General features: G+C 39.7%; 1 protein-coding gene across 1 annotated transcript; it reads left to right on the top strand.

The window, feature by feature from the left end:
• Nucleotides 1–6759: 6759 nt before the first annotated feature.
• Nucleotides 6760–64345, top strand: OTC (ornithine transcarbamylase). The gene is made up of 10 exons (XM_079765490.1): nucleotides 6760–6891; nucleotides 19382–19520; nucleotides 21021–21102; nucleotides 27216–27303; nucleotides 42133–42286; nucleotides 44383–44505; nucleotides 49623–49676; nucleotides 49755–49904; nucleotides 56650–56787; nucleotides 63628–64345. Exons 1-10 carry the CDS (start codon nucleotides 6815–6817, stop codon nucleotides 63685–63687), a joined length of 1065 nt encoding a protein of 354 aa, XP_079621616.1. The 5' UTR covers nucleotides 6760–6814; the 3' UTR covers nucleotides 63688–64345.
• Nucleotides 64346–104001: the final 39656 nt, after the last annotated feature.

The raw sequence follows: 104001 nt of genomic DNA, 5'->3' as shown, positions 1-104001 counted from the left end.
GCTCAACTACAACAAGACTGTGCACACAGCCTACACAGAGCTACACTTAGAGTGCCCAGCTCAAGTGACAGGGGAGACTGAGCCACTGGGCCTTACAGGACACCTATTACACAAGGCCACTCTACCAATTACAGGAGACATAGCAGCTCTACCCAATACATTGAAATAAACACAGGGAAGCAGACAAAATGTGGAGACAAAGAAACATGTCACAAATGAAAGATATGGAAGCAAGCAAACTACTGGATACAGAGTTCAAAACAATGGTTATAAGGTTACTCAAGGATCTTAATGAGAGCTTCAAGGGACTTAATGAGAGCTTCAAGAGAATTAATGAGAGCATCAAGGGACTTAGTGAGACTTTGAAGGATCTTAGTGAGAATGTCAAAGACATGAAAAAGGACCAGTCAGAAATTAAGCATACACTAACTGAAATAAAGAATAATTTACAGGGATTCAACAGTAGAGTAGAGGATTCCAAGAATCAAATAAGTGATTTGGAATGTGAGGAAGAAAAAAACACCCAACCAGAGAGCAAAAAGAAAAAAGAACCCAAAAATATGAAGATAGTGTAAGGAGCCTCTGGGACAACTTCAAGCATACTAACATTTGCATTATGGGGGTGGAGCACAGAAGAAGAGAGAGAGCAAGATATTGAAAACCTATTTGAAGAAATAATGACAGAAAACTTCCCCTACCAGGTGAAAGAAATACACTTACAAGTCCAGGAATCACAGACAGTCCCAATTAAGAGGAACCCAAAGAGGACCACATCAAGACACATCATAATTAAAATGCCAAGGGCTAAGGACAAAGAGAGATTATTAAAAGCAGCAAGAGAAAAACAGTTAGTTACGTACAAGGGAGCACAGCTGATTTTTCAAGAGAAACTTTGCAGGTCAGAAAGGAGTGGCAAGAAATATTCAAAGTGATGAATAGCAAGGACCTATAATCAAGATTACTTTACCCAGAAAAGCTCTCATTTAGAACTGAAGCTAAGATAAAGAGCTTCACAGACAGAAAAAGCTAAAGGAGTTCATCACCACCAAACCAGTATTACATGAAATGTTGAAGGGTATTCTTTAAGAAGTGGAAGAAGAAGAAATAGAAAAAAATTATGAACAATAAAGTGGCAATAAATACCTATCTATCAAAAATTGAATCAAAAAATAAAAATAAATAAACAAGAAATCTAATGAAAAAATAAACCAATGAATAAAATAGAACCAGAGGCATGAAAACATGGAACAGACTGACAAATCTCAGAGGGAAGAGGAAGTTGAGGGATGGAAAGAAATTACCAAAGAACATATATGCATATATGCATTGCGCATGGACACAAACAATAGGGTGGCAAAGTCTCGGGGTGGGGCAGGAACTGGGTAGAGGGGGGCAGTGAGGGAAAAAAGAGGGACATCTGTAATACTCTCAACAATAAAGATTTAAAATAAAAAAGAATTTGATTAGGCCTAAACAATAAAAAAAATTAATTTGGCCAATGATTTAACAGACACTTCACCAAAGAAGATATATGAATGGCATATAAACACAAAGAAAGATGCTTAAAATTGTTAGCCTTTAAGAAAATACAAACTAAAACCACAACTAAAAACTACTACATACCTATATGAATGGCAACTATGAAAAACATTAATAGTTCCAAGTGCTGACAAGGATTCAGAGCAACTAGAGCCCTCATGCATTCCTGGGAGAACTATAAAATAATATAGCCACTTGGGAAAATATTTTGGCTGTTTCTTCTAAAGGTATACATATACTTACCATATAATCCAGCCTAAAAATTAAAAACAACAAAACATATTAAATATATTAATTTAACCAAAATATATTTTAAAAGGAGATAATGAGAATATTGTTTCCATTTACAGATAAGACTTGCCAAGGTCATTCAATGAATAAATGATAGGGTTTGAACTAGAACCACATCTTTGAAGGACATTATTCTCTATCTGTTGTTACATGAGAAATAAACCTCCCCAAACCTAAGCTAAATTATGTATCAGCATGCATTTGGTTGCAAGTAACAAAAACCACAATTCAGAGTGACTTAAAGGAAAAGGACATTTATTATTTTACATAACAAGGTGTCCAGTTGTTAGAAGAGTCATGAGGTTGGTTGATTTTGCAACTAAATGATGTAATAAATGACCAAGGTTTCCTCCTTCTTCCACTCTGTCAAACCATAGCTTCATTCTAAGGTTGTTTCTCTTCATGATTACAGTATGGCTACTGGTCTCAGACAGGAATTTGTGCTTCCATGTTCATATCCAGTGAAAGACAGATCACCAGCAACAATCTCACAGAGCTTGTAACTAAAGAGTAAATGCTTTGGTTTTGCAGGGTCTTAAAGACTTCAGACAGGCAGCTATAAAAAAATACTTAGGTAATTAGAAACATTCTGAGCTAAACAGAGCTTCCCACGTCAATAACAGCCATACTAGTATGTCTTATTTGTACAGAGCTCAGATTGGCGATAGATCTTTGGCAATAGCCATGTTGAGGCTCTTAGACACTGTACTTCATATTTGGTGAGCATGTTAAAGTTTCCCAAGCAGTGTAATATCTCATTTATAAAATCTTCAGTTGAAGAGATGAGGACTCTGAGGGTCTTAGAGGAGTCAAGTGACTTAGACAAATTGACCATCAGTTAGTGACCTAGCCAGAGGTCACATTTGATCTTAAAAACATCCTTCTCATAATTCTTTCCTTTACATCACATTGATTCCCTCTTCAGTGCTTAGATTTCACTAGGGAGACACAGTAGCAATTTCAAAGAAACATTGCAAGTCCATAATGATGATCACAAGCTTTATATGTCAGGACACTTACATTGTTTTTATCACCCAATTTGGCTATTTGGAATTTTAGACTCAAATGTGATAGCACAAACTTAAAATCCTGGAGTCTCATTAACTTTTCCATCTCCCTTCTTTCAACATCCAATCAACTGTTCTGATAGGTGAATTCTAATCCCTAAATCTCTCTTGCATCCATCCCCTGCTTTCTATTTCCACAGTACCAATATATGCTCAGGCCCTTATAACATAGTATCTTCTGTCTCTTTGTCTCCATTTTCTCCACACTGTACTTCTTATACAATGGTGCTCTATTAGTGTTTTGAAAACACAATGCAGATAATGACATATCCTTGTCTGCCCCTAAAACTTTATTAATATTTCTTTGACTATAGATTAAATTTGTAACTCCATAATATGGCTTTCTAAGGCCCTCAACAATCTGACTCCAATATTTTTTTTTCGAATATTGAGAAAATCCTCCTTTCTGGATGGAGGCTGTAGTCAGTGATGTACTAGAGCCAGCTCACAATGGCTTGCAAGAGCCAGTCTTACACCTCTCTTCTCAACTCTGTGTTCAGTGATGTCACTATGGTAGCTTAAAGCTGACCATGGCATGGTAGGAACTTTTACACAAGACAAATCAGTCTATGTTGCAAATCAAAGCCTTTTTCCTTTTTGAAGAGCTGGTTATTAAACATTTATCAGCACACCACCAGTTGCACAGTAACCAGGACTAAATCTGACAGTGAGGGTTCCTTATGATAAGGGGACAAAGATGTTGACACTGAAATCCCAGGTACCAAATCAGAGATAAGAGGGCCTAAGAGAAGAGAACAAGAAGAGAAGCAAGGGAGCATAGAAAAAATGTTGAGAAGGTAGACCTGGGCAGAGATTGAGTTCCCACAGAAGCAGACATTGATTTGAGTTCAAGTGGTTTATTAGGAAGATAATCCAAAGAAGCACTGGTAGGGGAGTGAGGTAGTGACACTATGAAGGGAAGACAGCTAATACAGGGCACATTTTAAAAAATATATTTTTATTGATTTCAAAGAGTAAGGGAGAGAGATAGAAACATCAATGATGAGAGAGGATCATTGATTGGCTGCCTTCTGCACGCCCCACACTGGGGATCAAGCCCGTAACCCAGGCATGTGCCCTTGACCAGGAATTTAACCTGGGACCTTTCAGTCCACAGGCCGATGCTCTACCCACTGAGCCAAGCCTGTTAGGGCAATACAGGGCACATTGATGAGCAGGTTTCTACTATGGGCAATTGAAACCCAGTTCCACTGGAGATCTTTGGGAGAGTGAATAAAACATGCCTATGGTTGCCCACATAAGGGTGAGGAGTATGGGGAGTTTATTCTAAGGTAGACAGCTGTGGTTGTTTGCATAAGAAGTGGAAATTATGTAGGGGAAGACAATGCAAAGGGGATATGAATAAGACATAGACACTCATGGTTTTCTGGTGTGTTTTTTTAATAATTTGCTTGGTGGTGGCATGGCTTCATTTAAATGGTCAATGATGGGATTGATCTATACTTCCAACTGTGAATCATTTGTTGCTACTCCACACACCCTATTTGTTCCTTCCTCTGGATCTACTCTCAAGTTCCTTCCTTTGCTGTAATATCCCTTTGTTGGTCCCTCTAGTTTGACAATTTCCTAATTCTTCCCAGTACATCAAGGATTAGTGTCACCTTCTCCAAGAACTCCATCTAACACCTATTCCTACTCCTGATGCTGGAAGCTGGATGAGGAGCAAGCCAAGCTGGAGGTCCCATGGGGCCTGAAGCAAGGGAGCAGGGAACAAGCCCCTACACCTTGATTAGAATGTATGGGGTCAGAGGAGACATATAGAAGTTGTGCTGTGGAGTCACTTCAAATGGTGAACTCCACGTGGGAAGGGACTCGTTACTCCTATTTATCACTATATCCCTTAGAGCCCACCCATCATAGAGACCTAGCCTATTGTGGTTACATAATTGTTTGCAGCAGAGAAATGTGAGCAAATGGAGGGTTGGATGGACAAAAGGAACTAGGTAGGGAGCCAAACCTGGCAGGTGAAGAGGAATTAGAGGAGTCGTGGAATAGAGGATGAATGATAAATCTTGTAAAGTGTTTTTTCCACATGTGACAAAGATTTCAGTTGAGATGTATTTTGAGATTCAGTGAAATTGCCTTTAACCTCATCCCACTTGTGGAGTAGCTCTTCTCTTCCAATATCTCTGAGGGTTATGGGTGGTTTAGGTTTTATTTTTAATCCTTCTGGTGGACTGAGTGCCTACCTTCATAGAATTATGAAGGTTTGTGAATTGCTTTAACATATCAGAAGTGCTGCCCACATTCTCTACCACAGCACTGCAGACACTTTTTGATTTCCCCCCAAACATCATTGCTCATATGAGTTGTCTGTGTAAGTAGCACAGTTGACTGAAGATATGGACTTTACATTAGTATGCAGTTTGACTTCTCCTCCTTCAGTCTCCCTGCAAACATTCAGTTTCCTTCCCTGTATTACATAGACTAATTTTGTTCTCTGAATCCTATCCAACAACTGGCCAATTTTGCCTCTTAAACAATGCTTAATGGCCTTTTCAAACAAAGTATCCATCTGTGCTCTCACTTGGAGCATTCACTGTATAACTTCTTACCTCCATGCCTTTGCAAACACTTGCCACTGCCTGAAATATTCTTTCCAGAGCAGAAGACTTGGCAAAGGTTTGGAAATTTTGGTCTTTCTCGCTCTTTATCCCACATCAGCCTCTGTAAGTAGAAGGGAATCTTGTCCGGATTTATTTACCTGATGATATTAATTATGACATCACAACCATCCCTGCTCTTGAAGTGGCCATAGTTGGTTTTTAAATAACATTTTTCTTGTATTACATAAACTTCTAGCAAATGCTTACCTGTGTTTGCTAAAGTTGAATAAATTGACCAGAAGAGGCAGCCCCTACCCCTTTCCCTCTTCCCCTACCTCCTTCCCTTTCCAGCTTAAAGCATTTCCCCTTTCCTATGATGTGGTAGCACTTCCTCTGGACCTCTTCCACGGGCTCCTGTTATGGATATTTAGTTACAAATCTTATCACCCTAATTGAACTGTAAATTCTGCAAAGATGAGATCATCTTCATCCTCTGAAATTCTAGCCTAAACAAGTATCTAACACAGAATAGATTTTGAAAACATCCAATTTGTAAGTGTAGGTGGATGAATTAATGTGAAGCTTTGAATGGCCCCTTAGTGATCTGGAGAGGATGCCAGGGGAGAAGCATATGGAACTACCCTCCCCACTTGTATTGATTCTGAGTTCCTGCTATAATTAATAGGCATCTACTGATTTATTGAAGTCGTACTATGTGCAAGACATAATGGGACCTCCAGCTTCTTGCCATGAAAAAATAAAATAAAATAATAAAATAAAGTTAAAACTAAAAGCTTCCAGGGCACTTCTTTCTGTACTTCTTTCCATTTGTTTTTGTGTAAAGGCTTGGAATTAGAGATAGGAAGATGATATCACTGGAAATATTGAGGGCTGTCATGTCTACCTCTGGGTTTTGGCACTGCCAATTCACAGTTTTCTGAATGAGTTATTTATATGTGTCTTCACACCAGCTAACACTGCAGTGCCTTGCATATATTACATGCTCAGTGAGTTCTTGTCAATTAATTCTGTATAAGTATGTGACAGCATAAATATATTATAAAAATGAGAAGTTTGGGCACTAAAAGAGTCAGGATTTTTTCTAAAAAAAACCAAAACCCCAAACAACCCCACAGTGGTGGTGAAGCTTGGCTTAAAGTTCAAATACCCCTGAACTCTGCCCTGCAATATCTCTAAACAGAGGGATTTGATAAGGTAGTTGAAGGATAATATTACCTTTGCTCTCTCACTGCAATCGAAAGCATTCTTAGCTTTTCAGTGGACCCCACTGACTACTTTGGGGAAGCATTTTCAGGCGCATAGAATCGTCCTTTCCACTAGCAAAAGAAGATGCTATTTAATTTCAGGATCCTGTTGAACAATGCAGCTCTTAGAAACGGTCAGAGGTTTGTGGTTCGAAATTTTCGGTAAGTGACAACGGCCAGAGTTTTGAGTCTGATTTAGGAACCATGTTGATAAATGGACTTCATTTATTCTGCAGAGGAGTGCAGCTCAAAAGGTCTCTTTTTGCAGTGTGTATTGCCAGGTTTGACCCTTAGAGACAGCTGTCTCTAATTCCAGTTGAGCTTTCATTGCTAAGTCCTCTGTAATCAGATTTCATCTTCTGTTGGGGGTGGGGGGACTAACTGTTTCAGATATAACAGACTAAATGTTCTTGACATCTTCTGTTTGTGTACATTCTAAATGAACAACTGGTTGAAGAAAATTAGAGGGACTAATTTACATAGGGCCTTCAGTTTGTATTTGGGTTTGCTTAAAAACAATAAATCAGTCTAGTACATGGGGATTAATCATTTCTTTAAAAGAACAGACTCCAAATTGCAACTAGATTAATATTTACAAAGCTGCTGTAAAGGAGCCTTATGTGTGATGAGGATAATAATTCTTTAAAAAATAAAATCCAAGTTTGATATCTATTCCTGAAATTCTTGGTAGCATGTGCAAAAGGAGGCTGTCTCCACTGGATTCATTATAAAAGCTACATCCAGCTTACAGCCATGGAGCACAAGGTGGAAAATGGTGGGAAAGGGTACAAGGGTGTTGAGCTAGCTGTGTAAGTAAGGTCATCAAATGTGGACTTTGTTGCCAGAAAGTTTCTAGAGTATCTATAACACGTTAACAATCAGACAGAATTTCCCCAGGGCCTCTTTACAACCTAAACCAACCTTAAAACAAATTTAATGACTTCTTAAAGGAGTAAGCGTCTAGTCTGAAGTTTCTTCCCACTGTTAGGAAGTGAGCCTGTGATAGTGGCCCTTGGCTTCCCTTCCCTGGGTCACCTAACAGTTCTGAACGCTCTGGACTTCATCACTTCTTTGGTGAATATAAAACTCTCAGAAGATAGAATGTGATTGTAAATTATATTGTAAATTAAGGTCATAGTATTAGAACTAAGTGGGACCTCAGAGCCACAGAATAATGCCTTCTCTTAATATATAGATAAAGTAAATGAAGTCCAGAGAGATTATGGGGTTTACCAGTTAGTATCAGAATTATACCATATATACAAGAATCTGAAGGAAAGCTCAGGTTTTTGGGTCTCAAGAACTAGGTTCAAGGCCTGGCACCACCATTTGTTGGTTATATAAACTTGAGCAAGTGACTAAATGTTTCTGTGATGTCAATTCACTTATAAAATGGGAAAAAGAATAATATCTGTTTTGCTTCCACCACAGAGTAGTTCATTCATTTACTAAATATGTATTGAGCACTTACTTTGTGCAACAGGCAAGGTGTTAGAGATACAGTGGTAAATAAGGTAAATAAGATATTTCATTCCAGACACATGAAGTCACAATATACTGATAACCAGTGAGAAAACTGTAAAATGATAAATGTCCATTATTTTATTATTCCATCTCACTGAGTTACATCACATAAAAATGTGATGAAATTTTATTCCACTGTTTTGAACAAAGAATCATCACTGAGCTGAAGGCAATTAACTGAATTAATAACCAAAGTTTGGAACTTAAACTTATATTATCCTTTGAAAAGTGCAGTAAGATTTTTAATGCCCTGGCCAGTTTTTGCTCAGTGGATAGAGCATCAGCCCTCATACTGAAGGGTCCCAGGTTCGATTCCAGTCAAGGATAGGTACCTGGGTCGCAGGGCCCTCATACTGAAGGGTCCCAGGTTCGATTCCAGTCAAGGACAGGTACCTGGGTCGCAGGCTCGATCCCTGGCTCTGGTTGGGGTGTGTGCAGGAAGCAACCAATCAATGTGTCTCTCTCACATTGATGTTGCTCTCTCTCTGTCTCTCCCCTTCCCTTCCACTCTTTCTAAAAACCAATGGAAAAATAGCCTCAGGTGAGAATTTTTAAAAAAAAGGATGAAATATATTCATTAAAAATAATTATCACAGGTTACATTTTTGCAAAACGTCTTCAAAATATTTGGGCTTTTTGATATTTACTAATATTCTGAAATATTCCAACCCCCCTCCCCCTTTACAATTTTCCCCCCTTGGGAAAAGTGTAAAGTCCTTGTTACAAAACCTACCATGTGAGTTTACCACTAGAAAGTAATAAGAAATATGTAGTTAGGGTTTGGCAATGCCACAAAATAGAGACTGCACAGTTTTGAAGTGAGCTGCCATGTCGCTATAGACATGATAAAATAATAGCTTAAGTGAGCTATTATTTATCCACACTGGCTCCTGGATCAATCATTTTTAGTCAATTATTATTATTTTTTTACAAAATCAATAGGATCAGACACCACGACTGCTGAAAACACCCAATCCATAGGCTTTTCATCTCAAAAAACAAGGCTCTAGAGCCTGGCTATGTTTGGATAATAGACAGTGTCCTATGATTTGTTGCCTACTAAGGAAACCACTTACATCATTTAAAGAAACCATGAAAAAATCTTTTTATCAGAGAAGACAAATTTGTAAGTGCAGTTCAATTTCATCTCACAAATAGAAGTATCTTCAGAGAATATTGAGCTAAGCCACCCAATTCTGTAGAGGTTATGGATTGGAGCTGGAGGTGACTGGTTTTCAGGTATTTCATTCCAGACCTCTCTACAGGCTTACATAAATCATTATGTTCCTTTCATCCAACACTAATGCCCAGCTATACACACATGGACACAGATGAAGCAATTACAGTCCATTCATGTTTTTATGTAGAGGAGATAAAATAGTCCCCTTTAATTATTCACATTTTCTGTCATAACTAAAAATGAATGGCTTTTTAAAAACATATTTCCTGACTTCAGAAAACTATAGGAATAAAGCATGAAACCAGGAATGGAATGAGATCATGTTTCCCTTAGTCAACAGTAGAATTTGGGTTTTATTTCTAGTTTTTTTATTTTTAATAATATAGTAATTTAACTAAGATAAAAGTAGAGGCAACCATAGATTTTTCACCGTTTTGTATTTCCAGTCCTTTAATAGCAGGTCTGCAAAAAGCTAACCATCATCTCGCTCTTCAATTTTCAGATGAGGAAAATATTACAACATTTTAGAATGCTGACAATCTAAGGTATTTTAGAAACCACCTAGTCACCAATTATCAATAATAATTTATACCACAAGTGAGTATATGGCATATGGTAACAGTAAGAAAGGTTTCAAGTAATTTTTTGTTAAATTATTATTGTTGGTAATAATAAAGAAATTTAGAAATAATCTGTGCTTTTTTCAAATTAGTAGGATCAGATTCAAGAGTTTTGTGAAAATAATGTCACTCTTCTTTGCATGTATTGTAATATGCCTTCTTGAGATAGAAATAAAGGGATAGAATTAAATTTAGGCCACTGAAAATTCAATGACTCCAATATAGCCCATGGAAAATCTTGTCTTTATGAACTAACTTCATTAATATTGTGGAAGACAAAGACACAAAGGATTACTGACTTTTAGTACATTTTCTTAATTTTTCAGATGAAAAATTGAGGTCAAAGTTGGGAAATTATCTTCCTAAGGTCATAGTTGAACTAGAACTAGAATTTAAATATTTAAAATCTCTGCTCTATTCATTCCACTGTTATGATTACTTTGATCCTTCTAAATTGATCAAGTTGGCCAATGTACTCTTGCACAACATCCTTTTTTTAGGTATAGCCAAAAATATCTCAGTAACAGCAACAATAACAACAACAAAAACTCAAGAAAATATGCCTTAATTTTTGTATCAATCTGTAATGTTAAAGTAATACCAAAATTTCAGCCATAGGGGCCATTGGTCCTCTCTTATGCTCCCAAAAGCTAGTCTTTATCTTAAAGTCTCCACAGTGATCAAAATATCACACTGAATTTTTTCCTACCCTGGCAAAATCTGTTTCTGACTGACCACATTTTACTCGAATCAAGCCCCTTTTCTTCCAACAAAATAAAATTATACAGGGGAACACATCCAGGTCTTCCTACATGATTCAAACAATTTAATAGAATTGGAAAAATGTAGACTAACAATAAAAGGTTCATTCTTCCAATAAGAAAACACTCCTCCATTTTCTAGCTGGGAAGGTATTTGGGTAAAGCTAACACAAGGATCTATTACCTTGGCTTAACTTCTTAAGCATTTAGTGATTTAGGGTTGAAAAATCTCTATAATTATCTTTTCAAAGGATAAAATTAATGTAAGACACTGTCTTGCCTTTTTCAAAATTCTGGCTTTAACCAGGCTGCGATGACAATGGCAGTTTTGATGGAAATCTGTACATGGTTCCCATTGTTTTCTCCAATATTGCATCCTCCCTATTATGTATTGGCTTAAACATGCATGTGGTTTAGGTCTGGTTTACTAAGGAGACACATTTAAGTACAAGGACACCATATATTTTATGGGAACAATAAAATAGTGATTCCGGCCCTGGTCTGGGTGCTCCTGAACCAGACTAGGCTGCCTCCAACTTCAGCATAGAGTCTCTATGCCATTTAAGCCAGTGGTTTTAACTGGCTAATTCAAGTGTGGGTTTATCACCAGAAAGCAAGAACTGCTTGATGTGGAGTAGAAAAAAAGTGGCCTGTGGCAGAGGCATTTTAGCATGGTACAACCGTGGAGCTCTTCTACTTTTCTCTAATTTTTTAAGTAGCTTAGGAAAGAGGTGTGGCAGTCTCATTTTGGAGCCAAGGCAAGGGTGCTATGAGGAGATAGTAAACAGGATAGAAATTTAAACTGGAACCATTGTGTTTGCTTTCCTTCCAGTGATAAATTTTCCTGGTTAGCTCTTGATATCTATGAAAAACAGCTCTTTTCCCCAAGCAAACATTTCCTGCCCCACCTCTTAGATAGAATTGAGAAAGGTGGTAACTACTCTAATGATTGTTCACATGTGTAAATAGTATGACCCCCTTTATCAGTTGAGGTGCAATGTAAAAAAAAAAATTCTAGTTAACCACTGAAGCACTCACATGCCAGTATGATGCATCTACTTCTCCACCCCCTTTGTCTTCAAGAATCCTGGGGACTTATTCTGTCCAAGAGGGGTTAGAGGAGAGAGGAAACCAAATATCCATATAGTTCACTATCACAGTACTTTGGATTTGGCCCTCATGCTGCCATAGATAAAAACTTGTTCCATCATGTCCTCTCATCAGTTTTCTAAGTTTTTGCACTTGACTCAGACTGTTCTGCTTGGGATACAAGGTTATAACTTTGTTTCACATTCTTATGTCTAACCATTATCCCCAGGACTGCAAAAACTGTACTGGAGTTTTTGAGCCCTAGGGGATTTCAGCTTTAGCAAATAAATTCTCTTCTAAGACTCTTAGGCCTGGGCCAGAGCCCATATTTGGTCTTACTTCAACATTAATTCTGTTTGGGGGTATTGGTGTTCTTTTTTTGTCATCAGATCTTGGGTCAGGACATTGAAAATCCGTCATGACAAATCTCTAAATTCATCCCAGTTATTTCAATAAGCAGTGCATAAATATTTTTTTAAATATATTTTATTGATTTTTCACAGAGAGGAAGAGAGAGGGATAGAGAGCTAGAAACATCAAAGAGAGAGAGAGAGACATCGACCAGCTGCCTCCTGCACACCTCCTACTGGGGATGTGCCCGCAGCCAATGTACATGCCCTTGACCGGAATCGAACCTGGGACCCTCCAGTCCGCAGACCGACGCTCTATCCACTGAGCCAAACCGGTTTCGGCACAGTGCATAAATATTAATGAATAAAACAGGCAGGATCCCTGATATCATGGATCATGTAATCGAATGGAAAGATAAAAAGTAAGCAATAAACAGAAGCATAAATGTATATTAAAATTGTGAGCAGTGTTATGAACAAAATGAAGGCAAAGTGGAAACTACTTAGTACAGTGAGGGAAGGAATTGTATAGGAGATGGTATTTAAGACTCCAGTCTAAGGAAAAAAAAGCCAGTCTTGAGAACTCAGAGGACAGTGTTCTGAACAGAAGGAATGGTATATAATAATCTTACAATGGGAAAGCATTAGGAGTACAGGCAGTCCTTCCTTTGCATGGTAACTGTGGGATTATTGACCCTGCTACTGGTTGAGAATCTTTAGATATGTGTCAGAGGAACTCAGAGAAGACAAACTTATTGACATAAATGAGGAAAGCATTTGTGGCCAAAAGTATGAAGATCTTCCAGAGGAAGTGTCACCAACACAACACCTCACATTAAAGGAATTCTCAGAGATATTTCACAATATTGAAAATACAAAGGATAAAATGTTGGAAGTTGATTCAAACTTAGAAGGAATGTGATAATTCACCAAAGCATAAGAAGGATGCTTGCTCAGTATCTTATGCTATCTAATAAGAATATGGCATACACTATTCAAACTACCCTTGACAGTTTTTATAAATAAATAAAACACTATAATTCTCAATGTACCTGTTTTAAATCACAGTGTACTAAATATATATCAGTTTTATTATCTTTTTAACTTTTCCATATATTTATACTGACAATAAGAAACTTTTTAATGTTTTGACAAAAATTTTAAAGTCACAAAATAATTGCGATTTTTCTCCATTGATTATTCAGATTTAATGGTTATTTACAGTCCCACACTAAAGTTTAAAGCCAGAACTGTCTGCATTTTTAAAAAAGCTTATCTGCTAACATTTATTGGAGGTACAATCCAGGGAAACAAAGTGAGGACATTATCAGTGACTGGAGTCACAAAAAAGGTATTCTTCTGATCACTGTGGTCTAAGAAAAATAATGTGAAATACAGTTTCTGTTGCTATATAAATTTGAAAATGAAAGAGCTGGACAAAAAGGAAGAAGTAAGCAGGATGTTTGTGTCTTCTTTCTACTTTTAAGTTCAAATCTGTCAATGCAGAAATAAAAAGAGCAGCTTCTTATAATGTGATCTCAATAGCAGAACACTAACCTTAACACTAAACTGAACTCTAACCACACCTCCAATTTAGAAACTTCTTGAAGTGTGTAAGGACAAATTTGAGAAAATCCCAATTTGTCTTCTGTTTGGGTAGTAAGAGCTGGAAGTTGGATGTTTTCTGAAGCAGTTAAAGGTGTCGTTGGACCTCCTCTTTCACCATTATTTTCTGATTTCCTTGCATGGAAAGTGGAGAAAATAGTATAAAATTTTCACTTCTAATTCCTTTTTTTCTGTGATTCAACAAAAATTCTAAGATCTATAATATTTTCTTAAATGAAACATGTAGTCCTGTTATTATTTAGAAGAGAGTAGATATAGGAAAACCCTAAAGGGGTTGAGATTAGGGGAGGATATTGAATCCCTTAAGTGTAGCAGTTTGGAGACATAGCTTTTGTGGGCTCCAAAATAAACAGGAGTTGCCATGCCCTCCTTGGGCCACACCTACTCAAATCTCCTTTTTATAAAAAATATATTTTTATTGATTTCAGAGAGGAAGGAAGAGGGAGAGAGCGATAGAAACATCCATGATGAGAGAGAATCATGGATTGGCTGCCTGTATTTAGTTATGCAAGTCCCCCACTGGGGATTGAGCCCACAACCCGGGCATGTGCCCTTGACTGGAACCTTTCAGTTCGCAGGCCAATGCTCTATCCACTGAGCCAAACCGGCTAGTGCTCAAATCTCCTTTTTGAGTAAATTTTCTTTCTCCTAAACTCTAAGGGTCCCCACAAGACTTGCAACCAGGGGAGCAATGGGCAACAGCAGCTCATCCCAGGCTAACACCCTGAACCCCTTTTCTATGACTTCCCAGTGAGTTGACTGCAGCTGCGCCTAGGCTTACTCCTTTCCCATTGCATTTCAGCCAGCCCCACTTAGGCTCTCTCCTGTTGCTTCTTCTATCCCTGTTTCACGGTCCCCAGCTTTAATAAATGTACTCTCAAAAATCACCTGGACATATGTTATGAAATATTTCCTGCATGAAGTGAAAATAAAAAAATATTCAAGAGTTTATTACTTGAGCTCTAGGCAAAAAATAAGGCCTCAAAATTAGCTCATGGGTTGTTTTTCCTATTGTTGATAGGTGTGAGCTCAATAGCTATAGTGATATTTTCCAAATTCCTTGAATCTTGGGGTTTTCCAGCAAAGTTTTTCCCCCTTTAAAATAATATTGGAAGAAGTGTCAAGCCAAGGAATATTAATGTATTATTAAGACATAGAGTAAAAAGAGTTTATCTTCTGTGACTTTATGTTGCTTGGGCCTTATTCCAGAAGAAAAAAATATTTTCAAAACTGCCCTAAATATTAAACCTGTTTACAGCTCCTCAGAAAACAAATACAATTGACCCTGAAAAAAGCATAAATATCAGTCAAATGGTTTACTTCTGAACAATATCAGTAATTGTATATTATATGTATTACTTAATATTATCACTAATTAATATAATCAGAACCAAGCATATAATCAAAATACATATGCAAAAACCCAAAATTTCCTGCCTAATGCCATGTTTTTAAAGTTATCAAATTGCTGACTACTATTGTCCAGATATTGAACATAGTTTTGTAAGCTTTTTACTAAGTCTATTCTAGAAACTTTATTTTTCCCTTGGTTATTCATAATTTCTAATGGTATACAGTACTGATTATTGTTAATTAGAGATAACACTGGGAATAATGAAAGAATAAATGCTGTCCATTTTATATACTGATCATCTCAAATAACAAATTGCTAGCCAGCAAAATATTTTTTATATTTACAATTTATTTTTTAAATATTGGGTTCTTCTTAGTCTAAATTTTTAATTTATTTTTCTTTATGTTTTGTTATATACATAATCTATTAGGATACTAACACATATATTATAAATAAACTAATATATATTGTAGATCCATTTAAAATATTTTAATATTAGGCATCTGTAATAAAAAATCAAGGATTGCTACATTAAAGAAATTTCCAGTTGAAGAATATATGAATCACATATTTTAAAAGTTGACTAAAAAGGTACATCTTTGAAAGAGGAATGTTAACCAAAATTTTGATTCACATATAAGTGGAAAACACTACTTTCTATTGGAGTTGAATATGTCATTAGTATCTTCTATTAAGTCAATCAATCAAACATTTAGCCAACTAACTCACAAATCATCATTATGGATGTTCCTTTCTTTAATAACTAGAAGCTTTGAAGTGCTTAATCTCACAAAAATTCTACTGAAAAAATCTACTCACCTACTGAACACTAAATGAACAAATTAAGTCTGCCAGAAAATTGAATATTTAGTGAAATATTCATTTGTCTAAGTTATATGACATCATGTAGTGGAAACAACAAGTTGAGTGAATTTATGATTTTCCTATCTATCACCATCAATGAAAAAAGACATATATAAATCCCACCATAGTATTTACTCTTTATCTCAAGTAGCCCCTGGTTTCTTCTTAAGCTGGAATTTAAGCATGATAATTTTGTCACAGTTGTTCTACTCCTAATAAAATTAATGTTTAATACATGTGGTAAACCACATTTTGCCCTTGGTTACTCATAATTTCTAATGGTATATAATAGTAATTATCGTCAGTTAGGGATAACACTGGGGATACTGAAAGAATAAATGCTGTCCATTTTATATACTGATCATCTCAAATAACAAATTGTCATCAAAATGTAACAGAATATTAAAATAGTACTCTTTCTGTCTCAGTTTCTGGCAGACAATTACAATTAGTACACCTCAGGCCCATACCTGGGAAACATAAAGTAAGAGGGACTGATGACTAGCTGTTTTTATGGCAGAGCAAGAGAAGAGTCTATACTGGGATGGACCTGACTCTTGTAAGAGCAAAGAATATGAAGGGCTTCCCATGAACCAATATGGAATGATAAAGAGACCTATCATGATATTGTTTCACATCACAACCAAGAGACCTGCTGAAGGGGTGGGGAAATGTCAGCAAAAAGAGTCTGGAGGTAGTCTCTTGGATGGCAGAGGAGATATAATTGTCAGCCATTAAGAACTGCTGTGAGAAATTTTCAGTGATGAGAAAGTTCCCCAAAGGACCCTGTAAAGCGCCCAATGAGAGAAAAAGTCAGCCTCAAGCACATATAACCAATGCTATATTGCTAGAACAGAACCAGAGTTTGCCTCACCCTTAACTCCTCACCTTCCCTTGGCTTTACATGAATAAACTGAAGGCAGGGAATCAGAGGAAACAGCTTATGGTCCCTCTTCCACCTATAGAGGAGGCCAGCTTGAATTAGGCATGAGCTGGAAGGCAAAAGGTATTAACCTGCAGTACATTTCTTAAAGTTAAAAAAATCATTTTATTATTATACATCATTTTACTGAGACACTTTGAGAGAATAAAGCAAGCAGATATCTCCCCCTCCCTGCCCCAAAAAAGTTACTACAAAAGCCACAGGGTCCATTGTATTTGACCAGGGACAAGTAAAAAGAACAAATCTCTAACAATAGATTTGAAGGGCAGTAGGGAAAAAAGAATGACATTGTTTTCTGTTGTATGTATTAGTATACTAAAAATTCTGATTGTAGAATCTAATGATTTTAAAAATAATAGCTAAAATTTATCAAATGCTTATTATATGCCAGACATTGTATGATTTCCATGTATTAAATCATTTCACCCTATAAGGGAGAGATTAAGTAACTTGCCCAAAGTTGCACAACTAGTAAGTGGCAAAGCCACACGTGTGGCTATTTGCAATATAAGCCATTCAGAGAAAGACAAGTGTCACATGATCTCACTCATATATGGAATCTAATGAACAACATAAACTGTTGAACAAAATAGGTCCAGAGACATAAAAGCATGCAATAGACTGACAGATCTCAGTGGGAAAGTGGAGGTGAGGGGGTGGATGGGGAGCAATTAACCAAAGAACTTGTATGCATAACCCATGGACACAAATACTGTGGTGAAGGCCTGAGGGGGGTGAGATGTAGAAGGGATTAATGGTGGGGGGGAAAGGGGACATCTGTAATACTTTCAACAATAAAGATAAATTTAAAAAAAAACTACAAAGAAACAGCTTTATCAATGCCAAAACAGAATTCAATTTCTTTCTTCAAATTCTTTTTTCTCAACAATCAAAATACAGAGTATCTAAAATGCCAACCACAGACATATCAATTTCAATGCATTAGCACTTTGCAGAGACACATGAGGTTACATGTGATTTACTATTTTGTTTCAAGAATAAAACAATGAGTCACTACAGGACAGGGTTTTTTTTTTCATACACACACACACACACACACACACACACACACATACATACTAGTTACCTGGTGCATGAAATTTGTGCACATTAAAGGGGGATTAATTAGGGGAAATATTTTAATATTGCTATTTGCCCTTTCTCTATAATAGAAGTGTCAGAGATGAAAGAAAATTAGTAAAATGTATATGAAAACCTTCCTCCTGTCAGAGTCTGGGGCTCACCATGGGACCCAGAGTCAAGTCCCCGCCCACCCACATGCACCTCAAAATCGCGTGAGACCCAGACCCGGCCGCACCCCCCCATTGGGCTAGATCCAGACCTGGCCAGTCCCACCCTTGTCAAGCCCTGCTGGGCAGGGGGCGTTGCTTCATGTCCCCTGGCCTGGCGCCAGGACAGGGGGCATGGCCTGAGGTCCCCCAGGCCAGACGGGGGTGGGGGGGGGCGTGACTTGAGGTCCTCTGTCAAGCCCCGCCAGGTGGGGAACACGGCCTGAGATCCCCTGTCAAGCCCCGCTGGGTAGGGGGCATGCCCTGAGGTACCCTGTCAAGCCCTGCCAGGTGGGGGGGCACAGCCTCAGGTCCCCCGTCAAGCCCTGCTGGGCGGGGGCGTGGCCTGAGTTCCTCCGACCCAGCACTGGGTTGCACCTTGAGGTCCCCCATCAAGCCCCACTGGGTGGGGAGCACAGCCTGAGGTCCCCTGTTAGGCCCAGCCAGGCAGGGGGGCACAGCCTCAGGTTCCCTGGCCCGGTGCTGGGGCGGGGGGCGCGACCTGAGATGCCCTGTCAAGCCCTCCTGGGCGGAGGGTGTGGTCTGAGGTCCCCTAGCCTGGTGACGGGGTGGGGAGCATGGCCTGAAGGCCCTTGTCAAGCCCCACCTAGTGGGGGGCACAGCCTGAGGTCCCCCAGCATGGCGCTGGGGTGGGAGGAGCAGCCTGAGGTCCCCTAGCCCAGCACCAGTATGGGAAGCACACCTGGAGGTCCCCCTTCAAGACCCACCAGGTGGGGGGCGCAGCCTGAAGTCCCCTGTTAAGCCCCACCTGGTGGGGGGCGCGGCCTGAGGTCCCCTGGCCTGGCGCTGGGGTGGGAGGAGAAGCCTGAGGTCCCCTGTAAATCCCTGCAGGGTGGCGGACATGGCCTGAGGTCCCCTGTCAAGCCCCATGGGGGTGGGGGAGGGTGTAGCCTCAGGTCCCTGCTGATTGCCCATTAAGGCTGCTTATGGGAACTTGGCCTCAGCTGTGGGTGCAGCCATCTTTGTGACGGAGTGATGGTCAATTAGCATATTCCCTCTTTATTATATAGGATATTTCTTTTCTTTTGTAGATGTGGACAACCATTACAAAATAAAGTACAGCTGAAGGGTCGTGACCTTCTCACTCTAAAGAACTTTACAGGAGAAGAAATTAAGTATATGCTATGGCTATCAGCAGATCTGAAATTTAGGATAAAACAGAAAGGAGAGGTATGTAGCATTTTTATCTTACCTTCCATTGCTACCAATCAGATTTTGTAAAGACAGCCTTACAAAGAAAGAGGGAAAAGAAAACACATTAAAATTCCTAAACAGTAGCAAGTAATGGAACCACACAGTCAAGGTAATTGATTACTGAGTGTACAGGCGCATAAAAGGCATAAAAATCAGTTATTCAATGACAAGTCATTGCACTTCTTTCATGTGGAATGTTGAAATCCATTATTAACTGGATCACAACCTAAAGAATCATTCTTCAGAAAGATTTTATTTTCATGCCTCCTTTCTTTTCTCTGTGTTTTCTATCAAGTTAAAAATAAGGATGACATATTTTTCTAGCCAACAATTTCAATTGCAAATGCATATCAGATATATGATCATTAGGATGTCAAAAATTTACAGTTGATGTGACAGCGTTTTAAAATTTTAGATTGGTAAAGAAACAAATGTTAACCAAGTAGGGGGAAAATGAGATATGGTGCTTAGCTGTAATCATTATTCTGCATTTTGAGAAATTCATGTATGCACATGCTTAATTAATGCAGTAGCTTCATTTAGGCTGCTTAATTGTGGAAGCATTTTCATATTCCAAATTTGGGTAAAAGCTTTTATAAATTTGGAATATGAAAATGTTTTGTTTACACAAAATCAGGGTTGTGTAAAACTTTTTTTGTTGAAAAAGTTTTACACAACCGTGATTTTCTTATCTAGTTCACTAGCTCTACAAGTTCCTTAAAAACAAACTGAAAACAGAGCGACTCCAACTGTTATGGGATGCTATTCCTATGGAAGATCTGAAATAAGGAGAAACGTCCCCCTCCCCCCGAATCCTAGGCCTTTGTTCTTTACATTGTGTGTGAGGATGTTTAGCTGGCAGGAATCTATTTGTTCCAGAGCACATGCTATCGGGAAAGTCCATCCATAGAAGAGGAAGGAGGAAGAGCCCCACCCCACACCAAACTCTCCAAATTGTTTCCACAGGACTTTCAGAAACAAAGCCCTTGCACTCCCACAAGGATGCATAATGAGTGTAGCAGACAGTCTGAGGCTTCACCTTTAGGAGTCTTACTGCTTCATGTTGTAACAGGTTAACATGTTTCTAGCTGAGAAAACATTTCCAAACCAAGCATCTTCAAGGTCATTGAACACTGAAGGGGATTTCCATGCATTTAAGTAAGAAGATGGCCCCAAGGTGAAATACTAATATACTTTGAAACAAGTGTTCAGATTGAACCCAAAACAAGTAATAATACTTTCTAATTATGTCAATAATCTTTGGGAGTTCCTATTCCCTTCACCCATTTGTATAGAAAAGGCAAAAAACCCATTTTAAATTCACTTTTTAAATAACATTTTGAATACTTATTTGGAAGTAGTGATTAATTGTTCTACATTTTTGACAATGTAAAGAATAAGTTTTGAAATATAATCCTTGATATTGGATATAAATATATTTTTCATCTTAATTATATTCTTGTCCTCGATTTTCAGTATTTGCCTTTATTACAAGGGAAGTCTTTAGGCATGATTTTTGAAAAAAGAAGTACTCGAACAAGATTGTCCACAGAAACAGGTGAGTCCACCAACAAACTCACCCTTCTGTTGAAGAAGGGGCCAGAGAGTGAGGACCTGGGAGGAAGGAGTTGCTCAGGGTGGGGAGGAGGATCTGTCTTTCTCTTTGGCAACCATAAAGGGGAAATACTGTCTCTGGGAGTATCAGTGCAAGCCTCTAAATGCCCTTTCCAATTATCATAGAAGCTTTATGCAGAAAGATTGGCTTCATCTATAAGAATTCAATGAGGACTTGAGTAGAAGTCCCAAATAGAAGCACTTTGTGTTAAGTACAAAATGTAAGTGGACACAAATTCTCATTCTTCAAACTCATGTGGTCAAGAAATGTATATTTTTATAATATATAAAGAACTTTTTCTTATTTGTATCAATTTTGCTAGATGGTGGAAACCTAATGTCTGTAACATTACACAATCCTCAGGCATTTCAGGGTTTGTTTTGTCAATTTAGTGTCTCCTATACCTTATATTACAGCCATGGTTAAGTCCTAGAGAGTATGAGAATGTCAAGACATCTAGGACTATGGATATCTGGTCATTGGACATCAAGACATCATCATCAAAGACCCATGCTGAAGTCCTGTGTATTTGCATTGGACCTTGGTTGTCTCCCATTCACTGTGGAGTTTGCTTCACTCTGACCACAAGACCTGAAATATATATTAGTTTGGCTCTCTCAACCTCTTGGCAGCTCTCTATGCTACACTGGGCACAGAGATACTGCAAGGCTATATCTACTCTATTGTTCCTTCCTCAGGCTGGGTGCCAGGGAGTTCTATAACATTTGTTGCCTCCTAGAGCTCTGTCTTAAAAGCATGACACAGGTGTCTCTGCTCTGGGGTTCCCCAAACTCTTCTGAAATGTCCATCATGCTCCCCAACCTGAAGCACTTGGCCTGGGGAATAGACAGGAGTTCACAGTTTCAAATACCAATAAATCTCTATTTCTGTTGCTTCTCTCTCACTCCTCTTGTTCCCCTTCCAGTTCCAAATATTGAGGGCCCAGTGATAAAGTAGGAAAAACAACTCCCTCTGATTTTCCATGTATTCTTTCAAATCTATTGTTTGTACCTGGAATCCTAGGCTGTCAAAAAAGTTTTTTTTCTCTCAAATGATTATCTCTGTTCTAAGTTTCAAAAAATCTATTTTGAAATTTATAAGCTTCACATTAGCTCTTTTCTTTCTCTCTGCATTTCTGTTATATCAGACTTCCCTTGAATCAATAATATGACTACCCAAATGGGCAAATAATAGGATCAGGGAGGAGGTACCACAAAAACACATTGGTTGATTCTTCAAATACCTTATCTCACTTACAAGCATCAGACCTTTCTAGAACTTAGAAGGAAACATCTACTCCATGCCACTCTTGCCTTGTAATGACCAGTAATGAAGTTATCAAATACATAACAAAATAAAGTTCAGAAGGATTAAGTGACTTCCTAAGTTCACTCAATTAATACAAATCACAACAGGATTCAGATGCTGAGTTCACTGTTCTTATTAATGCACTTGAATTGTCTCCTGAAAGAAGGAAGGAGGAGGAGGGGAAACAATAAGGTACCACTTAATCTTTAAAGTCATAGAAAGAAAACAGATGAAAATATTTTGCTCTTTAAAGCTGGCCCCAGGTAGTAATTCTCAAATTCTGCTACCTTTCAACACTGGTCTTCCATGAGTTAGACAGAATTTTATTTTATCATTTTTTATCATTGGTACAGGCGTGTTCTTTTTTTGAAATTATAAAAATAATTAATACATAGAAATTTCTCAATTTTAAGTTTTTTAAAGCTAATTCTTCTTAGTTGATGATGTTTTCTGCCATTTTCTCTGTTCAAATGTTATTTTTAATATCAAATATCCCTGAATAAAAGATAATTTTTATTAATCACACATAATGATGTGATTGTTAAGCTATTAATAAAACTAAGAGTGAGTATTTAATAAGTTTTTGAGTACAGACCCTGTATCAAGTACTCTACATTAATTACATGGATTATCTCACTTAATCCTCATGACAACTCTATAGGGGTGAGACCATAGGCTGAAACAGGTTCAACAAATAGCCCACAGACACATAGCTAATAAATAGCAGACCCAGGATTGGAAGCTATTATTAAATTTATTTTGTAAGCATATAATTTAATTAAGACATATGATAGTCATGTATTATTCCAGTAAAATCATTTCTACAGGTGGTATTAAGCATTTTGTTAAATTGGAGGCTTTCTATAAAGAAGGGCTCTGAAACTTGCACAAAATCATAAACTGTTGCAACAAATACATGAGAAAAGGAACATAAGACCATCAAAAGTTATGGTTCACAGAGTATTCATCATTATCCTTAATAAATACCTTTGGTTCTAATTTCATATGGCATTTTGCCAAGCTCAACATAGAAGAATCAGTCAGAGTAAGGAGCTGCTTTAAATGCTTACAGAAATTGTAAACCTCAGCCAAGAACATGGTAGAGCTTTTCTATTATATATATGTGCATAATAATAGTTGGCACAATTTTTCATCAAAACCTTTTACCTTGGTACTTAGAATGAAAATAGGATGTAATTAACACTGCCTGTTGCTACCCTGGATTTATGCCAGCCTCTGGGATGAGGTGATCCTCACAGGACAATCCTTAAGAATTCCATCACAAGCCTGAGTAGCAGAGATATAGCAGTATTTCTACTTATTCCAGGGGACAGAATAACATTTTCCACTCAACTTAAGCGATATTAATTGCTCATGTAATATTTTAAAATATACTTTTATGATTTCAGAGAGGACGGGAGAGGGAGAGAGATAGAAACATCAATGATGAGAATCATCAATTGGCTGCCCCCTGCATGCCCCCTACTGGGGATGAAGCCTGCAACCCAGGCATGTGCCCTGACTAGGAATCGAACTGAGACCTCCTGGTTCATAGGCTGATGCTCAGTGACTGAGCCATGCATGTAATATTTTTTATTAAAGTGTAACACACCTATAGAAAGTAAACAAACCATTAAGCATATAGTTCAATGAATTCTTACAGTGAACAAATCCTTGTGACTAATACCCAGATATATAAACAGGACATTAATAGCAATCAGAAGCCCTCCCTTGTATCTCCTTCCAGTTACTACTTCCCCCATCCTAGGGTTACCATTATCCTGGCTTTGAACATTGCAGATGTTTTCTACCAGTTTTGCCTGTTTGGGAACATTATATAAGTGGAATAATTCAGCATATGCTCTTTTGTATCTGGCTTATTTTGCTCAGATTTATGTTAGTGAGATGTATCAATGTCATTGTGTGTACTTGTAGATCACTTATTCCTCACTCTTTGTGTATCTCTGCCTGAAAAAACTGTGCAATTCTCCTGTGTGTTTACTTATGATTATATTATTTTATTGCAAGTTAATTGAGCAGATAGACAGATACATTTATTAGTCTTGTTAAGTGCAGTAGCTGATAGAAAAATCACAGGACATCCTAAGAGATGACTTTTCATTATTTAACATTGGTATTTGACTTTCAAGGTGAAATAGAAGCTGGTGTTTTCCAAGCTGTTTCAAATTCATCACCTTTACAAAGGTGGCAATATAAAAATCATGATACTATTCTGCAGGTAGGAAAGTGAAGAACAGAGAGAAGTTAATGACTGCCTTAGTTGTACCAGAAAGAGCCTTCAGAGCCCACAGATTTCTAGTGCATGAATTCATATTCATATATCTCCCTTCCAGAGAGGAAGGGAGAGCTAGAAACATCAATGATGAGAGAGAATCATTGATAGGCTGCCTCCTGCATGACGGACCAAGCCCGCAACCCAGTATGTGCCCTTGATCGAAATTAAACCTGGGACCCTTCAGTCTGCAGGCTGACGCTCTATCCACTGAGCCAAACCGGCTAGGGCCATGAATTCTTTTGAGCAAAATAACAGCTACTATTATATCCCCAGACATAAATTAAGATATTAACAGAAGAAACACTTTGTTCAAAAATATTTGATGTAGGGTGAAGAGAGAGTAGAGACCCATCCCTCTGCCCTCCTCTCCTCAGCAATTCCTTCTCAGAGGCAATGTCCCCCATTTTATCTTCTTTAAGAACTGCTGAAGACTTTGACTCCTACTTCTTAACACTTTCTATAACCCCTCTTCCTCCACCTACCTCAGAGGAAAATGAAAATGAACTAATCCTGGGTTATTACAGAAAAATGACTTCAAAATTAGATGTTTGCAAGTGAAAAGAATGGGTTCTCTTTCCAGAGTCAAAATCCCTCCTACATTCATTCAACAAGTATTTTTGAGCAATTACTATGTACCACTATTTATTCTAGATTATTGAGAGTGATACATCAGTGAACAAAATAAAGGAAAACCCTTGCCTCCATGTGGGTACACAGACAATAAATAATAGACAATCAATAAGGGAATGCTAATACAATATCAGTGGAAGGTGATAAATGCTGTCAGAAAGGAGAAAAATGTGCCTGGAACAGGGGGAAAAAACATGTATTCCATTATTTGGATTTTGGCTTTACTCTGAGTAAAATGGGGAAACTTTAAATGGTTTTGAATGAAGGAGGGACATGATTCAACATGCATTTTAAAAGAATCTCTATTGAGAATACAGTGTTGGGGTGGGGATGGAAGCAAGATAGAAACAGTGAAACATATTAATATGTAACTATAGTACATAGAAGTTGGGGCAGGGTGGTAACAATGGAGGGACTAGATTCTGGGTATGTATTGAAGGGAGAGCCAACAAGATTCCTGATGTATTTGGTAAGAGAGAGACATTAAGGATGACTCTAAAATTGTTGTATAAGGAAGAGGTCAAGGAAAAGAAAAGGAAACAGCAATGGAGACTGAGAAGGACCAATGGCCAAGTAGGTATAAAAGGAAGATGGTGTGGTATCGCAGACAATGTGGCAAGAAATTTTATCAAGGACAGGGTGGTGAACAATTTTGTTAAATGCTGCTATGGCAAGAGAGAAATGGCCACTAGATTTAGCAATGTGAAGGTAATTGGTGACTTTGGTAAGAGAAGCTTTGGTGCAGTGTTGGGAGACTAAAGCCTTATGGGAATAGGTTTGAAGAAAATCAGAAAAGAAGAACCGAAGAGAGAAAGGAAAAACAAAGAGTTTTGGTGCAAAGGGAGCAAAGAATTAAAGAAATATCTAGTAGGGGAAATAAGGACAAGATAACATTTGCATATATATATTTTATTAATGAGTGAGAAAATGAGATGTAGGTAATGTAAGGGAGAAATGGAAGAGTAGCATGCTTGAGTAGGCAAGGGGTATGGCTTCTAGTGCATACATGTATGTTTTCTTTTTTTTTATATTTTATTGATTTTTCACAGAGAGGAAGGGAGAGGGACAGAGAGCTAGAAACATCGATGAGAGAGAAACATCGACCAGCTGCCTCCTGCACACCCCCCACCGGGGATGTGCCCGCAACCAAGGCACATGCCCCTGACCGGAATCGAACCTGGGACCCTTTAGTCCGCAGACCGACGCTCTATCCACTGAGCCAAACTGGTTTCGGCCATGTATGTTTTCTGAAGTGGGGAAATAGGGTGGTGGGGGAATCTGGAAATTCTCTTATTGCGGGCTCTACTTTCAAAATATATCAAGAATTCAATTATTGTCTCATCATTTCAGCCACTACCTACCTGGTCCAATCTATTAACTCTTACCCAAATTTTAACAACATAAGTCCAATTATGTAACCCCTCTGTTCCCACCCTCCAATGGAAAGTGATGCTGGGCCTGAAAGGTGATAGCAGTGAAACATCACAAATGGAGTTAGACTCTATTACAGGATCCTTAGCAAGCAGAATTATTAGTGTGTTTTGTGTTCTCTGATTCTACCTGGGACATAGCATATCTGATCTGCCAGGTTTTGCACAAGAGGATGGAGAAACAGGCACATATCTTAAGGAGAGGTCAGTGCTTATACTGAAATTTCCCTAGGTTCCTTCCTTATTTTGCTTTGCTTGGGAATTCCCTACCAGAGAGGTTGGAGAGCTTTAAAGATTTTGACTTTTCAATTGAGATGGTGACAGTACTTAATAATTGTGTTTCCCACTTTATTATTTTTCAAAATGCATTTTTTCTATTTATTTTATTGTAGGCTTTGCACTTTTGGGAGGACATCCTTGTTTTCTTACCACACAAGACATTCACTTGGGTGTGAATGAAAGTCTCACCGACACAGCCCGGTTTGTAAATCTTCTTATCTTCAAAGATTATTTTAAAATTCATGGATACATCTCATAAAGAAAATATATGCTTTTCTCTCTCAGTGTCCTCTGTACTGATTATAAAATTTCAAATTTAAGGAAAATTAGGAATCATCAATCATGACCCTTACATTTTACAATTGAAGAAATTAAGGTCCTGGGAAATAGACAAATTCAATGACTCATAACTAGTTAGCATTAAAGCACATAATAATATTAATAGCTTATATTTAATGAGCATTTGTTATGTGTCAGCATTGTTCTAACTCATTTAATCCTTATAACAACCCAAAGAGATTCACATAAAGAGGTGAAACAACTTAATTAGGCACATACTAACTACTATAAACACAAAATCTCAATGACTTAACATAGTGTGGATGTTCCTGATTGGTAAGAGGAAAGGGATAATTATTTATATAGCTATTGAGAGACTCTGGATGAGAGTGGCTCTACAATCTTCAACATGTGGCCTCTAAGGTCACCCTGGATGTCAACATTCAGCCAGGAGCTAGGGGAAGAAAGCATGGAGACCAGATACTTGCTTCAAAGCCACCTTAGCAGGGAAGTGGCACAATCACTTCTACTCACATACTATTGACAATTTCTAGCAGCTCACCCCTACTCAGATAAAAATAGAGGTGGGACCTCAGAGGGAAGGTAAGGGAGGGTGGGGGTAAGGGGGAGAGATCAACCAAAGGACTTGTATGCATGCACATAAGCCTAACCAATGGACACAGACAACAGGGGGGTGAGGGCATGAGTGGGGAGTTGGGAGGGTAATGGGGGGATAAGGACACATATGTAACACCTTAATCAATAAAGAAATTTTAAAAAAATAGAGGTGAGAAAAGGCTTGTAACAACTATACTGAAGATTGAAACAGGGCCACTGATTCCCCATTCAGTACTCTCACCATTATATCATGTCTGGTTGAGAAATACAGAGCAAATGTCTTTTTTTAGATATTTTAAACTTGATATGGAAGACTAATGTTTTGTTTTGTTTTGTTTTTCTGAAAACAATGTGCCATAAAACAACTCCTTGCAGACACTGACTCCTTTTTATGGTAGCTGAAGAGATTTGAAATAACTCAACTTTAAATCTTTTTGTTACATTATTTCAGACGAGACAATGTTAGTATTAAGAAGTGTTGAACAAAAAGAATAAATAAACACAAATGAGATTTTCTTCCTAATATGCTGCCACTGGCTGGGATTATATTTGCCCAATAATTCTCCTTTCACAAAAGTGAAGTATACTTTATTCAAGAGCAAATATAACAAGCTGGTCAGGAGATGAAGCCAGGGTCACAGCCAAGATAGAGTTTCAGTGGGGATCTTCCATATAGGACCAAGTGAATGATGGTAAATCAATCATGTGTGAACTAGTGGTTTGAAAAGGGTACAGTTGGAGGAACAGCTGAGCATCCAATAAATAGTTAAGGAGTGCAGATTGGCAGCCAGAAAGAGGCCAGGGCCCAGAAATCAGTGGAGTGGGCAGGACCCCTAAAACAAGAGACAAGTAGCCAAGCATGGGTTGAATGATGAATATAAACATGTTTTTTTGTGTGTTTGCTCTGTACACAATTCCCATCACAAGTTTTTAGTCAGAGATACTCTACACAGATCCTGAGAAAAACAATCTGTTTACAAGTTCCAACATGTTTGGGACCTTTTATTTATTTATATATTTTTAAAATATATTTTACTGATTTTTTACAGAGAGGAAGGGAGAGGGATAGAGAGCTAGAAACATCAATGAGAGAGAAACATTGACCAGCTGCCTCCTGAACACCTCCTACTGGGGATGTGCCTGCAACCAAGGTACATGCCCTTGACCGGAATTGAACCTGGGACCCCCTCGTTCGCAGGCCGACGCTCTATCCACTGAGCCAAACCAGCCAGGGCATGTTTGGGACCTTTTAATACACATATGTATTTAGATCCATTGCTACACCTATATATGGATACATAAAATTTGAACCATAGAATTCCTTATCATTCCATCTCATCCAAAAGACTGAATGCAAATAATCACTCCTCCTTAAAGGGTATATACTATAGACCTCTTGTACTGTTATTTCTAAATCTTTGTAAAACCTTTACAAAGTAAGTATTGGCCCAATTTTATAGACAATGAAACCATGATTCAGACTTAGCAGCTAAGTCAGCAGTTAAAGCATGCTGTGTTTTTAAGGCTATGCTGTTTTGGGTACTGCCTCTTCTAAACATCCCATGAGAGGGTCAGTGAAATACGTTATGAAAATCATTGGCTTCTGTGTCATGAGGTTCCCAAGACCACCACCATGTTTGATGATTCACCGGTAGGATTCACAGCACTCAAAATACGGTCATACTCATGGCTATGATTTATTACAGTGAAAGTATACCAATCATAAGCAGCAAAGGGAAAAGGCACATGTAGCAAAGTTCAAGAGAAACCAGGTGCAAGCTTCCAAGAATCCCCTCCCAGTGGAGTCACTCAGGATGTGCTTAATTCCCTTAGCAATGAGTTGTCACAACACATGTGAAATGTTGCCAACCAGAGAATCTCCTTGGGGGTTTTACTGGGGGATGGTCACATAGCATCCTTTGTTTGACATTTACCCAAATCCTAGACTCCCAGGAGGAAAGCAGGTGTTTATTTTTATTTAAAAATATTTTTTACTGATTTCAGAGAGAAGGGGAGAGGGAGAGAAAGATAGAAACATCAATGATTTGAGAGAATCATTGATTGGTTGCCTCCTGCACATCCCACACTGGAGGTCGAGCCCACAACCCGGGCATGTGCTCCTGACTGGAATTGAACCTGAGACCCTTCAGTCCACAGGCCAACACTCTATCCACTGAGCCAAACCAGCTTAGGGCAGCAGGTGTTAACTTTAAACCGTATTGTTTGTAAAAACATTTTAGGCACATCAAGCAACTCTTATCAGGCCCGGGAATGGTGGAAACGTGGTCTAAAACAAAGTTCCTAGACGTCATCCAGAGGCATCTTACAAGCAGTGCGTTCAAAAGAAAGCAGCCAAAAAAAAAAAAAAAAAAAAAAAAAAGAAACAAAAGAAAGCAGCCAGGCTTTCAATATTAACTCTTTTCTGCATGGCTTGAAAATATCTCTGGATCTTAATTTCCTTTTCTAAAATGTGATGGAGTTCTGATCCTTAAGTTTAACTTTGTACTCTCAAATGCATGCAAATATATGAAATACAAAGTGGTAGTCCTTAAACAGAGGTGTGTCCCAATGTAAAGCATGTGTAGGCAGTTGCAGAGTAATTTGGATGGGGGTAGAGAGATAATTTATAATTCTGCAGGTTAGGGTTCATATGGTGTCTGAGCATATATATTTTAACAAGCTCCTGAAATGATTCAGCTGCAACGGTGGCTGGACCATACTTTGAGAGACTCTGAATTGAAAGGTTGTATTGTAATTCTGGGCTCTTGTGCTCTCAATCTATGCTAGCGCATTAGTGAAGGGAGTGGTAAATAAGAGACAGCTAATAAGCTATTTATATGGCTTCATGGTAGCTGATTACAAAGGGTACATTGATAGTGGAGACAAAATTATTTCAGATTAGTAATTATTAAATATTTATGTATGTATTAGAAGAAGAAAATGAAAAATTTCTGCTTTTAGGAGAAGGTGATAAATTAGGTATTGGACACATTTCATTAAAGGCTGTACCTCCAAATACAAATAAATTGTCATAGACCATTGGAGATAAAGACCTTGAGTAAAGTTGAAAGCTGGAGAAATAGCAGTATAAGTTCAGTGATAGAAAATGAGCTACAGAGTCTCATAGCAGGAGAATTGCAGAAGGCTGAATCTTGAGGACAGGTGCAGTTAAGGAGGGATGGGAGGAATTCATCAGGGTACAAGGAGAATAAGGTTAGTGCAATATTAGATGAGGCTGCAATGGGAGATGGAAATGTCAGAAATAAGGGTAGAGTAACCACTGTGGAAATCTGACTTTCTTTTGTGTACCTCATTACTACCTGATCTGCCAAAATATATGACAAGATATTGCTGAGATTCAGAAATTCCATCAATCTAAATTGAAGAAGACTAGAGAAACCCACTGCCTTTCACAGAGCAATTGAACAGGAGATGGAAGGAAGTAAATCTTAATGACATCTATCTGCCAATATGCATTGTTCAGTCCATAGCAATTGCCTCCTTGCTTTTTGTAGAAGTTAAACTTTGTAAGATGCAAATAGATTAGATAATATTTAAACAACAGTGCTGGCCCTTTAAATAAAGAGACTAGTGCCTACTTGACAATGATTGATGGATTTGCTTCTCCATCTGACTGTCTGGCTATTTTGAGGGCCCTTACAAGTTGGTCCTGCCTCAGCCACTAAAGGAAGGGGAAATAAAATCAGATCAAGGAGTGAAAAACTTAAATACACATTCAAAATAGAATGTGTTACTCTTTTCTTTCTTTTGGAATTCTCCAAAAATCCAAGTTTCCAGAGACTAGCTAAGGGCTAACCTGGTAAGCAGACTGAAGAAAGCCATGTCAAGGCTACTATGTTAATTCTTTTTTTTCACAACAGGGATACATTCTCTCTTTTGGATTTTTTTTTCTAACTGTCCTTTACCTAGATATACTTTAACTAGTAAGGGAGTGTATCCTACATCCATGGGAGGACAGCCTTAAGATTTGAATTGTGTGTCAGTTCACTGTGGGTCCCTATAGAACCAGCCTCCCATCAGATAAAATCAATTGTTGCTCACTTCCCTCTTTTGAAAAGTATCTCTTAACAACTCTTCTCTACCCCCTAACATATCAGGAGACACAAAACATATACATATATATTCAGTTAAATTTGCTTCAGGTGTTATGGTATTTTCAGATGTTGTCAATTCTCTGGTGCTCTGCTGGGGTTGAGTTAGATATACTATTTTTTCCCCTTGCTCTGGGCTTGTTGTTTTAGATGTGACACTAGAAGTGACACCTTAGCATGACTCATATAACTGATTTTTTAAAAGTTTAAAATCAGTTGGAATTTAGGAACAGCAGAAAGATATTAACACTCCAGCTTCAAGGCTTTCTGTTTCTTCCATAATGATAGCTGTTCGTGTCTAATGCTCTGAGTCCAGTATTGAAAGGTGCACAATAGCTTCACAGTCATTTTCATTTTAATACAGTACTTCATAATGCAGCTTCAGGAACTATGTCTATGAAAAGCTTAATATAAAACAAAATAATGTAACATTGTTTTACTCTAATTACTTTCCTTATAAATGTAATTTACTCATGGTGATGATTGCTAAAGTGGGTTCTGTTGATGTAAAACTAGTAGAAAGGAAAATGAGCACAAACCACTGTATTAGTTTCCTAGGGCTACAAATTATCACAACCTTGGTGACTTAACACAACAGAAATTTAGCCTCTCACAGTTCTGGACTCTAAAAGTCTAAATTCAATGTGTCAGCAGGATCCTTCTTTGCTTTTTCCTAGCTTCTGGTTGCTCCCAGAAATCCTTGGCAATTCTGGGCTTATAGATGCACCACTCCAAACTCTACGTCCATCTTTACTTGGGCTTCTTTTTGTATGTCTCTATGTATCTTCTCCTCTTATCACAACATCAGTTATTGGATTTAGGGCCCACACTATTCCAGTATGACCTCATCTTAACTAATTATATCTGCAAAGATCCTACTTCCAAATAAGGTCACATTCTGAGTTTCCAGGTGGAATTTGAGAGGCACCATTTAAGCACTATAAAGCACATATGCACATGCCCCTGCAACAACATGAAATGTTTCAAATCATTGTCATTCTGGTAACTCAAATAATGGAGATTATAGAGGAATTTGTGAATGAGTCACGGTCCTCAACAGAAAGAGTGAATCACTGTCACATTGAAAGGAATGCTTTAAAAGCTATAATACTGTTATTAAGTATTATATTAATACTAGAGGCCCAGTGCACAAATTCATGTACAGGTGGGGTCCTTCGGCCTGGTCAGCGATCAGGGCCGATTGGGGCCAGCCTGGGAGGAGGTACCACAGGAGGTTGGCCGGGGTTGGGGGGGACCGCAGGAGGTTGGCTGTGGGAGTACACTGACCACTAGCGGGCAGTTCCTGCATTGAGTGTTTGGTCAACTTGTCATAATGGTCACTTAGGCTTTTATATAATAGATGATATTAAGATAAAAAAGCAATCTTCCTTAGTTTTTTAAGTAAAATGTTTTAAAATATCAACATCTAATGGGAAATATGGTATCTCCATGAAACTTTACATAGGTCACTAAGAAGCTAGCAAGCATGGCATTTATATGTTTTTGAATAAATGGTAACAAAAGGCAGTTACTCCCAGCATAAAATACAGTATATTCATAGTTTAGAGGCAGTTTGACATAGTATAAAGGGCTAGGGCTTTCAAGCAGGTTTAGGCTTCAGTTTAATTCACAGTTCATATCACATTGACCCTGTGGTTTGCACCACTTGCTTCTGAGTCTTAGGTTCATCAGCTGTGAAATGGAGATAGAAATACTTATCTCAGTGAGTTATATGACGATACATGAGATTATGCTTATGAAGGACAGGCACACAGAAGAAATTCAAGTCATATTGGTTGAATCAAGTGATGGCTGAACTCAATCTCAGGATAAGCTCTGACCCTATTCAGTCCATCTCAGGTTGACACAAAACTAAAATTCCTAAAGTACATTTTGTGGAGGTCATTATGAATGCTATTACGTCCTACCCATTCATCTCTGAGGTCCTCAAAGCTAGGAACTAACATAACACCTAAGTTCAAATAATCTGGCTATTATAGAAGCCTTCATGAATAAATCATGTATGGCATTTTCATTCAACATCCTTGGGCTTCTTCCTATGCCAGCCCATTTCAGAGGAGCCCATCTAGGTTTACTGAAGGTATTATCTTGTTTCCTCATAATTCCTATCCAATATAATAAAAGCCTAATATGCTAAATGTCTGACTGTTTTTTGGACCATTCGACCAGTCACTATGATGCACACTGACCACCAGGGGGCAGACGCTCTGACTGGTAGGTTAGCTTGCTGCTGGGGTCCAGCCAATCGGGACTGGGCAAGATGGGCCAGACATGCGCTGGAATCCTCCTGCGGTCCCTCCCCGGCCCCGCTCATTCATCGGTGGGGTCCCCAGGCCTGGCCTGTGCCCTCTCACAATCTGGGACCCCTCAGGGGATGTCGGAAAGCTGGTTTCAGCCCGATCCCCACAGGCCAGACCAAGGGACCCCACTGGTGCACAAATCTGTGCACTGGGCCTCTAGTATTGCTTTAACTAAAATTATAACCTGAATAGAGATACCAGAGTGCTGGAATATTCTCCTCTTAGGAGTCTCAACAAGTTTATTACTTTACCAACTTACATTGAGGATAAAGTTTATGTCTCCTCTAGGGCCTTGGCCTGCTTTAATCAACCTAATAAAAGAGTAACATGCTAATTGACCATACCTTTGCTACACCCAACAGCCAATCAGGAGTATGCAAATTAACCCAACAAAGATGGTGAGTTAATTTGCATACATGGGCGCCAAGCGGCAGGGGGTGGGGTGGGATGCCTGCATTGTCGCCTCAATGACACAGGCTTTCCACACCATCCCCAGCAGCTCCAGGCCTCTGAGCAATGTGGGAAGGCTGAAAGGTGGCTCAGGGCTGGAGCGGAAAGGTGGTGCCAGCAGCCAGGGAAAGGAAGGCCCATTCTGGCACAAATCTTCGTGCATTGGGCTTCTAGTAAAAGAATAAAAATAGGAGACATAATTTTTAATGATTTGTTATGATTACAGGGTTCTCAATGGTATCATTATGCACAGCCAAAAATTCCTCCTACTGTTTGCCAGTCAGCTATTTTACTGATAGGAGATATCATTGATAACAAACTGAATTTAAGGGGCAGTTTTATTTAAGGCATGGTGGGGACAAAAGGAAGAATGCATGGCAGGACCCTACGAGAATACAACTTCTGTTTGCCTTTGGCTTTTGAAACATATTCACTATATCCTGATAGTTTGGGAATAACTCAACTCCCTCTATGAGCATTAGGATTGCTGTGTGATTGTCTATCTCATCAATATTCACATTCCCTCTTATGATCTGGTCCAGCATATCTTTTTTTTTTTTTTAAGTATTTGTTCATTCAACCATAGAGACGCTGCAGCAGGCCTCCTTGGGTCCATGGGGGTGTTTTTTGTTTTGTTTGTTTGGCCTTCTGGTTTTTAAGTTAATTCTTAAACAAGTTTTAATATTAAACCAAAGGACAAAATATCAAAGAATAATAGAAACTCGAGATTGGGAAGGTCTTCATGGGTTACTTAGATCAACCATCCTTTTCATGACTCCACACCATTCCTTCAAAATTGTCCTTGAGCCTGAGAGAAAAAATCCAGTACAGGGCACTCTTTACATATTGAACTATCTCGTTCCATTTTATACAATTTGACTGTTCTGATGAGAGTTTATACAAACCGACTGATAATTTTTTTTAACTGAGTTGGAAGTGATCTTGCTATGCCTCTTCTCAATGTCCTTTTTTTAGTATCTTTATAAATTTACGCATTTTTTTATTTATTTTTAAAATATATTTTTATTGATTTCAGAGAGGAAGGGAGAGGAAGAGAGAGATAGAAACATCATTGATGAGAGAGAGTCATTGATCGGCTGCCTCCTACATGCCCCCTAATGGGGATCAAGCCCGCAACCCAGGCATGTGCCCTGACCAGGAATGGAACCATAACCTCCTGGTTCATAGGTCAATGCTCAACCACTGAGCTATGCTGGCTGAATGCATGCATTTTAAATATTTAAGGTTTCATTTAGTTGTAGTTATTATTGTTGATACTCAAATTGTCCCATATTTAGCCAAGGTGTTCTGTCTTCAAGTTGGCTATTGAGTCATTTTCATATAACTATATTAGTCTTTGATAGTTCCCTTGGCAAAATATTCCAAGCCCATCTCACACATTTCTTTACCAAGGCCAAGAATTAGCCATTGCTCTAAGAAGTCCTAGTTCATTTTCAATTACTATCAAAAGTATGTTTTTTTGAATAATATGCTTTTTCTGGTTATTGCAATAATATTTTTTTTGGTAGAAACTACTAAAAGGTATTTTCAAAATATAGATAGAACCACCAATACTGCCATCATCTAGAAATAATTAGTGTTAACATTTTATCTCTTGAGCCATCTTTCCATTTAAAGTCTAAATGTTTAAAATGTGTTCTATTCCCCCTATCATCTCTTTTGCTGCTGCTTAGAAAAAATTAGTTGAATAAATTATTAACTTGTCAATTATTTTTTAATCCTAATATTGGCTTTTAAACATCCAAAGGAAACTAATATATGTGAGAAACTTCAAATTTGATAATTTGGATTTTGCAAAAGCTGTTTTGCTACCATTGTGGACAGCTACCTAAGATTGCCTGTAAAGTTTCAAGAATTCACTGCAAGGCAAACAGAATTCTACATATTCAATGGGAACAAAAGAGACCAAATGAAGTCATTACAGAGCTGGAGAGTATTTTTAACTTGTCAACCTTTCATTTGTAGCACATATAACACAGCTCTTAAAATGTTTAAAGAGGGGTTTTAAATTGATGTAGAGGTATAGAAAGCCCAAATTACAGTTAATGTGCCTATAAGTCCAGCTCTATTTACAGGTTTGTCATTTTTTCCAGTGAAAAGGCTTTTTATATTTAAAGATGTTTAGTAGCCTGGAAGAAGAAAAATAAGAATGGTGATTTCTCCATGATCTATATCAACTTTAAACATAAAGTAGAAATCAACATCATTGACAAAATATGAACTAATGATCTATTTAAAGGTTTTTAATATCTCTGTTTTCCTGAGTGATTCCAATGTGAAAACAACCACATCACTGATACCTCTACACCTTCACCTTCAGTGGTATTTTCTATCAAGTTTAGTTGTGGTCCCTACTCTGTATTTTTTATTTACAGTCCAATCTGTCAATCTTATGAATTTATCAAACATTTAGCATTCCTTAACATAATCTATCTCTAAACATAAAATAGCAAATATTCCTGTGTTTTTTAAAGTGTGCCTCCCAAACCAGCAGCGTAAGTAGCAGCTGTTAGAAATGCAAATTCTTTTGGGCCCCAAACCACACGTATTGAATCAGAAATACAACTGGCTATATTCTAATTAGCCCTCCTGGTGATTCTGATGTATGCTAAAGTTTCAGAATGACTTCTTTAAACATTCCCATACTACTTATCCAGCCAATAAATAAAATACATATTAAATGAGCAAAACAAGTCTCCTTAGCCATTTAAACACTGTTTGCAAATTTAATCAAATGCTTAACATTTAACTCAATCACAAGCCTAGTATTTCAGATTTCCTTGAATGCTCTAAACATTTAAAAAAGGAAAAGATACAAACAAAATATCACGTTGATTACAGAGCTGATTAATTTTAAACAAAACTGGGCACAACACTTAATATAGATTTAATATTGTTTTACATTCTTATCCCTACTTTTATTCTTATCCTTGCATGGTTCTGGAATTTAAATTTCTATACACTGCTGGTTTTTTTGGAATTCCACAAGAGACTATTTTTATACATTTCCAGGGTTTATATATGTAATTTTACCAGACTGAAAGAAAAAATAATAATCTCTGTAGGCAAGGAATGCAAGTTAAATGCATTGCTGACCACTTAAATTTTGATTGGGTTTTGGGAATTGGTTCCTAAGTTCAAGATGAATTAAACTCAAGCTGCTGGCCACTAAGCTGAATATATTTTTATCACATAGTTTTCACTTTTTATCATGGGCTCTATATTGATTTGTGATTGCTGTTTTAACAAATTACCAGAAAATTAGTGACTTAAAACAACATAAGTATATTATCTTACAAACTTCTGGAGGACAGAGGTCTAAAATGAACCCATAGGGCTATGTTCCTAGCTAGCATCTGCTCTCATTTTTTACCTTTCTCTTTTAAGGACCCTTGTAATTATATTGGGCCCACCCCACGATAATCTCTCTATCTCAAGACCCTTAATTTAATCACATCTGTAAAATTCCTTTTGCCATGTAAGGTAACATATTCATAGGTTCTGGGGATTAGGACATGTACATCTTTGGGGAGGGGATTTATTCTGTCTACCACAGGGTCCTTATTCCTGTTTTTCATATAAATTCTGAGTTTTCAAAAGAAATGAAAAGATGAGGTATTCTTTCATTTGTTTTTGTTTTAATCTGTGGCAGTACATGATACATTGTAATATTTTCATGATATATTAACCTGGACTAATTTAAATATTTAAATATTTAAATATTTATTGATATTCTGTTATACTGAGTTGTGTTATCAAGAAGTTTGATGCCCAAAGACATAGCAAAGTGAGTTTGAAAATTTAGATTTCTTCTTCAGGACAGTTAACTAAGTTATAATTTTGGAATGAATGGCTATATTATCTTTGTGATTGTAAATTATATATGGCAACTGGTACTAGTTAACTGCTGGACTCCTCTTGTACTTCACTTTATATAAGACCACAAATGTTGGTGGGGACTATCGACCTATGGTAGTTTCTACTATTTCTAGGACTCTTTGACTTATAAGTTATATTAATTCTTTGTGGTTTACACAGATTAAAAATGGTATACATTCATAATTGATGAACAGAAATATATTTAACAAAAACTCCCAAAATATCTATATTTATACTAGAGGCCCAGTGCATGAAATTCATGCATTCGGAGGGGGAGGTGTCTCTCAGCCCAGCCTACATCCTCTCGCAGTTCGGGAGCCCTCAGGGGATGTCTGACTGACGGCTTAGGCCCACTCCTTGCTCAGTCCTGATTGGCCAGACCCCAACAGCAAGCTAACCTCCCAGTCGACTGTCTGCCCCCTGGTAGTCAGTGAATGTCATAGCAAGCGGTTGAGCAGCCTTAGCATATCATTAGCATATTACACTTTGATTGGTTGAACGGACGACCGAACGACCGGACACTTAGCATATTAGGTTTTTATTATATAGGATAGTTATATATAAACACTTTCGTACATTAAGAAAATAAATCTAAATGTGCATGGTAATAGTCTTCCTTCTTTGATATTAGAATTATATTTTTGTAAATTTATAGTTACTATTTTCTTATGAATAACATGACCTTTTACAGCCAAACCTTGTTTCATTTAATGATCACAACTTGATAATGGGATTCCATTTAAGTTGATTCTTTTTACCTTTTAGAATTGCCCCTGCCATTTTAAAAATTACTTTTGCTTCTGGCAGCAACAGGGTGTTACAGACCTATACTGATTTTATCCTGCCCAAGGACTTGGAATTGAATATCTTCTAATGGTTTCTGGGTTGTTGGTTTTTCTTATAGAACAGTATTAAGATCAAAATCTGGGCACTAGGAGATGCTTACAAGTGTTGGGGTAAAAGATTATAGGTATTGTGGCTTCAATGGGATTTTTGTTGGTAGTGACTGAGATGAAAGGAAAATACAGTACTTCTTTTATAAGTGTATAAGATCTCATACTTTTCAGTAAAACACATCATGTTGTTATGCCTTACTTTTCTTATAGTATGTAATTTCAGTTACTAAGAATTTCTTCCTCTACATTGACCCATTGTTCCATTCAGCATTAGAGTAACCCCTTTCAGCTTTGTCTTTACATTGGAATAACTTGGGGAGCTTTAAAAATATTGATGTGAATCCTTCACCATAGCTTCTGATTTAACCCTCCAAAAGGCAGAATATGGCATCAGGATTTTTTTTACAGCTCTGTTGATGATACCAATATGCACCCAATATGAGGATCTCTGTTCTAGGAGGTTCGGGACAATCTCATGTATATAGAGCATTGATTTCTCCAGTTGGTCCCCTAGCATCTCCTGTTTTTCAGCTATCTACTTCCATCCACATTACTTTCCTATAATAAAGTTAAAAACATGCATTCTATAGTATGAAGCATCAGTATCTGAACTGAGAAGGGAATTTTTATTAAGAACTTGAAGAAAGAAGTAAAATTTTAAAATTCTTTTAACATATTACCCTATACCTTAGGACAGTGGTTCTCTAACTTTGGAAGGTTATCTGAGTTACTTGGGAAACTAGGTAAGAGTAAAAAGACACAGACTCTATCCTATTTCAGGAGCTTAGTAGTTTGTGAACCATTGGGGTGTCCAATAGGTCAGAGTTGCTGATTATTCTAAGGAGGGCGCCTTATGTAAGGGAGTAGATTATTCATTTTTTTAGGATTTGAGATGCTCTTTTTCCTTCAATTGAACTGGAAAACACTCCCTGCCAATGACATTATGGACAAAGTCTTCTGTCTTTCTAGGTTGCCATCACTTGATTTTTGGTGGGTGGGTGAGGGGGTGGTGCTTAGATAGTTCAGAGCATTTAGATAGTGGGTGGGAATAGCCTGGGGAAAGTGGGGCCTCGGCAGGAATGCTGCAGTGCATTCTGAAGTTACAGCATCTAGGGGCTGTTAGCTAATGTCACTCCTCCTAGAAGGTTCTCTCTTGTAAGGCAATCTGTGTGTGCACCTCCATGGCTACCACACTGGTACTTTCAATTTGATAGTGAAAATGTATATTTGTCTGTGGGATAGTGCAAAAGAAACTTAGCTTCATGACAGGTCATTAATATTTCTTTGTATAACTTCTTTTGGGTATTTTCTCTGTTAACTTTGCCAACTGCTACTTATTAATTACTAGAGGCCCGGTGCATGAAATTCGTGAACAGGTAGGGTCCCTAGGCCTGGCCTGTGATCAGGGCCAATCTTCCCCAGCTGCTGGCAGCTGGCTCTGCCCCCACCACCAACGCCAGTTGCCCTCTGTGTGTGGGGCGACCAGTGGGGTGATCAAGGCCCCACTCGCTCGCACCCACCTTGGCCTGGTGCTGCCAGTGTCTGTTGCCACTCACCCCCGGTTCCCCATTCCCCATCAGGTGATCGGGGCCTGCAGGCTGGGGGCAGCTCCTGCATTGAGCATCTGCCCCCTGGTGGTCAGTGTGTGTCCTAGCAATTGGTCATTCCACTGTCTGGTCTATTTGCATATTATGCTTTTATATATATAGACTAGTGGCCCAGTGCACAAAATTCGTGCACGGGGGGGGGGGTGTCCCTCAGCCCGCCTGCACTCTCTTCAATGTGGGACCCTTTGGGGGATGTCCGACTGCCAGTTTAGGCCTGATCCCTGCAGTTGGACATCCCTCTCACAATCTGGGACTGCTGGCTCCTAACTGCTCACCTGCCTGCCTACCTGCCTGATCGCCCCTAACCACTCTGCCTGCCAGCCTGCTCGCCCCCAACTGCCCTCCACCAACCTGCTCACCACCAACTGCCCTCCACTGCCAGCCTGCTTGCTCCAACTGCCCCCCTGACACCCTGATCACTCCCAACTGCCCTCCCCTCCTGGCCTTATCACCCCTAACCGCCACTGCCTTGGCCCTGCCACCATGGCTTTGTCCGGAAGGATGTCTGGAAGGTCTCCTGGAAGGTCTCCCAGTCTAATTAGCATATTACGCTTTTATTAGTATAGATAATTCATCATTATGACTGCAAGTCCCACAATTGATTCCTTATCTCTAAAAAATAGTAAAATTAGTGATCACTATTTAAGATATCAGTGGAACAATATCTGGCTTCTGTAATGACTACACATTTAATATTATCTTTTAAATCTGTTGTGGTGATGGGTAGTTGTAACTTAGTTAAAACTTCTAATTTATTAGCATTTATTATTACTGTTTAAGATTCTGTATTAATAAAGGAACTATTAAGCATAATTAACTTAGATGATCTTTTCTTGGTTTGCTGCAGTGTCTTATCTAGCATGACAGATGCAGTGTTGGCTCGAGTGTATAAACAATCAGATCTGGACATCCTGGCTAAAGAAGCATCCATCCCCATTGTCAATGGGCTGTCAGATTTGTACCATCCTATCCAGATCCTGGCTGACTACCTCACGCTCCAGGTTGGCTTACTTCCTTGCCTTATACAAGAGCAATATCAATAAATTATTCTTGACTAGCTCTAAGTAGAAACATTTCTATCATGGTATTGGTGTTTTGTTTTCAAATATAATCTTGGTAATGAATTATAGCATGTTTGTATACTATATATTCAAGGAATAGGGCATTGTTAAAAACATATTATAAGAGCCTTTTGTTCTCAACCTGATTCCCAACTTCTTTTAGCCCTTCTCTTATCCCGTGTTCTTTCAATCCTTTTGCTTTTTGGTGCCATATCTAACACAATGGATGAATAGTGAATGCTGGAACATACCGAACAGAAAAACTTTATGTAATCCTCCATACATGAGGCTGTGTGGCTTGGGAGTGAAAACTGATGGAGTGTGCTTTCAATATTCAAAATAGACAATTATGAAATCACTTTCTGAGAAGAAGGCTATTTCTATCATTTTAATAAACTGGTTAAGATTGGAGTTAAGGACATGCAGAATACATAGAATTGAGGCTCAAATTTAGCCACGTACCCCCAATTTAGGAACTTGAATAACTTTAAAAGATTTATCCCATTTGTTTTGCCACAGCCATTCTACATTGCTTTGCAACTGGGAATCCTAAAAATCATGGTTTCTATGTCTATGGATTATTCTGGGGAAACAGGGAAAACTGGATAGGTCCATATTCCTCCTCATTTGAATAAGCTATGCACATGTAAATGTGAAGTTAAACTAAAAATGAAACTCATTGGTGATGTGGATAAGATTCATGCAGAAAGGATGATATAACGATGTTAGATACCAAATGGCTATTTGTGAATGTGGATTTACATATATGCCAGAAAATTGAATGCTTCACCCTGGGGCTTTATCATTACTAGATTAAAAATTCATTGAGAGATAGTGAGATGTCCTATTCATCATATTGTCCCCTGCATGACCTGGTGCAATACCTTCATATAGGAGATCCTCAAAGTGAGAGCTGAATGAGTAAATAGCAGCTTATTAAGAGCACTAGAGGCCTGGTGCATGAAATTCATGCACTGGAGGGGGTGTCCCTCAGCCCAGCCTGCACCCTCTCCAATCCGGGACCCCTCAGGGATGACCGACTGCTGGTTTAGGTCCACAGGGATCGGGCCTAAACCGGCAGTCGGACATCCCTCTCACAATCCAATACTGCTGGCTCCTAACCACTTGCCTGCCTGCCTGATTGCACCTAACCGCTTCTGCCTGCCAGACTGAGTGGCCCCTAACCACTCCCCTGCCAGCCTGATCAATGCCTAACCACTCCCCTGCTGGCCCGGTTGCCCCCAACTGCCCTCCCCTGCCAGCCATCTTGTGGCAGCCATCTGGGGGTGGCCATATTGTGGTAACCATCTTGTGACAACATGGGGTGGCCATCTTGTGATGACATGAGTGCGTCATGTGAGGGCGCAAGGGCCACCTAGGCTTTTATTAGTATAGATGGAATCTAAATCAGCTGACTGTTTAACTCTTCCTATCTCATTTCCTCCCACCATACAAGGAAATTATTATCCTGATGTCTATATTTATTATTTCAAGGCATGTGTTTATACTTTAGCTACACATGTCCATATGTGTAAACAATTAAGATTAATAATGAGCATGTTTTCCAACTTTACATACATGAAAACATACTCAACTACCATGTTACACTCTTCTAGATACATTGTATTTCCCCTTTCTTATACCAGCAAATGTAAGCTCCATAAGGCAGTGATTTTTTTTCTCCTTTATTCATTGTTATATCTATAGGGCCAAGGAAAATAGACATGGATGATGCTTAATTTGTTGAATGAATGAATGAATGCATCAAATATTCAGATTTGAAAAGTTTGAAAATATGAGTATTCATATGAGTTCATATGATGTCTTGATTTAAGATATTAGGACATTTTGCTATTTTTTGGTGATTACACATTCATATTATTTAATTGCTTGGTATAATGCAAAAATAGTTGAATCATTCCAACAAAGCATTAAAATTGGGGTGAAGAATGTTATTTTTAATTTTAACCATAATAATTGTTTCATATAAGTTAATTTCTTCCCAGGTATAATCTTCTCCATCCCTTGCCTTTTAGGAACACTATGGCTCTCTGAAAGGCCTTACCCTCAGCTGGATTGGGGATGGGAACAACATCCTGCACTCCATAATGATGAGTGCAGCCAAATTCGGAATGCACATTCAGGCAGCTACTCCAAAGGTAGGGAAACTTTCTGCCTTGAAACTACCCCCCACCTTAAATCATCCCCAGATGCAATTACCCAGGGAAAACAAACCTCTCTTCCATTCAAGAGCACAGGTGAGGCCATAAAATTTAGGTTATGTTACTAGCCCACCTGTTATAGCTATTTGGCTTCTTGGGTGCCCAATTTCCCATCTCTACAATGAGAAACAGTCTTGGCTGATGCCTTTCATCCTATGACTCTGTAAAAGCATGTCTGAATTATCTACTCAAATGCCCTGAAACCAGCCATTCTGATGACTGGTATCCTTGTGCATTGCTACCACAAAGGATGAAGAAAGCAATACAATTCAGACAGTGTAGAATTCACAAGGCATGGCTAGAATGCTATCATTTTTCTAATACAGTAATTCCCCGTTATCTGTGGGAGATATGTTCCAAGATTCTCAGTGGATGCTTGGCACCACAGAAAGAACTGAATTCTTTAAACACTATATTTTTCCTATACATACATACATACATACATACATATCTATGATAAAGTTTAATTTATAAATTAGTCTCAGTCAGAGATTAAAAACAATCTACACTAATAAAAGAATAAGATGCAAATGGACCATACCTTCATGATGCCCACCAGCCAATCAGGAGTGAATATGCAAATTAACCCAACAAAGATGGCGGTTTGCATACGCAGGTGCCGAGCGGCCAGGGGTGGGGTGGGAAGCAGGCATTCCACACCATCTCAGCCACTCTGGGCCTCTGGGCAGCATGGGAAGGCGGAAAGGCGACTCTGGGCCAGAGCGAAAAGGCAGCTCTGGCCTGAGTGAAGGCGGTGCCAGCAGCCAGGGGAAGGAAGGCCCATTCTTGCACGAATCTTTGTGCATCAGGCCTCTAGTAACTAATAATAGAATAGAACAATTATAACAACATAATGTAATAAAAGTTATGTGAATGTGATATCTTTCTCTCACTCTAAATATCTTATTGTACTGTCCTCCCCCTTCTTGTGATGATATGAGGTGGTAAAATGCATAAATGATGAGATGAAGTTATTTATTAAGGATTTACTCCTTAAAAAAAAACCTGTAGGAGGACAGGGGGAGCAGAATAGAGAAAGGGAAGAATCTAAGCAAGAATGCTATTTACAGTGATCAACCATCCTGGTTTGCCCAGGAGTAGGGATTTCTGGGGACATGGGACTATCAGTGCTAAAAACTGGGAGAATACCAGGCAAACTAGGATAATTTGGTAACCCTAGTGCCATGTCAGGCACTGCCTCACAGAAGAGAACTTCAGCTTGATCCCACAGGTGCTCTTGCTGGACCAGTTTGAGTCAACACACCCTGCTGCCTTAATCTGCAGTTGTTAACAAATTACCACAACTTGGGTGGCTTAAAAGAACAGAAATTTATTGTTTCCTTATTCATTCTAGAGACTAGAAGTCTAAAATCAAGGTGTTTGGTAGGGCTACACTCCCTTTGAAGCCTCTAGGAAAGGATCCTTCCTTGTCTCTTCCCACTTCTGGTGGCCCTAGGTCAGTGATGGCAAAGCTATGACACGCGGCCGCTGAGGCGGCTGCATGCTGAGGATGAAACATTTGCTGCTCCTGAGGATGAAACATTTGCGAAATAATGTTTTTTCCTCAAATTGACACACTACCCGAGTTATGCTCAGTTTTTTGGCGGAGTCTGACACACCAAGCTCAAAAGGTTGCCCATCACTGCCCCAGGTATTCCTTGCTTTTTATTTGTTTACAAATGTCCCTCTTTATGAAGATAGCAGTCATATTAAGTTTATGCCCACCCTGATCTAGCATGACCTCATCTTAACTAATAACACCTGAAAAGACCCTACTTCTGAATAAGGTCATATTCTTAGAATCTGGGTGGCAATGAATTTTTTGGAGGACACTATTCCACCTACTTGCCATAGAAGAAAAGCAGGCCTAGGCAATAGCATATATTGGAAGCCACCCTATTACAGTAAACTTTGGGCACTCAGAGAGATAACTCTCACAACAGATAATTCTCTTTTGTTCAGCATCACTCTCTTTACAAATCTAGTTTGTATTAATAACTATTACAGCATTTAGTTTTTACAGATAAAACATACAATAACAATAATTGTTCCTTGTTATAAGGTGTTTTTGGAAAGGATTTATTTTGTTGTAGAAATATGATTTAAACACTTTATTGCATGTTCAAGATGTTTTCATCTCATCAAAGAAAAAAATTCCAATATTACAGAGCAATTTCAGTATTGTTCTTATGCAGAAACTCATTTACATGATAAAGAGTACTAAAACTTGCCTAATTCTTGGTGGGAATGAGTTTTAAGATGTCTTTTGCAAAGTCTGATAGTGTATAAGTTGTTCCAGCAATTTATAAGTAGACCTATTTCCTTTAAAGATAGAGCTAGGATATTTATTGTAAATTTAAGAAGCATTAAAAAGTTTCTAAGCCATAATTAATCTATTTCCCATTCTTCAACCAAGGATAATTTACATGTTCAAGAAAACATAATTTTGTCCTTGATTGTAAAATTGCTCCATAAACTATTGATGGTAATGATTTTAACATCGTTCTAAGTGAATATTTAGACCACACTGAGTTTGTTAATCACCTACTTCCTCTGGTTTTAAGATTTATGTAAAAGCCAATGAGTGATTTACTCTTGAAAGCTGAGCTGTGAGTAAAGAATTCCACTTTGTATTCTCAGTCATGATCCAGTGCATGCAAGGTTGGGTGATTTTTCTAATTTCCAAACCTCTCTGTTGGTTCTCTAAGTATTTATTGATTCCTTCTCTAAGAATGCTTATACTTAAGGAATATAGAAATCTGCTCTTCAAAGGGAAGGCTAAATTTTCAGGACAGGAGTCACAGGAAGTAATAGCCAAGTCTCTATCATGTTTACTAGTATGAATGATCACAGCATTAGTTACTAAATTAGCAAATCTTTATAATTACCTTCCCCAAATCCCAATAAACAAAGCTCCAAAATTTATGGCTATTTGAAGGGTAGTAAAGCTGCTAAAATTTTGTAGCCATCATCATCAATATCTGAATAGTTTCTTTCTTCAAGAATTTTTATAATGAAAGAATTATGGTAGACAATCACATGCAAATCAACACAATTCAAAATGAATAAACTTGAACATACCTGTCATGGATTGAGATTCCTGGGAAGCAGACTCTGAGACACAGTTTATTGTGCAGGATATTTATTAGGGCATGCCCTTGAGATCAATACCTGTGGGAGGGAGGAAAAGGAAGCAGGAGTGAGCACAAGGAGAAACCAAGCTGTGATGCAGGCCCAACAATAGCCTCTGCTGACCTTATGGAGAGTCCTAGAACTAAGATGGCCGTTCAGAGCTCTCCTGAGTTGGGAGGAGGGAGTGAGGTTTTCATATCCTCCTGTCAACCAGTCATGGAATGTCACTCGCTCTGGAAAGGTATGTGACCTTGGTTGCATCAGCTCTCTGCAACTGAGGCAGTGCCCAAAGAAGGCTGACAGCTGAAAGTCATGTTTCAACAGCACGCCTAGCAGCTGAGAAGTAAATCTTTTATTCACAAAGGGGAATCTGGATGGCACATCACAGTTTCCACCACAATGTCATACTGAGAATTTATAAAATCCAACTCATAATCAATGCTAAGAATTCAGGAAAATGAGAAGCATGAAGGAAGATGAGAATAAGTTTAATTTTTGGACTGATAAGACTTTCACATGGAGGGTGTAGAGATGAAGGTGTATGAGAGTTTGGACAAAGGAGGAGCTGATATGTTCCTTTGAAGATGCCCAGGAGGGGACAAAAGGTAAAAGTCTGTGATGGCAGAAAAGAGCAAGACATGTTCAGGAATGCCAATAAGACTGGCTTTCCTGCCGAAAGATGTTGATAAGATTTAAAACAGACGGAAGCAGGGGATGTTAGTGGGGAGCCTTGATACTCTTAATCAGCTTTGACTTAAGAAACAAAGTAAACATTGGAAGCTTCAGAGAAAACAATTATTGCTTTAATGTACAGAACAGATTGGAAGGAGAGGATTAGAGGCAGAAGGGCTACCTATGGGTTCTGGAATAGCATGAGGTTCTTTAGCTGCTCTAATAATATCCTCTCACCTACAGTTGAGACTAGGGTGTGCAAGCTAGGCACCTTATAGTGCAAATTTTGTGCTTGCACGACTCTGACAGTGAGCACCTCCTTATATTTTATGTCCTAGGCACCTTGCTCGCCTCCCTCAAGTCCTGATCCTTCTATCAGCAAACCATCCCAAGCAAATATATTTTAGTGAAAACAGTGTGCTTACTGTGTAAGTGCCATTTCAGAGCATGTGCCTGACACTCACAACACTTGTTGGTCAGTGCAAAAGAATAAGGTGTGCATATAAGGTGTTAGTATTTAGCTGGGGTGATCAGGGAAGGTTTTTATGAGAAAATATTTGAGGAAATATGTGAAACTGTTATCCACATGGAGGGGGTGTGGAAAAGCATTTCAGACAAAAGAGCACTAAAAAAACACACCAAACAACTCATGGCCCTGGCTGGTTTGGCTCAGTGGATAGAGCATCAGCCTGGGGACTGAAAGGTCCCAGGTTCGATTCCAGCCAAGGGCACATGCCTGGGTTGCAGGTTCAATCCCCAGTGGGGGATGTGCAGGAGGCAGTCAATCAATGATTCTCTCTCATCATTGATGTTTCTCTTTCTCCCTCTCCCTTCCTCTCTAAAATCAATAAAAATATATTTAAAAAAAAACAACTCATGGAAATACTCTGAGACAAAAATGCATAAGGTTGTGGAATTATGTATACGATCCTTATAAGCTACTAGAGGAACAAGAAGGAGTGCTACCAAGAGCTAAAAAGAACCCCAACCCCACTCTGTCTTTATGACTAAAGAGGTCAAGACAATAAAAGAAAAATGAGAGAACTGGTTATCTGTTTAAATTTCAAAAAGCACTATTACGATTTGATCAAGATGTAAATATTACATACTACTGAACATGATTGCGCTACAACTTAAAGCAAAAAGAAGGGAAAGAGAGTGGGACTATTGTTGAAAGGAATATAATGCATATGTAATAAAGTATATATAATAGAATTACCTAAATAACAGTTAAATTCTTCCCCTTGCAGGGTTATGAGCCAGATCCCAGTATAATCAAGTTGGCAGAGCAGTATGCCAAGGAGGTATGTTCCTTATAGATAAAGTTATTATTGCCTTTCTTTATCTCATGAAGTTTTAAATAACATGCTTGTGTATTCTAGAACAGTACCAAGCTGTCGCTGACGAATGATCCATTGGAAGCAGCTCGTGGAGGAAATGTATTAATTACAGATACTTGGATCAGTATGGGACAAGAAGAGGAGAAGAAAAAGCGGCTCCAGGCTTTCAAAGGTTACCAGGTTACAATGAAGGTAAAAATTGATGCCTCTCTGAAGGTTCATTAATTCCATTCATAAAGGCCAGAACAATCTAATCACTCATTCACTTTGGGGAGAGCAGACATTCCCTATGAAGGACTCACTGATTGTATCCCCTAGAGCAGTGGTCGGCAAACTCATTAGTCAACAGAGCCAAATATCAACAGTACAACGATTGAAATTTCTTTTGAGAGCCAAATTTTTTAAACTTAAACTTCTTCTAACGCCACTTCTTCAAAATAGACTCGCCTGGGCCGTGGTATTTTGTGGAAGAGCCACACTCAAGGGGCCAAAGAGCCGCATGTGGCTCATGAGCTGCAGTTTGCCGACCACAGCCCTAGAGATTTATTTTCTCCCAAAGATTAGCTATGTCCTTTAGAAAGACACTTTTATCCTGATTGGAGGAATTTGAAAGCCAGGCAGAAGAAAGAAGCTAAATTTTCCCTCTCACAGCAATGGAAGCATCTGAATGCTTTACACTTTATGTGTTTAGAGACATAAGGTTACTTCTGTTGAATGCAGTTTCTTCTGTTTTCTTCTCTAAGAAAAGCCCCATAATTATGTTCTTCAGGCTAGTCCTTAACTATGTTTTCTAAGGACTCAAGTCCAGTTGAGTTTTGCTAACTGCCTGCAGGGCATTCTCAGGGGAATCCCTTCAGATATTCATGAAAGGCATTACATGAGAAGGTGTTAATACACAGTTGGCAGGACCCCGCTCCCATAGGGTTGCTGAATCAGTAGGTCAGGGGTGGGACCCAATAAATTACATTTCTACCAGGTTTCCAGGTGATGCAGTGATGCTGCTCTAGGGTCACACTTTGAGAACAACTGTTCTGGAGGAAACACCTAAAAGTCAGGTGGACATTGGGATTTTGTCAACAGAGCAACTAATCTGTTTTAGTGCAGAAACGGATTAAGCCATTATAATAGACTAGCGTTCCCGTTGCAGGAAAAATCCTGCAATAGGGTTTCCTGCTGCACTCTACCCCGCCCTGCCTGCTCTCCTCCCTTGTCCCCTGCCCCGCGTTCTCCACCAGCCCCCCTGCTTTTCTCCCTTCTCCTCCAGCCCGCTCTCCTTCCTTCTCCCCCGGCCCCGCCTCCGCTCCTCCCTTCTCCCCCGGCCTGCCTGCTTTTCCCTTCTCCCCTGGCCCCGCCTCCGCTCCTCCCTTCTCCACCAGCCCGCCTGCTTTTCCCTTCTCCCCTGGCCCTGCCTCCACTCCTCCCTTCTCCCCGGCTGCGCCTTCTCCGCCAGCCCACTCTCCTTCCTTCTCCCCCGGCCCCGCCTCCGCTCCTCCCTTCTACCCCGGCCCCGCCTCTGCTCCGCCCTTCTCCCCCGGCCCCGCCTCCGCTCCTCCCTTCTCCTCCCCCCCCCCCCCCCGGCTTGCTTGCTTCTCCACAGCTTTTCTCCCTTCTGCAGCTCTTGGCTTCTTTCTATGCTGTCTTGATATGCAAATTAGCCGCCATCTTTGTTGGGGTAATTTGCATACTCATCCTGATTGGTTGGTGGGCATGACTTGGCTCGTGGGCGTGGCTTGGGTGTAGCGAAGGTGCGGTCAATTTGCATATTTGTCTATTATTAGATAAGATATTTATTGATAAAGTAATATATAAACATAAGCTCCTTATTTATATATGTCACTAGAATGAAGTTTGAAAAATAAAAAAGTAAAAAATCTCATTCCCCCATCCCCTTAACAGTAACTATTCCCACAGGTAACCAGTGTTTATCAATTTAATGTGTCACTTTGCAGAACTTTTCTGTATACTAGAGGCCCAGTGCACAGATTCATGCATGAGTGGGGTCCCTCAGCCTGGCCTTTGCCCTCTCTCAATCTGGGACCCCTCAGGGGATGTCGAACTGCTGGTTTTGGCCCAATCCCCGCAGGCCAGGCTAAGGGACCCCACTGGTGCACGAAACTGTGCACCGGGCCTCTAGTATGCATATAAGATCTTTGGTTAATCTCTTTCCACTCTCCCCTCCCCCCTTCCCTCTGGGATTCATCAGCCTATTCCATGTTTCCATGATGCCTGTGTTTTCTGCTCCTGCATTGAGCATCTGCCCTGTGGTGGTCAGTGCACATCATAGCTACTGGCTGGTCGGCTGGTCGCTTAGGAAATATATATATATATATATATATATATATATATATATATATATATATACTAGGGGCCCAGTGCACCTTGAAAAGAAGTGTGGGCCACGAGGTTGCGGTGGGCACAGGGGCGGGTCTCAGCCCATCCTCCGCACCCCTGCCTGGCCCTCCTGCTGTGGTCCCCAGCCCCCTTTCTGCTGGCAGCCCCACTCCTGCCACCCGGCAGCTCCCACAGGCTGATGGCACTGGCCCCGCTCACACCTGCTGATGGAGTGGAGTGATTGGGCTGCCCTGATTGCCCCTCAGGAGCAGGGGGTGGTGGAGAAGCCCTGAGGGGTGATCGGGCCAACAGCTGCCACTCACACCTGGTGATGGCACCTAGCAATCAGAGCTGGCACCAAGCGCTGGCAGTGGGTGTGAGTGGCAGCTCCAACGCTGGATGCAGGTGTGAGTGGTGGCTCCGGTGCCAGCAGCAGGTGTGAGCACCAGGCGGGACTGCAGCGTGCAGGAGAAAAGAATTTTCAGTAACCACCAAGGCTCACCCCGATGACAGCAACTGGTGCCCTGCCTTGGTCTGGTGCCCCTGCTCACTTGCTCCACCATCCCACCACGGCTGATGCCCACCATGTTCTGCACTCTGCGCCTGCTGCTGACACCTGCCATGTTCCACACGTGCCCCGTGCTGGTCAGCACACAGCATAGCGACTGGTTGTTCTGTTGTTCGGTTGTTCTGCCGTTCAGTCTATTTGCATATTAGGGTTTTATATATACACTAGAGGCCCAGTGCATGAAAATTCATGCACTGGAGGGGGGTCCCTCAGTCCGGCTTGCCCCCTCTCACAGTCCGGGAGCCCTCAGGGGCAGGAGTTGACCCGGCAATCAGGAGAAGGCAACGCCCCATCACACCTCTGCTGCTGCCACTGCCAGCCCTGGTTACCTGAGCCTCAGGCAGCCCTGGGTGGCTGGGCAGCAACCATCCAAGGCTTGCCTGCACCTTGAGCCAACCCTGGGCACCTAGGCAGCCACCATCCAAGGCTTGCCTGCGCCTCGAGCTGACCCTGGGTGGCTTGGGGGCTGAGGGGACTGGGGGACTCTGGAGGCAGGCACGCAGAGTGGCTGGGCCCTCCTGGGGGCAGGCCCGGCCTTGCCATGTGCCTGCCACCCAGGCGGGGCTAAGGAGACTGGAGGCCGCCATCTTGTGACTGTGGGCGCCGCCATCTTTGAGGGTGTGGCAGTCAATTAGCATATTCCCTCCTTATTGGCTGTGGGCTCCGCCATCTTTGAGGGTGTGGCAGTCAATTAGCATATTCCCTCCTTATTGGCTGTGGGTGCCACCATCTTTGAGGGCCCTCCATGGCTGGGGTGGAACGCTTGCCTCATTGCCATGGCAACGAAGCAAGCATTCTGCCAGGCTGCTCATGCTGCCTGATCTCAGCATCTGCCCCCTCAGGACTGGGGGACTTCAGCGGGGTGCCGCCATCTTTGTGACTATGGGCGCCGCCATTTTGTGACAGAGTGATGGTTAATTTGCATATTGCACTTTTATTAGATAGGACTAGAGGCCCAGTGCATGAAATTTGTGCACTTGGCGGGGGGGCTTAGCCTGGTTTGTGCCCTCTCACAGTCCAGGAGCCCTCAGGGGATGTCTGATGGCTTAGGCCTGCTCCTAAGCCATCAGTTGGGCATCCTTAGTGCTGCTGCAGAGGTCAGAGAGGCTCCCACCACTGCCGCTGCACTCGCCAGCCATGAGCCCAGCTCAGGGCTTCTGGCTGAGTGGTGCTCCACTTGTGGGAGTGCACTGACCACCTGGGGGCAGCTCCTGCATTTAGTGTCTGTCCCCTAGTGGTCAGTGCATATCATAGTAACTGGTCATTATATTGTTTTGTTGATTTGTATATTAGTATTTAATTATATATACATATACTAGAAGCCCGATGCACGAAGATTCATGCAAGAATAGGCCTTCCTTCCCCTGGATACTGGCATCGGCTTCCCTCTGGCACCCAGGACCTGGGCTGCTTTGCTCCTATTACTGCCAGGCACCCGGGACCCAGGCTGCTTTGCTCCAGCCACCGCCAGGCATCTGGGACCAGGGCTGCTTCACTCTGCCACCACCCACTGGGGGTGTGCTTCGAGCCATGCTGTGGCTGCTTGGAGCACATCTTCATCCCTGGTGTGTGTCTGCTGGGGCTGGGGGCAGCATGCAGTCCCCTCCCGCCCATCTGCGCATGTAACTCCTCCTGAGCAGACGTGATGCAGTCTCCTCCTGAGCCGGTCGTTACGTCTGGCTAATTTGCATATTACCTGTTTATATATATATCTTACCTAATAATAGACAAACATGTAAATTGACTGTACCTCTGCTACACTCACAGCCAATCAGAGTGAGTATGCAAATTAGAAGGCCAAAGATGGTGGCCGCCCAGCTGCTCCAGGTGTGGAGTGGTCAGGCGGGACAGGATGCCTGCTATGGGGGAGGGGTGGCGAAGGGATCTACAGGAGCGGAGTGCCGCAGCAAAGACAAGACTGTAGACTCCAGAGTCTGCAAGGAAGACGAAGATGGCAGACTCTGGCCAGATGAAGGCCTGGGTCCCGGGTGCCGGAGGAAAACTGGTGTTGCAAGCCAAGGAAAGGAAGGCCTATTGCATGAATCTCTTCATGTAACGGGCCTCTAGTAGATAGATAGATGCCTATGTACACAACTATTGGTTTATCATAAATGGTATATTACACATTTTATTCTGACTTACTTTTTTCACTTAACAAATCTTAGATTTTTTTTTACCTATTCATTTAAATATTTTCATTCTTTTTAATGGCTGCATAGAATTCCAAACTAAGAGTGGACTATAATTCACTTAAAATATTTCCTGTTAATAAATTAGACTATTTTCAATTATCCCAATTACAAAAAATACTGCAATGAACATCTTTATACATATTTCTTTATGAAAATACTAGAGGCCCGGTGCAAAAAATTTTGCACTGGGGGGTGGTGTCCCTCAGCCCAGACTGCACCCTCTTCAATCTGGGACCCCTTGGGGGTTGTCTGACTGCCGGTTTAGGCCTGTGGGATCAGGCCTAAACCGGCAGTCAGACATCCCTCTCACAATCCGGGTCTGCTGGCTCCCAACCGCTTGCCTACCTGCATGCCTGATAACCCCCTAACCACTCCCCTGCCGGCCTGATTGATGCCTAACTGCTCCCCTGAAGGCCTGGTCCCCCGCCAACTGCCCTACCCTGCTGGCCCAGTAACCCCCAACTGCCCTCCCCTTCTGGCCTGGTCGCCCCCAACTGCCCTCCCCTGCAGGCCTGGTCATCCCCAACTACCTTCCCCTGCAGGCCTGGTAACCCCCAACTGCCCTCCCCTGCAGGCCTGGTCCCCCCCGCCCCAACTGCCTTCCCCTGCTGGCCTGATTGCCCACAACTACCCTCCCCTGCCGGCCATCTTGTGGTGGCCATATTTGACCACATGGGGGCAGCCATCTTTGACCACATGGGGGCGGCCATCTTGTGTGAAGGTGTGAGGGTCAATTTTCATATTACCTCTTTATTATATAGGATTACTGGAGAATAGATCCCTAGATGAAAAATTTTGGGGTGAAATAGCACGTACTTTTTAAAATAGGAAATGCTGCTAAATTGCCCATCAGAAAGGATTTACAGCTTATAGTCTCTCCACACTTTCTCCATCTTTAGTTATTTACATTTTTAACTTTAAAAATCAGTATTTCATGCTTTTCAAAATTTGTATTTTCCTGATTACTGATGAAATTAAAATTAAATATCTTTTTTGTGTTTATTGGTTATTTGTGTCTTTTTCTATAAACTGCTACCATATCCTTTGCCCATTTTCTATTTTTTGCCTTTTATTATTGGTTATAGGAGTTATTTATATATTATGGCCAATCCCTTGTCATATAAGTGGCAAATGTTTTTTATAGAGAATTTTTTTTAAATTTTATTGGGGTGACATTGGTTAACAAAATTATATAGGTTTCAGGTGCACAATTCTATACCACCTTCATATTGCATTGTGTGTTCACCACTCCAAGTTAAGTTTCATTCCATCACCATTTATCTCTCTTTCACTGGTATATGACAGGTTCAAATGTTATTCTTTTCCATTGCCACTTATCCAGTATTTAGAAACTCAGAACTTCTGAACCTAGACCTAGAGTGGAAGGTAAAACAAAATTTAAGTACAAAAGCAGTAATTCTGAGGTAAGAAATTATGATGGAATATAGTTTTGAATTTATAAGTGAACAACAGAAATGGATGGGAAAATGTAACTTGTAGGAATTATCTGTTGGGGAAAATTAAAACTGTTAGGACATTTGCATTAAGAATGAAATATTTAGTACATAGTGCCCATAATCCTGTTTAATGCACTCCTATCTCAGCGCTCTTCTTCAAAATTATTTTTAAGTGATAATAAAGTATGCTTCAAGTGCTAAAAACCATAATTTGGAGATAAGCTCAAAATATAACACAATCACATAAAAGTAACTTCTAAAATATATTGGGGGATAATTGGTCACTTTTGCTATCAACCACATATTACTCATAGAATTCTTTATTGAAATGTCCACTGTCCCCCTAGATAGAGTACCAGAAAACTGAGTTATCCCCATTTTTTCCTTAGACTGCTGAAGTGGCTGCCTCTGACTGGACATTTTTACACTGCTTGCCCAGAAAGCCAGAAGAAGTTGATGATGAAGTGTTTTATTCTCCACGATCACTAGTATTCCCAGAGGCTGAAAACAGAAAATGGACAATCATGGTAAGCAAGAAATGGGGAATGGAGAGTAAGGAGTTCTTTCTATGGCCCTAACATGGTCATTCATGCTTTTTGGCAAATAATAAGCAACTGAGATTATCCAACTACTTTACTTACTTATATGGCATCTATTTATTACAGAAAGTTCATAACAGATTATTATTGCTTATTATCATTTATAGTATCTTTTAATTGAGTAAAACTAATCTCACTCCAAATATATCTATTTTAATTGAAATTCTCACTCCTCTTGATCAGTCGGATCACCAGCCAGCATTGCCTGCCAACCAATATAGTTTTTATAACTCTTATTTTATAATCCCTTTGTGAATGTGTATAGTGGCCCTTATTCAGTGCCTGCTATAAAATGGGCATTTAAAGTAATTGTATTTCCTTCCTCCTCTCCCTTCCTTTCATAACTTGCCTAGATAATTATTTTGGTTCTCTACTTGACTTTGGCCATACATGCACATTTGTTTTTAGGTATGGTATATTTTGCAGCAAAACTAACTTAAAAGTTATTGATTTCTTTAACATAATGCTACTACTTTCATCTTTATCACTGCTATTCTAGGAAATATTAACCTCAAATCTCTGCTTTACAATATCTCAAACATCACCTTCTTTTCTGGATAACTGAATGCTATGATTTACTACCATCATTTTTTTAGCCTTTATTTATTTAAATGATCTCAATTACTATGCAAGCCAGGGTTTTACTGGCAAACAACAGCATCTACTCTAGCTAGGTAAATGGAAAGGAATTTATTAAAAGACATTAAGCGGTTCCCAGAATATCTGGGGAAAGAAGATGTAGCAAATTCTTGGATACCACACATTCAGAAACAACACAGGCAGGAAAATTGCCCAACACTGTGGCACTTTTGTAGCCAAAACAGCACTGACACAGCCACCCATAACCTTGTAACTAAGGCCTTTGAAACTAAATGCTGGACCAGATATCTCTGCATATGGACTAGAAGATCCAATCTCCAGATCATGGTTTCTACTACATTTAGTTCACTTATGGCTCCGTGTCTTGAGTAGAAGCAGCTAAGGGGCATGTCTGCACCCTTAGCTGCAAGGTAGTCTGGGAAATGTAATCTATAGCTTTCAACCTCTGAGTAGTGAAAACCAAGGCAAAAAGAACTATCTGCTAATTATTTATCTACTAGTGCCCTGGTGCACGGATTCATGCACATTGAAAGGAAATTAATTAGAAGGAGGCCAGTGGGGCTGGACTGGGTGAGAAGGGCCAGACATGCTCTGGAGCCAGCCTTCCTTGGTCCCTCCCCAGCTGGCCGCACCTGGGGCAGCACCGCAGGTTGAAGATCATCTGCAAAGTGAGCGGGATCCCTCCAGCAGGTGGGGTCCCTCAGCCTGGCTTGCAGGGATTGGGCTGAAACCAGCTCTCCAACATCTCCCAAGGGGTCCGGGATTGCGAGAGGGTGCAGGCCAGGCCGAGGGACCCCAGCGGTGCACATCAGGGCCAGGGAGGGTGGAGGGAGGGCTCCAGGGCATGTTTGGCCTGTCTCTCCTAGTCCCGATCAGCTGGACCCCAGCAGCAAGCTAACCTACTGGTTGGAGCATCTGCCCCCTGCTGGTCAGTGCACATCATAGTGACTGATCAAATGGTCGAACAAACAGTTGGACACTTAGCATATTAGGCTTTTATTATATAGGATTCTATAAATGAGGGTTGATAAAGTTATTGTAAGCATTAAAATAATAAATGTAAAGCACTTAATATGGTATATAATACACTGTAAATATCCTCTCTAATAAAAGAGTAATATGCAAATTAACCATCACTCTGCTACATAAACCACTCCCACCAGCCAAGCCACACCCACCAGCCAATCAGGGTGAGTATGCAAATTAACCCCAACCAAGATGGCTACCAGAAGGGAGGCTTGGGTTTCCCCGGCAACAGAGGAAGCCAAGCTTTCCACACACTCTGGTGGGCCAAGGCCTCCACTCACGGATACAAAATTTCAATTATAGAAGGTAAACAGATCCAAACAGAAACAGCTGCCAGCCACGGAGCGAGCAGGAGGCTTGGCTCCACTCCAGAATACAGAGTTTCAATTGTAGAAGGTAAATAAATTCCAGATACCAGGGCCTCTGCTTGGGTCACCAGGGGTGTGGCTGGCCTGCAAACCACCACAGGCTCCTTGCCCAGGCCTCTCCACGCCCCAAGGGAACCCCCACCCTGATCCAGGACACCCTTCAGGGCAAACCAGCTGGTCCCCACCCGTGTACCAGGCCTTTATCCTATCTAATAAAAGAGTAATATGCAGATTGACCATCACTCCAACACACAAGATCAAGATAGCTGCCCCTCTGTGGTCAAAGATCCTACCCCCATGTGGACACAAGATGGCCACAAGATGGCCAGCAGGGGAGGGCAGTTGGGAGGCACCAGGCCTGCAAGGGAGGGAAGTTGAGAGGGACCAGGCCTGCAAGGGAAGGTAGTTGGAGGCAATCAACCCTGCAGAGGAGGGCAGTTAGGGGTGACCAGGCCAGCAGAGGAGGGAAGTTGGGGGCAAACAGGCTGGCAGGGGAGCAGTTAGACATCAATCAGGCTGGCATGGGAGTGGTTAGGGGGTGATCAGGCTGGCAGGCAGAAGTGGTTAGGGGAAATCAGGAAGGCAGGCAGGCAAGCAGTTGGGAGCCAGCAGTCCTGGATTGTCAGAGGGATGTCCGGTGGGATCGGGCCTAAACAGGCAGTCGGACATCCCTCGAGGGGTCCCAGATTGGAGAGGGTGCAAGCTGGGCTGAGGGACACCCCTCTGCCCCCGTGCACGAATTTCATGCACTGGGCCTCTAGTTATTATAATTATCACCATCAGCATCTTCATTATTGATCCAACACAATGACCAGCAGAAATTCAAGCTCTACTATGGCTGCTTGAAAGCCAGTCATGACTCCCTTAACAATGAAAAGTTGTATACTGGGCCTAAAATTTGTTATATCTAATAAGAGGGAAGATTTTTTTTTTTTTACTGTACCTTATAGCTTGGCACTTCAGGATGCTAACTCTGGCCAGATGGCAATTGCAATGCCACATATACCAGTGCTTCTTGAAACTTTAATTTCCATTTGAATCACCTAGAGATATTATTAAAGTGCAGGTTTGGATTCAGTAGGTCTGAGATGAGGCCCAAGATTTAGCATTTCTAACAAGCACCCAGGTAATGCAGATACTTCTATCCCGTGGACCACATTTTAAGGAGCAAAGATCTAGATGATGAAAAAGAAAATGTGTGGGCAAACAAAAGAACATAAAAACTGGAATCACATATAAAACAGACAATAGCAAGCATCCATAGGGAATATAAAACAAAAAGAAGAAAGAAAAGTGATGCTTTGATCATCCTTCAGATAATATGCTCACTCAGCAAATGCTTAAAAAAAAGAATACATGAGCTATCCAACCATATACCTCAGGAAGAAACATAGCAAAAAATTTTCCTCAAGTTCTATTCTTGTTTTTCTTTGTCATATATTTATTACAGATTTATTACATTCAGTATATTGAGGGAGCACAGGTGTTTCAGTTCTTAGAATAAAGTAAACCTAGGAACATTAGTTTTCAGAGCTTGAAGAGACCTTAGAATTCATCTAAACCAGGGGTGCTCAAACTTTTTAAACAGGGGGCCAGTTCACTGTCCCTCAGACCGTTGGAGGGCCGGACTATAGTTTAAAAAAAAAACTATGAACAAATTCCTATGCACACTGCACGTATCTTATTTTGAAGTAAAAAAACAAAACGGCAAAAACACCTGCATGTGGCTTGTGGGCCGTAGTTTGAAGACACCTGATCTAAACCAACCTCCTTATTTTACGGGCTAGGATGCTGCAGTGGAAAACAGATCTGATTCACTCACAGTTAGCTACAGATGTGGGACTTGAGTGTGGGTTTCTTGGACCAGACATCCTTTGGCAGTTTTAGTTTCACCTCTTCAGCCAAGCCCTATTCTTTGTCAGAAGATGATTGAAGTTACAAAGATAAATCAACCAAAATCTGTTAAAATAGTTCCTTTTAGAAATTCAGGATGGGGAGTCTATAATTCAAAGATAATTGTTATATCTCTAGGTCGCAGTTTCCTGTAGATCAAGCTATATAGATGGCAAATAATTTTTAATCCTAAGCCCTCAATATCATCAATAAGCTACTTAGAGTCCTATGTTAAGAAGGGTCTAAGCTTGCCTGTGGTATGGGAAAAAGTGGCATGGCTGACTAGTGATACCTGCCATAGATTCTATCACACATGATGCATTCTTTATTTCTCTAACCTAGATGATTTGTATGTCCCGTTGAGTTAAGCTCACTTCAGCAATCATATACTGAACATCCACTGTGTGCCAGGCCCTCTGCTAGGCATTGAGGCTTTAAAAAAATGTATATTGTACAGTCCCTGCAGCCTGTACAGTTCATAAAAGCATAGTATTTTCAAGTGAGATCTTAGAGACTGTCTAGTCTAAACTCTTATTTTATAGGCAAAGAAGTTATTTTTAGACAGCTTATTTAGAATGGCATTTAGGCTCAGCACTTCTTGTTAGATTTTTCTGGGATGTTCTAAAGGCACAATACTGGTTTTCCTCTTGAACTTCCTTATCCAATACAGTTGCTATTAAGTCCATGTGACTATTTAAATTTAAACTTCTACTAATTAAAATATAATAAAATTTAAGATTCAATTCCTCAGAAAACTAACCACATTTGAAGTGCTCAATAGACACATGTGGCTGTCAGCTACACTATTTGTATTTGCCAACAAAGACAGAACATTTCCATTATTGCAGTAAGTATTTTATAGTCTTTCTTCTTTTCATGTTAGGAGTGCCAGATAAAATACAGGACATCCAGTTAAATTGAAATTTCAGATAAACAAATAATTGTTTAGTATAGCTAATTTTCCATGCAAGATTTGGAACACAGTTATAGTTAAACAAATTTGTTGTTTATCCTAAATGCCAATTTAACTACCTGTCTATATTTACTTTTTAGCTAAATCTGGAAACTCTATTCCAAGTTGACTTTCTAAGATTTTACTTTTAAAAATAAATTTGATATCTGCAATGACAATTAAGAACAAAAACAAAAAAATAAAACCACTGACATATGATCCCAATAACCTATAAAAAAGCTTAAAATATTTTACCTGGAAGATGTTTTTAATCCCAGAATTTAGCCTTTCTACTTTCTTCTTGTCATTCAGATAGCAATTTAAATGTCATTCCTTTAACAAGGTCTTCCTTGGCCATCCACTCTTAAGTGGTTCCCCAGGTTCATTTATACCATTTTTATTTTATTTTCTAATGGCTTTTATCACTACCTGACCTTTTATTTGTTTGTGGTCTGTCTCCCCACTATAATGAAACTCCATTAAAGCATTGATCTTCACTGTAATGTTCTTTGTTATACCTAGAATGGTGCCTGGCAAATACCCTAAATATGTGCACAATATATTTTTGTAACCTGAAGGCAATATAGGGTACTTGTTCTAGAATATAGGCTTTGGAAATCAAGTTCAATTCTTGCCTCCCTGTAATCTTGATCAAGTACCATAACTTCTGTAAACCCAGTTTATTAATAAAAATGGGGTTAAAATAGAAACAACATAATAAGATTGTGAAGATTAAATGAGGTAAGAGTAATCTGAGCATTGTGTTCAAGGTCTAGGGACAGACAGGTGCAGATCCATCCCTTACAACCACCACTCATTAAAATACATATGCCCCAGTCTCCTCATCTATATTTTATCTCTCTTAACAATTCACACAGTAGAAAAGGATATTAAATGGTAAGATTCACATAAAGTACTCAGCACAGGGCCCAGCACATGGTTACTGCTCAACAAATATACTCATTGAACTCCTTTTAAATATAAGACCTGCACTTCTGATATAGGCTAGGAATACATATGGAGTATGGTAGAAAAGAAACAGCAAGTACCTGTAAGGTAGTAAAAATACCTCTTAAGACTGGAGTCAGAGATCTGGGTCCAAACCCAGTTCTGTATTATCTATTATTACCAGGGTAGATTTGAATAAATGATAACAACAGAAGATACCTTAGAAGGTTGTTTCATTAAGTGAAATAATGCATAAACATTTCTTTCTGGCTTACCACAGCACCTAGCACAGAGCTTGGCAAATATTTCTTAACTCACTAAAATATGATAAGGCACTTAGTCTGGCACATAGTAAACATTCAATAAACATTCTTGTTTATTGAACAAACATTCATCATTGTTTAATATTATTACTATTGCCATAATATTGGAAGTTGGGAAGGGTAAAAGTGAAAATTACCATTTGTAGCTGATAGTCTAATGGGAAGCTATACCCTTGGTTATACTTTTTTTTTTCATGAGGACTCAGATTCAGATAGACATTATTTGTTAGCCCAGATGATTTACTTTTATTATTTTACATCTGATGTAGATTACAAGTGCCAAAACCACAGAATAAACATGAGGATGGGAGGAATTATATTTCTCAAAAACCAGCCAATAACTAGGTTTCACTTATGACTGGAAAATCTAATCATGGCTACTACCATGATACCTCATTTCAACTAGTCCTGGAATGAGGCCCAAGTAAGCATGGTGTTTGTGCATATATTAGTGTCAGTTTGATCTCTCGTGACCTTTTTTTTTTAAATCTAAATAAAAATAAATATTATATCAGAACTGTCTCATCGTTTCTTTGGGAAAACTTATTTTAACCACAGGCATTCAAAGCAGCAACCCAATTCCTCTTCCTTAGATCCCTACGCAGACTCTTGCTAATACCCATTTCTTTCTTTCTCTTTCTTTGTTGTGTCATCCTAGGCTGTCATGGTGTCCCTGCTGACAGATTATTCACCTCAGCTCCAGAAGCCAAAGTTTTAATGCTGTAATGCTTGTCAAGAGAGAACCGATGTTCTTCAGTAACAGAATGAGTCTTTTATGGGGGAAGGTGAAGAGAATCCAAGAGAAATAAACAAATCCTGATACATGGAATAGGGGAACAATATGATATTGCTTTGCCATTGTGAAACTTTCATAAAGCCCTTAAGTATTGACTTAATCAACCCTCTAATTCAAAATTTCTGAATTACATTTAGGTACCATATTAATAACCATATACATTTGCCTCAACTAAACATGAAATACTGTGTTTATAATGCATAATATCTAAGCCATTAAATGTAATCTATGCTTATTACCTTAATAAATTATCACCCATGCTAATTTATAAGTAAACGTTTACCAGGCAGTCAGCTGCTAGTATCTGTGGGCTATGCTCATATCCCTCAGGACTAACAAAGAAGCCAAATGAACCATCTTACTGATATATTGCAATTTTCAGGCAAACGAGGTAGACAGGCATTCGTTTATGAAGGCAGATGAGGAAATTCGTAGAAAACAGCTATAACTATGCCCAAACTCTGGAGTTTTTTCCAGTGATTTGTGGGAAGGTGGGTTCTCTAGAGCACACATCTCTTTTCTGTAATGAATACTTAATGTTACAACACTAAGGAAACATTTGTGAACAGAGGTAAAACTATGGATACCTGGCTAGGAATGTAAGATCCATTGGAGTGAGTGACATTTTCATAAGTTCAAATTCTTTAGCAGGATCAGTTTAATTTTTTTTTCATGTTTGTGCTTATCATGCATCTACTCCCACCACACACTGGATATTTCCATAAATCCACTATTTGTCATATTTTAGCCCAGTTTCCTCCAGTTTTTCTTCAGAATAATAAAATTTGCATTACTGGATTATTATCATGTAATTAAAGCTAGGTGTCTCTTGTAGGTGACTAAAATTTGAAATGTTGAATTATCTTACATAATAAAAGAGAAACATTCAAATTAACCATCACTCTGCTATGCCCACAGCCAATCAGAGTGAGTATGCAAATTAACCCAACAAAGATGGAGGTTAATTTGCATATGCAGGCACATGTGAAGCCTGCTATGAGGGGAAGGGGGGGCGCGGAGAGAGCTACTGGAGTGGTGCTCTGACAGAAGTGAGGACTTGCCGGCTCCCGGGAGGCCGGGGAGCGGGGACTTGCTGGCTCCCGGGCGGCTGGGAGTGAAGCCAGGGGAAAGAAGGCCTATTCTTGCACGAATATCATGCAATGGGCCTCTAGTTATGATATAATTTGAAATTTTTTACTTAAAATTTAAGTAACATAAATGAAACTTAAAAACAATGTATTTTACAGAGGATAAAAAAGTAATTACCTTTACATTATATTCCCCCCATTAGAAGAATGCTTTCAGTCTGGTTGATTGATATTTTCAGCAGATATCTATGACTTAAATGAGTGACTAAGAGATGAATTACAAATTAAATTTGCAATGAAGATGCAATAATTTTTTCTAGTAAATATCAAAGGTGACTTTTGTGTCTATGGTAGTTTATAAGAAAAAAAAGAGTAGATTTTAGCGGACTATCTTTTTTCAGCAGAGGGTATAGGAATGATTTAACAAGAGGGTGTCATGTGGATTGTTGAGACTCTCCCTGAAACTGCCTAAATGTAAAAAACACAATCCTGAGTATCCTTCTACTTTCTAAGTGGTCCCCCATGGTAATGAGCTCTCATCTCTTTACTAGTTATTATTTAAATCAAATGAAAGGTATAATCTCAGTCTCTCAATAATAAGGAACTTATAAACATTTTCTTGCCAATATGCAGCCACTTTACCTTCAAAAAGCCCCAAAGCTTCCTTTTTTATGTACACCCAATTTAATATCCTTCTCAACCCAAATCTGTAGAAATTTACTTGCTTTCTTAATTTTTCATCTCAAGAAGACTTTAGTTATATTATCAATAATAAAGAAAACAGGAAAGGAAAAATTATCCTTAATTTTTCCCAAACTATTTTTACCTCCTATTTCTTTTTACCCTTGCCTCCCTCATTCCATTTTCTATGTAACCACTGCAACAAAAAAAGATGAACAAAAACTCTAGGAATGACCCTTGGGTCTCTGGTGTACACAATAGATCCTACCCATTTTATTAATATAACTAGTCAAAGAGTTCCTTTCTTCTAGGCTTTCTCTACTGTAACATTGGAAGTTAAAACCAAGATATTACACTGCAATAATTTCAATGTCATGGAAGATCATCAGTTGTTTGGGTTTTTTTTCCCCAGTGATAAGTTTCTAATCAGATATTCCTAATGGATATTATGCTAATGACTTGACTATTATAAGATCCTTAGGCAGAAATATGTGCATAGATTAACATGGCAATGTTAGATTAGACCTCATATGCAAGCAACACTAAAACCTCAGTTAAAATGGCAGGACCCCTTCAACTAATACAAAAGTTTCAATGCAAAACTTCTCATGTGATAAAAATGATGAATGCATACAGAGAGGGTATCCATAACAAATTCTTTTGAGGGCCTTTTTGTCTTGAAGTCTCTCATCAATGTCTAGATTATGGAGATGGCTGAGCATGTCTTGAGACATGGTACCACTCAGCAATTTTGTAGGACTGATGTCTTTTGACTAATATGAAAGGCCATATCAAAGAATTAAAAAACAGTCAAGTCACAATGATCAGATTCCTACAACCAGGAACACTATATACTGACATACAAGTTGTGCTCTGTGCAAAGGTCTCAAGTGAAAAGTGTAAGGGTTAAAACATGGTCTGTACTTCAGTTACCAAATCTTGTGCTTCCTTACAGGCCTTACAGCCAGAGGAAGGAGTAACTTTTTTGTTTTAAGTCACACAAAGGGCCAGTATCTGGTAGGGCTGGCCCTAACATCAACTTTTTTTTTAAATCCTCACCTGAGAATATTTTCCTTTTTTTTTTTTTTTTTTTTTAGAGAGAGAGTAGAAGAGACAGAGAAAGACAGAGAGAAATATCGATGTGAGAGAAACACATAGACTGGTTGCCTCCTACATGCGCCCTGACCAGGGCCTGGGCTGGGGAGGAGCCCGAAACCAAGGTACATGCCCTTGACCGGAATCGAACATGGGACCCTTCAGTTCACAGGCCGGTGCTCTATCCACTGAGCCAAACCAGCCAGGGCCCTACCATCAACTATTTACATTGAGACATATTTTCAATATCACCTTGTAGTTGATTAAAATGAGACACCCGGAACCACTTAGCCCACAAAATTGGACTCTCACCCTCATCCCATCACCAGAAGTCCACATCCTTGATTAGCTTGCCCTGTAGCTAACTTGCTTCCCTTCTCCTGAGAGTGCTTCCTCGTTAAATTATTTCACACAAGAATCCTTATCTCAGGCTCTGTTTATAGAGAATTTGATCTAACATGAACCATAAAAAGATTTTTTTCAGAGGTCTGTACTATACTGCTTTTCTTTTAGACATCTAGAGCAGGGTAGGGAGATAAAATACCAAATGGTGACAAATGATAAAAAGCTTGCAAGCAACAACTTTTCTGGTTACCAGGACTCTTTGCTAAACTGCATCATGGAGGCCAGCAAGTCTGAAAATCTAATCAAGGTGACTAAATTCTTTGTTTAGCAAAGCATGGCAGGAATGTACACTTATATGAAATACATCAAAGTTATGGGCAACTGCTGGACTTGGGGTCTATCAGATGAAAGGGGAAAGGGATTAGAAAAAAACTCTCATCAGGGTTTATCCATCTTTGTTTGAGTCTAGAAGTGCTTAAAGGAAGAAGTTTTCAAACTGTTCTTAAATCAGCATTTCTCAAACATTTTGGTCTCAGATCTTATAGCCCATAAATTATGAATATCTCAAAGAGTTTTTGTTTCTGTGGGATATATCTATCAGTTTTTACCACATTAGAAATTAAAACAGAAATATTTGCCAATTGATTAACTCTAAAATAACAATAGTGTACTTATTACAGGTCAACATAAATAACATACTTTTATGAAAAATAACTATTTTCCAAAACAAATAAAGTTAATAAATAGAGTGGCTGGCATTATTTTATATTTTTGCATGTCTTTGATGCCTGCCTTAATAGAAGACAGATGAATTCTCATATCTACTCCTGCATTCCATCTGGAGCACTATTCTGGTTTGAAGTATAGGAAGAATATCCAGACTCACACAGATAAGTGTTTGAAAAGGGAGATATATTTTAATAGCCTTTTCAAATAATCATGAATATTCTTTGATGTTACCCTGAAACTCCACAAGTGATAGCTCCTTAAAAATTAGTTGTAATGTGAAATCTGAAACCTCATCTCTGAACTTTTCTACAAAGTTAAACTTAATGTCTATATTTCACTTTGAATAGATCTTTTACCCATATGTGATTCCAATACTGGCCATTTGGAAAATATTAGTCCAATGAATTATGCAAATATTCCAAATGATTTACATGATATAAAAAAATCACAGTTGGTAATATCACTACTGCTATGATCTGAATGTTTGTGCCCCTCCAATTCATATGTTAAAATCCTAATGCCCAAGGATTGTGATATTAGGATGTAGGGCCTTTGGTCATGAAGGTGGAGCCCTCATAAATGGGATTAGTGCCTTATAAAAGACATCCCCACAGAGCTCCCTAGCCATTTCCATAATGTGAGGATACAGTGAGAAGGTACTAGCAATGAACCAGGAAGAGGGTCCTCACTAGAGCATGACCATTTTACCACCTTTATCTTGGACTTCCCAACTTCCAAGACTGTGAGAATAAATGCCTGCTGTTTACAAGCTACCCAGAATTTTGTTATAGCAGCTCAAATGGCTAATACAATAATCTATCTCATCAGAAAAATCTTTATGTATTTAGAAGCAGATACAAATTCTACACAATTCTAATTTTCTTTTGAAAGTTGTCACTTTCCTTGAAGTGATAGGTTCACCTCATTCAATTTCAAGATGTCTGCCAAATACCCAAGTCCTAATGACCATAGTATGTGAGTTTTTTCCAATTAAAACTAGTATACCATAAAAAAGGTGGCTAATTCAACAAGTTAAAGACTTGCACAGTACTTTTCAATAATCACATTCCCTTACGCAATGGAAAGGCTTAATGCTTACTTTTCATGTTATCACATAGAATGTTAAAGACATATGTACACAGGAGTTGACATTTAATAGTAATACTTTTTTATTGCTTCATCAAGGATATACATAAGTGAATCTGGCTTTTAAAAACTGCCTGTATGTGATAGTGAAGAATAAAATGACTTGGTTCTACTGCCTTAATTCGTGCTAAGGTGTTAGCAGTTTTACCCACCAGCGCCTTTGTACCAACCTTTTAGAACCAGCTGAACCAGGAACCACCCATTATATATAGGACCATTATATTAAGGTCCTATAATACTTCAGGGATCCAAGAGAGACCAAGAGGGAAGAAATCTGCAACACCCATTCCTGATTAAACCAGAATAGTCCAATCTAATCTGATTTCATCTGTAATATTTAGCAGCATTCCTTCAAAAGATCCTGGTGGAAAATAAAGTTCACGACTCCCTTCTATAAAGCAAGTCTTGGCTGTACTAAGCTACACTAATAAAAGAGTAACATGCTAATTTACCATACCTTCGTGACGCCCACCATCCAATCAGGAGTGAATATGCAAATTAATCCAACAAAGATGGTGGGTTAATTTGCATACACAGGCATCGAGTGGTGGAGGCGGGGCTGGACGCTTGCGTGTTGCCATGGCAATGATGCAGGCATTCCGTACCACCCCAGCCACTCTGGGCCTCTGGGCAGCGTGGGAAGGCAGAAAGGCAGCTCCGGGCCGGAGTGGAAAGGCAGCTCTGGCCAGAGCGAAGGTAGTGCTGGCAGCCAGGGGAAGGAGGGCCCATTCTTGCATGAATCTTCATGCATCGGGCCTCTAGTTATGGATAAAATTCATACTGAAGTCTTAATTTATTCATTCTATGCATACCAAGCCATCTATTGTTTTGAATCTCAGTTTTGTGTCAAACATGGAAGACATGACCCATGCCCTCATAGTGCTTATACTGTAACTAGAGACCCAATGCACGAAATTCATGCAAGGGCCTCGGCCCCGACCCCCACCGCCTCTGGTGCAGCCCCCACCCGCCACCACGGCCACGGCCGGGAGCCTCTGCCACTGCTGCTGTGGCCCCTGACAGCTGCCGCTGTGGCCAGGGGCCTTTGCTGCCTCTGCCTCGGCCCCCACCCACTGTGGCTTTCTCCAGAAGGACATCTGGTCTAATTAGAATATTATGCTTTTTTATTATAGATGGGGGAATAGACAACCACATGTAATAAAAGCTGTGAGGGAAACAGGACATTCTAATAAAAATAGAGAGACAAAAGAAAAGGTACACATTTGAATCAATTGTTCTAAAACTTCAGTGAATATCAGAATCACCTGGAGAGCTAACAAATAATACAGAGGCCCTGGCTTTTTAAAGTGGGGAGGGTCTCTGTAGTTTGACCACATGATTTTCCAAAATTTGAGTATCGCTGTTTTAAATACAGTACTCAGAGATAGTCTTTCAGAGGTGACCTTAAAACTGGGTCCTGATTGATGAGATTTTGGGGGGACCCAAGCTTTTTATTGTATTTGGATCTCAGATTTGTCTGAGATGATGCCAACTCTTTTACAGCTATAGGTTGAACTGAAGGGTTATTAAGTACTGCTTAAGTGAGCACATTTCATTTCTTATTATAAAAAAAAATTTACCATTTAAGTGAGCAACTACAAGTTCCTATAATAAATGTTTTATGAGCAAAAGTTACACAAGACATTTTGTATTTACAAGCCTTGTCATAAAAGTCACTGAAGATCTTATCCCATTAACAAGGAACAGAGCACATAACATTAACTTTAAAAACTTATGCCCCTACTAGCTATTTTTTCGAATAGTGCCATTTTATGTGGTCACTAAAATGTAAATGTTCTCTAACTTCTTTTTGTTATCTTCCTGAAACTTGTACAACCATCATGACACTTTGAATTAATTCTCAGAGTACCTATGCTAATAATATTATCTCCCCTCAAGGCTTTCCATTAAATATAATTGTAAAAATTACATTTCTTTAACTAAGGTCAGTAAAAGAAATTAAGGTATTTAATTTCTGATCTCCATATAATTAAATGAAGAATGAAAAAAAAGAATTTTTAAGTTAGAGGACCAGTGTACAGGTTGGCCTTGAGGTGAAAAGAGGCTTGGCTTCTTCAAGGAACTAGAAGAAGATGAATATAGGTAGGATGTAGTGAGCAAGAAAGAGAGGAGTACAAAATAAGTGGAATTTAAAGGGCTAATAATTTAGTTATCAAATAACTTGGACTTTGTTAGATCAGAGACACAGAGATGTTCTCATCTATGAGGTTCTGGTATTACTGAACGTTTACTGATGAAAAAGAAAGGTCAGGGAAACCATTAATAATGATAACTAAGTAGTTTGCCTTCTTTACTCTCACACCCATGAACAGGAAATATGTTTGTTTTACCTTTCAATCCAGTTGACCTATGGTATTAAAAGTGTCAGTGGTGGAAAAGCTACAGTATTGAGCTTATGGCAAGCTCCAGTGGAAGTTAAAAATGTAGGCCCTGGGAGTCTGGATCCATCCATAGCAGAAAATGGTATATCCAAAATGGGGCCTGAGTAAGATCAGAGGACACAAGTAAACTGCATGAGCAGATAGCCCAGATGCCATGTCATCCATAAGAGCTTTACCAGTACCCCACTAAGGTTTTAATCACACTGTCATATGGGGGAGGGTTCTCATACAAATAGCTGAAAGAGGAGAATGAAGTTCTTTTTGGTTTACAGATGGCTTGGCTCAGTGTGTATATAAAGCTGAAAATAGATGATAGCTACATTATAACATGTTCAGGATTTACCCTGAATGACAATGAGAGGGAAAATCTTCCCAGTGCCTGGAGATAAAATGGTACATCTGGTCACCCACTTTGTGTGGAAGGAACAGTGGTCTGAGGTAAAAATGGGTAGTAGCCAATGGCTTGGAAGAGAAGGCTACAAGATCAGATACAAGGAGTTCTAGGGTAAAGGCATATGAATGGAAACATGGGAATGGGTACAAAATGTGAAGATCTTTGTGTCACATGTAAATGTGCAGCAGAAAGCATCCACCTAAGAAGAGGCACTAAACAAGTAGACAAAATGCAGCAGCTAGCCTTTGCCACCAGCCACCCTAGAATTGGCATGGTGGGCATATTCATGAAGTGGCCAGGTGACCAACATACATTGGACCTATAATATTGGTGACTAATAACATTGACTACCACTTACCAAAGCTGATCTAGCTACTGCTGTGTCTGAATGTCTAACTCTTTGGCAATAGAGACCTATAATGAGCTTCTAGATAAGGCACTATCTCTTGGTTACATGGTGTCAAGTGAACAATACTGAGCCCTTTCCATCCTGGAAGGGTCAGCAGTTTGTCCTCAAAGGGTTAGATACTTATTCTAAGAATAGGTTCACCTTTCCTGTCTGTAGACCTTCAGCCAGTACCACTATCAAGGAGATTATGAAAGGCCTGACCCATAGCATGAAATCCCACATATCATAGCATCTAACTAGGGGCACAATTTACAGTAAAGGAGGAGGGTTAGTGAGCCCATTTCCAGGGCATCCACTGGTGTTATCACATACCACACTATCCAGAGCCAGCCATCCTCATAAAACACTGGAATGGATTTAAAAATAAGTAACTGAATTGCCAGTTTTTAGGCAACACTGTGAAAAAAGAGGGTTCCCTTTAGGACACAGTGTATATAATAAATCATAGACCTCTATCTGGTGCTGTGTCCCCAATAGGAAGAATACATGGATCCAGAGACCAAGGTGGAAGCAAGAGTGGCCCCACATACCTCATTATGACCCAATGCTTCCAGTCCCATCAACTCTGACCATGACAGGGTTGGTGGTCATGGTCCTCAAAGAGGGTACACTTTTGCCAGAGGATGCAGAAAGGGTCCCATTGAACTACAAGCCATGGCCACCACCAGGACACTTTAGACACCTTGTGACCAAGGATTAGCAGGAAAAGGAGTAACAATTATGGCAAAATTACTGCTGATCATCACGAGGAAGTAGGGCTGCAGCAGGGAGGAATGTGTATGTTATTCAGGTGATAAACTTGGGAACCTCTTACTACTCTCTTACCTAATTATGATTGTGAATAGAAAATGCAGCCTCAGAAGAGTATGATTTCCAAGGGCTCAGACTTCTCAGGAATGAAAGTTTGAGTTATATCAACAGGTAAAGCCAGACCTACAGAGGTTATAGCTGAAGGTTAGAATGGATAGTAGAGAAGAGAGAGGATGAGTAACAATTTGCAGCTCCAAGACCAACTGTAGCAAGAAGGGTTGTAAATTTTCCCACTAACCCTCCTTTTCTGAGTTTTTCCCTCAGGAAGAAAGGTCCATGAGAACTGTGCAGGATTTGTTCCTGAATTTGTGTGAAGGAAATCTGTGCAGTGCAAGTAGACTGGTTGTCATGAGAATGCTCCTCTTAGACTTCTGTCTATGGGCAGTGTACTTGACTGAGAGCCCTAGCGGCTCCCAAGGCAGTTAGTGAGCATGACAGGGACAATAAGGCAGGCAACTTTGGTTCTAGGATACCTTGAGAGCCTTGTAGAACTCCCTTAAAATTGTATTGAAGTCTAAGACATTTCCACCTAACCTTTCTTCCTTTCCTGAATCAGATCAGATATCCTTCTCAGTCTGACAGCTTCTCTAGCCTCCTCATTCATTTTCCCTTAGAAGCTTTTTCTGTCATAAATCTCTTGCACGGTTAATCCCATTTTAGAGGACCTGGATCAACACAGTTTCATCAGAGACTCAAAAGGTCTGCAACCTGACAAAGTTTATAACCCATTTGCCAGATGCTGAATTTGCAATTCTGCCTTGGAAGAACCAGGAACAGAATTTGGAAGAGTTCTTGACTCAGATCAGTGGTCTCAATCTTGCCATATCCTTGGTCAAGGTGAATAAGATTATGCTGATGCATTTGGGAAAATGAGTCAACATTGGGAATAGGTTTAGGTGAATAGTGATTTTCTTTCCCTCTGGCCAGTCAGATCACCCTACTAACAGAGTCAGCTTTATTATATAAACTACCAGGACTCAATGGAATGTCACAAAACCAATTAAGCTGGAGGAATAGATGGCCTTAATTTTACTTATTAAAAATACATTAAAGAGAATAAAAATCCTCCCTGAATCATCCAAGTTGTAATGCTATCAGTCACTCAAAGAACTCGAAGTGTACCACAAACACATGGTTTTCTCCATCCTGAAAAATGCAGTGACAAGGGAAGATAATTGCAAACCATTTCTGGAGAAAATTCAATTTATACATTTTAGGTTTTAGACAGTTAGGCTTTTTTTTAAATAAAATATGTGCTCCATAACCACCCTGGAGCTTTCTCCATGACATTAATTGTGCTGTCATGAAGAGGGACAATATCTACCTAATAGATCTGTTACCCATTAGAGAGTGTTTAAGAGGCTGATGACATCCTCCTCTCTTATTAGTGACAGGACTGATTTAGAGTACTCTTCTCTGATCCATTAATCATAGGTATGTTATCAAGTATAATCTTAAACTTTCTATTTAATACCATAATAAAATAGAAATAAATTCAACCAAAATTCATACTTTGTCTTCTTTTTGTACCACTCTTGTATTAGCAATATTTCCTAGGTCTTTGCTCTTCAAAACAGCAAAATAAAAGTCATATTTTCTAAAATTTCAATGTCTGAAATCCCTCCAGATGTCACTCCAATTTAAAATAGCTGAGGATATGGTTCTTCTAGGGTAATGTGCAAGGAGAAGAGAGTTTGGAGGTGGGGTCCAGGATACTGGCAGGAGTGAAGCCTTTTTCAAAGGACAAAAAAAGACCAAATGATCCTTCTGTGAGAGTGATGTCTCTGGGGAACATCTGGAGTACAAGGAAGGATACTTGGATAAAGAGACTGCTGGAACATCAGTATGTTGATCACATCTTACCCTTATACTTATACCTGTAGCAGATCCAGTTGCCAAAATCATCTGGGCATTCTCTTAGGGACAAAAAATACTGGAAGCTCATGCCATCTCTGCAATTTAATGAATGAGACCCAGTTCACCAAGTGACCCAACGTCAAGCATATAATCTATTGCACCTAAAGTCACCCATTTGTAAAACTAAATGTTACTTTTTTTTTAACAGTGAAATCTTGGTTCCTAATTTCTTTTCTTTTTTTAAAATTTAAGTTCTTTATTGTTTAACTAGAGGCCCGGTGCATGAAATTCATGCACTGGGGTGGGGGGATCCCTCAGCCCGGCCTGTGCCCTCACACAGTCTGGGACCCCTTGGGGGATGTCCACCTGCCGGCTTAGGCCTGATACCCCTGGGCCTAAGCCGGCAGTAAGATATCCTTTTCACAGTCTGGGGCTCTTGCGGTCTGGGAACCCTTGCTTCTTACTGCCCGCCTGCAGCGGAGGCAGGAGAGGCTCCCGCCACTGCCGCTGCGCTCACCAGCTGTGAGCCTGGCTTCTGGCTGAGTGGTGCTCACCCTGTGGGAGCGCACTGACCACCAGGGGGCAGCTCCTGCATTGAGTGTCTGCCCCCTGGTGGTCAGTGCGCATCATGGCAACTGGTTGTTCTGCCAGTCATTCTGCCATTTGGTCGATTTGCATATTAAGGATTTATTATATAGGATGTATTACATAAGTCTCCTTTTCCCCCCATTGACCTCTCCCTGGCCACTCCCAAATCCCAGCACATGCCCTCAACCCCCCCCCACCACATCTGTGTCCACTGGTTATGCTCATATGCATGCATACAAGTCCTTTGGTTGATCTTTTACTCCCTCCCCTCTCCCCCTTCCACCTTCCCTCATAGGTTAGACCAGGGGTCCTCAAACTTTTTAAACAGGGGGCCAGTTCACTGTCTCTCAGACAGTTGGAGGGCCGGACTATAGTTTAAAAAAAACTATGAACAAATTCCTATGCACACTGCACATATCTTATTTTGAAGTAAAAAAACAAAACAGCAAAAACACCCGCATGTGGCCCACGGGCCGTAGTTTGAGGACGCCTGGGTTAGACAGTATAATCGATGCTTTTATGACTCTGGTTCTATTTTTGTTCGTCAGTTTATGTTGTTCATTATATTCCACAAATGAGATCATGTGATATTTATCTTTCTCTGACTGGCTTATTTTGCTTAGCATAATGCTCTCCAGTTCCATCCATGCTGTTGCAAATGGTAAGAATTCCTTCTTTTTTATAGCAGCGTAGTTTTCCATTGTGTAAATGGTACTGCAGTTTTCTAATCCACTCATATGCTGATGGCTACTTAGGCTGTTTACAAATCTTAGCTATTGCAAATTGTGCTTCTATGAACATAGAGGTGCATATATTCTTTCTGATTGGTGTTTCTATTTTCTTGGGATATATTCCTAGAAGTGGGATGACTGGGTCAAATAGCAGTTCCATTTTTAATTTTTTGAGAAAATGCCATACTGTTCTCCACAGTGGCTGCACCAGCCTGCATTCTCACCAGCAGTGCACAAGGGTTCCTTTTCTCCACATCCTTTCCAGTGTTTGTCATTTGTTGATATGATAGCCATTCTGACAGGTGTCAGATGGTACCTCGTTGATGTTTTGATTTGCATCTCTCAGATGATAAGTGACTTTGAGCATGTTTTCATATGTCTCTTGGCATTCCTTATGTCTTCCTTCGAAAAGTGTCTATTTAGGTCCGTTGCCATTTTTTGATTGGATTGTTTATCTTCCTTTTGTTAAATTGTATGAGTTCCCTGTAAATTTTGGAGATTAAACCCTTATTGGAGGTAACATTAGCAAATATGTTTTCCCATGCATTGGGCTTTCTTGTTGTTTTGTGGATGGTTTCTTTTGCTGTGCAGAATCATTTTATTTTGATGTAGTCCCATTTGTTTATTTTCTCCTTAATTTCCAGTGCCCTAGGAGCTGTATCAGTGAAGATATTCCTACAACAAATCTCTTCTATTTTGCTGCTGATGGCTTCTTCTAAGATTGTTATGGTTTCCTGTGTTATGTTTAAGTACTTTATCCCTTTTGAGTTTATTTTTGTGTGTGGTATAAGTTGGTGGTCTAGTTTCATTTTTTTTGCATGTATCTGTCCAATTTTCCCAACACCATTTATTGAAGAGACTGTCTTGACTCCATTGTATGCTCTTGCCTTTGTCAAATATTAATTGAGCATAATGGCTTGGGTGGTTTCGGGGTTCTCTATTCTGTCTATACGTCTGTTCTCATGCCAGTACCAGGAAGTTTTGAGAACAGTGGCTTTGTAATACAGCTTGATATCTGGTATTGTGATCCCTCCAACTTTGTTCTTCTTTCTCAAGATTGCTGAAGCTATTCAGGGTCTTTTTCATTTCAGATGAATTTTTGGAGAGTTTGTTCTAGATCTTTGAAGTATGCCATTGGTATTTTAATGGGGATTGCATTGAATCTATAGATTGTTTTGGGCAGTATGGACATTTTATGATGTTGATTCTACCAATCCATGAATAGGATATATTCTTTCATTTGTTTATGACTTTCTCTATCTCTTTTTTCAGCATCCTATAATTTTCTGAGTACAGGTCATTTACCTCCTTGGTTAAATTTATTCCTGGGTACCTTAATTTTTGTGTTACAATGGTAAATGGGATTTTTTAGTTTCTCTTTCTGTGAGTTTATTATGGGTGTATAAAAAAGCCATAGATTTCCAGGTGTTAATTTTGTATCCTGTTACATTGATGAATTCATTTATTAAGTCTAGTAGGTTTTTTTTTATGGAGTCTTTAGGGTTTTCTAAATACAATATCATGTCATCTGTGAATAATGACAATTTTACTTCTTCTTTTCCAATTTGGATGCCTTTTATTTCTTCTTTTTGTCTGATCCCTATGGCTAGCACTTCCAGTACTATTTCAAATAAGAGTGGTGAAAGTGGGCATCCCTGTCTTGTTCCTGTTCTTAGGGGAAATGGTTTTAGTTTTTGCCCATTGAGTATGATGTTTGCTGTAGGTTTATCATATAAGGCTTTTATTATGTTGAGGTATGATCCCTCTATTCCCACTTTGCTGAGAGTTTTTATCAGGAAAGGGTGTTGGATTTTGTCAAATACCTTTTCTGCATCAATTGATATGATTATGTGATTTTTTTGTCTCTCAACTTGTTTATGTGATGTATCACATTTATTGATTTGCGGATATTGTACCATCCTTGCATCCCTGGAATAAATCCCACTCGGTCATGGTGTATGATCTTTCAAATGTAATTTGGATCTAATTTGCTAGAATTTTGTTGAGGATTTTAGCATCTATGTTCATTAGGGATGTTGGCCTGTAATTCTCTTTCTTTGTAGTGTCTTTATCTGGTTTTGGGATTAGGGCAGTGGTCGGCAAACTCATTAGTCAACAGAGCCAAATATCAACAGTACAACGATTGAAATTTCTTTTGAGAGCCAAATTTTTTAAACTTAAACTTCTACTAACGCCACTTCTTCAAAATAGACTTGCCCAGGCCGTGGTATTTTGTGGAAGAGCCACACTCAAGGGGCCAAAGAGCCACATGTGGCTCGCGAGCCACAGTTTGCCGACCATGGGATTAGGGTAATGCTGGCTTCATAGAAAGAGCTAGGAAGTATGCCTTCCTCTTGGATTTTTTGGAATAGTCTGAGAAGGATAGGTTTTAGTTCTTCTTTGAATGTTTGGTAAAACTCCCCTGTGAAGCCGTCTTGCACTGGGCTTTTGTTTGCTGGAAGCTTTTTGATGACTGCTTCAATTTCCTCCTTCTTTTTGTCTGATCCCTATGGCTAGCACTTCCAGTACTATGTCAAATAAGAGTGGTGAAAGTGGGCATCCCTGTCTTGTTCCTGTTCTTAGGGGAAATGGTTTTAGTTTTTTCCCATTGAGTATGATGTTTGCTGTAGGTTTATCATATAAGGCTTTTATTATGTTGAGGTATGATCCCTCCCTAGTTATCGGCCTGTTCAGATATTTTTATTCTTCTTGATTGAGTTTTGGAAGGTTGTATTTTTCTTTTCTTTTTTTAAAAAATATATTTTTATTGATTTTTTACAGAGAGGAAGGGAGAGGGATAGAGAGCCAGAAACATCGATGAGAGAAACATCGACCAGCCGCCCCCCACACACCCCCCACCGGGGACGTGCCCACAACCAATGTACATGCCCCTGACTGGAATCGAACCTGGGACCCTTGAGTCCGCAGACCGCTCTATCCACTGAGCCAAACTGGTTTCGGCGGAAGGTTGTATTTTTCTAGGAATATGTCCATTTCCTCTAGGTTTTTTAGTTAGTTAGAATATAGTTGTTCATAGTAGTTTTTAATAATCCTTTGTATTTCTGTGGGGTCTGTTGTTATTTCGCTTCTTTCATTTCTGATTTTGTTTATTTGGGTCCTCTCTCTTTGCTTCTTGGTGATCCTGGCTAGAGGTTCATCAATTTGTTTATCCTTTCAAAGAACCAGCTCTTGGTTTCATTGATATTTTGTATTGTGTTTTTTTATTTTTTTTGTCTCTATGTCATTTATTTCTGCTCTGAACTTTATTATTTCCTTCCATTTGCTCACTATGGGCTTTTCTTGTTACTCTCTTTGTAATTCTTTAAGTTGTAGAGTTAGATAATTTATTACCAGTTTTCTTGATTTTTGAGGTAGGCCTGTAATGCTATGAACTTCCCTCTCAGGACTGCATTCACTGTGTCCCATAGGTTTTGGATTGTTGTGTTGTCATTGTCTTTTGTTTCCAGGATGTTTTTAATTTCTTCTTTGATCTCTTTGGTAAACTAATCATTGTTTAATAGCATGCTATTCAGCTTCCAAGTGTTTGAATTTGTTGATTGTTTTTATTGTAGTTGACTTCTAATATTATGCTATTGTGGTCTGAGAAGATGATTGATATTATTTCAACCTTCTTGAAATTGGAGAGAATTTGCCTGTGACCCAATATGTGATCTATCTTTGAAAATATCCCATGTGCACTTGAGAAGAATGTATATTCTGTGGCTTTGGGGTAAAATGTTCTGAAAATGTCAATTAAGTCCATCTGATCTAGTGAGTCATTTAGGATAGCTGTTTCTTTGCTGATTTTTTGTCTAGAGGATTTATCCAGTGATGTCAGTGGGGTATTAAATTCCCCTACAATGATTGTATTGTTGTCAATCTTTCCCTTGATATCTTCCAGGAGTTTTGTTATGTATTTTGGTGCTCCTGCATTGGGTGCATATATGTTTACCAGAGTTATTTCTTCTTGTTTTATTGATCCCTTTAGTATTATGAAGTGGCCTTCCTTACCTCTTGTTATGGCCTTTACTTTGAGGTCTATTTTGTCAGATATAAGTATTGCTACACCAGCCTTTTTTTCATTTCCATTTGCATGAAAGATATTTTTCCATCCCTTCACTTTGTCTGTATGAGTCTCTTGTTCTGAGGTGGGTCTCTTGTAGATAGCAAATATATGGGTCATGTTTTCTTATTCATTCAGCCACTTGCTGTCTTTTGATTGGAGCATGTAGTCCATTTATGTTTAAAGTTATTATTGATAGGCACTTGTTTGTAGCCATTTCTATTTTTTTGCCTGTGTTCCTTCTCCTCCCTCCCTTTTCTCTTTCTTTCTTCCTTTTTCTTTCTTCTTTTCTTTCTTTCTTTCTTCTTTCTTTCTTTCTTTCTTTCTTTCTTTCTTCTTTCTTCTTTCTTTCTTTCTTTCTTTCTTTCTTCTTTCTTTCTTCTTTCTTCTTTCTTTCTTTCTTTCTTTCTTTCTTTCTTTCTTTCTTTCTTTTCTTTCTTCTTTCTTTCTTTCTTTCTTTCTTTCTTTCTTTCTTTCTTTCTTTCTTTTTCTTTCTTTCTTTCTTTCTTTCTTTCTTTCTTTCTTTCTTTCTTTCTTTCTTTTTCTTTCTTTCTTCTTTCTTCCTCTCTTTCTTTCTTTCATCAGCTTTTTGATGACTGCTTCAATTGCCTCCTTAGTTATCGGCCTGTTCAGATATTTTTATTCTTCTTGATTGAGTTTTGGAAGGTTGTATTTTTCTAGGAACATATCCATTTCCTCTAGGTTTTTTAGTTAGTTAGAATATAGTTGTTCATAGTAGTTTTTAACAATCCTTTGTATTTCTGTGGGGTCTGTTGTTATTTCGCTTCATTCATTTCTGATTTTGTTTATTTGTTTGTTTCTTTCTTTCTTTACAACAGTCTCTTTAGCATTTCTTGCATTTTGGACTTGGTAGTGATAAACTCCCTTAGCCTTTCTTTGTCTATGAAGCTCCTGATTTTACCTTCAATTTTGAGTGATAGCCTTGCTGGATAGGTATTCTTGGATTCAGTCCCTTGCTTTGCATCACTTTGCATACTTCATTCCATTCCTTTCTGGCCTGATGTGTTTCTGTTGAGAAATAATTTGATAATCTAATGGGAGGTCCTTTGTAGGTAACTCTCTGTCTCTCTCTTGCAGCCTTTAAGATTCTCTGTCTTTAATGTTTGTCATTGTAATTATGACATATCTTTGTGTGGGTCTTTTGGGGTTAATCTTGTTTGGGACTCTCTGTGCTTGTGTGACTTTTTCTTCCCCAAATTAGGGAAGTTTTCTGACATTGTTTCTTCGAATAGGTTTTCTAGACCTTGCTCTTCTTCTTGTCATTCTGGCACCCCTATTATACGTATATTGCTTCGTTTCATGTTGTCCCAAAGCTCCCTCAGGCTCTCCTCCTGTCTTTTGATTTTTTTCTCTCCAATTGCAGTTCAGTTTGGGTGTGTTTTACTTCCATGACTTCTAATTCACTAATTCGGTCCTCTGCTTCTCCTAGTCTACTGTTGCAAGCTTCCATAGTGGTTTTTATTGTAGCTATATCACTCTTTATTTCTTCTTGGTTCTTACATAGGTTGTTGATTTTCTCATTCATCCAGTTTATGAACTGTATAACCCTTATTCTGAATTCTTTTTCCAACATATTGCATGCCTCTGTTTCATTTAGTTCCTTTTCTGGCAATTCCTCCTGTTCTTTCCTTTGGGGGTTGTTCTTTCTCCCCATTTTTGCTCTCACTGAAGGCTCTAGGTGTCTAATTATGTGGGGCCTGTGGCTGCAGCAGAGGGCCTCTTGGCAGGTCATGCAGTGGGCAGCGGCTGCTCCTTGGGCAGTTGCAGGTGGTGGCTGCTCCTTGGGCAGTTGTGGGTGGGCAGCTGTTTTTAGGGCTGTCACGAGCAGCAGCTGCTCTCCACGTGGTTGTCGGCTGCTCCCTCCCAAGGGGTTGTGGAGCAGCTGCTGGCTCCCCATGCGGTTGTGGGTGGTGGCTGCTGGCTCCCTGTGCAGTTGCATGCAGCATTTGCTGGTTCCATGCAAGGTTGCAGGCAGTGGCTGCTGGCTCCCCTCATGCATGTTTGCGAGTGGTGGCATTTGGCTCCCCTCACATGCGCTGTCATGGGTGGCAGCTGCTGGCTCCCTGTGTGGTCACAGGTGACGGCTGTTCACACATGTGGTTGCGGTGCCCAGGGCTAAAGTGTCTGGCTGGCAGGAAGGGTTGCCCTCTGGAACTCACTGTAGCCCTCAGCTGGGGAGGCTAGAGTCTGGGTATTTGTAGGTTTGCATCTGAGGCAGCAGTTCCCTGGCCGGTGTGGCTGTAGGGTCCCGGGTAGTGTCTGAGAGCACCCTGGGTGGAGGTGAAGCTGGTCTCCCAGTCATAGCAGCTCTCCCCTTCAAGATGGCACAGCCTCTGTGCCAAAGCCTGCTGCCTTGGGAGAGATTACAGCAGTAGCTGAGGCTGCCCGGCTATGCAACCCCAGTCTACCAGCCCCTTAAGGTACTGTGAGTTCTAGTTGTCCCTCACTCAGACACACACACACACACACACACACACACACACACACACACCACATGTCCACACACTCCCCTTTTGCTTCCTCACTCACTCACACTCTCTCCCTCACTGCCGTCCTCCTGGCTGCCATCTTGGAATCCCAAACTAAATGTTACTTATCTGTTCCTCATTTAAGAGGTTCTCATGAAGTGGCAAAATGGCCCCATTTTAATTGAATCAGGATATAATGGCCCAAATAAAATGTCAAATCTGATTCACGGGAATCTTTTAACATTATGCATGTTTGTTTTGCATTCACCAAAAGAAAACCTAGCCCAGCCATCATGGCTCAGTGATTGAGCATTGCCCTGTGAACCAGGAGGCCATTGTTTGATTCCTGGTTAGGGCACATACCTTGGTTTTGGGCTCATTCCCCAGTAGGGGGCATGTAGGAAGCAGCTGCTCAATGATTCTCTGTCATCATTGATGTTTCTATCTCTCTCTCTCTCTCTCTCACTTCCTCTCTGAAGTCAATAAAAATATATTAAAACAAAAGAAAATCTAGCAACTCTTACAGACCATCTGAAGACCCAGCTTCAAACATTGTGTGCCTACCTTGAGAAGGAAAAGGACAGAGTAAAATGTTACTAGTTAATATTACTAGTTTAAAGGCGATAAACTAGTGTTATAAAACCATCCCTCAAATGGTTTTGGTTTCAAAAGAGCATATTACATACAACTGAAAGTAAGTTTAAATAGGTTAAGTTTTTACTTATATTTCAGCAATTCCATGAAAGGAAACACACAGTCCTCAGCAATAAGCCTTAAAATTCCCTTTTTTATTCCTCTCCCATCACACACCACAGTGCTTCCCCATCTCTCTTCTTCTGAACAACACCTTGACATCCATGCTTACATGGATGTCTTAGCCACATCTAGCAACTCACAATTCCATGAAACTTTTGTCCACATAATCTGCTTCATCATTTTCCTATGATTCCCCAGCACAGAAGCTCACAAGCTAGTCTGTCATCAGAAGTCCCTTCTTAGAGGGTAAGAAAACAGTTCATTGTAAAGTGCACAGGGAGAGTACTGGCTAGAAACTTTTAAGTATCAAGAATTTTGACTCCATCACACTATAATTTGGTTCTCATCTACCATACTACATATTTATAAATCATAAAGTATTTCCTAAATGTTTTTCACTACTAGCATATGAAGAATAATAGTTCTCATTGGAGAGAGAAGTAAGGCGGCATTTGATATGGAAATAACAATAGCCTCTGTCTTTAGTTGGTCAGCTGCAGCTCCAGCAGTAATTGAAGTGGAGGTTTTCCAAGTCTTCATTCACCAAGAGTTGCTCATAATGATGCCTATGAGAGGATTTTTTTTCCTTTTAAACTTCCTTAAAAAAAGAAAAAAATTTCTGATACACAGATTATTATGAAAAAAAATTAATAATGGTTGGTATGCATTGAATAATTTGTTTGGAATCTTATTCTTTCTCTCTCTCTCTCTCTCCCTCTTTCTCTCTCTCTCTACACACACACACACACACACACACACACACACACACACACCCCAAAAACAATTGGCTATTTCAGATAAATAGGTCAGGTTTGGGAAAAATAAGTTAATGTGCTATGAACTAGTTTTGCATTAGAATACAACCACTGAGACATGCTGGCCGGGTGAACCTGCTTCTTATTGGTTTTCATCACGAGGATGAAATTGAGAATTCCTGAAGGCTGGGAGCATTTTTATAAAGTCTGTTCTTTTGTTCAGATATATTAAGGAATCAGACTGGTGCTGAAAGGATTTGTGTGTGTTAGATATTCTCTGTTTATCCCTTCACTTCAACTGTCTACTCTTCTCCATCCTGCTCTCTGCCCTCAGGGTGCCTTGTATGTACAGATGGGAATAATATAATGTATCTCAGGAAAATTTTATACTGAATGAGCATGCCTATTATTAATCTCTCAGCTCCAAACATAACTTTGTGTATTCTACTTGGTGATGTTGGGTCTGAGACTCTGCAAATTATAGTACATTTTTAAAATATATATATTTTATTGATTTTTTACAGAGAGAGGAAGAGAGAGGGATAGAGAGAAACATCAATCAGCTGCCTCTTGCACACACCCTACTGGGGATGTGCCCGCAACCAAGGTACATGCCCTTGACCGGAATCAAACCTGGGACCCTTGAGTTCGCAGGCCGACCCTCTATCCACTGAGCCAAACCGGTTTCGGCAAGTTATAGTACATTTTTCATTTGCCATCTGGTTCCATGTTAGGCTCCCCTCCCCCAAAATTCTAGAGTCTGATAATTTCTTGCCTTTATTTCAGCAATGTTTTCTGGGATTATATCTGTGAATTCTTTTTTTGTTCCATTGTTTGTTCCTTAGGTGTTTTGTGTGTGTGTGTGTTTTTTCCTTCTGGGCTACAGATTGCTGAAAATAAGCCACCTAATGCACATACCATATGGCTACATTAATTTCTAGTTTGTTAACAATGGCATATGTAAATCTAGCAGTATTAAAGTGGCTAAACAATGCTCTACACAGCTTTGAGAGGTCACCACCACCATCACCACCACCAAGCCCTTAATTGGGGAACATAGCTGCCATTGTCACTGTCTATGCAAGGTAGGTTCTTTCTGTGTCTAAGAAGCTTAATTTCATGTTTTTAATCCAGGATGCTACTCTGGGAAATACTAATAATTTCACAAAATAGCTTTATTGTCTTCATTACCATGCCTACTTTAGAATCTCAAATCCCTTCTTCTGGTGTCTGAGTAAAGCAATCCAAACAACAATAGCAGCAACAAATATATTGAAAATAAAAATAGTATAGTGACTAAATTTAAGATTCATTTCTGATTTAGAGCCTTTGACTAACAAACTTGTCCCCAAATCATTACTTTTAGAGGTGTCAAGAGTGACTGGGCACATGAAGTTCAAGTGAAGGGTATTTTATCTGTGTGCTGCTGTAAACTTTAACAAAAAACAAATATTTGAAATGGAAATTACATTCTGTTTTGGAGTGATTGCTCCATAATGATCAGTGTGGTGGGCGGATTTGTGAGCTTTCACTGCTAGGCAGGCATCCGCTATTCCTCACCCTGATATAGTCATCTTTTGCAAATTACTCTTTCAAATGGCAAGCGTCATCTGAAATTAGGCACTTTGCTAGAGACACTGAGTAACAATTTGAAAGATTCTAAGCTTCAAGGAACTGGGGGGAATGATTATTACATCAATCACAGGAAGCTGTAATGAGTTTATTTACTTGACTGGTGCCTAAAAGAATGCATAGTCTCTTGACCTTAATCTCTTCTGGTGACACTTTAGATCTGGCCCCATCAATTTATATTTTTAATTGTTCTGTTTTACTGTCCGTTCCCCTTGCTTACATTTTTAGATCTATCGTCTATTAAAAATAATTATATCCTAACTGCCACAAACTGCCAAACTCACTGCAATCAAATCTCTTGAAGGAAATTATCATAACCTTCTCATAGCTTACCCCCACAGAAACCATTTACCAATGTCACTGATGACCTGCTAATTGTCAATCCTATTGCTGTTTTTCTTCCTCCTCTCACTCATAAAGGTTTTCCGGCACTCTGTTATTGGTCATTATTTTTCTCTCTAACCTTGATGAGTTTTTCAATGTCCATGGTTTTATCTACCAAACCTAAATCTCTTAAATCAATGATTTCCTCAGGCGCTATCACAGGCAGAACAAATTGAGCTTCATCGTCATTTTATAATGACTGAATTCTATTTGTTCACTTGCCAGAAATTACCAAGATATGGAGAACCATAGCAGGGAAGAAAGTGTAATCACAGGGACTGAAGGTGAAAGATATATGGCATGCCACCTAATATGCGGAAATTTGTTCCAATATGAGACAATTTGCTGCAATGAATACAACGACAGACACTAAACCCTGAATTCAACAACGGGGTTGACTCTCAAACATAATGACATGTGAAAGGAGCCAGACACCAATGAGTATGTGCTGCAAGGTTTCATTTCTATAACATTGAAAATAAAAATAGAAAAACAATCTATAACAGTGATAGAAGTCACAATGGTGGCTGCCCTCAGGCTACTGGAGTTGCTATGCTCCTTCCAAACCTGCTAAATGGAAGGCAGACATCTAAGAAGTCCCCCCATGATGCATGCCTCTTGGTATTCACACCCATATGTAATCCTCTCCCCTTGAGTGTGAATTGGACCTATTAATTTCCCTCTAGCAATCAGAATATGGCAAAAATAATGAGATGACACATGATTAGTTACCTAAGAATGACTTCCCTCTTGCTAGCAGACCCTCTTGCTGGCTTTGTTAAAACAAGCTGCCATGTTGGAGAGACTCATGTGGCAAAGAACTCAGGGTGGCCTCCACTCAAGAGCCAACAAGGAACTGAGAACCTCAGTCCAAACCCCTTCAAGAAACAGAATCCTGCCAACAACCGCAGGAAGTTAATCATTTCCCAGTGAGATTATAGCCACAGTCCACAATATTGATTGCATCTCGTGAGAAATCCTGAGCCAGAGCACTCAACTAAGCTAGGCCCAGATTCTTGACTTACAGAAACTGGAGAAAATAAATATGTGGTATTAAAAAAATACATCTGCTTCCTGAAAAACAGAGATAGTCGTTATTCTCTATAACACTTTCAACTCCTGGTTCAGCAACTTACCAATAGAAAGGCTAACCAATAATCTATCACCTCTGTGATTTTTACAGTCCAATAAACTTAGCTAGAATGGTGGCAATAAACTGCTTAAAAAACATTAACTTTCCAGGGTGATTGGTACTTGGTGCCCTTAGAACCAAGTAAACAACACATAAACTATGAGTGAGGATTGGGTAAAGAATTTTTTAATGCATCTAAAATAAGCCTTTGGTTTAGTGCTTGTTTTAATTAATTAATCAATCAAGAAGCAACAATGCAAATTGGGCATCAGCTGGCATATTGTGTAATGATATGCAAAGTTATGCTCAGTGCCTCCCAGTCACCATTGTGTTTTCAGACATGTGCCTCTTTGTGCCCCTCAATCCCCACCCACATATAGCACAGTTGTCATGTAAATGAACATCAACCAAGGATGCTTTCTCCAACTCTTTATCTCTCTTGTTGCCATGGGATGACAGATTAAAACTCATCCAAGATAGAAGTAAAATGAAAAAATATGCAGCCCTCCAAGTTCCACAGCAAGAAATTGTAATGATGGAATGGGTGACACTGAGCCACAGTTAAATGATTGTAGGAGTAGAAAAAGTCCAAAAGATAAAGACAATTATATCATGACCCACAGGGAAAATCTCACACCTTCTCAATCCTTTTCAAACAGTAGTTGGCAACAACTGTCCTTATTTGTCTGAAGTTTTTCTCATTTTAGCACTGAAAGTCTTGTATTTTGGGAAACAGCTCATCCCCGGGCAAACCAGAATTGCTGGTCATCCTAAATACTTTAATGTGTGTTTTCCAAAAGCAAGGACATTCTTCTACCTAGCTGCCATGGAATTATCTAAATCAGGAAATTTAACACTGATACAATACCATTATCCAATATATAAAGCATATTAAAATCTTAAAATTTGGCCCGGCTGGTGTGGCTCCGTGGTTGAGTGTTGAACTATGAACCAGGAGGTCACGGTTTGATTCCTGGTCAGGGCACATGCAAACTAGATGGGAGATGATATTTGCAAACAGTAACTCTGACAAAAGGTTTAATTTCCAAAATATATAAACAACTCATAAAACTCAACACCAAACAAACAACCCAATCAAAAAGTGGGCAGAGGACCTAAAAATACACCTCTCCCAAGAAGACATATGAATAGCCAACAGATACATGAAAAAATGTTCAACCTCACTGGCAATTAGGGAAACACAAATCAGAACTACAATGAGATACTACTTCATACCTGTTAGAATGGCCATTATCAACAAGACAAGTAATAACAAGTGTTGGAGAGGTTGTAGAAAAAAGGGAACCCTCATTCACTGCTGGTGGGAATGTAGACTGGACAGCCACTATGGAAAGCAGTCTGGTGATTCATAAAAAAATTAAGAATAGAGCTACCATATGACCCAGCAATCCCTCTCCAAAAAACCTGAAAACATGTATTTGCAAAGATATATGCACCCCTATATTCATTGCAGCATTATTCATAGTGGCCATGACATGGAAACAACCAAAATGTCCTACAATAGAGGACTGGATCAAGAAGATGTGGTACATCTATGCAATGGAATACTACTCAGCCATAAGAAAGGATGAAATACTGTTATTTGCAACAACATGAATGGACCTTGAGAATATTATGCTAAGTGAAAAGTCAGTAAAAAAAATGCTAAGAACCATATGATTTCACTCATGTGGGATATATAACTGAAATTCACGAACACAAACAACAGTGTGGTGGTTGCCAGAGGGAAGTGGGTGGGAGGCGAAGAGGGTCCTAATATGTGGTGACAGGAGAAGATTTGACTTTGTATGATGGGCACATAGTGCAATATACAGATCTTGGTAACATGGAAACCCACACCTGAAACCTGTATGATCATACTAACCAATGTCACCCCAATAAATTTAATCAAAAGGAAAAAACACACACAAAAAAGAAAATATTTGCATTTTTATGAGACCCTCTACTTTATTTGACAGCATTCCCCATGTTGTAATTGTGTATTGGTTTTTTCAATAGCCACACACAAGTATTTAAATGTCAAAACACCCCTAGCAACCCAGAAACTGACAGGGTAAATGGCTTCTTAAGAACCTTTCATCCAAGCTAAACTCACCTGTAAACTGATGTTACACAAACTGCAAAATTTTCTCAATGTGCTTGTCATTTTTCTAAAAGGAACTGTAAAGGGTACAATTTTGTTCTGAGCTGTTCATCTACTTTGGACAAGGGATAGCCTGGAACCAGGCATAGTTATGAAACAGGAAGAGTTGGTTCATCTTTTTCCTTTCCCAACACACACACACACCCTCCTCATCCCACCTCTGCCTGTGCCTTCCACTAAACTTGAGTTCGCTGAAAAGCTTGTCCACAGCTCACTCCACACATCTGTCTCATAAAATCTACCCTCTCTGTGCTTCCCATAGGCACTTCAGACAAGAACTGGTTCTCAGTCGGGGCTGAGTATGTCTGGCAATATTCTTTTGGTTGTCATGCTAGGGAAAGGCACTGCTGGCATCTAGTAGGTAGAGGCCAAGGATGCTGCTAAACACCCAACAGTGCACAAGATAGCACTGCCTAAAAAAAAAAAAAAAAAAAGAATTCTCCTGCCCCTAATACCAGTAGCGCCAAGGATGAGAAATCTTGTGCTAATGGATAAATAATGTTGATGTCTTAGTTTAGCTTTCCCCAAAAGCAGACAAGGATTTGAGTACAACTAGCTTCTTTGAGAGATGATCCCTGAAAGCACTAGTAGACATGAGGGTAAATGAGAAAAGAAGAAAAAAGCCAATAAAAGGTGTGTTAAAAAGCAGGTTACCCCCATGGGCAACTAGGACTCACTCCTACTGGGAGACTATATGAGGCACAACTCAGAATTGTCCCAAACAAAGACAAGGAATATTTATCTTCCAAATCCCATCTATCAGGAGCTGAGAACTGCTCCGTAGGATATTCACTGTTTGATACTCCCAGCCTACCCTTCACAAATTACAAAAAAAAGATCCCTTACTTAGAGAGGTTGGGTGGTTGTGGCAGGACTCCATGGGCATGTGTGGGAATAGTGAGTGCTGAACAGGTATGGTTAGGGCACCAACAATGTATGATGAAGTTGGTCCTTCATTCATGGGAATATATCTTCAGTGTTTTTTCTGAAGATGATGCCTTAGCCAAAAAAGTAATCTAATCATAACCATAGCAGGTATCCTAAGACACAAGAAAAAGTGATATGTTTTAGGTAGAGAGACCTAGTTAGAAAATGCAACTGCAAGGATTCTTAGAAGCCATGTGTTTCAGCTCTGTACCAATGCATGAATGTCCTTAAGGACATTTTGGTAAATAATCATTGAGTCTTTGCTTGAATATACCAAGTTACCAGGAATACCTTAGATCATGAGGGATACCCATTCCATTTTCAGAGAGTGTGATATGGAAAAAGAAAGCCACTTGGGAGCCAAGCAGATCTAAGTTTAAACCTGAACTCTCCCACTTTATGGCTATGTAATTTTGGGCAAGTTACTTGATCTCTCTAAGTCTTATTCTCTTTAGCTACAAAATATCAGTAATATTATCTACCTCTTAATATCACTGTGAAGATTAAATAACACAAGTAATTTAGTACAACTTCTCACACATACTAGGTGCTAAACAAATATTAGCTGCCTCCACTCCTTTTCCTTCTCTATCCTCTAAAATCTCATTTGTCAGTTCTCTGCTTAACAATGATTCTTTCATTCTGGTGCCAATTTCCAGGAAAATATAAAATAAGTCCACCCCACAGGCCTGGCATCCTCTACCTCTCCTCACATGGCCTGGTTCTTTAGGCCTCTACTCTAGTCACTCTCCAAAAGAGAGTGGAATCCCCCACAAAGAGAACTTCAAACACACCCTCACCTGGGACAACATACACTTGGAGATCACATCCTTTCAATTTTGATGCATGTGGCTCAAAATGGGGTCTATATGGAATTGAGTTCTCTTTTAGCATAAAGAAAAAATTGCCTATTCAGGAAAGGAAGGCAGGAAATTACTTTCTCTTTCCTTGCTCCATTTAAACCCTTGCAAATATTTCTTCCAACCTGCACTTGTCCATTAGCCCTCTATAATGAAAGTGCTTTCAGTTACTTTTTACATGGAAAATATGTAATGTTTCATAGAAACAAGATTCACATTCTGAATATTGATGGCTTCGTATTTCAGAAGGGCTGGCAAGTCTGCCCTTGGTGGTTGCCAAGAGGTAGGTTGGGCAGATATAGTTTGAGCTGAAAGAGCATCCAGACTTGAAATTTGAAGTGGCAATTTTTGCAATGCCACTCTCTCTTCCCCTGCTTGAAGCCCCTGAATGTTCCTTCTGATCATGCTGACATCTGGCTAGAGAAGAAAATCACCCAGCAAGAGATTTTGTTTTTCATTACCTTTAACATGATGTGTGTGTGTGTGTGTGTGTGTGTGTGTGTGTGTGTGTACCAAAATGTTAACAGTGGTCTGTATCTGTGTGTGAGGATGTATATAAAATTACCGCAGAAAAATCAGAAAAAGACCTGTTTCTATTTTCAAAGAAAAGGGAAAAACTTGCTCTCCCTGTTCAAGTAAGTCATATGATCCTGGTCCACTAAGCAATGAACAGGACTCAGTGCTTGTCTCCTGAAGCCAGAGCTGTCTTGATGGATGGGATCCTCCAGGCTTGTGGGTACCAAGCTACTTTTCATTTGAGAAATTAAAATTCAGGAAAATGAAGTGCTTCTCTATGTTCCCCTTCCCTATTTCCTTGGGAGTCTATTGGCAATCCTTCTACCTCCAACCAGCCACCAAAAACCTGAGGTTCAATCTGAGGACTGGGGAGAAAGGAAAATCCATCCTGGGACTGAGGTGACTTGTAGGACAGGGATGCTTCCTTATACTTCTTTCTATTCCCTGCTGGGCCGGGCATTGTGATAGGTACAAAGAATCAGATTCTCAGGAGTGATGAAAATTCAAATGTCATTTGATCTCAGTCCTTATCATCATTGATATTGCTTAATAACTACATGATAAACATAAAATGTGGCTACTGGTCAATTTAGCTACTCAAGAGGTTTGAGCCACAGAGTCAGATATCCCAATTCACATATACACCATACCCAGGAATAAAAAGACATGACTCAGCATTTATGTCTTCATTACTGAGGCAGGGGAAGGGGCCACTGACCTGTGGTGGGACCAGCACCAACCACAGGTCCCATTTACAGCTTCTGGGGCTGGTGATGTTTGCACAGCCAGTACAAATCTGCACTTCCATAGTCCCCCTGCCTCCTCCTTAGGGTGTATGGACCTGGCTGCAGGCCAAAATGTAGCACTGTTCCCTTGTTCAAGATAAGGAAATATCTATCTGGCTTGACTCTCTATATAAGCACCAGATGGTCATGATTAAAATTAAATTAAATTAATGTTTGACAGTCCGTGAAGGGCATAAATTGCATGGTGTGCTGCTTGTCCAATCTGTCATCTTGTTTCCCTTGGCTCAGATCAACAAACAATAGCCAAAGGCTCCCTCCCTGGGTCAAACAGTAGCTTATATTTTTGCTATGGGAATGGCTTCTCAGTTTACTAAATTGAAGGCTCTTATGTTGCCAAAATTGTGATAAGATGCATTAAAAGGCAGAGAATTATACATTCTTGCCACAATCTCCAGCTACCATCTCCCAAAAACACTTATAATGGCAATTACTGGTTAGAATTCAGAAACTGGGAAATCTGAACCTGGCTTAAGAGCAAAACGTTGCCAAATTCACAAGGCAATTTCCAGCTCTAATGACAGCCTTCTTCATTCACATGGTTTCTGGAGCTAGTGGGCAGTGTTTATGTGTTGTCAAGTTGCAAAAGAACCCATGATATCACATTTTAAAATCATCCATCTGCCAAGTACTCCCTTCCAAAGAACTTTCAGATTTAGACTTTTGCTCTTTTCTCCTATGTTATTCAGTATCCCAACATTGTCTTTCTAGCACCTTACATCCAAAGTAACATGTCATCCTTTGTACTTTTGCACAAAAATTTTGGTGATGGTTTCAAAATGTTTAGCATATATTCTTTGGTGGCAAAGATTTGTTTCTCCATAAGTAAGCCAAATAGTAGAACAAGCAACAGAAGCAAACACAGGATGATGGAAGCTGGGATGAACCACCCAGATGGTCCTTTGGGATTTAAACACTTAGTCCTCCAGCTGCCAGGATGCTAGGATGTGGCCTTCAGCTATCAGCCTACCTTGGAAATTGCCTCCACTGAAGAAAACAGCCTTGCCCTACATCTTGACCCCTTCTAAGGCCACCCCACATCTCCCAACTCAGAACAACTTGGAGGGGCCTGCTTTTCTCACCATTTTCTGTGCATGGACTTGTCTTCCAGATCACTGCCTGACTCCTTCCCTCACTTCATTCAGGTCTCTGTTCAGATGTTACCTAATCAGAAAGGCTTTTCCGGATCTCTTTTTCTAAGTAGCACACAGTCACCACTTCCCACAGCCCCACCCCAATGGCTCTCTGTGCCCTCATGCTGTTTCATTTTCTTCATAACTTTTACCACTATCTGACATTATTTAGATATTTATCTACTACTTAGCTTATTGCGTATCTCCATACTTTAGATCTAGGGTCAGGGCAAGAACTCCTAACTTCTGCCCTTCCTTGGCAGACCTCAAAATAAAATAATTATTAGTCAGGAGCAACAAAATTCAGGTGGCATGGCCTGCCTTTTACAACTAGCCTTAGAGTTCTTTTCGGTTCCCATTACCTGTTATAATCACTCATGTAAGTAAGCCACAGCCCAAATTTGACCATGTGTGTTAGCCACTTTCATGCACTGCCCAGATTCACCTTCAATTAAGTCTTTTTTGTTGAAACTCCTAGGTGTTCTGGTGGTAGACAACGCTTAGTTCTCAGCCCATTCAGGGATTTCCCACTCTTGCTTCCTCCTTTCCCCAGGCATTGATCCCAAAGGCATGTCCTAATAAGCCTCCTCCCTCCTATGCTCGGTCTCACAGTCAGCTTCCTGGAAAGCCCAGCCTATCACACTAGGTCTAGCCCAATTCACTCACACTCATTTGCATGGTCTTTGGATTCTTCCAGAAACTATTCAACCCAGAAGAAAAAATGGCCTTCTAGGATTATAACTCCTTAGTAAATTCCCCAACTCATCCTCAATCATTATTTTACGTTTTCTCCGAGGTATGACTAGTCTAGCCTGCCTGTTTACACAAGCACATAAATGAAGCCAGGAAAATGATCTTTCCCAATGCCCATTAATCAATTTGTTACCTGCTGTTCATCTCTTCAGCTCAGGGCTTCTCCTTCCTCAAGGAAGTGAGACAGATGATCAGGGTTTGCCACACAACACTGGTTCTTTACATTGACCTCTTGAGTCCTAGGAGGATTTATCAGCAAACAACAAGCTCATTTAACTATATGTCAGGAGCTCAGGAGCAAACAAAGCGTCAGTCATTAAGGGAATATAAACAACTAAGACCTTCACCTGTTTTGTAAAGCTGATATATTTATAAACATGCCCTTGGGCAAGGGTCAGTCTCAAGGATACCCACTTTGGGAATAACAAATACCAAACCACTTATTTTTATGACCATAAATGACATCTTGATCTGAGTAATCATTAAAATATCTGTACTTTTAATAGCTCATAAGATCTTAACATGTTTCCATGCATATCAGACTTCATAAACTACAATTGGACAAACCATATAGCTTCCAGTTGATCTTCAAGAACAGTATGGCATATTTGAAAAACTAATAAAATCATAAAACATAAAAAGCAGGAGAGTATAATTACTTATTTTTTAAGATGTTCTATAGGAGGATACTTTAACATATTAAGTAGATCTTCCTAAGTAAACCCTTTGTTCTCAAAGCATGGAACTTAATTCTTACAAAGGAATTATAGAAATACTTGACAGTCTATTGGTTTCTAATATTAGTTTTGTTTTATTATGTCCTTTTGGCAATATTGTTTCATTTTTTTATATCAGTTTCTGTCTAGATATCTAAAATGGAGCTGGTATTTTTAGGCAGGCCTGGGTACTGATCAATATTCTGTCCTTTATAGTGAAAGTTGACATGATTGATACTGATCCCAATCTATAGGGACAATTACAGCTATAAAAACAAATGCTAGACTCCCAGGCCCATCCCAGACATATGTTTTGATTTATGGTACAGAGATGGCATTTTGTGTTGGTCAGCTTCTGATACCCCTGGACTATCTGAAGATTATTTTTTAAAAGTTATGATTCATTGCTGTTGGGGCTAACTGCCTCTATTATTTCCTAGGATTCTATAACTCCTATGGATCATGCTCTGAGATTTTGCATTTGTGCCCCAGATACCTATAACCACCTCATTTCAGGTCCCCCATGAAGTAGTTATTTGGAACAGTGAATTGACAAGGGTTCTTAAAAAACATTCAGTATTTAAAAAATTATAGTTGTGAACAACACTATAGTGAAAACTACTACATTTTATTTTATTTTTTATTTTTTCAATTTTTTTATTAAGGTATTATATGTGTACATATCTTACCATTGCCCACCCCCACCCCACTCCCATATATGCCCTCACCCCCCAGAGTTTTGCGTCCATTGGTTATGCTTATATGCATGCATACAAGTCCTTTGATTGATCTCTTATCTCCACCACCTCTCCCTAACCTTCCCCCTGTAATTTGACAGTCTGTTTGATGCTTTACTGTCTCTGTATCTATCTTTTTGTTCAATTTTATAATGTTCTTTATTATCCATAAATGAGTGAGATCATGTGGTATTTTTCTTTCATTGACTGACTTATTTCACTTAACATAATGTTCTCCAATTCCATCCAGGTTGCTGCAAATGATGAGAATTCCTTCTTTTTTATGGCAGCATAGTATTCCATTGTGTAGATGTACCACAGTTTTCTGATCAAGTCATCTGCTGACGGGCACCTAGGCTGTTTCCAAATCTTAGCTATGGTGAATTGTGCTGCTATGAACATAGGGGTGCATATATCCTTTCTGATTGGTGTTTCTAGTTTCTTCGGATATATTCCCAGGAATGGGATTACTGGGTCAAATGGGAGTTCCATTTTCAGTTTTTTGAGGAAACTCCATACTGTTCTCCACAGTGGCTGCACCAGTCTGCATTCCCACCAGCAGTGTACGAGGGTTCCTTTTTCTCCGCATCCTCGCCAACGCTTGTCGTTTGTTGATTTGTTGATGATAGCCATTCTGACAGGTGTGAGATGGTACCGCATTGTTGTTTTGATTTGCATCTCTTGGATAATTAGTGACGTTGAGCATGTTTTCATGTGTCTCTTGGCCTTCCTTCTGTCTTCTTTTGAAAAGATTCTATTTAGGTCCGTTGCCCATTTTTTTTTTATTGGATCATTTATCTTCCTTTTATTAAGTTGCATAAGCTGCCTGTAGATGTTGGAGATTAAACCTTTATCAGTGATGCCATTTGCAAATATGTTCTCCCATGCAGTGGGCTTTCTTGTTGTTTTGTTGATGGTTTCTTTTGTTGTGAAAAAGCTTTTTATTTTGATGTAGTCCCATTTGTTAATTTTCTCTTTAGCTTCCATTGCCCTAGGAGCAGTGTCAGTGAAGAATTTCTTTTGGCATATGTCTGAGATTTTGCTGCCTGTGGATTGCTCTAGTATTTTTATGGTTTCCCGTCTTATGTTTAAGTCCTGTATCCATTTTGAGTTTATTTTTGTGTATGGCGTAAGTTGGTGATCAAGCTTCATTTTTTTGCATGTATCTGTCCAATTTTCCCAACACCATTTATTGAAGAGACTGTCTTTATTCCATTGTATGTTCATGCCTCCTTTGTCAAATATTAATTGAGCATAGTGGTTTGGGTCAATATCTGGATTCTCTATTCTGTTCCATTGATCTATATGTCTGTTCTTGTGCCAGTACCAGGCTGTTTTGAGAACAGTGGCTTTGTAATACAGCTTGAAATCTGGTATTGAGATCCCTCCTACTTTATTCTTCTTTCTCAGGATTGCTGTGGCTATTCGGGGTCTTTTTTTATTCCAGATGAATTTTTGGAGAGTTCTTTCAAGGTCTGTGAAATATGCCGTTGGTATTTTAATGGGGAGTGCATTGAATCTATAGATTGCTTTGGGTAGTATGGACATTTTAATGATGTTGATTCTACCAATCCATGAACATGGTATGTTCTTCCATCTGTTTACGTCTTCCTCTATCTCTTTTTTCAGTGTCCTGTAGTTTTCCGTGTATAGGTCTTTTACCTCCTTAGTTAAGTTTATTCCTAGGTATCTTAATTTTTTTGGCGCGATGGTAAATGGGATTGCTTTTTTAGTCTCTCTTTCTGTAAGTTCACTATTGGTGTATAGAAAGGCCATAGATTTCTTGGCGTTAATTTTGTATCCCGCTATATTGCCGAATTCATTCATTAAGTCTATTAGTTTTTTGATGGAATCCTTTGGGGTTTTTTATGTACAATATCATGTCATCTGCAAATAAGGACAGCTTCACTTCTTCTTTTCCAATTTGGATGCCTCTTTTTTCTTCTTCTTGCCTAATTGCGATAGCTAATACTTCCAGTACTATGTCAAACAGGAGTGGTGAGAGTGGGCATCCCTGTCTTGTTCCTGTTCTTAGGGGAAATGGTTTTAGTTTTTGTCCATTGAGTATGATGTTTGCTGTGGATGTATCATATATAGCTTGTATTATGTTGAGGTATGAGCCTTTTATTCCCATCTTGTTGAGAGTTTTTATCAAGAAAGGGTGTTGGATTTTGTCAAATGCTTTTTCTGCATCAATTAATATGACTATGTGATTTTTATCTTTCAATTTGTTTATGTGATGTATCATGTTTATGATTTGCGGATATTGTACCATCCTTGCATTCCTGGGATAAATTCTACTTGGTCATGGTGTATGATCTTTCTGATGTACTGCTGGAGCCGATTTGCTAGAATTTTGTTGAGGATTTTGGCATCTATGTTCATGAGGGATATTGGTCTGTAATTCTCTTTCATTGTGTTGTCTTTATCTGGTTTTGGTATTAGGGTGATGCTGGCTTCATAGAAGGAGCTTGGAAGTGTTCCTTCCACTTGAATTTTTTGGAATAGTCTGAGGAGGATAGGTTTTAGTTCTTCCTTGAATGTTTGGTAAAACTCTCCTGTGAAGCCATCAGGCCCTGGGCTTTTGTTTGCCGGAAGCTTTTTGATGACTGCTTCAATTTCGTCCATAGTTATTGGCCTATTGAGCTGTTTAGATTCTTCTTGATTGATTTTTGGAAGGTTATATTTTTCTAGGAATATGTCCATTTCCTCCAGGTTGTCCAGTTTGTTGGAATAGAGTTGTTCGTAGTATTTTGTAACAATCCTTTGTATCTCAGCTGGGTCTGTTGTTATTTCACCTCTTTCATTTCTGATTTTGTTTATTTGGGTCCTCTCTCTTTGCTTCTTGGTGAGCCTGGCTAGAGGGTCATCAATCTTGTTTATCCTTTCAAAGAACCAGCTCTTGGTTTTGTTGATCTTATGTATTGTTTCTTTGGTCTCTATGTCATTTATCTCCGCTCTGATCTTTGTTATTTCCTTCCTTCTGGTTACACTGGGCTTTTCTTGCTGCGCTTTTTCTAGCTCTTTGAGTTGTAGGGTTAAGTAATTTATTACCATTGTTTCTTGTTTTTTGCAATAGGCTTGTAGAGCTATGAACTTCCCTCTCAAGACTGCTTTCGCTGTGTCCCATAGATTTTGGATTGTTGTATTTTCATTGTCATTTGTTGCCATGATGTTTTTTATTTCTTCCTTGATCTCTCTGGTGACCCAGTCCTTGTTTAAGAGCATGCTGTTTAGTCTCCATGTGTTTGATTTCTTTGGATTGTATTTATTGTAGTTGATTTCCAGTTTTATGCCACTGTGATCTGAGAAGATGCTTGATATAATTTCTATCTTCTTGAATTTGAAGAGACTTTGCCTGTGACCCAGCATATGGTCTATCTTTGAAAATGACCCATGTGCACTTGAGAAGAATGTATATTCTGTGGCTTTGGGGTGAAATGTTCTGAAGATGTCAATTAATTCCATCTGGTCTAGTGAGTCATTTAGGATTGCTGTTTCTTTGCTGATTTTTTGTTTAGAGGATTTGTCCAGTGGTGATAGTGGGGTATTAAAGTCTCCTACTACGATTGTATTGCTATTAATCTCTCCCTTGATATCCTCCAGGAGTTTTTTTATGTATTTGGGTGCTCCTATATTGGGAGCATATATGTTTACCAGAATTATTTCTTCTTGTTGGATTTCTTCCTTTAGTATTATGAAGTGGCCTTCCTTATATCTTGTTATGGCATTTACTTTGAGGTCTATTTTGTCAGATATAAGTATTGCTACCCCAGCTTTTTTTTCATTTCCATTTTCCTGAAAGATATTTTTCCATCCCTTCACTTTCAATCTGTGTGAGTCTCTTGTTCTGAGGTGGGTCTCTTGTAGACAGCATATACATGGGTCGTGTTTTTTTATCCATTCAGCTACTCGATGTCTTTTGATTGGAGCATTTAGTCCGTTTACATTTAAAGTTATTACTGAAAGGTATTTGTTTGCAGTCATATCTATTTTTGTGTCTGTATTCCTTCTTACCTGTTTATTTCTTCTTTTTACAGTATTCCCTTTAGCAATTCTTGCATTGCTGGTTTGGTGGTGATAAACTCCCTGAGGCTTTTTTTTGTCTGCAAAGCTCCTGATTTCCCCTTCAATTTTGATTGATAGTCTTGCTGGATATAGTATTCTTGGATTCAGTCCTTTGCTTTGCAACACTTTGTATACCTCCTTCCATTCACTTCTAGCTTGTTGTGTTTCTGTTGAGTAATCATTTGACAATCTGATGGGTGTTCCTTTGTAGGTAACTCTCTGTCTCTCTCTTACCGCCTTTAGGATTCTCTCTTTATCATTTATATTTGCCATTGAAATTATGACATGTCTTGGTGTGGGTCTTTTGGGGTTGATCCTGCTTGGGACTCTCTTTACTTGCGTAACTTTTATCTTTCCCATATCCGGGAAGTTTTCTGTCATTATTTCTTCAAATAGATTTTCTAATCCCTGCTGCTCTTCTTGTCCTTCTGGCAGCCCTATTATACACATGTTACTTCGTTTCATGTTGTCCCGAAGCTCCCTTAGGCTTTCCTCCTGCTTTTTAATTTTTTTCTCCAATTGCTGTTCAGATTGAGCTTGTTTCTGTACCTGATCTTCTAACTCACTAATTCGGTCCTCTGCTTCTTGTAGTCTACTGTTGAAACTTTCCATGGTGTTTTTGATTGTAGCTATATCACTTTTCATTTCTTCCTGATTCTTGCATAAGTTGTTGATTTTCTCATCCATCCGATGTATGAATTCCATGACCATTACTCTGAACTCCTTTTCGGTCATGTTGCAAGCTTCAGTTTCACTAATTTCCTTTCTTGGCGACTCCACATTTTCTTTCCTCTGTGAGTTATTTCTTTTCCCCATTCTGGCTATTACCAGAAAGCTCAAGCTTCCGTTTGCGTGGACCTGGGCCGTGTGCTGTGGGGACTTCGCTCCACCCGAGTTTCACTGAAGTGCTCTGACACTAGGACGTGTGGCTGCCTTTGGTTGGTGGGAACCAGACTTGCCCAGGGTCAGTGTCCCCAGTGTTCCGTGTGGTCTCGTGTGCACACTTAGAGTCAGGGGCCCTGTCTGCAGCACACTGTTGGTATGTGCCGAAAATGAGATCCTTAGCATGTGCCAGGAGTCAGAGTTTCCCTGTGTCTGCACCAAGACTCGAGTGTCAAAGTCTCTGTTGCCTTGTGTGGTTTCTCGTTGTGAATCAGGGTCCCTGTGTGTGCATGCACCAACAATTGGGGTCGCTGGCTCTTAGTGTGAATGCGCTGTGAGTCAGGGATCCCAGGCAGCTGTGTCCGGCGTGCCAAATTCCCTGAAGTGGAGCTGCGTCCTGTGTGTGCTCTCTCTACTGAGCCAAACCAGCTAGAGCGCACATTCTTAAAATCCTGAAGGTGAGCTGGCTCCGTGGTGCACTCTCCCAGAGTCCCGGAAGGGGGGCGGAGTCCGTCCTGCGCGCCAACTTCCCCAAAGGGAAGCCCTTCTGTGCACGCTCTAAGATTCCCAGAAGGGGGAGCTGTGACCCGCAAGCCAAATTCCCCGAAGGGGAGCCCTCTGTGTGCACTGACAGATTTCCCCGACGGGAGCTGCTTCTGTCCTGCGCGCGCCAAATTCCCTAGGGGGGAGCGCGTCCCTGCGCAAAGCTCGGCAGCTTGGGCAAGGGGCGGGTCTATCAGTTACTATGGCGCTCTCCTCGCGCCTGTGAGCGCTCAGCAGCTTGGGGGAGGGGCGGGTCTATCAGTTACTATGGCGCTCTCCGCGCGCCTGCTGGGAGTGGGGTAGGCTCTTTGACTCACGGAATTCTGCTGAGAAGTCTGGATTCTTGTTGTTTGTTGGTCTGAAGCTGTGATAGCAGTTCTCTGTGCCCAGTGGCTGCAGGGTCCTGGTTTGTGTCAGAAGCCAGGATCCGAGTCTCAGGCAGCTCTGTTTCCCAAGATGGCGTGGTCTCCGCGTCTGCACCAGCCGATGAGAAGTGTCCGCTTTGTGCGCGGGGCTGCGCCGTCTAGGACTGCCCAGTTAGGGAGCCCCTTGGAAGACGTGCAGAATCTAACTGACCCTAGCTCATACACACACACACACCACACACGTCTACACTCTCCTCTATGGGTTCCTCACTCACACTCTCTCCCTACCTTCCTGCCGGTCGCCATCTTTCCCTGGAACCAGTCGAAAACTACTACATTTTAATATCTACCCATATAAGTTTCAAATTTATTGGGGAAGATAAAAATAAAACAGTGATGTTTGTCATCACTGAAATAGGTTGTATTATATGACCATTCACATAATCTAAAAGTGAATCATGGGGCTCCTTGTTAAAATGCAGATCCCAATGCAGATCTATTGAATAAGAATCTCTGGATTGGTGTTGGAATCTACACCTTTAACAAGTCTCCCAATGATTCTCATGCACACTAAGTATTGAGAAGCATTTCCTTAAAGGCTTCAATGCCATCACTAGTTATTGGTTCTCTGTGTTTTGGAAGAAAATGTCTGCACTCAGTGATTATCACCACTGATATGTGTGATTAATGCCCCACCCAACTCCCAGCTGCTGACTCCATCTTACCCAGAATCAAGATAATTTCTCCAGAAAAAAAAGTGCATCTGTGAGCTATGAGCTGCTAAATAGAAAATAACTTCTTTGTTTTGCTTCTTCTCCTGCCTTTCCAGCTTCCTTCATTACCTTAGAGCATTGGTCGGCAAACTCATTAGTCCACAGAGCCAAATATCAACAGTACAACGATTGAAATTTCTTTTGAGAGCCAAATTGTTTAAACTTAAACTTCTTCTAATGCCACTTCTTCCAAATAGACTCGCCCAGGCCGTGGTATTTTGTGGAAGAGCCACACTCAAGGGGCCAAAGAGCCGCATGTGGCTCGCAAGCCACAGTTTGCCGACCACGGCCTTAGAGGTTTCTCCTGAGAACACTCCCTCAAAGAATCCCGGTTTCATTCTCTGCTTCTAGGTTACTCTACCTAAGGTACTATTGTTCATCAGCAGTTATGGTGGCTTTCTGAAGGAAAAAGTTGTAAAAATATAAAAAGATATTCTGTTAATACATACAGAGATGTATTTGTAGCAAGATATAAAATAGACGATTCTGGTTCTAAGAACGCATAGAGCAGCTATTTGAGGATTCTGAAAAGTAAACAATAGCATGCAGACTAGGAAAGAAGACAGACCAGAATCCAAAGTACTATCAAACTAGTGGTGAGTTTATCAATTATTTTTCCTTTGCTATACATGGCCTAGACTTAAGGCAGCCCAAAATCTAGAAGGGTAAGGAAAGAGAATTCCTGATGCTTAGAGACAGCACTATAGATGTGGGCCTACAAGTCCTCAAAAGTCTGAGTGAGGAGGAAAATCATTATGTATGATCAGATGAGCTATGTCTCAGGAGTATGTGGTGAATCCTACTGCAGTTTTTCTCTCCCTTTCCTCCCGCTACTCAGTCCCAGACATGGGTACAATAGTGGTAAGTGCTTAGCATAGTATCTAAAACCTCATCTTTCTGGGGTCGGAGACATAAAGGAGCGTCCCAGGGGGGAAAGAAAGTAATGGGAAAATGTTGAAGAGAGTAGGGCTTGGGAAAACCAACCTATAAAGTTTTTTATAAATTCCCAGGCTCACTCCTTAGCTGTGCTTAGGTGGATCTGACCCTAACCAACATAACACAAATTTTGAGAATTGAATTATGGGTTAAAACACATCCCAGGTCCCAGACTGACCACTGGGTGGCACACACACGTAAGACAAATCTGAATAATACTGCAAAAGCTTTGAAACTCAACTGACATTAGAACCACAACCCATAGAAGGCTGGTAGGCTGGTTGGAATGCGCAGCTTGAACTCAAACAATTTGATTGCCTGTTAAAAAGTATCTCCATTACCCATAGGATTTAAACAAGATCCAGAATTTCATAACCCAGAGCCTCCCAAAATATCCAGGATAAAATCTAATATTACTCAGCATACAGAGAACCAGGAAAAAAAACCTCAACTCACATGGGAAAAGACAACCAACAAACACCAAAGCCTAGATGACACATGTTGAAATATCAAAGACTTTAAAGCAACTATTATTAAAATGTTCCAAGAAGTAAAGGAGAACACTAATTTCTAT

Source organism: Cnephaeus nilssonii (genome assembly GCF_951640355.1).
Source record: "Cnephaeus nilssonii genome assembly, chromosome: X".
NCBI lineage: Eukaryota > Metazoa > Chordata > Mammalia > Chiroptera > Vespertilionidae > Cnephaeus > Cnephaeus nilssonii.
This window is presented reverse-complemented; position numbering and strand designations above follow the sequence as displayed.

What these genes read in the sequence shown, in the direction of transcription:
- OTC (XM_079765490.1), top strand. Translation starts at nt 6,815, where the DNA reads ATGCTATTTAATTTCAGGATCCTGTTGAACAATGCAGCTCTTAGAAAC. An exon ending in GGATAAAACAGAAAGGAGAG is followed by an intron (nt 19,521 to 21,020) that starts GTATGTAGCATT and finishes CTCGATTTTCAG; the next exon opens with TATTTGCCTTTATTACAAGG. An exon ending in AAGATTGTCCACAGAAACAG is followed by an intron (nt 21,103 to 27,215) that starts GTGAGTCCACCA and finishes ATTTTATTGTAG; the next exon opens with GCTTTGCACTTTTGGGAGGA.